Genomic DNA, 124,247 nt, shown 5'->3' with positions numbered 1-124,247 from the left:
TCACCAACGGATCCTCGTGAGAGAACGTTACCCCCCGAAAGTCGGCGGCTGTGAACGTCATGTTCGGCACCGGCGACTGGGGAGGCTGAATGTCAGCGTTGTTCACCTGGTGGGTCAGAGCCCTAAGGTGTCGCTTGTGCTCCCTCCGAGAGCATATTCCTACCGAGATGACATTGATCGGAGACGAGAGTCCTTTGCTGACTTCTCGGACTCCTTTTTCTCGCGGTGATCCGCGATGTATTTTTTCAAGTATCCCTTTCCGGACCATGTCCTCTATCTGGTCCTTCAGTTGGATACACTCCTCAGGGTTATGTCCCGGAGATTCGTGGAACTCGCACCACTGATTTTTATTTTTTCGCTGATACCACTCTGGGAGTGGTCTCGGCTTTCGGTAACTCTGCTCCTCCTTCGTCACGCTATAAATTTTGGCGCGTGGAAGAGAGAGCGGAGTGTAGGACTCATATCTGCTTGTGTATGAGGCAGATTTTTCCTTCTTTGGGTCGCTGGCCGAAGATTGCTCCGAGGCCTTTGCCTTTCCCTTTGCCCTATGGCCTTGGCCTTCAGACAAGGGTGTTTGTTTTTGCTTCCCTCCCTCAGATTGAGGTTGGGTTTTTGTTTTGTTCCACTCTTCGGCTCGGATGAACTTATCCGAGGCATTCAGAGCTTCCTCCAAGGCCTGCGGGGTATGCATGACCATGAAGTCTAGGAACTTCCCGGGCTGAAGGCCATTCTGCATTGCGAAAACGGCTAGCCCCTGGTCCAGCTGAGAGACGCTGGATGACTCGTTACTGAAACGGGTCAGATAGTCTCAGAGGCTTTCGGTCTCCCCCTGTTGCAGACCCATGAGTTCTGCAGTAGTCTTCTCTCGGCGGTTTGCCGTGGAAAACTTGCTCCTAAATTTGGAGGACAGATCATCCCACCCTGTTATGGAGCTTTGCTTTACTCCCTTGGAGATCCACGCTTGCGCGACCCCATTGAGAGTGGTTGGGAAATATTTGCACCAAGTCGCTTCGGATCTGGGGCAAAGATGCATATGAGTCTCATACGAGGCAACGTGGTCCTTCGGATCCGAAGTCCCATCATATGTGATGTGCGACGGTATTTTAACCGTGGGCACGTGCTCTTCCAGTATCCATTGCTCGAATGGCGAACTGCGGGTAGCATAACGGCCTTGCCCTTGTTCCTGGCCGAAGGGACCGCGCTCCGCCCTCTTAGAGAGGTAGGAGTGGTTTTCGTCCCTGGCTGGGAAGTCTGGGCCTCGGCCGCAGGGAACGAGAGGCGACTGTGCACGCTCGGTTCCTTGCCGCCGAGTCGGTCGAGGACACTTCGGCGAACAGTCTTAGGTTGTTCTCGGTGAGCAGATTCTGGCCGAGAAGCTGAGCTGCTGCTCTTATGCGTTTCTGGTCGGGAGGTTGAGGATCCTCTGAAGAATTGAGGGTTCTTTTTCCTCTCTTTTTCAGTTTTCCAGGTATCCTCTTCCCACTCTTCCAATGCCCGGAAGGAAGGAAGTTTCCCACCATCATGGTCTAGCTTCCTTTCGCTGATGCCGGGTATGCGGAGGAGTTCGATCACGAGGTGGTGGCATATTTTGTGCCCTCATTGCCTCCATGAGCACTGCCAGCGCTCTTGCCACCTCCTCCGAGCTGGGCCCCGTCAGAGGGGTCCTCGGCTGAGTATTGGAATGAGAGCGGACGGTCGATGGTTGGCTTTGGGGCATTGAATGTGTCCTATGATCGGACTGACCCCTGCTAGACCGAGAGTGACTCGGCCTATGATGAGAGTTATGAATTACGGGAGAAAGGGAATCCTCCCTGTATGATCCTCCCCCCGAGCTGGCACCCTTGGGAGAGTTCCGGTCCGGCGAGGGAAGTGGCGGAGGGGTTTTAGGCTTTTCGCCTGCTCCTTGACGGAGGCTTTTTCTCTTGCGGTTCTTAGTCATTGCTACTAAGATAATTGCACGATGATTTTGGTTAGAAACTTGGCTTAAAGATTTCTGAAAGTCTTCCCCACAGACGGCGCCAAATTGTTTCGGGTGAAAACAATGGGACCTTGTTGAAGGTCCGATGAAGTGGAGAAGACTGGATTCGGTCCAAGTGATGTTGGGCCGAAGGTTTCCTGCACAGTAAACACACGTAAACTAGCCTCGGGGGTGTTGCCGAGGAAGGCCCCTCCGATGCTAAAGTCAGTACAGTGTGTAGAAAGAGAACACTATGCAAGAGAATTAATTGCTTGAGGCTTTGTTGAATGAATGTACAAATGTAATATTGATGGCTTTTATACCTTTGCATATATGGAGAAGTTGGGCCTTAGCCCAATTGACTTGCCTTGAGGATTGATCTTTGACTTTAGCACAGTTGGAGAGATGAACCTTGACCTTGGGCTTTTAATTGGATCCTTTAATGACTAGACCCAATTGGACTAAATTGGACCCAAACACGAGTATTTATTTGCTTCAATGTCACGTACTCACGGTTGCCCAATTATCCTTCGCTAGCTTAAATCTACTTGTATATATGAACTCTACTCCACCGGCCATTGCTAGAAGGAACAATAGGTCAAGGTTATTCTGACTTGGGTATCTTTTTTAGTTTGGACCATGATTAAATATGAGTTACAAAACAACACAACAAGGCCAAACAAATGAAAAATAGTTCAATAAGACTAGGCCCAATCCTCATCAAGTTGGGCTGTTCTGTTTTCGGATATCATAGAGTCCAAAATCCAAAACTGAGTTACTCTGTAGTTTAAACGAAAATAATGCTTGGTAATTTAAAGCTATGAACACAGAACACTAGTAAAGTTATTAGCACTATGTTTATGTTACTCATTTTTAATTCCACCATCTTTTATAGCTAAACAAGAAAAACTACTCCATTAGACTTGGATTTTCTAGAAGCTTAGAGGAAACATGAAAGATATTGCAGGTGAGTTTACTCAATGCCAAACTGATCTAATGGGAGTCTAATGCTAACTAATTGCTGATTTGGAGGGATTTTTTTCAAACCTGGTGTATCAGTGGTCCTTTAATCAGCTAATATAGACTGTTAATGCTTATGTACAAAGAAATTTTAGTCATATACTAGTATGTTTTATAAAATAAATAAGGCAAAAGCTAATGAGCGTCCCCGGGGCGTTAGATAAGAGAATTAAAGTGGAAATATTAGAGTAAAATTAACATTAATTACACCGAACGACACGTGATTTTGTCATGCATTCCTAACTTAATACCATTTCAACCAATATAATTACTCCTTATCTAATGCCCCGGGGCGCTCGTTAGCAAGATCCATAAAATAAATATACTAGACAACGGTCATGTGAATTTTATAAATATTTGCCAAATTCATAAAACGCTTTGAAGATGATAAATAGATTAAAAAGAAATGATCAAAGTTTAAAACTGGAATCTCTAGAAATGAAACACTAGAGAAACATTTTATAGACTTAACCGTCAATACACATTACTCAAGAACAACCCAATTTTTCAGCTATTCTATATCCCTACGCCTTAATTACTGGGGTTAAACCTCTTTTAATCTAAATTAATTACTCTAAATTAAACAAAATTTATGTATTTTCAATATTACCAAGTTGACTTATCACAGTTTCTGAAGAAGCTAGAAAATGGGACATTAAAAACGGAAGGACTCAAGCAAAAGTTTAACGTCAAAAAGCATCATACATTCGATGTAAGTAAACATATAAGCTCTTTAAAGTCCATTTTACCAAACAAAACTAGCTAACAACATGACTTGGTGAAAAAAAGCTATAACTATGATCTCGACATCTTCGAGTCCTAACCCCAAATCTGTATGTTACAAGAAAAATCCCTCTAATGGTCTAACCCCATCGAACCACGTGAGTTACTGGCTCCTTGTACAGACGGTGCTCATTGTATGAGCATGAGAAGGCCTCCATGCCGAGGCAGTAAGTAAACAAAGGTCCTTCCACCCAAGCTTAAGGGTACCACTGTCTTCCACCAAAGTGTATCCATCAGAAGGGAACATGCCGAGAAGCAAGGTAGCCTGAGCAGCAGCATTGCCTGCTAAGGAGATCCCTCTGAACCCAGACTGCTGCATTTTTTCTCTCCAACTCGCGAACTTTGGCTCTCCACTCCTAGATGGTCCACCCACGGCTAGAACATTACGGATCTCCCTTGAGAGCAGTTGCTGCTCCACCACATGCCTCTCCTCGCTGTCTTCCCCATAACTAGCCCCTAAGGAATCAAAGAGGGCTGAGTAGTAGTGGATTGCCTCGACGAATCTCCCTAGGAAGGAACCTGTTCGGCTTAGGTCTTGCTCTACCACTGTCACAACCTTTGGTGCCAATCTGCAAGCATATTCATTCATTCATTTAGTATATCATGTACCACTGCCTTACATAAAAACTCAGTAGCTTACAATAAGCAAATACACTTGCTTATTATTATTGTTTCGAAATTTACATGATTAACATAAGTAGACTTCTTTTATACTTCATATTACAGAGTTTATACTTGTAACCTCTAAAATATCATAATCAGAAGAGATCAGTACAAAGGCATTGTAGTCAATGACACAAACAAAACATCTTACCATAACCATGATCTTTCTAATTCATGAGTTTTTGTACTTTTTCATCATTACATACCCTTTTTCTATGAATAATTTAGATAGGGTAGAAAAAAAAATCTTCATTTGTAAACAAAAAGTAACCAATCATGCTAATTAGATGGCAAATAACAATCATTGGCCAAAAAAGTCCAATGCATGCCCCAAGCAACAATAATGTAGAAAATCACACATAAACAAACAATGATGAAAATTCAAAGCATGTCAAAACTTTTCAAGTTTGCTTTGGACTCATCAAATCTCCCCTAACCTCAAACTAGCAAGCAAATCAAATTCATAACCTTTTACTAAGTTACTAATGCATAAACTACATACTATTGTTACTCGTTAGCACACTTATTTTTCCTTCGAAATATAGTCGAGCACTTAGCATAAGCAGAAGCACACAACCTAATTCATCCTTAGGGAAGATAAAAGAAAACGGTAAATTTGCTTGAACAATAATTTCCTACAAGTAATCTAGCAAAATCTATACTTGGTATCAAGTAACAAAAAGTGCAGTACTTTCATGCCCCCCCTTTAACATAAAGGTTTATGTCACATAGAGTAAAAGTAACCAAATTTCCCAAATTTGTAGGACAATGAAAATATTATAATATCAACTAGAGTACTACTAATACACTACTGTATCATTTTAACATAGTTCATACTATAACCAAATTAGTACTTTTTATCTCAAAATTCTTACTTTCTCCTATCCCCATCATCTACTTTTTAGATTCATGTTAATAAAAAGGGGTGATCAACTTTATAGTAATCATAATTATAAGTAATTCTTAGCCTAATGAAATGATGATCACATTTACAAATAATAATACATCATGTATAAAGAATGGATGATCAATTTTACCTTTGCAATAGCCAAAGAGTGTTGGTATCAGACCCAGTAACATCATACAAAGAATGTTGCAACCAATGCACAGCAACAGCTTCCCTCTTACTAACATGCAATCTCTCCAAGTCCAAGTTCCCTACCTTCTCGGCCACCGGTATAAACTCGAAAGGCAGCCCCAACTTCTCGGCGAAGTCAGATAATCGCTTCCCGGTCGCCTCGAGGGCCTCCATTGACGTACCGAGCCCGGTAAGCCTAACGAATGGAGGCCCGCCGGGCCGGGAAGCAAGGATGTGGAAAAGGCCGGGCCATTGTAGGCCCTGCATGATATCAAGGTCAATAATGTGAACACGCTCTTCTCTTTGGAAGGCTTCTTGGATTGCTTGGTTAGCTGTGAAATGTGAAAATTTGACAAAGGGGCTAATTCCATTGAACACTTGGAAGGCTGAAACTAGTTTTTGGTAATGTGGGATTGTAGGCAAAGCAGTGTGGATGCCAAGGCAAGAGCTCACGAGGCGAGCCGACATCGCCTCGGAGAAGTAAGCGGCCACACGCTGTGCCGAGGTTCCGAATGGGGTGGCCCATTCGGAGATTTCTACAAGCATTTTATTAGCATCCTCAAATTTATCTGCCGAGACAGCTTCGGCGCATTGGAGGAGGAGCGTGAGGAGGTGTAGCCCCTCCTCATCTCTTTGTCGTTGCCTGAACTCTTCCCTCTCCCTCGCCTTTGCCACCGCGGTGACTTGTTGCGATGGCGGAGGCGTGGGAGTTGGTGGGGTCGCAGCACTAGATGGGGACTCTTCAGTCCCCACCTTTGCTGCGGATGATGACCCCACCGCTGGATCAGAATCCCGAGAATTATTTGGAAAATTCTCGGGATTCTGATCCAGGATTCCCTCACCGGCCTGAGTTGTCGTTGTCTCAGGCTGGTGAGGGCTTTGGTTCTGGTTCTGGTTCGAGTTCCCACTATTTCCACCACCAACACAACCTTCATTTATCGGTTGTTGAGGTGGTCTCGGAAGCGGAGGGGGAGCAGCTCCCCAGCTAATATTACCACCACACTCAAGAGCACCACCACCACCACCAAGAGGAGAGTAATATTCAATATCACTCAAGTTGTAATACGCCTTATTATGCAACCCAGGTTGAGTAGAAACACTACTAGTGTTGATATTATTACTATTATTATTATTATTACCACTATTATTAACCCTTGAAACCCCAGATTGTTGTTGATGATACTGATTCTGATTCTTCTGATAATGCGAAACAACATGATGATGAGGCGGAGGAGGAGGTAGTTGGTGTTGGTGTTGTTGTTGCGGTGGTTGTTGAAGCGGTGGAGCAATGAGTGGGTCCGCCAAAGAGCGGAGCCTAAACTCAATAACAGCACCAAGGTTAGGGTTACAAGGGTAAATAATCTCTCTAACATTCTGAAGTAACTGTGGAATAGAGATTGAATTCGAACTCTGAATGAAATCCTTAATCACCCCATCAATCCAACCCGGATCCTCCATTGAACCCGAACCCGAACCCGAAAAACTAGCCATACTCATACTCATACTACTTCTGTTGGTAGTAGTACTTGTATTATCATTACTAGGAGGAAACAATGGTAACCCAGAAAACCCACAAACAAGAGGCTGCTGTTGATCCGTCAACGACCCCGAACCCGAACCCGACCCCTCGGTCGGGTTAAATACAGCGGGGTCGTTGGCGGGCGTAAATTGCTGCTGATGCTGGTGGTGGTGTTGCTGGTTGTGTAGTTGTTGTCGAGAAATCAAGCGATGATCAGGAATTTCAATGGGGTTAGAGGAAGGGCGTTCCATTTCGGAAGCGGTTCGCTTTCGAACCATCTTAGAAGAATCACAACCAAGATTATTAGTATTACTATTACTAATATTATTTGTAGATGACATGAATTGAGGAGGATTGGAAAGAAAAGCGGAGTAGTTGTTTGAAGATGGAGAAGTTGAAGAAAAGGAATGAAAATGATTAAGATTATTATTACTAGTTGTGTTATTATTGTTGTTGTTGATGAAGTTGTTGTTGTTATTTACATTATAAGAAGAAGATAACAAAAAAGAGGGGTTGAAGAGGATATTAGGGTCAGGAAAGAAGGTAGAAGAAGCAGCCATATAGAAAGATGAATTGAAGAAAAGGAGAGTGAGAGTGGGTGGTTGTATTTGTATTTTGGGAGAAATTAGATTAGATTTAGATGTAATAGAAATGGATGTCTTCTCATTGTCGCCATTTTTCTTAGACTCTTTTTATTTGGCATCCTTAACATGGGAATTCTCTTTACCTTTTTCTTGATTCTTGTACCCTTTTACTCCAATTTTACCTTTTTTTTTAAAAAAAAACATGTTTTTATAATTGGGTTGTTTTGAGAATAATTTTTGTCCTCTTTAAAAATTCACTTCTCTTGCTCTCCTTTTTGTTTTTGGATTTTAGAGGATGTTCATGAACTAATTTGTTTTCGTTTATATTATTACTACCCAAATTACCTACTAAAGTAAGTACATTTACCAACAAGTTGGTACATTTATATATACGTCTTTATATTTTTTGTGGTATCAAGGTCTGTTCTGATTGATTGAACTAAACTGAACTGAAAGGAACTGAACTGACTTGAATTGAATTTATTAGAGTTGAACTGAATTGAAAATAATATGAAGAGAACAGCCCTTGGTATGAAGGAGAATTTTGATCAGATTTCAACTCTTATGATTTTTTGGCCTGTATTTGCGTTGAAGTCAGAGCTTTCTTGGTTTTTTTTTATCACGGATCTATTATCTATTGCACAATGCTCGTTATACTTTTGAGAAAGACGAGTAACCCTCTTTCATGTTGTGTGTGCTTATACAACATTTGTCAAAAAAAAAATGTAGCTAAAATAAGATGAAGAGAGCATACTTTAATAAGATTTTATATATTCGTCAATTAAAAAAACGCTCTTGTTGAAAGCATATTACATGAGAGAGAAGAGCCATGAAAATTAAACTAATATGGAAGGACTAGAATAGCTTAACTATTACTGTACTCTATAAGTGAATCCTCCAAAACCTAGTGGCAGTTGTATTTTTTAAACCTTAAAACGGAAAAGGTTAATCCTAATCTTAAACAAATGGTTAGAGACTAGAGTAACGTTGAAAATGAAACAGACATTCTTAGAAAATGTGCTGTAAATTTGGTTACCTTGAAAAGGTCACAATTTCCCAAGACCCAAAATAAAATTTTTTTTTAAAAAAAAAAATTAAAAATATAAAATAAAAAGGTTAAAACTTTACAAGTCTCGACATTGAGTAGTAAGGATAGGAGAGAGAAAGAGTCAAAGAAAAAGCCAAAATTATGAATAAAAAAGCTGACATGAAGTAGATGCTAGTATTCAAAGCAAAATGTCAAACACTAACGTCGCATTTCGGGAACTGAGGATAGACCCCCCTTTCTTCCCCTTAGCTTTTTTTATCTATTGTCTAATCTTAACTCTAATTGCAATTAGTGAATACAACTTTCATCCGTTTCCGAATATTTGATCTATTAGCCAAATTTATATTCATAATGCATTGAGAAATATAACCATTTAATTTATTTTAAAAAAAAAAGTTTAATACGTCGTGTATAATTGTATACTTTACTTTTAAAATTTCACTATTTTATAGCGTAATTTTTACTATTGTAAATTAAAGATATTGGACAAAATTGTCTATTGAGAGGCGAAAAATGGTAACCATAATAGAGTAGACCATGCTCTATTCATCTAACATCTACTGTACTTAAATTATTTTTATGAAAATATTATTAATGCACTGATTAACTATTGCATTTTGCTATTTGATATTACTTATAAGTTTATAACTAAATAGATCTTTGTTTTGCTAAACTTAATTGTTGTTCATGAAGTAAAAATTAAAATTTTTGTAGAGTGAAGTGAACATGGTATTAATGTACGAAGTACGGAGTACTATTCAAGAATGGAAGAAATAATCAAAATTAAAATATTGAAATAGCGAGCTAAATGTGGACGTCGACTACCGTACCTATTGTGTTTGGCTCCCTCTATTCTGTTGTCTCGTCTTCTCATACTATTCCATTGTATGTCCCCATTTTATGACATCTTTGTTTCTTCCTCTGTTATTTTTACTCTTTATTCCCTTCCTACAAATTACTGACCATTACGGATAAAAATAAATTACGGAACAGAAAAGCACTCCTAACTTCTATCCGTTATAATAATTCTAACTTGCATCTGTTTTAACAATTTTAATAGGTATCCGTTTAAACTGAAATAAGCCGAAAAGAACAGTACAGGTCTTTAAACTGAACCTAACTTGTATCCGTTTTAACAATTCTAATAGGCGGTTTTTAAAACCCCCCCCCCTCCACCTCCTCCTTGATGCACATCAAACTTCCTTAATAGGGTCCCTGATACAATAAATCTCTTTTGTTTTGGAGTTTCAATTTATTCAAATAATGCAATTCATGTCCTTGCAAAACTTCTCTTTTTTGACTTATAATCTCTAAAAACAAAATACACTCATACACAAAGCCATTGAAGTCCTACCAAGTTTCAATTTCATTACTAAGAAAAGGATTCGTTACCATGCCATGAAAGGGCCAATAGCATCATCACTTGCACAAATTTCCTCAACTTATATATATATATGAGAAAGTTCACACTTGAAATCATTGCAATTTTGGACAAAATTTTGGCTACTTATGAATTTGGGTGGGACGAATTTAATGTATTTCTTGCTCAGACAGTTAATGCTCAGTCTATATGAACAAGGAATACCACATATAGTGACAAATTTATTAACTTGTATAGTACAAATTTTCACCTTATTCCTACATATATACAATTGTTCTGCAACTTAAAGTCAGGGTTTATTTTTATGTCTATGTTTAGTAATTGTAAATAAGGTTTTTTAAAAATCTAGTACAAGAATCTACTCCATTTCTTTGACAAAGTGGATATATATGCTTGCATATCTTACCTTTCAATAATGATAATTTGTTTTCAAGTGAAGTTTGTGTGAGGGTAATAGGGAAATTAGTCCAAGCATGTAAATCCTTTCATGCGGCGTAACATGTTTGAGGGTGTGGTATGTGGAAGTGAATACGACTCTTACTAGACACATATTGTTCTGACTTCTGAGAGTTGTGATGATTTAATTGTTTAAAGTCTTAAGGAATGATACTCAAGATGTAGGATAAAATCTCGTCTTCTACAGTACATTAAAATATCTTTATGATGCCTAAACTCAACTTTAAAGAAAATGAATTATAAAAGTTAGAAAGTAGAGAAACAAGTTTGAGTATCAACAAAAATATAATTAGAGTTACAGACTTACAGTGTTAATTTTTTACGGAGTAATTGTAAGGGTATTTGTACTTTCTAGCATGATTAGAGGCATTTATGATAATTTAGTCAAAAGTCGAGCCTTATGAGTTATGAAGTATGAAGATAAGCCCTTTAACCCTTCATAAGGCTATTATTGTTAGTCCTTTTGATTAAGGTCATGATATAGAAATAGTAAGATGAATAGATGGATTTCTATTTATAACACTAAACATAATAATGTGCAACAAAAACTTGATAGAAGAAAATAAGATGAAAAATACAATTCATAGATATGCAAATAACTTATAATAAATGGATTTCTATTTATAATACTAAACTTAATAACGTGCAACAAAAACTTTATACAAGAAAATGAGATGAAAATACAATTCATAGATATGCATATAAGTCATAATAATTTTGATGATTTAATTTGTAAAAAATAAAATGCAACATCAACATGCAAATAAAGACAGGAAATGTCGGGACAGAAACTATAGATAGAAAAAGAGGCACCGTAATAGAATAGCCATCCTCAGAACCCATAAAAAATAAAATAAAGGTTAGTGTTTGACATTTTCCTTTCAACTTGGGCATCAAATCAAGAAATTGAGATCACACATAATTAGCTTATAATACTCGACACATTGGCGGACTTGGCCTTATGCCTGGTGGGTCAAATGACTCACCAGGGCCCAAAATATTTTTTAAGTTTTTTTTAAAAAAAAAAAAAAAAAATTATTTTCTAAGTTTTTTTAAAAAAAAAAAAAAAATACTAACTTTGAACCTTTTGTTAATGTTGTTGGGTTTTTGATGAAATGTGAACCTAATGCTTGTACAAATTTTAATCTTGTCAATTATTAGTTTGTTAATTATTAGAGAGCTAAGCTTGTCATGTTGTCAATTATTAGCTTGTTAATTATTAGTTTGTTAATTTTAGTCTTGTCAATTTTAAGCTTGTTAATTATTAGTTAGTACTGTAATCTTGTCAATTTTCTATTTGGATGATCTTTGTAAATAATTTTTCTTGGGAATTTTGGTAAATTTTTTCTTTTTACATATTTGGTTATCAATTGTGACTCACCAGTCGGAAATTCCTGGGTCCGCCACTGACTCGACATCTTTTCCAATTTACATGCATTGTTATTTACAATATCACTCTTTTTTTTTGATGGGGCCAATAGAATCCGGCCCATCTAGGTTTGGATCTCGGGTCAAGTTGACCCATATCGTGTAATTGGATAAGAGCAAACTCTTAATTAATTGATTACTTCGTAAACTTTAGTAAAGATACTCAAAATCTATAATAAAATTGCTTTTTTTTTTTTATCAAACACTCCTTAGTAGTTTTCTTTAATCAATACACACACCCAAAAATAATAAAAATAAAATAATCTCAAGAAAAAGCTTTACCAATTAAAAGCTTGATGCAAGCCAAATCAACTATATTAGTCGTTTACATCCTTTAAACATCTAATTTTACTCACCTTGCTATACATCTATATGCTTTTGTATTGTCTGTATGACTGAATAACTAATATACTATACACACTTAGGTGTGAAGATTTTTTTACCTTTCTTCCCCCCCTGGCCCTCTCTCTCCCTCCCTCCTCCCTCTACTCCAAGGCTTTACATGAAAGTTCGAGTCATTTTAACCTATAGTAGGTCTCAAATCGATCTAACCTCCCCCTCTACTCTTACAAGGCTTTGAGTCATTTTAACCTATACAAGGTCCCGAATCAATCTAACCTATATGAGATTTAGAAGAAATTCTTAAATTAAAAAATATAAAGAATTTTTTTTAAAAAAATATATATTTCCTTGAATAACCTAATAATAGGTCAAAAATTAGGTGGTTTGACTAAGTTAGTAGGTATTAGTATTAGTACAATTTACTAAGCACAATTAGTGTTAGACCTAGTGTAAAGGTGAGATGAAGAGAGTTGAAAAGAAAATCATGGGGATTTGGCGTGTAAAAGGGAAAAGACTTTTAACAAAAAACCTTTTACAGTATATTCAGATTTGTAGAAATGTAGTGTCGCTTTTACTGTTAAATTATTATTCATTATTACCAAAGTTTAACTATTCAAGTGGACCCCATTTCACCTAAACACGTGAGTAAGCACACCACTCAATACCACCGTGGTCTGATCAGATGCGATCAATTAGATTGCGATGCGATGAGAGACACCAAAGAGACGAAAAAAGATTTCAGATTCTTCCTCTTATGCCATCATCACTGCCCCACGCCCACTTCATGTACTATCAACCTCTAGCTTTTTACCTTTACCCCACTCGGTTTTACCTCGCGCGGTAAAGTTAAGGTGTGTTCTTTTTACCTGAAGTTAAGGGTCTGTTCTCATTGATTGAACTCAGTTGAATTGAACTAAACTTAACTGAGCTGAACTGAAATGAATATTTTATAAGAGAAAGAAATTAGGAGTTGAACTGAACTGAACTGAACTGAATTGAGCTGAATTGAATTGAATTTCAACGTAAGAAAACAACCCCTTATACTCGTATGTATCAAACTTGATAAGTCTTGATTTTACCTTGTTAGCGCTAAAGCTTAACTTAGGGCAAATTCTCATTGACCGAACTCAGCTGAACTTAACTGAATTGACCTGAACTGAACTGAAGGACTGAAGTGAAATGAATATTTTATAAGAGAAGGAAATTAGGAACTGAACTGAAACAAACATATGAGAACAGGCCCTTAATACAAGTTATTCTTATTTTTCATCCCGGTATAAATTAATAGAGATCAGGGCTTTTATTTGATTATTACACATTCCCACAAAGCAAACGCGAGATTTTTACTAACCTGATTACAACTCTCGGTCTCGGAGACCATAGAATTTGTCATGGTAATTAATGACAACTTCAATGGGAGAGACTGAGAGAGTGAAAGGATTGAAATGGTAACCCTTCAATGATTCCTTTGGACAAGAAAAATCAATAGACTATAGAATAGTTCAGTTCATGGATAAATTTGTGTTCGTTTTAAGTTTGGTAAATCTATCCGTAGAACTGGCCCAATCAACAAACAATTCGTGTCCAAAGCCCAAAAGGTACTTTCCACTAACTAAGCCCAATTAGCCACTGGCCCAAAATCATTTGCGTTTTTTATGACGTTCACTAAAATGTGTACAAGACTCTCTAATTCTTATATTGGGTCAGACTATCAGCCAAATCCGGCACAATGTATCAGGTGAGGTAACACTGTAACAGTTTAAGTTAAGAGTACGCCCAACCCCGGTCGAAACCAGGTAAGCCCAAAATTGCTCGGACTTACAAAGGAGTGTTAACACCACCAAATACGGCAAGAATTTTCAAGTAATGCTCTCAGAACTTCCGGTGATGCTGTGATGTATTAGCAAACCAGAGAAGGATATCAAGGACTTGCCTTCAACTTTACCTCAGAATATTCTCAGGTCCATTAAAAGCATAAGCTACCGAGGTTCTCCACAAAATCAATCGAATCACTGATATCTGCTGCTAGCACCTGTGTAAGGTTGTCAAAAACAAGCTTCAACCAAACGCAAACCAAAGTCGAGAATTGAGAACATTAATATAATCATCCTTACCTTGACCTTTAAAAGTGAAGATCAAAAGAGCTGTTCTTCATTGTCATCATTAAACTTTCTGCTCTGCAATCATGGAATGACAGCAATATTAAATCTAGGCCAACTTAGTCGACTTTTGACCAATATGCAATTTATGTTACTAATACACCCATCAAATAAAATAAAATAAAAAATGAGAATAAAAAACCTAAGATACTTGCCAACTGGGGCAACATAACCAAGGACATCCACACCTTTCAGTTAGTAGTCTCCCCAAACTACGGAACCTCAGTTTGACAGGAAAGATCGAGTACAGGTAATTAGATCAGCATAAATGAACCAGGCAACAATTGGATTCGTACAAACTAAAGAAGTCAATTGCTTGAAGTCTCGAATCTGAAATGTTAACCTGTTATACAGCTTTTAAACCCTCTGCACTGCACACATAAGGAAGTAGAAGCAAGGAAATTTTTGACTTGTGACATTTTGGATGATGCCCAATTCAATTTTCTTTCTAGTCTTCAAATCTCAGACATTACTAACCTCAAAAAAGATAGAATCCCAATCTAAAACTTTGATTGAAAACTCCAAATAACAACTCCACTTCATTTCATACCGTAAAAAGTAGAAAGAACTAATCTCAGAATCCCAATCTTGATCTTCAACAGCAAATCGATATAATCAATCCAAAGCCCTCCCTAAGGTGATCAGACAAACCAATTTTAGAGCTTGAAGCCATGAAAATCAATTATTACTCCAGTACAAAAAACCCCAAAGTAGATGATTTGGACACTTTGGTAATAGCATCTGACAAGCAGATTACAAGCCAAGTTCTGCTAAGTTTACTTTGAAATCCAGGCATTCATAATTGACAAGGATGATAGCACTTATAGGAGCTGGAGAGGCATTTGCCCCAAAAACTAGCAACAGATGAAGACTGGCAGACCTCTATCAATTATTTCCTAAAGAATGGCAGGCACGAAGGAGCTACAATTATGACTGTACGGTAATTGATGACTTTCTAAGTACAATTAAGCTAGGAAGAGATATGAAATAATGGTTCTAATGGGTAGAAACATTGAATATCACCATCCTGCACGAGAACACACTTGTTGGTCAACAAACATATATTATCATTAGCTTCATCCCTCTACACATGCATGTACACTGGAGGAACATTCAACAAAGTAGTCTTGGAATCCATTAACCAGATTTGGTTGTATCGACTTTAAAGCGGAGTCACATAGGAAAAATTGTAGAAGCATAAAAGCATATGTAAAAGTACAAGTTATACCAAATATCAACTATCCTAGGGCAAAGGATCAATTTGAAAAGATTCATAAACCATACATGCTACTTGTACCAGTATATATCCTTATTCCATGCCAATTAAAGAGAATCGATATTATATAAGCATTTGAATGAGTTTGCATGTCAATGCAGTTTACCTGCTAACCAATGCCATGTGATCTGCATCTTCATCTACAATAACACGACATTCTGAAATAGAATAACCCAAGAAAATGCAGTCCATCAATACATTAACTATTAGCATGATCACATGAAAGAATTTGGAAAGACATAAAAACACAAATCACATTATTATAAACCTAGGACATGTTATAAAGGAGGAACCCTAGATCTAAAAAATAGAAGTCCATCCTGAGGGTTTCTATATTAACTTATGACATCCTAGAATTTTATCAAAAATGCTGCAGAGGAGAAATAAACACATTGACTTATGGCTTGTGCCTAAAGAAGACAAGTATAGACTGTGTCTCATTACCCTTTGCTCAAGTACAACTAATCTGAAATCACTAACTCAATTAGAGATCACCCAAATATAAAGATCACTAGATCTGGACATGGAATACCATAAGTCATACTTCCAAACCAATAGATGCATAACAGTAAATTTCACATTTTTGACGAGAAACTCAACATCTTTACAGTGATGTTAAGGATAGGGGCATAGAGGACGAGATGTGATGATTTAAAAAGTTAATCTTAAAGAGTATTCCAGACTTACATTTCATCCTATTTGGTATGGAGCGTTATGGAGCACACACAGGACAAGATACATGGACACTGAAGCCTCAGCACCACAGAAATTGTGATTTCAAATTCATATTAGGCTTAAAATAACACAACAAGATCAGTATATGAAAAGACAGGGCTACAAGAAGCTGAGGCAAAACTGCAACAGGCATAAAGTGGCATTATTTATACGGTGCCTTGGAGGAACATGCACTCTTGTTATTTTTATTTATTTTTTTCTGTAGGGCATGAAACCATCAACTACGAAGAATATCCTAATGATTCAATCAAAGATCGTTTGAATTTTTACTGCAGACCCAGTTTCATAAGTTAATGTCTCAATTTGACAACCAGTTTCTAAATTTCAATTGCTTGTTCATACTCGCATTTCAACCTGATAACACATAGGACATACAAAAACTTTCACCTTCCAACATCCTACATCAACACTCAATCAATTGTCTCCACAGTTTTTTTGCAAAAAGAAAGTCTGAATAATGATCATACCTCACATTTTTACCAAGTAACACTCCCTGAACCCTCTTTTCCTTCGTTTCTCCCCACTCCAGTTGAAGATTCTGTTTTTGCTCCAGTTGAATACTCATTGCTAGCCATACACAAGCAAGAGTGAAACTGCCTAAAAGAAGGGGCATAAACTCAAAAATAATATACTTAACACAAAAATTCCCTTGGATTTTATAAATATATGCTGCACTTAACTATTCCATACTACATAGACTAAGAACATCAGGACATGCAAACAGACAGGACAAATGTCCCAGTTCTGAAGTGGAAGGCCTTTGATGTACACTGGCAATTGACAGAGAGTTCTAGGTGGTTTAAGAATGCACAACGATTTATGCTCATTAGATACACGGCTTCATTTTATGTTAGACAAAATTGGCCTCAATAGCACCAACTATAGGTTGGGTGCAAAGAATAGCACAACCTTAATCGGGTGCACTATACATCACAAACTATTAAGTTTGGTGCAGAAAAAGTCATAAATGATATCAAAGACCAGAAATTCTACCTGCAAAGCAGACTATACATTATAAAGGCTCAAAATCAGTTGAAAATGACAGCAAACCAGAGAGCAAATATTTCTAGGAACATAAAACAAATCTAGACATGATTAATAATTGGATTATTGTATTTCTACAAAGATATACTGGTGAGGGATCCATAAGCATGCAAATATTAGACAACAGTCAGAGGCCAAAGCAGTAATGCTCCACTATGTATGCAAAGGGGAAATTTAAATTGGCAATAACAATCTTCTTATCACTTTGATCTTAATACCCACACTGGAAAGTTAACAAATACTACAGGTAAGAAGTCAGCAGAAGGAAGAAAGGTCGGTAAACTGAGGTCTCAAAAAAAATCATACTAGCTTTCAATTATTAGTTTCTGTTTTTGCAGCCATATCCTAATTTGTTATTTTTGACTTTTGAGTTCAAAGGGTATACGAGAACGTCATCATGTGCAATACACTAACAATGTTCAATACAGATTTCAGATCATTATAGTTTGTACTTTGGATGTATGGTGTTGGATTATGGATGGATAGGGTAAAACAAGGTAGTGGTAAGCAGTGCCAATTTGGACATGTTACTGTAGAAACTAGATAGCAATCATAGCATCATAATTACAGTTCTGGTTATGGAAATAGGCCAATATGAGAAGACATTGTGGTATTAAATAGGTCGTGTGAGTAGCAGTAGTGTTTCACTCATGGTTTCTGTTAGCCAAATCATGCTCATTGTACAACGAGTCACCACACCATTGCTTAGAGAATGTCTTACATTATTTACTCTAACATTCTGTTAGAATTATTAGCATTCCTGAAAAAACCGAACTTATAAACACACTTACCTTCAGTGCTATGACTACTGTCATAGCCAGCCAGTATACTCCAGTTTCCAGAAGACAAGTGAAGCAGCCACTTGAATGATCAAGTTCAAATGAAGATTGAAGTATGACTTGCTCTCTCTATCTACCATGACAAGGTTAATAAAGTACAGCTACGGTCACCCTGAATTTCATTTTTCCACAAGGAATAAGAGTCAGAACACTAGAGCCGAACAACAACAATTCACCGTATCTTTTCCATGCTATTTCCAGCACTGACCTGAAAAGAGATTGATATTTCATATTGCATGATATGATGATGCATTACTAGTTTCTCCACCATCTCTGTTCACTTTCCCGACTCCTTAAAGGAGGGTGAGCAGCAGAGATTCATGGAAAATCAGCACAATTAAAAGCACAAAACTACAAAATGATGGTTTATATACAGAAGAGTTTCAAGCTTTACCCTGCTTATCCCATAAATGTACCAAAATTAACATCAAGAAATTATTCATGACAGCAGGATAATCTACAGAGGAGGATTCTAACAACAAAAGAAAACTAGACCTGATGATCAAATTCCTGAAAATTACATACTAGATAATGGCAGCCAGGAAAAAGCTTTAAAGAAATCCTAGCTGCTCTACATACATCAAGACTAGCTACCTGCATACAAAAACAGCAAAAAAGAACAATCAGGGGCATCTGAATTGGAGTAGAGGATCGGTCTTGCTAAGAAGGTTTAGCCTTTTCATCCCCGCCAACATTTAGTATGGGCAATGTACTTAGAAATTCATCAAGTCCCTCAAAAAATGCAATATTTTCGATCCCATCCTCTTCCCCATTTACTGCACTTACTGTAGGGGCATGCTCTTCACCATCATTGTTGAATTCCACATTCAGATCTAACCTCCCCACATCCTTCTTACTTCTCCTAGTCTGCTTCCTGGTAACGGAAGCAGTAACTGTCTTGCCTGTATCAGATCTATCAGCAGTCAAACCGATAACAACTTGCCCCTCAGAACCATCTTCCAGATGATCACCACCAACAGACACTCCACCTCCACTAGCTACATTTTGTTTCACTTGATTTAACACAGCTCCTCTGCGCGGTCTACCTCGCCTTTGTACCCCACTTCTCCCTCTCCTCTTCTTATTCTTCGTCTTAGTCTTATTCTTTTCCTGATTATAAGTTCTCCAATCACCATCAGATGAATCCAAATCACTAGGTTCAGAAAGCTCAAGAATATCATCATCATCTATATAAACTCGAGGAGTATTCTTTGTCACAACATTCTTTGGACCAACATTGGCATTGCCATCATTATTGTCAAACCACTGGAAACCCTTACCACCATTTTCAACCGGGCAAGTAAACATTGGCGAAAAGGGCATCCAATTCGACGCCCCATTCAAGTTCCCACCCTGATTTTGCTTCTTCCAAGCTGTGATCGAAAACCCTAATGGGAAAAAACCCCAACAGCAGAACGAATTATCCTTGCCTTTCTCCTTCTCCTTCTCCTTCTCCTTCCCACCACCAGCATTATTAGCAGGACTAATCGGAGGGGGATTCGGAATCTGTACAGCATGAAACCCCTTCCTACAATTCTGACACCTAAGAGTACACTCCTGATACACTTTTGGATACTCAAATATGTAAAAACAGTAAGGGCAAGCTGTCCAAAAACTTTCTACATCTTCTACAACATCATCATCTTCATCATCATCATCCTCTTCTACAACATGTTCATGATTATTCTCATTATTATTAGCAGCAGCAGCAGCATTTGTACCAGCACCATTAATATTACTATCATTATTATTATTATCATTAACACTATTACTAATAACATTAGCACTAGTAGGAGCATTTCCAGCATTACCATCAACAATAGGAATCGCCGTTGGTACCGCTACTCTCACCGCCGATACAGACGGCAGTGGCGGCGATACTCGTGCCGCGGATACGGGTGGAAGTGGCGGTGATGGTGGCCGGAATGGTGGAACTTGTCGAGGAGTAGTTTGCGTCGGTATCATCGGAGATGCAGTTGTTGTTACTCTCGCCCCAATTCCAATCCCATTCATAACCCCTTTATTTCTCTCTCCTCCTCCACCTCCACCTCCTCCTTTGGAAGGAGTTGGGTCTCGCATCTGCCACTGAGGCCGAAGTTGCTGCGGCTGCTGCTGCTGTTGCTGCGGCTGCTGCTGCTGTTGCTGCGGTTGAATCGGAAGCGGCATAAACTCTCTCTGATTAATTTGCTGTTGTTGTTGCTGCTGCTGATGTTGCTGTTGTTGCTGCCACATCGGCTGCTGCTGATGATGATGCTGTTGATGATGTTGTTGTGGCTGCTGCTGCTGTTGCTGTGGTGGCTGCTGCTGCGGCGGCAGCGGTTGGGGTTGAAAAAACTGAAAAGTATTCAACTGACTCCCTCCACTATTTCCACCACCACCAGCAGCAACAGCAGCAGCAGCACTACCCGAAGCAGAACCCCCAACCGCTGCCGCCGCCGCAGCACTAACAACAGGCTCGCCCTGCTGCAAATACAGCGCGAGCTCGTTATCAAACAGCCATTTCTTCGTAGGATCCGACAACACAGACCACGCGTCCATCACCATCTGCAACGCGTAATCCGCAAACGGAAACCTATTCCTCTCGGGATTCAAACACAGCACAAGCCGTCGGTAATGGTCGGCGATCAACTCAGGGTCTCTAACAAGCCTCGGCAACTGAAGCACCGCATACCAGTCCGGTTGCTGGTTGGAGTTCACGCGCTTCTCGCCGGCGAGTACGGTGTCAACGACGGCCAGTATCTGGTCGGAAACAGCGTTGTTAGGGTCAGCTTCACGCGCTCGGATCGCGAATGTCTTACTCCCTAGAAAGTCACGCGCCGTCAGTAACTTCGCCGCAATCCCTAACCACCGCTCCGCCTCCGCCCTCTGAGTATGCGGATCCATTTTTGTCTTTTTCCTCCAACCCCAATTTTCTAACTTTCTCTCTCTATAAAAAATTATAAGCTTGACTTTCTCTCTCTAAAACTTTTTTGATATTTTTAATTTTGGATTTATTTTGTTTTTCAAGTGGTGAAATAAGGTTCAAGAGGAAGAAGGGTTTAAGGGGGGCTATGGATTGGGAAAAATTACAGGGGTTTTCATTTTAATATCTTATTAGTTGAGGAAATGGTGGGTGAATAGGGGTAATATTGTCATTTTTTTAATTTGATTGTTGTTTTTTATAGAGTTAATAAAATTAATAAATTTAAGTGTTGTTTGGTACTGAACTACTGGTACTAGTTTAGTGGACTACTTCAGTGTTTATTGGTTTGGATATTAATAGGAGTATAGGAGTTATTTACATTTTACGTTTTTTTCCCCTAAAAGCAAAAATAAGCTCTAATGGAGTGTTAAAGTATTTTGTGTGCGGCGGGCCATATTATACGGTCACTCGTAAAATACCAAAACAATCTTAGAGGTTGTTTGGTTGACAAATAAAAACATGGAAAGTTGAAAATCCTAGGAATTGAAATTCTTTAAAGTTGTTTAGTTGACAAATTCATGGGAAGTAGAAATTCCCATGAATTTCCACTTCCCACAAAATGGGGGAAGTTAATTACCTAGGGAGACCTAGGTAAGTGGAACTTCCCGTGGGAATTTCCACTTCCCTTAGTTAACCAAACAATTTTTAGAATTTCCTAGGAAGTTCAATTTCATGGGAAATCAATTTTCCAAGGAATTTGCAATTCCTACATTCAACCAAACGAGCCCTTATTATATTGATGGAGTAAAAATTTGTGCTAATATTGTAGTTTAGATAAACTCTAATGTGGGGTAATTAATATAAATTTTAGTAATACTCGTACATAAGTTGACTACAATAAAAAAAAATTACAAAAGATTAATGTAATGTACAAAGTACCTCATATTTTTCTTATCTTATATTCTAATCTTAGTAAAACTTACTTTCAGTTTTCTTGAACTAAACTTAACGTATCTTAAATTTATTTTCTTAAAATAAATGGAAATGAGGATAAGAGTTTGACTTGATTTCCTTTTCTAAACCAGTTTCAAATCCATGGATAGTATCTCCTAGTTAAGAAACAAAATGAAAATTATAAGATTTATTAGTTAATATATATAGCGCTTCAGATAACGGAATGAAAGTCTTTATGCTTTATTAGGAAGAAGAAAAAAAAAGGGATCATTTTATTAGTTATATTTTCAAGGAAAAAATCTATCAATTATGATAAAAGAATTTAAGCTAGTTTTAACCAATAATTACCTTTCAAATAAATACTTGATGTAATAAACTCACAATTTTTCAGAAACCCTTTTACCCCTTAGATTTACAATCTCGTATTGATCTATAATTTATATTAACGAAACATTATGTAAGATTGTCTAGAGAATTTTTAATTTGTTTTTGAGATCATGAACTAGTCCATTTTTTAAAGTAACATGTGTGGGTATAAATGTAAATTGTTGTGGAGTAATAATTTTTTAGAAACCTTATTATTTCAATATGATTTATTATTATAAAAGTTAAATGTACATTACCCTTTTTTAAAAAATTGCCTTTTAGCGGATATGCATTAAACCCCAAAACTACCAAAGCCATTGCATTCTCTAGAAGATTCTAATCAACCCATTGTGAAAGTCTAAAGTGGCGAGTCGTGCGCCCCTCTTTTTTCGAAGCTCTAGCTAGCGACCTCATTGAGGTCCCCTAGAAGCACCCACAATGTATTGTGTATTGAAAATATAGAGAAAAATAAACGGGGCAAACATAAAAGAATGAAGAAAGTATAACGGTTGACCAATAGATCATGTAAATTTTGTATATTATTCTATTGTTCCCTTTCAACTTAAAGAATTCCACTCCACGATTTTGCCGAAAAAGATATATAGTCCATTCAACATAGCTATTTATCACTCATACTAGATACCAAGTTACAAAGTATTAGGAGTGTTATTTACCAACTCTAGAGAGCGAGAAAATAGCTAGATGGATATAGCTTCCTTCTTGATATCAGGAGATCTTGAGATCGATTCTTATCATTCATCTTTGTAACTTTTTAAACACCAAAAAACTATTACCATGCCTAAAAAAGATGTCACTCTTTTAATAGAGTTAGTAATAATACTTAAATACTTTGTAGTATATTCGCATATGATGAGATATTGATATATGAACCTTTAGGTAACATACTAACATTTTATAATTTTATTAGAGTTAAGTAAAATAGTGGGGTCTAAGTTTTTAATTTTTTCACCTTTTAGGACCTATGTTTTTTTTTCACCGTTTGGGACCTCATGTGCAATTTCTGGTGTACATTTAACTAGGTTGGGTTAAATAACTTAGTCCCTTAGTTAAGAACTTAGTTAGTTAGAAAGTTAGTAGAAAAAATAAAAACTTAATCCCCTATAAAACTTAGACCCCTAAAAGCATTTTTCTGACTGATTTGATTGGTGGCCTTCCAAAAAGAGACACATGTGTGCTTGGAGTATTGGAAGTGTATGCAAGAAGCTTCATTTTGGTATAAATTTAAACCGGCCTCATAATCGTATAATCAAATAGGTATAGCTGTTCATATATGCTACGGCTCATTGGTGGCGTACTTTTAATCTACTCTTTTTGGAAAATACACAAAAAAAAAAAATCAATTCTACAAATCCATAAAGTTATACAAAAGTTTTTAGTTTTTATCTTTGATGTATATTGATAGAAGATAAAATTAACAGAGAAATATATTAAACCCTAATGGAATCCAATTTATGATTATTGTGGAGTTACTTTTATTTTATTTTTATTTAGTGAAAAAAGATTTCATAAAAAGATAGTCAAATAACAATTACAAACAATTGTTAAGAAAATAAAATTTCTAACACAAATAATCTAGACTTAAACAATTTTTATCCTATTATACATACAAATAAAAGTACTTCAACCGAAAACAAACTAGTTTTTATTAAATTAGGAAATATTCTCAAACTTTTGTCATAAGATAGTATTTTATATGAGTAAATATTAAAAAGATATAATTTCTTTTTGATGCAAATATTAAAAGATACAATTTTGATATAATTAGGATAATTAATTAAACATACACTACTAAACTTTTGGTGTAATCCCAAGACTTTTATATATACTAAACAAAAAAAATAATGTAGAATTCAATATTATTCAACTTAAGATTTTGCATATGACTCTGTTTATACTCCCTGTATTCTCTAACGACTAATTTTTTTGGATATTGGATTTGTGTTCGTTGAAAAAAATTGTTCCTAATTGCTTTGACAGAATTTATGAAGGGTGTATTTTTTTGCTTTGACAGAATTTATGAAGGGATTATGTTTTTTGGACAATTTTTAATGTTAAGGGACTACGTTTTTACTCAGGTGAGTTAAAGGTGAGTTAAGTTACCGGATTCTTAACTCTAGATCCCAAAAGGTGAACAAAAAAAACTTAGGTCCCAAAAGGTGAAAAAATAAAAAACTTAGACCCCAACAATGTACTTAACTCAATTTTATTAAGTATTAGGTAACATTTTTTTTTTCTTTTATTTGAGGCAAGCTAAGTAAACATAATTTAATGTACAATAATTTACATGTGAATTAATAAGTGGACCAATATATAGTAATATATAGGTGGGATAAGTATATTTATATACAATGGCGTGATTGATCATTGGTTTGAATAATTTAATCGTGCATTTAGATTGACAAAGACATTAGTTGAACCCTTTAATTCGAGTACACGAGTTTAATTTTTTTTATAATCAACGAAGAAGTACGATCTATATGCATGATTGCAAATTGTTGTTGGCAGCTCTAAGGCCTCTAACTATATATCATGCCTATCTTATAACAAATATCTTCAAAGAGACAATTTCAATTATTTAACCGATGTGTTGTTTTATTGTTTATGATATCAATAAATTAGTAAACTTTAATTTGATCGGTAATCAACAGGTTACAATTGATTGTTGTGTATGAAATTAAATTAGGATTCTATATACGTAGTATGAAAAATTGAAAATAATCAAACTTAACTATATAACATTGTACTACTGTACGGAGTAGTTCATAGCTAAAGAGTTGGAGAGGAGATAATAATAAATCAAGATACAAATAAAGTGTTGGTGGACTCGAAATGTTCTCATACGTTTATTTTCAGTTCAATTCAATTAAGTTCAGTTCAATTCAATTCAATTCAGCTTCTAATTTCGTTCTCTTAAACATATTAATTTCATTTCAGTTCATTTCAATTAAGCTCAGTTCAGTTTGTTGATTTCAGTCTATTAGAACATGCCCTTAGTCATGAGGCTGCTTGTTCGATCCCTCGCAACAACAATTAAAAAGGGATCGAAACCTAATCTACTCAAAACTGAGCCCCAAATCTAAATTACCTCAGAGGATGATCTGTTTGGTTTGGAACACCAAAAAAAAAAAAAAAAAAATAAAATAATGGAGAGTTTATAATAGAAGCTATAGGCTATTCCAACATTTGGACCGAAAACCATCGGCCCAAAACTAATATCAGTGTGATTGGCCCAAATTAAGTACAGAGAGATAGAAATACACATGAAAGTATAAAACACATGAACAAACTACATAGCAGTGAAAGTACTAATATAAATTCATTATTCATGTTAGATTTTGTAAATCTATTTTTGGTACTAGTACTCGTATCAGTCATTCAGTCGTATGACGTATTTAAAAACGCGGGGAACAAGAACAATCGAGGGTATATTGGTAATTTGGTATGGTATAGGTGGACTACAACGTGCCAATTTTTTGGAGGCTCTAAACATGCCCCATTTCATTGTACGGCTTTCATATCTTCTATCAACTGTTTATCAAAAGTTATAGATAGAGAAATTTGTAAGGTTGGTGGTAATCGAGTATGTCTGGATTATACTCCAAAAATAAAAAGGCCAAGTACATGGTCAAAGTTGAACATACAAGCAGTGATAAAAGTACTAAGTGGAGCAGCTAAAATAAACGAGGCAAGTATAAATACATGGCTCAATAATTGATTTGAAACTCGAACATTATAACTAGTAATAAGTGATTAAATGAGTGTCACTTTTTTGGGTGATGATTATAGTGAAAATCATTTTATAAAATGATGATTTTTGTTTCAAATTTTCATACATAAAGTTGAAATCATACCTAAAATACGTTTTTTTTTTTAACTTTAAACAAGCAACACACCGACACTTGTGGCAAGAAGGATGAATCAGCCGCATAATGTGTAATTTTATTCAACTGAGTTAACTAGAAAGAGAAACATCGATAGATCCTACCCCAAGTAGTAGATTTAATGACCAAAACAATATACCCCCAATTAACCAACAACTTTTCATGGTATGTGGAACAAATCTAAAAATTTGGTACACAATAGTATGTAAAAATATAAAATTTATGAAATTAAAATTTTTGATACATAATGGTATAATGACTGAGAAGAAAAAAATAAAAATTATGACAGAGTAGACCATAGATAAGAATCGACCCGTTGTTTGAACTCACCAATAGGTATTCTCCTTGTCATCTTTCCTCCCTTGACCCTTTTCTTCCTCTAGGTCACCAGTAGTATAATGACTCAACGATCGAGTCCAATGATACTGTGGCTCCATTAGATTGTTCAAGGGCCAATTAAAAACACAAATAGTTTTCTTTTTGCCCTAATAATCAGACCACTTTGCCCAATCCTTATCATATAATTATACCAATGTCATATTCATTGGCCCCATTATACCTTTTTGCTTTTGATTATGCTCCTCTCATATTTCTTCATTCCTTTCCTTCTAGGGTTACCTCTTCTTCTTGGTTTTCTTTTAAATATGGCAAGATTTAGATTTTGCAAAGATAGCTACCTAGCTCAAAATAAATCTTTCAATTACTTTTCTATTGAGTCTTTCGAAAACAACCTCAGCTCGTTCCTTTTATTACCGTTACTAAACACGTTAACAATTTGTTGTTACTGTTATTGTTATTGTTGTTCTTCTTTGTGGCGGTACTTAGCTTATCCTGAACGCAGTTTTTATGTACTATATCTTTTTCTTTTTTATTTCTTTTTTTTCAAACCCATTAATTAACTTAATTTTTTTCTTTTTCGTGTGTCTAATTATGAATTAATTAATCATAGGAGCCGTCGAGCCGATTAAAAAAACATGGTGAGATCAAGAATACAGATCAAGAAGATAGAAAATATAGCAGCAAGGCAAGTAACATTTTCAAAGAGGAGAAAAGGTCTTATTAAGAAAGCTCAAGAACTTTCAACTCTTTGTGATGCTGAAATTGCTCTCATTGTCTTCTCTTCTTCTGACAAACTCTATGAATTCTCCACTTCAAGGTTTAATTTTTCTCTCTCTCTCCTATTTTTGTTTTTAACTTATTATTTTTTTTAAATTTTATGATTTGCATTTTCATCTATATTTTTGTCTGAAATTTAATTTCTTTATTTATATTCTTAATTAAAAATAAAATAAGAAAAAATCATGAAATGGAGTAGTTGAAGAGGAAATTAAAAGTTGAAAAAACTTTAGAGGAAAATCTGGGAAAAATCAGAATGTATGTAGTATGATGATTTGACCTAATGTGTATACAGTAGAAAATCTGGAAATGAAGCTAGCTAATCTAGGTTTATTTATTTATTTTTTAATTTAATAAGTCCGTACTAGCTACCCTATTGTTCTACAGTACAAAATCTAAGGTTGGATTTGAATCTTCACCTATTACAATTGATAAATTAAGGAGAGCAAAAAAAGAAAAGATCAGATTTTTTTTTGTTTTTTTTTGTTTTTGATAACTATAATATTTATTATGTCTGTAAATATAATTTTTGATTAAAGATTAGTTCACTACTTCACTTCATCTTATTTTAGAAACTTATTTCTTGTTATTGAAGTCATATTAAACTATACCAAAAAGAATCATGTAACACTAGAAAAATTCAAACCCGGAAAGATTGATTTTGATCCAACCAAACCAAAACCGTCTAGGCTTTTTACAATATATCTTGAAAGATTTGATTAGACTATAATAATATTAATGCCTTGTTTAAGGTGAAGAAAGCAGAGCTAAATATGGATGAATATTTAAAAATAAGTTTAAATACTGTAGATCAAATAAGGTATGGTCAATTTAAGACCGGTTAATTAAAAAAAGTATAAATAAGATCAGATAAGTCAAAATTCAACGAAGATAACACTTTAAATCTTTGAACAGACCGGAGTAGTCAAAATGTGCACAACCATTTCTGTTTGTAGAAACATAATTGAATACAGTACTTGATACTGATTCTGGTGTATAGATGTAACTAACAATTTTAATCTTTGTTCTAAAAATAAGGGTGACTCGAGTTATTCAAAGGTATATGAGACACACAGAAAAACTTCCTGATGATGAGCAGCTTGATCCTTATCCTGTGTTTTTGGAGGATGATTGTGCTGTTGTAAGCAAGGAAGTTGAAGACAAAAGGCAAGAATTAAGGTATTTCTTCCTATATTCTGCACTTAGTTTCATAGATCAACATTGCACATTCACGATTAGCTTTTGTTTGATGACAGACGGTTGAAAGGAGAAGATCTAGAAGGGTTAGGTTTTGAAGAACTTGTTAAGCTTGAGAGACAAATTGAGAAAGCTTTTACTTGTGTTCGTCGAATGAAGGTTGGTAAGCTAGCTAGTGAATTTCTACCATAGTTGCATATATATATATATATATATATATATATATATATATATATATATATATATTTGATGTTTAGAGAGCCACAAAGACAGAGGTGAGAATCGATTTCAAGATCTCCTGAAAATTGAGAAGAAATCTCTAACCACTTTAGCTATATATTCCTCACTCGCACCATAGTTGCATATATATTAGTTTAGATACTTGTCACAACACATAATTTAAGATGATTAGTTGCTTTTTGATGTTTTTAATTACATTATAAAATCTAACAATATTTAACACACTTAGGGCCCATTCACATAGACTGAACTGAAAATAAACGTATGAGAACAGACCTTTAATATATATATACAATGACTTAGCTTGATTTTGTATGCTGCTAGTAGAACAATGAGGTTAAAGTTGATTATTTGTGACTTGTAAAGCCATAGATAAGAAAACAGACTTCTTGTCTTCTTGACTAATTGTTTGGTGTTGTTTTCTTAAACACTTGAGCAATCACACATTTTTAATAAGTAGCTAATTAGTTCAAGTAACCGGACTAAAGAAAGGCCAAGAGTGTATTAATGCATTCTTTTCCGAATTATTACATTTTTTCCATACGCGTTTCATTGATAATCAGTGCTTGTTTTCTATTCACCTAAACCTTGTTTTTGTTATTGATTATAGGATGACAAGCTTCTGAGAATGGTCACAGATCTTAAACGAAAGGTGAACTCCTTTTTTCTTGAATTATACTTATACCTATTTTATTTATGTACAAGTATTTTTAAGGCCTTGATTTGTTACAAATGCAAATGAATAAGATTATTAGAACTGTCTAAAAGAAGAAGATATTACATGTTCTTTGGACTGTGGTAGTTTTTTCTGTTGGAGTTGTGGCTAAGAGAAAATTGCATTTTATATGTGTTGGTGTATGTACTTGCAAAATTCTTATATGGCTGTATTATAACAAGCTAAGTCACCTACTTTGTTCAAAACTATGGATGTTGCATACCTAGGGGTAGGTAGGTAAGTTGCCCATGCTCCTATAGTTTTCATCCGGTACATATGCACCAATTACAATTAACACGGATTTTAACTTTTAACTCAGTCGAGTACATTTCCTTGTGATGGCTCATACAATAGTAGATTTTGGTAGTTACATAATCGCAGATTGTTGCTTATATTTTAATTAGTAGATTCTATTAAAAATGTGTGTTTAAGTGGGATATGTTTAAACTTTATTCTAAAAACCTCCAGGAAAACAAATTGATTGAGAACAACAAGGATTTGAATCAGAAGGTAATGTTGTGAATATGTTCAATTACTTTCAGTTAAAAATTTAATCATTTTGTCAAGGCTCATGTTAATATTAATATGTGCAGATTAAGAATGCCATTGAAGGCAAATCACATGCTTCGGGGCAACAACTAGCACTATTTCCTGAGCATAATCACATTCCGAATAATAGTGTTTCTTTTGACACTAATCTTAGACTAGGGTTTATTTAATACCCTTGAATTCAACACTTAATTATTTGCATTTTTTTTAACCCCTTTAATTCAATAAAATAAGGTGAGGTGTATGTATATTTATACCAATAAAATTTGTTCTCTCTATTGTAAACTTCGACCATATTTTTTGTTTAGTTTACGTGTCAATTGTTTGCACTTTGTAGAAAGAGAGGACAACAATAATAATGCAAATGAGATTTGATCCTTGGTTTTGAGTTCGGACAACTAAACTTCAACCACAGGTGTGATTTGAAGTTGCATAATAAATTCTTAGATGTAACATGTAAATCATGTAATAGTGATTAGGAGTACAGGACATTAGGACATACACAATCTTTCATATAGCATATTAGTATGGTCTCATTTTGAAACCTTGCATTGCACATTTGCATGACAGGAAGATATTTATTATGTAAATGTAACGACAATATACATTATAAATGGTACTTCCATCACAAGAATTTTTGCTAAAAAAGTTTTATTTTTCTTGATTTTTTTATTGTTTATTTTTTTTGGGTATAATTTTATTGTTGTTATTTGTCGGATTAATTACTCATACATGTCAATCCGATATGAACCCTAAATCACAACGACTAGAGTTGAGATCCTTATCTATTACCTCCGTTACAGGTTGTGTGCAACGATTTGACATAAAACAGAGAGCGAAAATGTCTAATCGTTGCACATAACCTATAACGGAGGTAGTAATTTTTACTCCGATATACTTTGTATCCATCTTCACAAATATAATTACTCTAGTATTTAACATCTATTATTACGACTAACAATTGATTTTATAATTACGTTTTGTCAAACATGAGTACATGACTACTAATCTACTACTATAGGTCCATAGTTTGGGGGGATCAGCCTCAAATTAGAGGTGGTAAATTTAAAAGATAATGAGTAAATAGGGTGGTAAAACGGCTGATTTGACGCCAAACATTCAAAGGGATATAGGTCATTTTTGGCATTTGAGAATTTTCCTCAACTTTTCATGATGTAACGCTTTTTTCGTTACACCCCGTTTTTCTTCTATTTTCCTACACCATTTCTTTCTTTGTTTTTTTTGGATTACATCAATTAATCCAAATTACTAATCCTTAATTCCTCAACAAGTCAACAACATAATTACAGTTTTAATCCTATCATTAATTGATTCTCTGAGTTTAATTAATAATTAATTGAAAGTGAGATAAAAGCTGAATTGGTAATCATGGATGAAGAGTACGATGTAATTGTTCTTGGTACTGGTCTTAAGGAATGCATCCTCAGTGGTCTTCTTTCCGTTGATGGCCTTAAAGTAATTCTCTATAACCTTTCAACTTCAATTTATCTTCGATGTTATTGTTGTCGTTATTATTTGTTAATGGACCAACTCAACCAAGACTCTATCATTATTATTGTCATTTTGATGTAATTGTTTCCTGGAGTTTTTTTTTTTTTATTTGTAGTTTTACTGGGGTAATGATGTAAGTGGATTTGAAATTCTTAATGTACAATCATATTTTTTGTAAGGCCTTATAATTTTAAAAGACAAAAAGGGGTATGATTTAGAGTATCCAACTTTATTAATGGCGGAACATTTTTAAGGGTATTGGAGTAATGTTAAAGTTAATATTGATTGACACAATTTTTTTTTTTTTTAAATATCAATTTGTAAAGCTTAAAATTACCTTTTTTTGGATGAAAAATCATAATGTATATGATAAAACAATAGAAAAACTTTTACATAAGTTTAAATGAAATCATGAACATTTTAAAATTAAATTCTTTATTTGGACTTGAAACAGGTCTTACATATGGACAGGAATGACTATTATGGAGGAGCTTCAACTTCTCTCAATCTCAATCAGGTAAATTTCCCAATACACCTTAATAATGTCCCCTAATCGCGTGATTATACATAATACACATATAACAGGTTGTACCATCTACGTGTTACAATCTCACTCATTTGTTCACATGGGGCTCCCTAAAATGATAAAATGAGTAAAAATTAGTTCTAGTTGTACCATTTATGAAGTCGAATGTAATGAAGTCAACATTTTCTTTACGAAATGCAAATTCCCTTTAACATTTATGTTTAGGCACCAATAATAATTCTTTACTGCTTCTGAAATAGCTTTGGAAGCGCTTTAGGGGTGATGACAAGCCTCCGGAAAGCTTAGGTCCAAGCAAAGAGTACAATGTTGACATGATACCTAAGGTACGTACGTACCATCATTTTAATTAAACACGTACGTACATCAATTTTAATCATCTAACCTAATAAAATTCTTCGTAAACATGTAATAAACATGTAACATGTTCGTAATCTTTGCTACTTTGTATATGTTAAGTTATTTATTATCGCGCTCATTTTACATGTAGTTCATGATGGCGAATGAAGTATTGGTTCGTATACTCATCCACACCGATGTCACTAAATATCTTAATTTTAAGGCAGTGGATGGTAGCTTTGTGTACAACAAAGGCAAGGTACATTATACAAAAATTTTCCTGATGTTGTGTTACTTCATGAAAAATGTCGAAATTCTAACTTAAAATGGTTCTTGCAGATTTACAAGGTGCCTGCTACAGATGTTGAAGCTCTGAAGTCCCCTTTGATGGGGCTTTTCGAAAAGAGACGAGCTAGAAAGTTCTTTATTTATGTGCAAGATTATGAAGATAATGATCCTAAGTCTCACGAAGGGTTGGATTTGAACAAGATTACTGCAAGAGATCTTATTTCGTAATATTTCATCCTTCACTTTGATTTTTGAATTCTGTTCTTTTGTCTATGAAAGCTGTGACTATTAGTCTAAGGAAATGTTAATTAATAGCTCTAATGTTAATAATATTGTTAATGAAAAAGCGCAAATAGCCATATTTGCCTAAATTTTTTCCTTGTTTGGTGTAGAAAATATGGGTTAGAGGATGATACAATTGATTTCATTGGTCATGCCTTGGCACTTTATCTGGATGATAGTTACTTGGATCAACCTGCCATAGATTTCGTGAAGAGAATGAAGGTGACACTCGTGCCCCTTTTCGAGCACTAATTTACTCATTTTGTATGTATGAACTCATTTCTCATGTATAAGCAACATAATCATGGATTTACATTTGCATAGAAAAACCTGTTCAGGTTGTCATTAAAAAGCTCATTCTGCTCATAGGAGCTTACTTCTTTCCCTAGCAAGGTTAATATGCATGTATAGTGTTTGTGTCATGCGCGTGTTCATCTGACTTTACACGGTCTAAGAACTGATGCTACCGTTAAAGAATTTGCTTGGTTATGCTGAATTTTGTATGCTATCTTATTAGATTTATTGGTGTTTATGCAATATGAATGTTTTGGATTTCTGTTTTCAGATACTTAATTGTAATGTTTCTGACTTTGAGTGACTAATGTGAATTTGCTGCTAATCATATTGGACTTTTGTTTTGAAAGTTATATGCAGAGTCTTTGGCTCGATTTCAAGGAGGATCTCCTTACATCTATCCACTGTATGGACTTGGAGAATTGCCTCAGGTAACTAAGCCTTTTTTTTTTTTTTTTTTTTTTTTTGTTTTCCTGCCATGATATTTTGTATGTTATTCTCCCACATGACACAGCTCTGATGTTCTCTGCTTTCCCTGACAGGGATTTGCTCGTTTAAGCGCAGTTTATGGTGGAACCTACATGCTCAACAAGCCAGATTGTTCGGTATCTATTGTGCTACAACATTTGTTCTTTGAGTAACATCATTTCGAGGAAAATTTGTGTGTATCTAGTCTGAATGAAAGATAATATACTGTATAGAGTGTGATATTCTTTTGGATGACAGGTAGTTTTTGATGATAGTGGGAAAGCAATTGGAGTATCCTCTGAAGGAGAAACTGCTAAATGCAAGAAAATTGTTTGTGATCCATCATATCTACCTGATAAGGCAAGCTCTCAAAATGAAACATATTTATGCCATTATGTTAATTTTCTTATTCAAGATAAAGTGCAAATATTCTGATCATTCTTAAGGGACATTTGATGAGACATATAATTTCGATATGTATTCTGTTTTTGGGTGTAACAGGCATGTAAGGTTGGAAGAGTAACGCGTGCTATATGTATAATGAGTCACCCAATCCCAGAAACCAAAGATTCACACTCAGTTCAGGTGATCCTGCCACAGAAGCAACTTGGTCGAAAATCAGACATGTATGTGAAATCTGAAATCATTTTGCTCATCAATTCAATTTCCTGTGTTGCAAAGGCAGTTTGTAGTACTTCTATATTGTGTACTATGACTATTATCTCATAGAGTTATGATATACGAGTAATTTCTACCCAAGTTCAAGTCACAACTAAAATGAGTGCCGATAATTAAGGCTCAATAAGTTCTAATAAGGAAAAACAAGTTTGTACAAGAGCTAATAAATTCAGACAACATATTTTCAAGTGGAAAGAATGATGCCTAATTGTCCTGTGTAGATAAGTATATGACCATTCTAATATTAACTGGTATTTTTTCAGGTATGTATTCTGCTGCTCTTACACTCATAATGTTGCTGCTAGTGGGAAACACATTGCATTTGTTACAACTGAAGCTGAGACTGATAACCCAGAGGCTGAGCTAAATCCTGGCATCGATCTTCTTGGACCGGTAGATGAGATATTTTTCGATACATATGATAGATATGAGCCTACAAACCAGCCTGAATCTGATAGCTGCTTCATATCTACTGTAAGTTCTAAACCTGACAGACAACCTGTATAATACTATAACAGCATTCTTAGCTTATTGTTTAGAGTAAGAGATTTTAATTTGTTATACGTAATTAAGCAGTACATATACTGATTGAACTTCCTGCAGAGTTATGATGCAACAACACACTTCGAGTCTACTGTGAAGGATGTGATCGCGCTGTACAGCAAAATTACTGGAAAGGTGAATGTTCTACCAATTTCATTGTCATTGTTAACCACTGTCTGTGTTATTGTGTGTGCTCGCGCATTCGTTTGTTCTTTGTTCATGTGGTCTGTAACATGTCTCAGGAACTTGATCTCACTGTGGACCTCAATGCTGCAAGTGCTACTCCTGAAGAATGAGTGGTTTCTTAAGTAATATTGGCTATTTGTGGTGTTTAAAAGCTAGCATAAAGTACTCAAAGATCGCTTAGCCTACCATTTTTTTCAATTGTCCTTCCTCCTTTTGCTAGATAAAGTGTATGTTCAATTTTTTTTGATGTATCTGTAAAACTTAAGTTTTGCTAAATTAATGTACTGCAACTTTATTATGTACTACATTTTTGTAACAAATTAGATCATACAAGCGAGTGCATGATATGCATCCCGTTTTCTAAATAGCATATCGTTCAAAAAAAGAACACTAAATTAAAAATAGAAAAAACATACCTCTACTTCATCATATGTGTTTCATGTTCTTTTGATCAGAATATTAATGTAGCCTTTTATCACAAATTCGTGCTCTTTTTTTCACTTTAGTGTTTTCGAACTATTTGTGATTTTACTTTGAATTACAAGTCATTTTGAGAGCATATGCATCATGCTTTCAAGCGAAAGATTTAAGTGTTGTTCTCAATTATAAAAATTAACATCATAAAGTTGTTACGTGAATATTTTCCAAGTAATTTTTACTTAAACATAGCTCATGTTAAAATTTGAGAGTGAATGGTAGATTAAGTGGTAAGAGCTTTATTCCCAATTCTATGAAATCTTAAAATTAATTCTCATCACCAATCGCCCTTGTACTTCTCTAAACACCCAATAAATATAAAAACATGACCAATTTTCCAATCATCTCTAATTTTTATGGGATCTTAATTTCGCAATTAGAAATAATTATCCACCTTTTATATGGAGTATACAGTTAAAAATTTCGATCATATAAGATAACTACACCGTAAAAAAAATCCATAACCAATAAAGCCAAAAGTCATTTACCAAACATTTATGTATCCGATATTAACATTTGACGACCTACCATTTTGGAGGTTGAGCGTAGGAAGTAAGCCCAGAAAATTGGGGAAGAAGAGAGAGAATATGGGAGATGAAAGGGTCAAAACAGAAGTTCTGCAAACCATAAATTTGTTCCAAGTTCTTCCCAAATTGGTTGTCTTTGATCTCGATTATACTATCTGGCCTTTCTACTGGTATACTTTCTTCACTTTTTTTGTAATAAAACTTGTTTATCTTTTGACTTTCATTGTATAATCAAATTATGAAATTACAAATAACTCAAAGTAAGAATTTTGCTCTATAATTTCTCATTTTTAGTTATAATTCTTTCTCTTTGCATTGATTCCCTCATTTTATTTTTAATTTAACTTCTTATTATCAGATTATTGGAAATCTTGCTAATTGTTAAATTGCCGACTAATATTAGTGCTTCAATTTTTATTTTTTTTTTTCATATGTTTGCTTCATTTTAGAGAACTATAATCTGAGAAGTTGAATGTTATTCTGATAGGAAAGTTATGAACTTCTTGTATCATAACATTTTTTTTTACTATATTTAATATTTATAATCCTACATGACAACTTTACAACTTAATGTTCCTAGGATGCAAACCCTTCAGATTAAGGAATGCTAAAACTAATCACTTATTAATGTGTTTTGGTTGAAAACGGAATATAGGAAAGTTATTGTGGAGTTGTAGGTCGATTGGTTCATGTGACTAGTTAGTGGTTCAGAATAACATTCATAACAGTTGTTTCAAGTGACCAAATGGAAGAGCACATCTGATTTGTGACATAAGAATCTTTTTTTTTTTTTTTTGGTGCTTACAGAGCCAAAACGCCGGGGTGAGAATCAATCCCAACATCTCCTGGAATCTCTAACCACTTGAGTTATCCCTCACTCTCGTGACATAAGAATCTTTGGTGTGAATTTTATTTTGTTCACCCCCTTGTTGGGAAGTTTGGAGGGGGGGGGGGGGGAGTCGGGGCGAGGGCGTAGAGTGTGAAAGTTTTCTGTAGTTAGCAATGGAAAAGGTAAGGGATAACCTAGCTTTCGAATCATGATATGACAATGATGTATCCAGCAGCTAAGGTTTGTATTCTCCATTGGCTTCTCAATACATTGTTTCCTAGTGGGTGGCACTAACAGAAAGAAGGAAAGAGAGCTTGGGGAAAGGGGGACAAATAAATAGCATTCTCCATTTCTTTTGACTACAGAGAATCTAATATTGAAGATGGTTTTGTTAGGGCAATTGGCAACTTGGAATTCGATAAGCTATAAATTGTTTCTTTCCTGGTTTGGAGGGTTCTCTTACAGTACTACTAAGTAATTGCTTGATTTGTATATTCGCCCTGTATGGTATTGGTTAAACCTTTATTCTAGAAATATATGCAAGGCATTTTTCTGTCCTAATTTTTGTATCTTGGTTTGTTTCCACCTTTGATATTTGGTATGTATAATATAAGTAACTATATTCAAGAATGAAAGATAGCCAGTGTGCAAACTTTTTCATTTTTGTGCTTTAGAAAACATATCTCACTAAGACGCTAAGTAATTAATACGAAGTATTTCAGTGAGGCATTATTATCCTTTGCATAATGCCCTTCTGCTTCTCTTTTGGACCAGTGTCTACTCTGTTCTTCTCATTTTAGCATTCTATATCTCATATCAGATCAGAATAGCACAACATATACAGGGTTCTTTACCTGGGGTGGAGGATAAAGATCACTATGTATCGGATCTAAATGTCTTCTAATGTCCTACTTTTGTGATTATGTGCATGCTCGGTGTTGACAATTTTAAAATTAGATAGACATTTAGTAATTTTTTTCCTGATTTTTATCACAGTGAATGCCGCTCCAAAAGAGAAATGCCATCATTGTATCCTCATGTAAAAGGTATATTGTATGCTCTGAAGGACAAGGGTATTGATGTTGCTATAGCTTCTAGATCACCAACTCCTGACATAGCCAAGACATTTCTTGACAAGTTAGGCATCCAGTCAATGTTTGTTGCTCAGGTGAGAGTGAAATAATATTTTGTCCAATTCCGTCTTCAATACTGGTATTATGTTCATTGCATAGTTGTCTGATTAAATGGTCAAAGATAAATTACTAGGAGAATATGTGCTCTTTCTCACAATTATTAGTTTTCTCCTCTGTTAACCTAGGAAATTTTTTCCAGTTGGACACACAAGACGGAACACTTTCAGAGAATTCATAGGAGGACAAGGATCCCCTATACTGACATGCTTTTCTTTGATGATGAAGATAGGAACATTAAAGCGGTAAAGTTTTTGCCTCATCTCATTCTTTTACTCACTTCTTTGTACATTATATGATCAAATTTCTTAAGTAATTGAGGTTTGTTTATGTTTTAAATCCAGATTAATAATATGGGTGCGACAAGCATATTGGTTGATAATGGGGTTAATCAGCAAGCATTTCGACAAGGTTTGGTGGAGTTTTCTCAAAAATCTAAGGCTTCTGATAAAGCAGGGTCGTCTGGAAAGAACAAGAAGAAGTGAATTGTCTGTTCTTAGTGAGCTAAATCCAACCCTCAGATTTAATAGAAGGGCGATGGGAGAATTGGAGCTGTCATTTTGTATCAACTTACAGCGTTGACATCTTGACAATATTGATTTGTGACTTGAAATTGCTATGAAGCACTGGTATTATTTTTTTTTTGTTACAGAGGAATGCAATTATATTATTTGACCAGAAGAAAAAAAACAATTCTACTATACTGCAAAGTCTGCTACTATGTGTAAAACATGAGCAATGATTTCCAATGGATAGAGCGTTTGTGACAAAGCCTTGCTATTTTTCCAGAGCTCTTGTAGTTGTTTATGTTGTGGCTTGTTTTAACCACTAGCAAATTTGATTAAGCAACAAGTACAGATGCATTCATTTAATTGTAAAATTCTCGTTCAAATATTGATACAAGTGAAAAACATGTTCTTGTTACCATTAAGTGCTGACAACAACTATCCAGTAACTTGTTATACAGATAAGGCATTGAAAGAATGACTTAAAAATTTCGTATCAGAAGCTAGTAAGCTACTAATGGTTAATCTCACGTAGTGGTGATCTATCACGGGTTGCTTCGACTTCCTTCTTCATTTCTATAAGCACAGAGTCAGAAATTCTATTTGATATTACATCAAGGTCATCAACTGATGTCAAAATATCATCCAAATCAGAAGTCTGCAACAATTTTCTCAACATTCCCTCAAGCTTTACATCTTCTGAACAAAAATGGCCAACTTGCTCACAGATTTCTTCAGAGTACATGAGCAGGTTATCCCGTTCAGAAGACAGCCTTTTGATGCTAGTTGTAGCAACCTCTTTCTCTTGTTTGAGTTCTTCCATGAGTTCTTTCCACTTATCATGTTCCTCCTTTAACTTGTTTGACAATTTCTCGGTGTCCAGCTTCTTAAACTCTAACTGAGCTTCAAGCTCTTTAGCTGATTGTTTTGAGTGAAGTAAAGAATCCTCTTGAAGCAAAATCCTTCCATGCAGAGTACTGACCTCGTTTTTCAGTCCTTCAATTGCATCATTCTTCATTTTCACTTCAGTCTTCACGTGGGATTCAGACTTCTGTAAAGCATCTTGAAGTGCAACAATCTTAACCACGTTTTCTATACCTTGTGAGAAGGTATAGAGAACCAATTCCATGAAATCCTGTTGTAAAGATGAAGCAAAACTCTGGATACACCTTAACTGCTCATCCTTTTCTTCTGTGATGGTCCTACACAATTCTTTCTTTTCAAGTTCATACTCGTTTTTTGCTTGTAGCCTGGCAGATTCAGCTGCTATTGATTCCCTTTTCACGGATTGTTCCTCCAATGCTTCAATCTCTTTTTGAAGGTATCTAACTGCAGCATCCCTTTCTGCTGTGATGGTCTTACTCAGCTCTTCCTTTTCAAGTTTGTACTTGTACTCTGCTTCTAGCTTGGCAGATTTAGCTGCTTCTGATTCCCTTCTCATGGATTGTTCTTCCACTGCTTCTATCTCTTTTTGAAGGTTTTCAACTATGGCATCTCTTTCTTTTAGGATTTTGACATAGTGCTCGCCTTTCTTGTAAGCTTCTACCACCTCCAATTTCATTGCCTCTGTAGCTGCTTCTTTTTGCATCAACTTTTGATCAAGAGAATCAATATTTTGCTGGAGATCCATAATTTTCTGCTCTTCTTCTTTCAATTTGCTTTGCAAAGCACTGTTCTCTTTTTTAAGACATTGTTCTGTCTCAACTTTTTCAAGAAGGGACTTCTCCATTTGCTTAAAGGCCTCCTGGCTTTGTTCAAGGCAAGTTCTAAAGCTTTCTGCTTTAGATTTCCATAATTGCAGTTCCATCTCTGTTTGTGTAGCCTCACTTATCTTTGCAGCCAATTCAGAATTCGACTTTTCTAGAGCAGTGGAAAGATTTTTGAGAGAAACCTCCATCTGACTAACTTGTTCTTTCAAGTGCAGTTGGCAGTTTGATGACTCTTCAAGCATCTTTTTGTGCTCTGCAAGAGTGCATTCCAAAAAGTTACTACGCTCTTCCAATAGCTTTATTGATTCCAGCTTTTCAGCCATCATTGCAATCTCCTGATGCGCCTGTGCCCCATGAGCTTGGTCTTCCACAGGAGAGCAATCTCCCATCTCTAAACGCTGAGCAGAAACCGCAATCTTTTCTCCTTTTTCTTTGTTGAATGCTTTAATCTGATCCTCTGACTTGAAGAGCTTTGAGTAAGCATCAGAAAGTTCTGACTTCATCATCAAGAGCAGAATGGATGTTTCTTCACCTGAAACCTTCATTGCAGAGTGACAATCATCTAATTGCATCTTCAGTTGCTTTAGCTGTTCACCTTGCCTCTTTAACTCAAATTCATAACACTTTGTATCTTCGATCAGCTTCTCCATTTTGAATGTCCATTCAGCTTCTTTTTCCTTCAAAGCCAAAGAACAATTGCCGTGCACCAGCTCCAACTCTTTCAGCTTGTTGCGAATCTTATTGAGAGATGGGTCCACTTTTCTCTTGTTAATTTGAGCTTCCCTTAGCTCTTTCAAAGATCCAAGGAGCTCCTTGTTCTCTTGCTCAAGGTGAGTAGTCCTGTACTCCATCTCCTTCAATAGTATCTCTTTTGTCCCAAGAGAGTTCCTCAAAACTGCTATATCTTCATCACGTTTTGTGCTGAGGCTTTCAAACTTTTCTTTTACATCCTCATACTCTGATAAAACATTTTCAAAGCGCTGTTTTGATTCTGACAATTGAACGTCCAATGCCTTCCTTCGGCTTTCTTCATGTGCCAGAGCTTGATTGCACATCTTTAGACGGGTTTCAAGGCTTTCGGTGATTCTAATTTGAGAATCCAATTTGAACTGCAATGCTGTCATCTCATCCAACATATTCGATTTTTCAGATGCCCATTCCTTCTTGCTGGACTGGAACAGGTCTTGAAGCCGCTTGTGAGCTTCTTCAAGATGTTGGAACTGCTCTTTCTTCCATTTCAGTTGATCTTGGACACTCATGCTTTGCTCCTCCAATTTCGATATAACTTCCTCTCGGTGCATCAATTCTCTTCCTGCTTTGGCTTTTTCTTCTGCTTGAGAAAGCTTCCGCTGTGATTCTGATAGAAGGGCTTTCAAACCTTCATTCTCTTTACTGCAAGCACAAAGCTTCTTCTCCAATTCATCACTTCTTCCTGTTGCTTCCTCTAAAGCTGACACCAATTTTCTGTTTTCCCCTTCCAACTTCTGCACTTTCTCACCAGAATCCATCCGAATCTTATCATTCACAGAACTGATTTGCTTAAGTGATGATTCCACTTCAATCAATTTGGATTTGACCTCTCCATAAAGCTGTCTCAATTCGGCCAACTCCTCTGATTTTTCATTCAGTTCCTTTGCCTGCTTATCAATCTGCAACTTAGCTTCTTGACTTTTCGCTTGTTGGTCTGAGTGAGCTCTCCTTAGACTCTCAGCAAGTTCAGCTTTGACTCGATATTCTTCCTTCAGCCTCTCTAATTCTGCTTTTGATTCTTCCAATTCCTTGTACACTCCATCCATTTTGCTTTGATTAAATTGAACTGCTCCAATTATTGCTTCAGTAATATACTAATGTTGACGATTTTTCATTAACCTGAGTCGATGAACAAATAACCACATTATATGTATGGCAAAGTAAAAGAGAAGGGTGTCATTAAAAAACAACTAATGAGCTGCTGCTTGACAAGAGCGTACTGAATCAAGATTTCATAGACAAGCAAAGAAGCTCTTGCAAGGCAAAGAAGCAGTAGTAGTACAACAAAAAAATCAGAAACTGTTTTTGCTAGCATGTATGTGCGAGCATTTGTGTGTGACTTGCAGAAATGCGCTCACAAACACAGAAGGAACGAAGAAAGAAATCGAAGAAATTATAAAGATTTAACAACACGAGGTAAATGAGCCTCGTCTCAGTATTTGAAACTTGTATAAACTAAAACCATTTGAAACTTGTATGCAAAGTAGGATAAGAGAAACAAACTGTTAAACTCAATGTTCAGCTCAAATAGGCAGGTTTCCAAGAAAACTGAAACATACAACTACAATTCGCCGTAGTGGTAAGTCTTTGGGTAGTACTCCGTATTTAGAACCTCAAATCAAATCCCGTCTATAGTATTATCGCATTAGGTGCCAGTACAATTGCTATAAATCTTGTGTTTCTACCCCTCATATAAATTTTTCAATTGGTCAAACATTATACTGTATAACATGTAGAATCATTCACTTCGAATAAAAATTATAAATAAATAAAAATTGGCTAATCTAATATTTCTTTAATTATGTGCACTACAAAGTACTAAGCTTTCAAAGATTTCACCATTAACAGGTCATCCATCATTCATCTTCATAAAAATCCACCATCAATTTCGGAATTTCCCCACATTTTTATGGAAAAAAAAAAATCAAAAAACCCCTTACCCTTTTATTAACCCCCCAAATTAAAAACCCTAGAGTTAATCATCATAATAGAAATTTGTGACCTTTAGAAATCATTTATAAACAACAATCCAAAACAAGAATTTAAGGAGTACTAATTATAAAGCACAAAGCTAAGATAAAATGCAAGAATAAATTAAACTAAAATCAATAAACATAGACATACTACAGAAGATTAGGGTTTTTTCGTGAGCGTAATTACAGAAAAATGCAAGAGAGCGGAAGAGAACCTGGGAGGAGCAATGCGTAGTGGTGAATCTGGGTGAACAAAGAGAGATTTGAGTTTGAGGAGAGAGAGATAGAGAGAGAGCGGGAGTGTTTGGTTTAAATTTTGAGTACGGCTATAACTTCTTTATTGTACTCTGTATTTTTTTTTAAAAAAAAAGTAGTTTTTTTTTTTTTTTTTTTTTTTTATTTATTCAAATGAGGAAAGTACAACAAAAGTAGTAAGAGAAAGAAGAAATTTTTTGGAAGAAGACCTATGTGAGGAACTTTTTTAATATTCCGTTTTGAAAAAACGTCAATAATACTGTTTAGGGGGAAATTAGGGATCTTATTTATTTAAGGTGAGGATCGAACCCCTCTCATTGATTCTCTAGTTACGATAGGCATATTTAGCTCATTATATTATAGGATAAGTTGTTAAATCTTGAGTGAAATTATGTTACTAATTTGTATCATCATACTACTAAAATTAAGGTTGGCCAAGTGATTAGAACTTAGAGGCCCTCCTTCCACCCTCGTGTCTAAGGGATTTTTTGCTAATGTAACTGCTAGACACAGTGGTTTATTAGTTTATTACTACTGTGCATGTTTTAAATGAACACACCCATTTCTTTGGAAAGACGAGACATGCCTTCATCAAATGAAGATCACCATAAATTGTCATGTCTGATGAGATGAGATAGAATAGCTGAGGCTCATAAGCTCATTGTTTTGGCCACAAAGGCAAGAAAAGGCCTGTAAGGCTGTAACTACTTTTATTTGGTTGTCCAAAACAAATAGCACCCTGGCTGACTATGATGGAAATTACTCCGTATCAAAATAAACCTGAGATAACATAGACAGATAAACTGGCCAAAAATTCATCAGTATGGCACGAAAATGCATACTCAAGCGGGAAAAAAAAAAACCGTTGTTATTCAATTTTAGCAAGTACTCCATACTACATACATTGGTTACAGATTCTTTCAAACACAGCTACACTCTCTATCCACAAAAAATTCGAGAACGGAAAAAAATGATTACAACTATATAAAGCCACAAAAACAAAAACAAAAACAAAAACAAAAAAGATTTTACTAAGTGCTAAAGCATCAAGACTTGTCTTCCTGTACAATTGTTTCGATCAAATTGTCAGTTACAAGGCTTGTCTTCCTCAATATTCTAGAGAAAATCCAGAATTCCACAAGGAACTGTGACAAACCAACATATGAATTCTCTTTCAAACGTGTTCTTCTTCAATTAACAAAGCTTCAAGTTCCTGCCGCTTCTTCTCCAACTCCTGCAACGGGACAAAAGTTAATTTAACAGACCTAACAATGTCAAGATTCTCACTCCACAATTTTTTCTAGGGACTAAAATCAAATTGAAAGAAAATAAACTCATCTCAGAATCCAAGAAAAAGGAAGTAGATAGATAGATATGAAAAAATGACTAGAGTACTACTAGTCAACAAGGAGACCACTTTACTTCTAGTAGAAATTTAAGAGCCCATCAATCCTGGCACATCAGCTGTAAACTCTCATCTGCTATTCTCAATGAAGCATCCTTGGAGATATTATTGAGCAAGGGACTCGATGTGTTGCAAGACATCTCTCCATCTAGCATAAGTCTTAGGCAATTCAGTGCTCACTGCTAGTCGTAATTCTATGAACAACCTTAGATTTTTGTTTTCCATTCTCAAACTTTGCACGGAATTGATGCACTCACGGAATTGATGCACTTCCCATTATGAAGGACAAAAAATGGATGGATTTTAATTAATTGGCATGACTAATGAAGTAGTTGGTTTTGGTTAGCTATTTTAATCTAGTAGCTACATCAGATTAAGTACAGTTTTCACAAACAAGGAGCCATGGAATATAGCAAAATAGAGAAGCAAAACCTAAGTTAATCATAATAAAAACCTTCATCCGAAGCAACCAATCCAATTAACCATATAAATCAGAATTAAAAAAAAAAAAAAAACTAGACAGCAGACACTTGAATACCTGTAGATCCTTAACTGCTTGATCCCTTGAAATTTCTTTCTGTTCTAGGGAACGCTTCAAAATACCTATGCAAAGGATTCCCTGAAATATTGTTGATTTGAAGCAACATGAAATAAATTGTCATTGAACATTCCTTGAATAAACAAAACCTGTGTATATAAATCTAGCAGTGGATTAGCTCAAGTTTCTCATCATGCACTATTTGTAAAATTTTAAAATCTAAAGAGTCTAAATTCTGTCAGCATTACTATAATGAAGTCTCTCATCAACATATATATCAAATTAATTGCCTTGAGGATTACACTTTTAGATAATAATTGTTTCATTCAAGTATATAAACAATCTTGTGAACACTGAGCCCATTGAACCCATTGAACCCATTAAGTTATTCATGTATGTCACAAAAACATACGAGCACAATATCCTCCAGACGTATGGACATACTTTACAAAGCAATTTTACATAATGAAAAGAGGGGGGGAAAAAACTGTTCAGCTCATCCTCTTACCGATACAAGATAAACAGCAGCGCATGAAAGCAGCAGATAGCTTGCTATACTCTGAAGAAGAACTATATCATGTTGCTTGCCAATAAAGTCAGAGAATGCCCTAGTCATAACAGCAACACTACACAAAACAATCAATGAGGCCATGGATGTAAGTTCATATTCATTGTTACCTGTAATTGATGCATTAAAACAACTTCTAGTGTGCCTACATCAGCATTTCAGTAAAGTGACATGGACAGTGGTAGCTTCCAGAAATTAAAAAGGCTTTCTGACACCAGAAAATGAAGCTTGAATTACTACGATTACTTAGTCATAGCTTATACTCTAACAAATAAATCGCTTTCATGCTGTCTTGTATTCATAGTTCTTGTCAATCTTAATTTTATGAAAACAAAATGCTAAATTTTCTATAAGTTTGATGAGGATGAATTCAATAGTCTTGGGTGTTAGTATACATACAAGATTTGTAGCATGCTTCTGCCAGGCCAATACTCCAACACCTGCAGCATAACATGATAACACCAGAAATTAGCTTCCAAGTCTAAACAAACACACAAAGCAAGTACGAGATTAAATATATGACAACTGTAGACAACCAAGACAGCCATTTAAGTATGGAAAACATGAATAGGACAAATTAATTAAGGAAACAACAACCTATCTTGCTAGTGGATTGCACAACATACAAATTGACTGCTGACTGGCTGAATGCCGACTACTGCAGCAAAATCACTCATATATACTTATATATTTGGAGAGCAGGAAAGGAAAGGAGAGAGAATGGAAAGTAGAACACTTGTCATGACAAAATGACAATGTAATTATGGAATTAAGGCAGCCACTCAGCACTCCATACTACATGCTACAGAGTACTTTGTACTAAGTATTACTTATTGAACAATATCTATGATAGAAATATGCACAAACAGTACGCTATAAAATAGCATGCTAGTACCTCCATTAAATTTATTTTATGGTATTAGAAATTTAGCTTGCAATATCTCCATTAAATTCTATTGAAGCTCCAACAAGACAATAACGATCTAATATACCTCCAAGCTCCAACAAGACAATAACGATCTAATATACCTCCAAGCTCCAACAAGACAATAACATCTTGCTCCTAGCATCATAAAAAATGCATAACATAATTACATAAATACCCAACATTTGTATTGTACCTAGCTTGGTCAATTATTTTATTATATACAACCATAATTGTTCGAATAATTACATAATAAGGTTATGTCTTTCAGAAGCCTAAGTATTAAACCGTACAAGTGTCTGATGCACTTATACTACCAAGCATTACAATATTACATTGAGCTCAATACTCATCAATCCACAACTCAAAAGCCTTATTCTTACAAGTATTACATTGAGGATTGAGCTCAATACTCACTAATCTGAAACCCGGAAACTTAATCATAATTCATAAAGGAGTAATAAGATGAGCTCAATACTCGATCATAATTGAAACAATTCAATAAAGCAATCAAAAATCCACTAAAACAAAGAAATTCATCCAACTAGAATCCAATATAAACAGAAATCATACCTTCCAGAATTTGAAGATGAAACTCCACTCAGTCTCAGCCAAAACCACCAAAATCGCTAGCACAACCGCATAACATCGAAAAATCCCATCAAAAACCTAAATAAAATTGAAATCATATCAAAAACCCTAAATCAACCAACAATTACACCTACAAAATCGACAAATAAAAAGCATAATTAAATACATCAGCTCCATGCTTGAAGGATCGAACAGCAGAAAGAATATTGACGGCAATACAAAGAATAGCAGATATTGCGGTGATGAGGCTGAAACATCTACAAACGATCAAAAATGGCGCATTTCTGCGCCTCAAAGGTGCGTCGGAATTCGAGCTCGTGGTACGAGGCGGTGGCGCGGAAGGTGAGGCAGGGGCCGATTGCGAGGTTTCACCGCCATTTTTCTTCATTTTCTCTCTCCTCTTAATTTTCTTTCTATTTTTGGTAAGTTTTTATTCAAGTTATGTGTGTTCATATTGGCTGATTTGGGATATTCGTTTCTTCATCATTCTTTCAACAGGAAAAAAAGGTGGGAAATCTAATGATTATGGACCGTTCGTTTTCTTCACATTTTGATGTATGGTTGATTGGTTGGTGGTCTTAAATAATGCCCAAAAAAAAAAAAAAAAAATGAAGTGTAGAGAACCACGAACCTATTTGGGACTACTGGGAGGGTAAATGAGTCCAATTTCACCAAATTCGACCTGATCCACTCTGTTTTGAAAAGTGCTTTCAAAAACAAAAAAAAAAATTGTCTCCATAGGAACTTGATTTAGATTTTTAATTTATACGGAGTATGTGCATAACAATTTAGTATAATTCAACCCCAAGTAGTAGAACCCGCCTCACTAGAGTGGGGATAGGTCTCGGTTTGGCGGGTGGTGGGGTGGGGATGGGGATGGGGATAAAAATCATACCCACCATTGGTGATGGGGCGGGGGTGGATTTTAAGTTGTACCCGCCCCGCCTCATACCCACATCTATATATCTTTTAAAAGCAAAATTACATACTTTTATACTATTTTATAAAATAATTACGTAAAATATAATATTAATTATAATATTTGTACGACACTTATATTATAAACAAAAATGTGTGTATTATTAAGAATGTTTTATTTCTATTATAATCCGTATTAATTATGTAGGATTATGTATTTTAGAGACGGAGATTAGGTGGATCTTGGGTGGGGATTAGGTGGGGATGGATATCCAAGTGGGGGTGAGGCGGGGATGGTTTTGGAGTTATACCCGCTGGGACGGGGATGAATATTGGACCCGCCGCGAGGATGGGGATGAAAATATTAGGCGGGAATGGGGATGGAAAGACCACCATCCGCCCCGTCCCGCCTCATTGACATCCCTAAGCTTAACCCCATTGAACGCTATTAAACCTAACTAAGACACCCAAATTTACACGTTCTTACTTTAAACTATCCCTAGTGGGGGTTTTTGATATCACAGAACTCATGGTTGTGGTATGCAAACTTTTCCTATTATAGTAAACTTTGTGCACGAGTAATTGCGAACTCTCTTCATATTTTATTACTTACGCCACTTTTATTTTAGGGGTGTATTTTATTACTTGCTCCACTTTCCATATCTAATTATTTAATAAATTTTTTTGTATGTATGTAGATAAGAATAAAGTTTAAGCAAGTCAACTATTAGTGATTTGGTTTGTTACAAAAAATTAAAAAAAAAAACTAAGTAATTAATAAAGTAAACAAAAAAATGAACTAAGCGCAGCTTATACGGACCGAGTGATATTCTTCTACTCAAGAAGTCGCATTCTAATACCCTCAAAAACCCTAATTTTCAGTTTCAAAATCAAGACGACGCATATCATATGAATCAATTTTTCCCCAATTTTTCATAAATTGAATTCGATTGAAGGAGAGAGAAGAAGAAATGTGGAGGAGGGTTTGGAGCAGCAGCAATGGAGGAGGAGAAATTGGGGGAGGTAGCTCAATGATGATGCAATGTGTGAGATATATGTCGAAGAAACGAGCTGAAAATCTGAGGAAGATAAACCCTAAAGTTCCCTACTCTGAAGCTACCTCCATTGCTCAAAATCTCTTCAATTTGATCCAGAATCGTGGCCCTGTCACCATTGGCAGTGCTTGGACTAACGCACAGGTTCATCTTCTTTTTATCGCGCTCCAAATTCCCTTTTTTTAATATGTATTGATGTTATTTGCTAGTTTGTTTGATAAATTTGATGAATTGTGTTCAGATTTGTGTTTAGTTAGTTGTTTAATGTGTGCTGCACTTGTGAATTTTTGTGGGTGTTTGAAGCTATAATTTTTGGATAATCTTGGTATGAATTGAAATGTTGGATTGTACTGAACTATACTTTGTTTATAAATTATAATGCCGTTAATTTGTAATCATGCAATGATTGTCCAATTGTTCTGTCATTTAGAACGAGGGTTTAAGGGTTTGATTTGGGTGTGAGTTTGAGTGTGGATCAAGAATTCAAGTGTCTCGAGTTTGAATTTATACATTACATGGGATGATACTTGGTAAAAGGTGGCTAAAATAGTTTACATGGGGGGTTAGGATTTTAGGAAGTTGAATGTTATTGGGTTAGGATTTGGGAATCTAATTGTGATTAAAAGCTTCCCAAGTAGTTTAAATGGGCTACTCTAGATTGTTAGATTATAACATGACATTTAAGATGGCACATCCACGAGGAATATTTGATGTGGGTTGTGGCAGCGATTGAGTGTCTTATCTAATGTCCTTTGGTTACTGGGGGCTCACTGATTTGTCAATATGATATAAATCAAAACTTCAAAAGGTGTGACTTTTAATTTTATTGGCGTTGCCCTGTCAAATCTATCAATAATATCAATAATATTTATGAACCAATGTGCATCTAAGACCTTGGTCTACCTGTTCTTGTAACAAATTCAATGAATTGTAGTTCTCCCCTTTCCTACATAAAATAGGTATGGTGTTCCTTGGCTTTAGCTATTATGCTTCGTGGTGAGTGACATACATAGAGAATGCATATGTGTATTTACCAATACTTCCATATGAAGTTGTCATGAGGGTAGCACTTTACTATAAATGTACCGTCTTTGGAAATCATAATTCAGATTCCCTCTTAGCCTAAAAAAACCCTTGGAATAAACTGTTTCATGTGAAGCTCTTCCAAGATCGTCTCATTTTCCTTTCAATGTTATCATGTCATAGTTTTAAGGAAAAGAAAATTGACTGTAATATACTCCTTAATATTTCATCTACTAGAGGAAATAGAGCATTTATATATATATATATATATATATATATATATATATATAATAGCATAAGCACTAATCAGATCCATCATTCATAGCCTTCTGGTGCCTACAGTTATAAGCTTATAACTTAAAAAGCATGAGACACAAGCCCTTTCAGGAATATATACACAACTGCTTTAAGTTTTTACCCCTACATTTCATATCAATCCTCATCATGTATTTGACAAATGACATTGATCCAACAGAGAGAAAAAAATATCATTGCAAATATGGGGAGGGAGCAAGAGGAAATGGGAGAGACAGAAATGAACAAAGAAGAAGCATAGAGGAACAAATGGAATTCACGAACAAGTGAGCAAATATCAGTATTAAAAAAATTGAGCAAAATTATAGAGCTGGAAACAACATAATTTAGCTTCAAATCCAATTATAAGCATGCATGCTTTCGCCAAGCCTAGCATGCCTTGGACAAAGGTTACGACAGCGAACCAGAGAAAGTTCTACCATGCCTTGGAATCCCAAAAGGCCATGGGAATTATAGCTTGAAATTTGTAACATAAGGTCCATGTACTTAAAGCTTAATATAGTCTCATGGTCACCTAGTAGATAATGTCACATTTTGTCCTAAACTGTATACAGAAATTATAACTACGAAAACTTTTGGATTATATATCAATCAATCAAAGCCTTAATCCCATAAGTGGGGTCGGCATTTGGATTATATAGTGATCACAAAATTGTTTCCTGTATTTTTAGTCTAAACATGAAGTAATTGGGAAGAACGTACTAGACTACAATGCAGAGATCTCCATAGTCCATACCTTTAATTCTTTAAACCCCCTCAAGATTTTTTTTTATTGGAAACGAACTATACCAAGAACCATTTTGCTTTATTTGTTGTAAGAAGAAAGATGCCTTAAAGCTTGACTGATTATAGGCTGAATTGCATGGCATTTGACTTACTTCTTATTATCATTTCTATGTCCAAAATCCTGGAAGTAGAGACAAAGTAAAGCAAGATAGTTCATGATATATATATATATATATATATATATATATATAGGCTGTCTGGCTCCCATTCCTAAATTAACAGGATGAAAAAGAATAGGTGGATACTTGTTAGATTATACTTCGTTGCAATGCTTCTTCCTATGCTCCACTCTAAATGTCTTGCTTTTTAAACAGGGTTACTCCATTGTAGTAGTGGTATCATGAATAGCTAGGTAGTAAGTGTGCTCTGTGTAGGCTCCGTTTTTCTAATGGTAAAATTTGCTACTGTAGGAAGCTGGTATCAGTGGAATCGCTAGCAAAACACACATGAAGATACTACTGAAATGGATGAGAGGCAAGAGGATGCTGAAGCAGGTTTGCCAGCAGATAGGTTCAAACAAGAAGTTTCTGCTATGCACGCCTCAAGACTCTGAAGCTATGCAAGCAGCCTCGACACCTAGAGTGAAGCTGCGAACCCAAAAATCTGCGAAATTAAGGAAAAAACGCAAGTGATATGCCCTGTCGCAGATTACCTTTCCCTCATAAAATAATCTAGTCTCATGATTAGGCTTTCCCTTTGATAAATCGTGTTATGATTGTTTTCCTCCTCGTTGATCTAAACTTAGATGAATTAGAATGATATTTCTCTTCTTTCTCTTTCTGAACATATTACTTTACTGTAGCGGCTGCAATCGATGTTTTAGCAGGCTGTTCTGCATCCTAGGGATGTGATTTTCAGAACTCATCAAAGTTCCTGTTTGAGATTGTGCTTTCGATTTTATGCTCTACCATTTTACTATTGTTAATTTGGAGAGTTCACATAGCATTAAGAGGGTTGACATTATCATTAAAAGAGTAGTGAAGAGTTGGCTAACTTGGCAATTTGGCATCAAATGTGTGATAATCAACTCATTTGCTTTTATGTGGAAGCAAACTTATTTATACTACTACTAATTTTTATTTTTGTTATAGAGACTTGTCCAATTTAAAGTTATTGAAATTGATCCCCATTTGTAAAGTTGTATGAGTTATCAACAAAAGAATTTGGATATTGATAGAGGAGTAGATTAACAAAACTCTCAAGCCCTAATCTGTTTCCAAATAAGTTGTTGTAATCAATTTAAAACTAAAAAGAATTCTAATAAGGTGATTGAAGTCTGATAAGTTGGAATAAGTTCAATTTATAAGTTGTGCATATAATATACCCTAAAACAATACAATCAAAATACTAAAATCAGTACTTGTATTTGCTTTGTTAATATACTCGTACTTTATACTTCGTACTTATATTACAAAGTTACCGACATGTAAATTAAGATGGACTTCCTCACAGAAAGCTATATATTTCAGCAAATAATCAAGGACTATGCTTCATCGTGATTTTTGCTTGATTAATTTTGTATTTTACTTTTCTATAATGCTTATTATAGATGCCGTGTGGCTTTCAAATAATAATATTTTATGTTTTTCTTTTAAAAAATTAAAAAGAAAAATAAACTGGACTTAAATGAGTCAAACGGCTCAAACCCCATTGTTTGAGCATACTAATAATCCAGTTATTTATTTCAATAACCACCAAAAGATTCTTATTGATAATAAATGATGATTCAATAAGTACAAATAAATAAATATATAAAATAAATAAAATAAAAATAAAAGTGACTACAAAAGAGAAAGTTTTCCCAACTCGAAAAGTTTGATCAATCATCAATTCATCATCTCATCTAATCCTGATTCCAATCATATTACCAACCTAGAAGAGAGAGATAAAATGGAAGATAAAAGCATAATTGAAAATGGAGATAGAGAAAATGATCAACAAGAAAACCCAACAAAGGGGGTTATTTCTACTCCAAATGGTTCAATTTCTGGGTTTGAATCCCTTCATCACCTCCTTAGTTCCTCTCTTCCTGCTCCCATCTTCCAGGTTTCTTTTTCAATTTCTTGTTCTCATTTTTACTTAAGCTATTATTTTGAAACCCGCAAATTCTTGTATCAGACGGTCTAAAAGACATACGGTTTTGTTATTTTAATAAGGATGACCCGTGTAGAGAACTTTATGAAACGGAGGTAGAGGTGACATAAAACAAAGTTGAACAAAATACTTAAAAGGTTACAACTTTTTATTTGATGATTGATATTGACAAGGGTTTGTATATCGGGGAGCAACATATATTATGAATTATGATGAGTAGTAATATGGATTACTAATGAAAATCGATGTTTATTCTATAGTTGTAATTTGCTGCAGTATAATATGTATATATCTTGATTTAATTTGTGCAATTGTGATGGGTTAAATGGACAGGAAGTACAGGTTGATTTATGGGTTGAACTCTGGAAAATCACTTGATCCTGTAACACTTCCAGCTGCAGCTACCAATTTGTCCAATGACCACGATTTCGATCTTCAGGTTCGGGTCTTGGCTAGCTTCTTTTGTCTCCATTGTTGAATTGATGAAAGTCTTGGATTGGTGAAGGATATTATGTTAGGCTCCTTTTAAGTGGTTTTATGATCAAAGTACAAACTTTGTACCAAAATTAACTTGATGCTTGATCTTTTGCTGTCTTTGGAAGTGTTTTTTTAGGCAATACATTTTTTATAAAAGTATAATCAATGTGATCATGCTATTTTTTAGCAAATTTATGGATACTACTATCAAATTTTGACCACAAGTTGTCAAAGAGGAAGCGAATTTCAGGATGGAGTAGCTATGAAATGAGCCTTTGTAGGCATCTTATCACTCCCATAACGTGTGGCGATGATGGCACTCTTTGTCTGAAAGACCTTTACTATCCATTTGTGGTTTCTGTTCCTCCTGGTGTCTGTGTATTCCCCTTGTCAATTTGTCATCCTCTTTCGCATTTCAGCCTGCAGAGCCCTCGTGGCCTGTATAGTTGTATAATTTACTGAAGCTTAAATTGAATTACAACTAGATGTGCTAACTCTGTGTTTTAGAAGTAAGAATTTTTTTTCAATGCTCACTTAATTTTACAGGCATACTGCTTTCAAGCTCAAAAGGAATCTCTAAGAGAGCCTCGAATTGTACGAGTGGGTCTTATTCAGAATTCTATCGCCCTGCCCACAACAGAACCATTTTTAGACCAAAGAAGGGCCATCTTTCAGAAATTGAAGCTCATCATTGAGGCTGCAGGTGCTTCGGGAGTCAACATATTATGCCTTCAGGTAACAAATACTTCGTACTTAAATTGCTCAGTTGGTATGAAGTTTTTGTATGCTAATAGATTGATAATAAAGTATGTTTGCAAGCTTACATGGAATGCTTCATGTGAACAAGTGTTGATGAATTATGCAATGGTGACTCATACCAACTTCAGTAGTTCAGTTGATAGTATGATTGAAAACAAATTTTGATGTAATCATAAAACAAATTATCTTATACGAAACAAGATGTAAGAGCTTCAAAATTACTATTGTGGATTTTAAAGTAAAATACATTCTAAGTAACTCATGCATGCTGTACAGGAAGCATGGACTATGCCATTTGCCTTTTGTACTCGAGAGAAAAGTTGGTGTGAATTTGCAGAGCCTGTCAATGGGGAGTCGACACAATTTTTGCAAGATCTTGCTAGGAAGTACAACATGGTCATTGTAAGTCCCATTCTAGAGAGGGATGTTGTACATGGAGAGACTATATGGAACACCGCTGTTATAATTGGAAATCAGGGTAACATTATAGGCGTTCGTAGAAAGGTAATTCAGTATGGTCTGATCAATTTTCGTTATGAAATTCTCTCAGCATGGTCATAATCATGTTTGTGTTTGGCAGAACCATATTCCTAGGGTTGGGGACTTCAATGAGAGCACGTATTATATGGAAGGAAACACTGGACACCCTGTTTTTGAGACAGCATTTGGCAAAATTGCCATTAACATATGTTATGGTAGGCATCATCCTTTAAATTGGATGGCTTTTGGCTTGAATGGAGCAGAGATAGTATTTAACCCGTCTGCTACTGTTGGTGAGCTCAGTGAACCTATGTGGCCAATTGAGGTATCTATATAGTATCATCCCTATCTTACTTCTTTTTTTCAACAATTCCATAGTAACTAGTTTAAAAGTATCGTCTCATTTTGAACAAGGTTGCTGACCTGTATACATTTAGGGTTCTCCGACAATAATATATATGTACATGCATCACACCTCCTAGCAACCGAGGGAGACACTTTTATGTGGTTTCAGTTCATCAACAAACAGTCTAATCCTTTTATAATTGGTACATTGGATGAGTTACTTGATTTGTTGATTTGTTTTGGATGGTTTTGGTGGTAAATTCTTGTAGTATTAGTATCGCTTAGGATTAACCTAGCCAGTGTGCCACCCCTCAGATTGAAAGCTGCATTTACAAAATTGACAGCAATTCCTTCACATCCTAAAACAGTTTTGAGAGACTATTTATGGGATCTGGCAACTTCAATTCAGTAACATATTCCACTTTGTGTGATTTATTATGGTTTATGATGAATTTTTGTACAGGCACGTAATGCTGCAATAGCAAATAATTATTTTGTTGGCTCAATAAATCGTGTTGGAACTGAGACCTTTCCGAATGCATTCACCTCTGGAGATGGAAAGCCACAGCACAAGGATTTCGGTCATTTCTATGGTTCTAGTCATTTTTCTGCTCCAGATGCTTCTTGCAGTCCATTCCTCTCTCGTTACAGAGATGGTTTGATGGTTGCAGATATGGATTTAAACCTCTGTAGGCAGATCAAAGATAAGTGGGGATTCAGAATGACTGCAAGGTATGAGCTTTATGCTGAGATGCTCGCTCGTTATATAAAGCCAGATTTTCAGCCTCAGATAGTCTCTGATCCATTGCTAGATAAGAAGAATCCGGCTTAACTCTTTCAGTCTCGAACATACAGTACTTCTTCCATTTCATATACAGTATATTTTTTTTTTTCAGATATTAAAATACGAATCTACCAAGTTTGCACGTTTGTAATGGCACAGATATTAAAAGGCAAATTTGTAATTAAAAAAAAAATTGGTCTCCAAGTTTATATAATTTCAAAGCATTTCCTTTGAAGAATGAATAATAAGTACTTTTTATCATTGTTTCACAATAGATGAAACGTTTTGACTTAATTTGTGTAATATGTTGCTATAGTGTCTACTTTTTATCATAATTGTAACAATCGGGTTTTTAATACTACCTCCGTTAACTATTATGTGCAACAAAGGGGTATTATTTGTGAGACATAAAATATTCCTTTGTTGCACATAATAATTACCGGAGGTAGTAAAACAAATACCCTTTTCTAACTGAACGCAAATTTTAAGGTGTATCCTGGTGCTAGGTGCACCACGCATATACTTTTGAACATTTAGCAAAAAAAATTGAACAATCGCAAGTTTTGAACATGTAGTATATTATTTTATTTTTATTTTTATTTTTTTTTAACACCAAATTTTAAAAAACACGAAATTGTATTATAAATCAAAAGTATAATGAAATATTTTAGGTAAGGAATGAGTTAATGAGATAGTGTAACTAAAAAAAAAAAGAGCATGTTGAAGAGGGGAAAAAAAAAATTGGTGTATGTTTTAGTAGTAGTATTACTAGTTTAGGTCCCGTGCAATGCACGAAAAGCTATTTTAATCGGTTAAAACAACACACAACCACACAACTCTCATCATTTTTAAGTGCATCATATCACCTTTTCCGCACACATGCCAATATACAGTTATGCCCATTAATATATTATAAATTCATACTTTGTAAATAAGAGCAACTCCAAGGGCAAGCTAATTGCCAAATTAACTTGCCATGCCACTTAGGATTGCAAAGCTATTCTTTCTTCTAGCTAATTCATACCACAATGGTTAGGCTAATTATCATTTAGTTTTTTCAGCTTTATTTTTTAAATAATTAGTATTTTATTAGAGACAGTTAATTTCTAAGCTAATTAGCTTAGTTAAGCTAATTTGATTGGCATTAGCTTGGCCAAACTAATTATCAAAGTATCCTCCGATGGTTTGGCTATTAGCTTGAAAATTATTAAAATTGCAAGCTAGTCCCTAAAAGCAACCATTGGAGTTGCTCTATAACATAAAAATAAAATTTAAAAAAACCCGGCTAATCCATTAACATGTGGCCGAAACCTCCAAAATTTCCCAAAAAAGTGGATATTAGCCTTCAATTTTGGAATTTTTTGACTTTTTTTCAACTGGAAATAAAAATTGCCGAAATGTTTAATATGGTCTCTAATACCCTCAGGGAGTCCAATTGGCTGGGAAAAACCACCCAATTTGCCTTTAAACGACCAATTTACCGGTTTACAACTTGCACCAATTTCATTAACTCAAGCAGTCAAGCTTACCAAGAACATTTATGACATCATATAATGATCATATATGGATCCAAATGGCATAATATGACCCCGAGATGTATCCCCTAAAATCTCAATGCTTTTCGACACAGGGCCTCGAAACATTCGAAATTTATGACTTTTTTCGCCAGATATAAAAATTGCCAAAATGTTTACCATGGTACAAAATATCCTCCGGGAGTCCAATTGGGTGTGTGGAACCAACCAATTTTCCTTTAAACGACCAATTTATCGATTTACAACTTGCACCGATTTCGTTAATTCAAGCCTATCACAAACATTTATGACAACATATAATTATCATATATGGTTCCAAACAATATTATATGACCCCGCAATATATCTCCTATAATTTCAAGACTTTTCGACACCGGGTCCCGAAACCTCCAAAATTTCTCAAAAAGCGTAGATATTAAGCCTTCAATTTTGGAATTTTTTGACTTTTTTTTCGCCCGAAAAGAAAAATTATCGTAATGTTTACCATGGTTCTAATACCCTCCGAGAGTCCAATTGGGTGGGTTGAACAATCCAATTTGCCTTTAAGCCAATTTATCGGTTTACAACTTGCACCGATTTCATTAACTCAAGCCTACCACGAACATTTATGACAACATATGATGATCATTTATGATTCCAAATGACATTATATGACCCCGAGATGTATCCCCTAAGATCTCATTTCTATTCGACACTGGACCTCGAAACCTTCGAAATTTCTAAAAAAGCATGGATATTAGCCTTCAATTTTGGAATTTTTTAATTTTTTCGAACGGAAATAAAAATTTCCGAAATGTTTATCATGGTCTTTTATATCCTCTGGGAATCCAATTGGCTGGTAGAACCATCCAATTTGCCTTTAAACGGACAATTTACCGATTTACAACTTGCAACAATTTCATTAATTAAAGCTTACCATGAACATTTATGACAACATATAATGATCATATATGGTTCCAAATGGCATTATATGACTCCGAGATATATTCCCTAAAATATCAAGCCTTTTCAACACCGGCTCCCGAAACCATCAAAATTTCTCAAAAAGAGTGGATATTAGCCTTCAATTTTGGAATTTTTTAACTTTTTTTTCGCCCGGAAATAAAAATTGGAGAAATGTTTACCATGGTCCCTAATACCCTTTGGGAGTCCAATTGGGTGGGTAAAACAATCCAATTTGCCTTTAAACGACCAATTTACCGATTTACAACTTGCACCGATTTCATTAATTTAAGCCTACCACGAACATTTATGACAACATATAATGATCATATATGGTTCGAAACGGCATTATATGACTCCGAGATGTATCCCCCAAAATATTAATACTTTACTACACCGGGCCCTGAAACCTCCAAAATTTCTTAAAAACGTGGATATTAGCCTTCAATTTTGGAATTTTTTGACTTTTTTTTGCCCGAAATAAAAAATTACTGAAATGTCAACCGTGGTCCCTAATACCCTCCAGGAGTCCAATTAGGTGTGTGGAATTAACCAATTTTCCTTTAAACGACCAATTTACCGATTTACAACTTGCACCGATTTCATTAATGCAAGCCTACCACGAACATTTATGACAACACATAAAAATCATATATGGTTCCAAACGGCATTATATAACCCCGCGATATATCCCCTATAATTTGAAGACTTTTCGACACCGGGCCCCGAAAGCTCCAAAATTTCTCAAAAAACGTGGATATTAGCCTCCAATTTTGGATTTTTTTGACTTTTTTTCGCCCGGAAATAAAAATTGTCGTAATGTTTACCATGGTTCTAATACACTCCGAGAGTCTAATTAGGTGGGTGGAACCATCCAATTTGCCTTTAAATGACGAATTTATCGGTTTACAACTTGCACCGATTTCATTAACTCAAGCCTATGACAACATATAATGATCATTTATGGTTTAAAACAGTATTATATGACCTCGAGATGTATCTCCTAAAATCTCAAACATTTTCGACACCGGGCCCCGAAATCTAAAAAAATTTCTCAAAACACGTGGATATTAGCTTTCAATTTTGGAATTTTTTAACTTTTTTTCGCCCAAAAATATAAATTGCTGAAATGTTTACCATAGTCCCTAATACCCTCCGGTAGTCCAAATGGGTGGGTGTATCCATCCAATTTGCCTCTAAACGGCCAATTTACCGGTTTACAATTTGCACCGATTTCATTAACTCAAGCTTACCACGAACATGTATGACAACAAATAATGATCATAATTGGTTCCAAACGACATTATATGACCCCGAGATATATTCCCTAAAATCTCAAGTATTTTCGACACCAGGTCCCAAAACCTCCAAATTTCTCAAAAAACATGGATATTAGCCTTCAATTTTGGAATTTTTTTACTTTTTTTCTCCCATGAATAAAATTGCCAAAAGGTATACCATGATCCCTAATACCCTCCGGGAGTCCAATTGGATGGATGAAACCATCCAATTTGCTTTTAAACGGCCAATTTACGGTTTACAACTTGCGCCTATTTCTTAACTCAAGCCTACCATGAACATTTATGAAAACAAATTATGATCATATATGGTTCCAAAAGACATTATACGACCCCGAGATGTATTTTTTAGAATCTCAAGGCTTTTCGATACCGGGCCCCGAAACCTCCAAAATTTCTCAAAAAGCGTGTTAGCCTTTATTTTTGGAATTTTTACTTTTTTTTCGCCCGGAAATAATAATTGCCAAAATGTTTACCATGGTCCCTAATACCATTCGGAAGTCCAATTGGGTGGGTAGAACCATCCAATTTGCCTTAAAACGCCATATTTACCGGTTTATAACTTGCACCGATTTCATTAACTCAAGCTTACCACGAACATTTATGACAACAAATAATGACCATATATGGTTTCAAACGGTATTAAATGACCCCGAGATCTATCCCCTAGAATTTCAAGACTTTGCGACACCAGACCCTGAATCCTCCAAATTTTCTCAAAAAGCGTGGATATTAGCCTTCAATTTTGAAATTTTTGACTTTTTTTTCGCCCGGAAATAAAAATTGCCGAAAATGTTTACCATGATCCCTAATACCGTCTGGGAGTCCCATTGGGTGGGTGGAAGTGTGGAACAATCCAATTTGCCTTTAAACGACCAATTTATTGGTTTACAACTTGCACCGATTTCATTAATTCTAGCCTACCACGAACATTTATGAGAACAAATAATGATCATATATGGTTCCAAACAGCATATGACCCCGTGATATATCCCCTATAATTTCAATACTTTTCGACACTAAGCCCCGAAACCTCCAAAATTTCTCATAAAGCGTGAATATTAGTCTTTAATTTTGAAAATTTTTGATTTTTTTTCCGCCCGAAAATTAAAATTGTCGAAATGTTTACCATGGTCCCTAATACCCTCCGGGAGTCTAATTGAGTTGGTTCCCATTTGCCTTTAAACGAACAATATACCGGTTTATAATTTGCACCGATTTCATTAATTCAAGCTTACCACGAACATTTATGACAACAAATAATGATCATATATGGCTCCAAACGGCATTATATATTTATTGATATTATTGATGAAAAAATTGGAGTATAAATATTCCTTAACCCACCCCAAATATTCTATAAACTCAGCTTTTATAAAGTAGTTGATGACTACTCATTACTCACTACTGTGACGCAATACAGTCTTCCTTCGATTATTAATATGTTTCCAATTTGGGTAATCTTTTCAATCTGTTTTTCAGCCATTAATCTCATTTCTTGTTCTGGTAGTAGCATCAATTTAGAGGAAAATTATGCAAAGCAAGTATTACAAGATGCAAAGAGAGAAAAAGATTGGTTGGTTTCAATTAGAAGAAGAATCCATGAAAACCCAGAACTCAGATTCCAAGAATTCAACACTAGTTCTCTAATTAGGTCTGAACTTGACAAACTTGGCATTTATTATGAATACCCATTTGCTCAAACTGGTGTTGTTGCGATCATCGGGTCGGGTTCTTCACCTGTTGTGGCTCTCCGGGCTGATATGGATGCTCTTCCTATGCAGGTAGTTTTAAATAATCTTTTGAACTTGTCTTATGATGTTTGTCGCGAGGATGATTCATGTTAGCCGACCACAAATCATTTTGATGCGAGGTTGATTCATGTTGTATGTTTGGTTTTCTTTTAGTACATTTTCCCTCGTGTCTAAAAGTTGTTCATGTTATGATTTTTTTTCGTGTGACAATTACCGTCCATGTAAATTGTTTGGTGTTTGTCATTTGATTGATCGAGTAGGAATGTTAGAAGATGGAATTGAGTGAAATTGTGCAGTAGTTTTTAATCTTATTATGCTTATTTGTTAGGCCAAAATTTTGAATTTGGTGTATTTATTATGGGTTTGTCATTGTTCTGCTGCCAAAATTTCGAAATATGTTGCTTTGTATATGATACAAGTACTTAGATTAAACTGTTCTATGTAACTATTGATAACATGAGCTAAGTTTATATTAAATTGCAGTGTATATGCTTTGTATATAATCTATTTATTTATCACTCTGCTAAAAATAGGAACTTGTAGATTGGGAGCATAAGAGTAAAATCGATGGGAGAATGCATGGCTGTGGACATGATGCTCACACTACAATGCTCCTTGGTGCTGCTAAGTTGCTGAATCAAAGGAAGGATCGGCTTAAGGTTCGGTCTCTAGTAACTATGTTATGCATTGAATTTGAAGTTTTGGTGCTCTTGTGGTTAAATAATTTGTGGTTGGTGGAACCGTGGAGCGCCTATGGTTTTGATTTTGTTTAGTTCTTTCGAATGTTTCCTTTTGAGGACCAAAAATAGGTAGACATTAGTATTTAGAATCTTATGTTCTATAGGCTTGTCCTTACAGTTTTGTTTTTGGTCAATGTCCTTACAAGTTTGACTGCAGTGTTTTTGCATTTTGTGATATTGAAGGGAACTGTGAGACTGCTTTTCCAACCTGCTGAAGAGGGAGGTGCGGGTGCAGCTCACATGATACAGGATGGTGCCCTTGGTGAAGCCAAGGCAATTTTCGGGATGCATGTTGATTTTACGACACCCACAGGGAGAATATCTTCTGTCTCAGGACCTTCTTGTGCAGCAGTGTCCATGTTCAAAGTGAAAATTGAAGGGCAAGGAGCACATGCTGCGGAACCTCATAAAAGCATTGATCCAATAGTGTCAACATCATTCATTATTTTGGCACTGCATCAAGTCATTTCAAGAGAAGCAAATCCCCTTGAAAGCCATGTATAATGCTTCTTAAAACCTTTTTCATATTTACTTTCTGATTAGGATCCCATATAATTTTAATTCTTCAAATATTCGCTATCAGTTAGATCAGATAATTGTGTCAATCTGTCAGAATTGAGAAACAGATATGTGCCCAAGAGTTATACCCACCAACTTGTATTTAACAAAATCTTCATGTTATAATTTGAACAAAATGTCCATACAAATTTTGGAGTGTGGTAAATCTAACAATGGCAGTTGAGGTAAAATAAAGAGTAAAGTAATAGCACAAGTGAATTGTTTGAAGATCTGAGCAAATGAAATGCTAACAGCTACTTTTGCTGAAGGTACTGTCTGTTACATATGTCAAAGGTGGTACAACTTTGAACATCATTCCTCCATCTGTGGAGTTTGGAGGGACACTTCGGAGTCTTACCACGGATGGCCTGCACTGGCTTCAACGGAGGTTAAAAGAGGTATACTTCAATTCTGAACATACTCTGTTGATCCTTGCAGTCTGCTGTAATGGTTTTATCCACCACCTTAATCCAGTAGTCTAGTGAACTGTAAATTTTAGCTTGCAACCTTCAGTGAAATCCAAATTTTAAAGATCAGACATCATTTGAGCTTTATATGCATTTGAAACTATGACGTTAAAATTTTGCTCATGCTCTGTAAACAAAAGTGACTGTAATTAGTCAAAGCCATAGCTAAAGCAATTGCCTATATTTGTGATTATATCATGTTAAGAGCTTCTAACATTGTAAACAAATTAGAACATAATTTGAAGCAAATACATGTGATTAGCTTCAAACTTTAGTTAGATTTTACTGTAAACATTATTCAGTCTACAGTGGCTTTTGTTCTTGATTGCTTACATTCTATCCCATTAGTTGCTTTAGGCTTGAATGATGTATTTGATAAGAATCCTTGAAGGTGGTTGAGCATGGAGCTGCTTTACATAGAGGCCGAGCATATGTTGATTTCATTGAAGAAAATTACCCTCCATATCCAGCTGTCAACAACGATGATACTTTGCATCATCATATTAGGGCTGTTGGTGGAGTTCTGCTAGGTCCTAATAGTATCCTGTCGGGGCAGAAAGTAATGGCAGGTGAAGACTTTTCCTTCTACCAAGAAAAGATCCCCGGCATCTTGATTGGCATAGGTATAAGAAACGAGGAAATTGGTGCAGTACACTCCCCACATTCTCCTTACTTCTTCATTGATGAGGATGTTCTTCCTATCGCAGCAGCATTACACACCACTTTTGCAGAGACGTATCTCAGTCAACTCCGAAGTTCTGATAACATTTATCACATGGACAACTCAACCCAAATGATGAAATAGTTTGCAATTGTACAAATTCTCGGATTCTCTGTATGTTAGCTAGACTGGCTGACAAGGCTGTATCTGCAACTGGAACTCTCTAGGTTGGCCTTTGTCCCTCATAACTGTATCAATAAAAAGGAAAGGCAGATGTTTTAACATTACTTATTCACGATAAATAGAAGAGATCCAGCTACTGGTCACCTGAGAAAATGCATGCGAGACTTGACTTTTTTCAGTTGACTTTTTTCAGTCATGTTCTCTGCACCTTACTTTTGCTGAATTGAAATTATTTTTACCGAAATTAGTTTTTTTTTTTTTTTAAATGAAATCTAAAAGAAAACAGGGCCTATTAACCTCATTATGATAGAAACACAATACCCAACTATGGTGGTGAGTAACAGTGAGGGTAATGATTCCTTCATCCTATTTCATCCCATCCTCGTACAATCACTACCTCTTCCTTCTCCAACCACCTTCATCTACCCCCATCACCCCATGTTCTTCATTTTTATTCCATTAATACATTATCCCAAACAAGCAAGCCCTAATATTAATTGCATTTGTATGTCAAGGTCTTTAGAGTCGCAGGTAATAATTAGCTGTTCCACACTTCCACCATAACATATAACCATTATATTATGCTCACAATTGAATTTTTATACACACACGACATACTAAGTTTCTTAAAGATTTGTCCTAGCTACATCCCGACGCAGGTGATCATTACCTTAAATTTCTACAGCATATATAAGATAAAGGGTTTATGAAATAAAATCATACCTGCATCTGAAGCCATTGGATCATAATTTCTCTAATCGGTACCAAGGCAGACGATATGGTCCACCAGAAAGAATAAGCTCTCCACATGTCAAGTCCATGACAAGGTCAAGGACATCATATGATTAATATCTGAACTGTTAAACATGCAGAATAATCTTATTCAAAAACTAAGGGAGCAAGAGATCCCACTGAAAAGCAGAGACAAACAAATTTTGGCCACTAAGGAACTTGCCAATTACCAGAAAGGAATGACACTTATTTGTTGACTTTGCGTCTCTCCATAGCTTTGCTATTGCTTTATGAGTTATCTCACAAGCTACAAAAACGATGAAACACAGAAGATCAGCCTGACAGGCACAAAAACATGAGGGTTTGGCCATTTTAATGGCCATGAGGGCCCATGACCTTTAATTTCTCAAGGAAAATCCCATGCCAATATCTATGGTAATGCTGGTCCACCCCAAAGTATATCTTTATAAATTTCGTTGACAATAAATATCAACTCTAAAGTGATCATTGGAAAATAGGAAAAAAACACATCAGGGATGGAGTCGCGTTAACATCAATATTGGGCTAAAGTTTATTTACAAATAAAATATAATTATTTTACGATACCATTCATTTGCATGTCCTCCATGCAATTACTTGTATTTAACCTCTTGAACATCTCACATGATCGAGTATCTTGTTCAAAAAAAAAAAAAAAAAAAAAAAAAAAAAAAAAAACTAGGATATGTGCCAAACACTTAAGAAATAATCAACCACCCTAACTGAAATTACTTACAGGCCACAACGGACATCCGTAAAACCTCATCCTCATATTTGGACCATTTTTAACAGTCCTCACAATTGCATCGTTCCCACAAGAACAGTTAATATTAGCTCTTAAAAAATTGTCATAACACATACAGTGATAGTTGGTTTTTTTTTTAAATTTTTTATTTATTTATTTATTTATAAATACAGTGATAGTTTCTTGACTTTCTTTGAGCTCCTAATCTACCACCTTAAACAAAAAAAGGTTTTGGATTTAACAGTTCAAATAAGATTAAAATAAAAAAATTAAAAGACTGAACTTGTTTTTAGCTGTGGACCGAATTTACAAGTTCCACATTGAACTAATCTGAACTTATTAGCCTTATATCTAAAATGATTTGAGCTAACCTCAATTTTTATTCTAGCTAGGAAATAAGAAAGAAAAAAAAACTTTCAGATAGAACTCATATTGGACACACAAATCCTACATGCTGCACCGAAACCCAAGACTGTGGTTGGGAATGTGTGGATGTCACCTGAAGCTGTAAGATGGGAACACTAACTGAAAGAGCTGGTAATGAACTTGATAAGGGATGGCACTAGTTATATAATCTAGGATTAGTTGACTACTGTGAGATCAAGAAGCAGTGAAGCACTCACATATGCGTTTTCAGTCTAGAGGGATAAATCTCAACAACCAGGAGTCGGTGCACAATTTAATGTAATAATATGTACTCGGAATAGGTAACTCAGGTGATGTCTGGGTCAAGGATAAGGGATTCGAGAACTGAAGGACAGGCTTAAATTCAGGGGTACCTGATTCCCAATTTTAGGTCTGCATCATCTTAAATCTTAATGCCTTTGTTGCTAGAATAGATCAATTACCTCTATCCATCATATGTAGTCACATTCATTACAAGTCAAGTCTTAACGTAATTGCAAACATAATGTGCCTATATTATTGACGAGCAAACATTATAGACAAAATTAGTTCACACGGCAAAATTAAATATACATAATGATACTTCTGGTTACCTGGATTACACTATGTTACTCTGAAGAGTGAGGAGCGTAAGTGGAGAAGACTGAGACTTCAGACCACCCAGCATAATACTATATAAATGCATCTCTCTTGTACATTTACGTCGCTACATACTCCAGGAGATTTTGGCCTGAAAATGATTCTCCTCCGCATCCCCTGCAAGTGTTTGCTTCAGATTTACATATGTTACTCTGGAGAGCGAGGAGGGTAAGCGGAGAAAGCTGACACTTCAGACCACTCTGCATAATACTATATAAAGTTGCAACTCTCTTATACAGTTACACCACTATATAATCCGGTAGATTTTTGGCCTGAAATTGTTTCTTATCAGCATCCTCTGAGAGTGCTTGCTTCAGAATAGCATGTGACATGTCATCAAGTTCACAACCATTTATTACCATGTCCTTTAGTAACAAAAAAGCATCCTTAAGCATCCTTTTCCGAAGCATTGCCTTCAAAATCACATTGTAGATGTCAACTGAAGGCTTGCGTCCATCAGCAAGCATTCGGTTACAAAGCTCAAGAGCAGCGCATATATTCCCATCTTTGCATATGGCACTAACCAAGGATTTATAAGCGACCGCACTAGGTTCCAATCCCTGGGAGTACAAATCAGTGATTAAATCCTCAGCCATCGCATATTCTTTAGCACTCAAGGCTGTATGTATAAGAATATCATATGTACTCGTATTAGGAAATTCTCCAGAGTTTTTATACTGTTTAAGAACTTTACAAGCTGTCCCGAGCAAGTGGTTCTTGCATAAACCATCAATGACTGCATTAAAAGTTAGAACGTTTGGAGTAGGACCAGCACCCAGCATCTTCTCCAACAATTTAAAGCACTCAAAGATTTTTCCAACTCTGCAGAAATATTTAATCAAACAAGTCATGCTTACAACATTAAGCTCTATTTTTTTATCTTCCATGCAATCCAAAAGCTTGTGAATGATAGAAGAATTCCCTAGTTTGCATGCTCCAGACAAAATTGTGTTAAAAGAAATTATGTCAGGCCCATCAGTAGCTAAGTTTAACCTGTCTAGGAACTTGAGTGCATCATCAAAATTGCCTTCAGAACATATTCCTTTCAGAATTGTGTTGTATGAAGTGGTGTCCGGTGTGAAACCTTTACTAGCCATGCTCTTTGTCACGGATAAAGCTTCTATGTATCCACTCTCTAAGCACAAGGAGTGTAGATACATGTTATACACAGCAATATCCACATTGTACCCTCGTGAAATAACATCAAGCAAAAAATTACTAGCATTTCCTAGCTTTCCTTTCTTCAACATGCCAGCAGCCAGTGCAGTTAAAGTGTATGGATCGGGAGATAAGCCCCTCTGATCCATCAGAGACATCAGCTCACTAATTTCAACTGCCCTGTCTTGATGAGAGAGCTCACGAAGAATGATGTTAAATGTCACCAAATCCGGGTAGCATTCTTCTTTTTCCATATTTGCAAGAATGACAAAAGCCTCCTGAATCCTCCCATCCTCACATAGATACTTAATTAAGACAGTGTATGTAATTAAATTTGGTTTACACCCAGCAATTTCCATTTCCCTTAACACCTGGAAAACTCCATTCCACATCTTTTCCTTACCCAGCCCGTATACCAATGCTGTGTATGAGCACACATTATGTAAAAATCCTCTCTTATTCAAAGAAAACAACAACGACAATGCGATAGAACTCTGGTTACATTTACATAAACCCCACAAAATTGGATTATATACAAGCGGAGTGCAAAAATGACCTTTACATAGCAAACCACTCAAAACTCTATAAGCCTCATGTATCTTGCCCACTTTACAAAGCTTCAAAATCAACCTACTCAATGACAGATGTGTCGGCAAGTAGTCCAGTGCCAGCATCAACTCTATAACATACCTCGAACCCAATAAATCCTCCCCTCTCAATGATCTTTTCAACAACCGCGATAGAGAAGCAAACGACGGCGCATACCCACTCCTAAGCATCTCCCCAATGATAAACAACGCATCCGACAAACAATTCAACAATAACATTCCATTAAAGAGGCCAACATATGTCAATGCATTTGGGCACAACCCGGATACCTTCATATGCATATAGATTCGACCCAATTCATCAAAAACCACATTTCGAGATTTCAAATAACTATAAATCAAAGCATTATAATCATAAACCAACGGCCTCCCCTCAACATACCCCATTGAATTGAGACTCTCTAGTGCCTTTTGAACACAACCCATCTTAGCATAATCCCTCATTTCTCTATATACAACATTATAATCACAATAATGACTAGAACTAGAACCATCACTAACATTATCATCACTAGCATCAGAACTTTGAAGAACACATGAAACAGAATGATTTACATAGTAATAATGGTGAAAAAGGCCGAACCTTTTTGGGAAGTTGCGTAAATGGGATAATGTATGAGTTGCACAAAAACGCATAGCAGAGAAAAGTAAATGTATGATTAAGATAAAATAACCATAAACCCAGAAATAAAAGTGAATTTAACATGTATATGAAGCTTGAAATTAACTATAAAATAGTTGGGAAATTGAAATTTAGTGAGGGTTAAGTTATCAAACCTTGAAGAAACAGAGAAAAGTTGTGATTTTGATGGGTTTGGTAGAGTTTTCACCTTGATTAATTTATGACACCATTAGAGGGGTTTTGTGCAGACTGAAGAAAGAAAGAGAGTTCAAGTGTTAAACCCTACGGCTGGGATTTTGGGAAGAAGAGTAGGAGAAACTAGACGACGCCGTATTGCTATTCAATAGAAATAGCTGCACAACATGTTGGCAATAAACTTTCTATGAGTAGCCTCTAATAACGCGAGTCATTAACTCATTACTTCTTGTTGGTATGAGTAGTAAATTGTGTTTAAATGTTCATGATATTAAAATATTAATTCATGAGTAAGGGTCAATTCGGTTCAGCTTAATTTCAGTTCGGTTCAGCTAAATTTCAGTTCGGTCTAGTTTAGCTTCAATCAATTCAGTTCAATTCCTAATTTTCTTTTCTCATAAACTATTCATTTTAGCTTAGTTCAATTCAGTTTAGCTGTTTTCAGTAAATCGGAAGTTCAGAACAAACTCTAAAAATAACGCAAAATGTTTTTAATTGAATGATACAGAATATGGAATATTATCTAAGCACAATTTAATGTTGTGTGTTATTAAAATCATTAATGATTCAAGCCATTAGAAGTAGAGAATTACTTCACATTGGTGATGTTGCTTTTAAAAGCTAATAGTTCAAGGATAGTCTAGTCGCCTCAAACTCTCAAAACATCATACACAAAAATGTAAATTATATTCACTTGGTTTTTACTTGTTTGAATATACTCCGTAATTATGCTTATATGAATTATGTAGTAACCACTGTATAAAACCTTTTTTTAGGGAAATTGGGTTGGTGATTAATTAAGGGACAAAGAATTCACAAGTACGTATAGAGAGATCTTCAAAGACAATGTTCTCCAAGTTTGTTTTAAACTAAATATGACTAGTTTAGCAAAGGTAAATTGGCAACACAACTTTTTTTTTTTTTTACATGATACTGTCTTATCATTCTAAGAGAAATACTTTATTTCAAACTCAATAATAATGTATGGAGTATTATTCGATATTTAAATTTAGGTTATTTAAACTTATTAACGGTAATCCATCATTTTTTTTTTCTTGACATAAGAGGAAATAAATTGAACATAACTTAATTATGTCAAGAAATTAAGCAATCCAATACGAGGATATTTGAGCAAAGTGTTATTTTGGTGGCGGAGACGAAAAACCTAAAAATTAGAATTAACAAATATCCTCCTCCTTATCCACAATATTAGTAACCACCATGGCACCACCTAAACATAAAATGGTTGAGCCTCTAAACAATCCATCAACATCATTAACACCAAGAAAACTTCCTTTTGTCCATTCAATTTTTCCTCTACTTTCTCACTTCCTTTTTTCTCTCTCTCATCCACAAACCTAAATCCTAAAACCCTCTTTTATTTTCTCTCTCCTCCATTAATGGCGTCTCCGATTTCTCCTCCGACGCCCTTCACTTCGCCTACAATTTTCTCCGATTCTAATCTCAACTTCCATAGTTGTGCTACCTTCTCCTTCAATTCTCCATTTCTCAGAAAACCTAATTTAATCCCCTCAATTTCCATTTCTAAACCTCAGAATTCCTCTTTCTGTTGTTGTCGCAGTAGTTCATCCGATTCTCCTTCGCCGTCGCCTTCGTCGTCGTTGCAGCAATTTCTCGTTGCTGCTGCTCAGGCGGTTGAGGATTTCGTCAATTCGCGGTTTTCGCCGAAGAAGGATGAAGTGGTGGTTAGGGAGAAGAAATCGGAGGAAAGTGGTAATTTGGAGGTTGATGTTAATGGTTGGGATTGGGAACGCTGGTCATTGCATTTTAAGGAGGTTGAAGAACAAGAACGTTTGATTAATCTACTCAAGGTAATCAGTTTTTATTAGCCTTAATTTGAATTTCGTTATGTATTAGAATTTAATTGATAGGCTTTGATTTTAATTGTTATTACTAGGTTACAATTCAGTTGAATTTGAATTTGAGGTGTGTTTGGTTATCTTTTTATCAAATTGGAAATACTATGTGAAATTATACTGATTAAATCGAAAGAGAATTGCTAATTTTAGAATGTAACTCATGATCATATATTCTACTGTTCCATTGACAATATCCCTGGAAAAAATCAACCCTGGTAGTGCCTCAATATATATATATATTTAAGATCATTCATTTGTTTTGTTAAGATAATTTCAAGAATGTATTGCCCTGTTTCAGGCATTAAATACTACTTGGTAGGTTGTTTAATGAGTTATTGTTTGGGTTTTGAGTTTTGGTTGATCAAAGGACGATTTTTTTGTTCCCGGATTGTACTTATGCATGGAAGTAAAGGTTGGATATTTGTTCCCAGAATGTGCGTATGCATGGAAGTGAAGTACGAATTTTTGTTCCTGGATTGTGCTTATGCATGGAAGTAAAGAACGGTTTTTTGTTTCTGCATTGTGGCTATGCATGGAACTAAGGACGAATTTTTGTTTCTGGATTGTGCTTATTCATGGAACTAAGGACGAATTTTTGGTTCTTATGCATGGAAGTAATGAACGAATATTGGTTCCCAGAATGTGCTTATGCTTAAGAAGTTTTTCAAGTTGGGTTTATTGATTTTTTTTGTTTGTCTGCTTTTTTGGTGCATTGCTGACTCTTTTAGAGATCATGGGCCTAGATGAGTCTTACATACAATCATGTATAACAATATTCTCAATACAATCATGGGAGGTGAAAGCTACTCTCACTAGTTAGAGGGTAAAGATTCAACGTTCAAACTCTTTGACAAAACTCATATTTAGTGTTTGTTGAGGCACAGGAAGGGGAAGAGAAAGGGAGGCTGGAAGGGTGGTTCTTACCTTTTTTTTAATTAATCTGGCCTTTGTGTGTATATAGTTTTTTTTTCCTTTTGTTTTTGTTTTATTTATTTAATTTTTAGTGTTTATATCTCTGTTTATATGGAAATTTCTAATTTGATGCCAAATTACCAATGGTGGATGAATTTATGTGGTAGAAAAGGATTGAAATAAAAGGTATTTTTGGTCTGACCTTTTTGTTTTTCTAAGCAATTCCTGTTGTTTGTCTTTATAGTCTCAACTTAGACATGCCATTGAGAAAGAGGATTATGAGGCTGCTGCAAGACTCAAGGTAGCCATTGCAGCTGCTGGGACAAAAGATGCTGTTGGAAGCGTGATGTGTTATTTAAAGGTTCCATTCTCGTCCTACAGTTTTCATTTGGAATATTATTACGCTTAGTTACGTTGCCTGAATAACTGTTCGATTGCAGAATGCCATTGAGGAGGAGCGCTACCAAGATGCTGTATTTGTACGAGATAATGCTGGTGCTGGACTAGTAAGTAAAAGGAAAAGGATTAATCTGTTACTGCATTACTATAGAGCTTTTGGTTTCTTTGGAATAGGTGATCTATTGTGCGCATGTGTGTCTGTATGGGCTCCTGCACCTTACTTCAACATGAGCTTGTAAATTATATCTAGTTACCCTCCCTTCCACTTGTGTGTTCTCCCAGTAGCATTAAATTTCTTCACACGTCTCTGTTACTAAGGATAATACATTTGATGAATATTAAATGTAGTTCAATTTTTGTTTCATTTCAGGTTGGCTGGTGGGCTGGCGTTTCCGATGATAGAAATGATCCCCATGGCTGTATAATTCGTATAAGTGCAGAGCATGGTAGATATGTGGCAAGAAGCTATAGTCCTAGGTAATCTCATCTCATAATGTGGAAAACAGTGTATTAGGAGATCTTGTGAGTAGTTTTTAAAAATGAGAAGAATAAAAAAAAAAAAAAATTTAAAAAAAGAAAGAAAAAAAAAAATCATGTACCTTGTAGGAATTTTTTTTTTTTATTGCAAAATAAAAAGAGGTACACAATAGACGAGTTATAAAAGTTGCAGCTAAATGAAATGTGCAAATTTAACTCATAACATATGCAAATGAAATCCTTTTTATTCTTCTTATTTTAACACCCTTCTCTTACTTTTTTATGATTGACAAATTGCTTATATACAAAGTTGTGAAGTTTCTTAGTCTCAATCATATTCGGTATATTTGTAGATTCTATAATTAGAGGTGTTAGCCTGGTAGGATGTTGAAGAAGTCGTTACCCCACAATATTAAAAAGAATCATAGCAGAGAAGGAAGAAAATTTGGCTGGAGAGGCAAGTTGTTCAATGTGCAGTATGAACAAGATCCATAGATTTTTCATTTATGGTGGACTGTTTGTGGATTGAGCATCAAAAGTCATACTATACTTATGAAGTGGATGCTAGCAATTTGAGGATGGTGTTGGACTTTTTTGATGATCAAATATAGTGTGGTATATATGTAAGCTGATTTGCAATGTCAAGTCCTTTTGAACAGATTTAATCACTGTGGTATGATTCAGAAGTAGTACTAAATACTTTTCTGGCCGTATCATTGGAGTCTATCAAATTGAGAAGAAGTAGATTTAATCATGGTTTGAAATTCTTGTCTATTCTTGTTGATTAGTTCCCTTCAGACAAATTGTTATAGCTTTAACTATGTTGTGTTTCCCTCAGAATCCTTTGATCTAGTTTCTTAATGTTAGAGTGTTATCTCATCTCAATCATTTCTCTGCTTGACTGTTGGTTTCCCTTAGGTGGGCTCGTGCCTTCCGATCCTGTTTATATCTAGGTTATTCAATTTATGCTGTGGGATTTTGGATGATTAACTTTATTTACTATCTGTTGGTAGTGTCTGAAGCAACGTACAAGAGAAAAGGGACTAGGAAGTAGTCTTCAATTAGGCATCTATTTGGGCAACATTGGCTGCCCATGTCGAAGCAGAGGAAGGGTATGTGAGTTTTATGCTAGTAGTAGGGAACAGGTGGAAAGTGCTTTGCTATTAGTGATATTTTCAGCTGAATAATCAACAAAATAATGAATTACTTTTTGGGCTGGGGCTTTTAATTTTCTATAGCGAAATGTATCGGAAGGCTGCGCACTAAGATGATACTGTGAAAGGGATCTATCTACGCTTAAGCAAGCTGCACTTAACAAAAATTAAAAAAATGTTGAAAAAAAGGTGTGTGCATAGTTGCGTCTCCTTTAAATCACCTCACCTAGACAAATAAAATGCTTGACCATATCGTCTTGCAAGCCTTTTATTACTCTGTTCCAGGTTTTTATTGGGAGACAAGAGTTTGGGAAAGCTTTAGGCTCCAATTATTCTGATTGTTACCTGCCCAATATGTTTCCATTCTTAAACTATGTTTCCAAAGTTCACAGTGATGAATATATCTCTTTAAGCTTCATAGATGCGTTTAGGATTAAACATGAGGAGCTCATAGCCTCATGAACCATTTCATATCCACTTTGTGACATGTGCTCAAGTGGAGAACATGTTATATTTTGCCTTTTTTTTTCCCTCCGGTATATTAGGATTATTTGTCGACTAGCCCAATATGGGAACAGCTTTAGCCACTATTTCTGTAGGGCTAATCACTTTATTTCAGGCAGCTAGCTACATCAACTGCTGGTGCTCCCTTGTTTGAGATCTATGTAACACTGAACAAGGAAGGTGACTACAGACAACAGGTGAATTATTTTATTTGATTTTGTTTGTTTTGTCTTGTTTATCCTTTTTTATTTGAAGAACATTTGATGTTTTAAGCAAGCAAGATATTGTTTCCCGGGTCGTGGTGTAATGAGAATAATCCTTAGTTGCATTTGCATTTGTAAAACGAAAGGTTATAAGAAGAATTATGAAAGGGATAGATTCCTTGCCTTGATATGTTAGAGGCAACCCTTTACCAAGTTAAAATAATTTTGCGTTTGATAGAGTTTATATATCTTGAGAGTTGATGCTTGAGTTTTATAAGACCTTTGATCATATACTTACTTTGTTGTGAACTTGTGAAACATATTCTTTTCAAGTCCTGCTTTTGATTTTGGGCAGGTATATGTTCTTAAATATGAACCTTATTCGTAAATCTTTATCTGTTTAGGCTGTATACTTGAAGAGAAAAGCAGTTCCTGAAACTTTTCCATCAGTGTTCCCAAAGTCGCCTGCTGCCCCAGGCAGTATGAAAATGAGTCCTGGAGGGGGGAAAACTGATATTTTTACTCCTGTGCTTGAAGATACTGATGATGATGATGAAGATAAAGATGATCCAGAGTTAGCTGATGGACTATCAGGATTCCAAAATTTATTACAAGATATGATCCCTGGTGTAAGAGTCAAAGTCTTGAAAGTAACTGCACCAGGAAAAGTAGATCGAGATCTGATATCTAAGGTGGTTGAGCAGATAATAGAGGAAGAAGATGAAGATCAGGATATTGAGGCTGAGTTGAACAGTATAGACACAGAAGATACAGATGACGATATTCCTGGAGAAAGTGATGAAGAAAAGGATGATAATGAAGATGATCCTACTAGCAGTGACCTAGATAAGGAAGAGCAAAGTGAAATTGCTGTCAATGTAGTAGTTAGTGGTCTTGTGGAGAACCTATCCAGCACAACATCTTCTAAAGATCTTGTTCGTGTTCCAGCAAAACTCAAGTCAAAGGGACACAAATCTTTTTCTTTCTGTATACAGGATGATAAAAGTAAGCCAGAATCTGTTACAAAAGGTCAGACTTCGTCTAAAAGAAAGGCAAATGCTAAAGGCCGGCGCAGTATCGACCATGTAATGTCTGACCTTGTCAATTCTATAAGCCGAGGAGAAAAAATACCTGTAAAGGTAAACTTTCATTTCCTTTTTGAGTTTATTTCTGGTGTCTTATCTTTATGATATTAGTTTCAAGTAGTACTTACAACTATGGCCTATGCTGAAATATTGCAGGTACTTAAGGATGTGGGAGATTTGATTAGTCTCACTCTGAACCAAGTTCAGAATCGCCAGCCTTTGTCTGGATCTACGACATTCAATCGCATTGATTTACCATCGTATCCAGATCCCCTAAATGGTGATTAATTCAGGACAAGTTCTTTCTTATTAACTAATGAAGTAATGATGTTAGTCACAAATAATATGTCACTATTGGGCACTTGAGAAAGTCTTTTCCTCTCTAAATTCAAGCCTTACTTACTGTGGAGATATTCAGTATATTTTCTTTGATTAGGACTTTATATTGGATCCCATGGACCATACACCTCAGAAGTCATCCAGTTAAAACGCAAATTTGGCCAATGGAAAGAGGATGGTGGGAGCAAGGGGCCTTCAAATCTCCAATTCTATGAATACGTTGAGGCTGTAAAGCTTACAGGAGATCCTTATGTGCCTGCTGGTCAGGTAAATTTTTTATTTTGGTTCATGATTAGATATGCCTATACTCCACCCTTGGAGGAAGCCTTGTTTAGATCTCTGTGTAGTTATGGGGTAGGGTAAATTATGACTAATTCAAAAGGAGAGGTAGCATCTTGTAGTTTAGGCTTATGTACAAATCTGTTATGCTTACTGGTATAGTACTCATGCAATGCATGGTTTTCAAATTTATATATTAAGGGCTAATACCGATTGAGTTTGGCTGGTCATCTTTACCCGGCCAATGAAAAAAAACAAAAAAAAAAAAGAAAAGAAAAGAAAAGAATTTGATCAATTTGCATGAAGTAGTGGGAGTCAATCTACTTTTTTTTTTTTTTTTTTTTTTTTTTTTTTTTTTTTTTGTACAGTAAATATGATAGGTACCAAGTCTAGGAATTTTATCTAATACAAATTATTATCTTGCCAAATGAATCACACAATTTTCAATATGATAAATAGTTAGATAGTAATTTCAGTCGTTGAACTTTTGTACAATTATTATGTCAAATTGATAAAATGATAACAGAAATTTCTCAGATGTCCTTACCCCTCCCCAAGAATGCCAATAAAATGATTAACTCTTAGCTGGGCGTATTAGGGTCCTTTCTGTGCCGACCACCATCACTACCTCCAGCTGTCCAGCATCTACCACTTCCTTATTTTAAGCCCATGTCTAAAACTCATTCTTTGCAGTCTCTCCTAAAATTTCAAGTGTATCTGTTCTTAGATTAATCTTTAATGCGCCAAGTCAATATTACAGGTTGCATTTCGTGCGAAGATTGGCAAAAGTTATCAGCTTCCTCACAAAGGGATAATTCCAGAAGAATTTGGAGTGGTGCGTATTAAAAACTTGGTGGTCATTAACCAATTTATTTAGTGTCCTGTTACCAAGTTTTTGCCAAATATTCCTTTTTTGATGAACCAGGTTGCTCGGTATAAAGGACAAGGGAGGCTAGCTGAGCCAGGATTCAGAAATCCAAGATGGGTTGATGGTGAACTTGTTATTCTTGATGGAAAGGTTCTTTTACCATTCTCACTTTCTTGCTTTTTAAAATTACAATTCTTGGCTTCAGGACAGGAAAATCCTGTGGCCACTTATTGAAAATGCCTATTAACATAATTACTGGAATTTTGCAGTATATTAAGGGAGGGCCTGTAGTAGGATTTGTCTATTGGGCTCCAGAGTATCAATTCCTAGTGTTTTTCAACCGCTTAAGGATCGAAGAATAGGTGTTTTTTGTATATGGAAGTTGGATCTGTCTTTTTCCTGAGATCAAAAGGTGAGGAACCCTGTACTGCTTGTTTCTCCAGTCCTGCTAATTATTTTTCTCTGTTTACATTATGTTTAATTATTCTTCTCCACCATACTGCTACAGCCTACAGTTCTGCTTGCTAGAGTTTCATTAAGGGTAATATGGAGAATTTTTAAAAAAATTTGGGATGAAAAAAATAAAAATGTGGCTTGAGTATCATTAATGGGTATTTCTTGATTTTTTTGGGTGTATGTGTGTGTGTGGTTGGGGGGGGGGGTCTCACTTGGGGGTATACAACCAAAGTACCAAAGTTACTAATACACTGCTCATTGTGAAATTTTCTGCTGATCTAAGTAGTGGAATAATTATGATCATTTATCATTAAAAATATTGCTAATTTTGCATCTTAATTCTTTTATCTTCTTGAGAATGGGATGACCTAACATTGTGTCCAATGATTTCTATTATTCCTAACTGTAATTGGCACCTACGTCTATCTGCAAAGTTTGATACAAAAACAAGGGAGGATACTCTTTTAAAGGCTGAAAGTATACTACACAATCGCTGATATGCTTTTTTTGTTAAGTGTCTATTGTATTGCATTAACTTTGGTTACCTGCTCAAATGCAGGTGAGATTATAGCTGTTTCATCTGCAAGCTATGGTGTTATCATTCTATCCTATTGTTTTCTGCAGCTTTAGGTAATTATTTGTAAGAAGCCTTTCATTCTGGATTGTGGAGCACAAAGGATTGTATTTGTAGCAGGGTACATTTCCTATGCTGACATCACTGACAGACGATAAGCAATTTTGGCTGATGAATGTATCTCCTAGGGCTTCAAACTATACGAGACTTATCAGCACCTCGGTTTTTTATGGGTAAATTTGCCCTGCAAATGCATGTAAATATACTTGTTTCAGCTCACAAACTTGTGCTATGGTCTGTATATGCTAATAAATGTAGCATGATTTGTGTTTGTGTAGCTGTATGCATGATTTTTAAAGATCGGTGCTGTTAGTTCTGCAATTTCTGTTTCTAGGCTTTGAGAGCTTTGTATGCTTGTAAATCTTAGACCAGCATTTTTTTAGTGACAAGTATAGTTTGAGACTTAATACAAGAATCTTGTTGGTTAATTGTTATAGCTTCACTATCTCCTGACTCCTGTGGCCGTTAGGACTTGTCATAGTCTGCTTGCTTACATGAACCCCTGTAAATTAGAAGCTTATGAGACGATATTAATGAAAACAGCTTATCTTGAATGAGATTGTCTCATCCAATTCATGGGTGAGACTCACAACAAGTTTACCTTTGAACTATAATTTGCCTGGAGAATTAAAGTATTGCTGAAGGACAACTGGACAAGATTTATATTTTAGCAGACTGGACAATAAAATTTTGATACTAATACAGTAATACTTGATGTTTGAGTAAATAGTCTGGGTGCTTAATTTCACTTATACATTAAGTGATAGTGTGATATAGAAACAAAATAAGTGGTTTTTGGAATTCAAATTTTGGGTTTAAGCTCGACGCTTTCTTGCTTTCATGGTCCTCTTGCTAACACGCTGCTCACAATCTTTGCCCCCCTCTCTTTAGCCATGTATAGCCCCATATGGTGCATTATCTCCTGTAACCAAATCAGTGATGTTTAAGTTCTGCTGTAAATATAGAAGATTCAACAATATTTGGAGTGTAAGCTGAAAAATGTATTACTCGTACAATTGGTGCTCATGTGACTCAAATAACTACTCTGTCCCAGATAAGGGACTTTTATCCAGCAATGAAGTTATTAAGACTTATTTGGAGATTGAGGAGTATTAGTATTTTACCTGTGGATGAGCAAAACCATGTTTACTAGTTTGAGCAACTTCGACGGGAAAATCAAATGTGGCGCAGCCATTAGAGTAAACCACCACATCGTTTAAAGGAGAGAGAAAACCTCTAGTTTTTGCTGATAATGTTGAGCAGACGAAATCCAGCACGCAAATATCTGTGCATACTCCGACTACCAATAGCTTCAAGAACCAAAAACAGAAGAATGAACTACTGTCAAATTTAGATTTGATATAATTTGTATGCCCGTTAACATTAAGATAGTGTTAGAGCTTACCGATTCAATCTTGTTGGATTTCACCCAGTCTACAAAGACATTAGAGCCATCATTTTGGATGGAGCCTATGAATCCATCATAACAGTCTTTACGCCTAATTGTCACGCTTGATTCTTCCTCTAGCCATCTCAAAGCTGCAGCAGCAGAAGCAAATATACAACTCAATACTGATATATAGGCTCACAGGAACATATAAATATATCATATATGGTACTTTTGACCTTTTGGGATCGGAGGGAGTATTATACTTGCGTTTACAGGAACATGCATGTATGATACTTTTGGGACGAAAGGAGTATTATACTTAAAATTTTTTTTTACCAGAAACAAGATTTGATTCTTCTGATCCAGCCAAGCAGTGGGGAGGATAGGGATGCTCAGGTACATCAGGATGATGAGAATCAATGAAGGCCATTATTGGCCACTTTTTCTCACAGAAAAGCCTTGCTAGCCTCTCTGCTTCATTGATCATGTCTGACATTTGCTGATTATGTTCTGCAGGAGCCTGAAAAGTGAAAATACCCAATAAAATATATGAGCATATTATATTATATGATCAAATATTGATTCAATTTTAGGATATGATCATATCAGGAAATATAAGAGTACTAATTGAAGTTACCAAAGGGCCAGCTCCAATGGTGCAGAAACCATTGATGATGTCTACAAGAACCAGACCATAGCGAACGTTTTCGCTAAGCTCTAGAGTTTCCTGCTCAAGAGGCAGCTGATTCTTCAGAAGATCAGTAATTGGGGATGAAACCATCTCTGCTTTCTTTCTTATCTTATTTTGCCTTAATAAATGTATAGGTTAGTAAGGTATGCAATTGTTATAGTAGATGAGAAGTGAGATATATATAGTGCTAGTATTTCTTTTGGATTGATCACAACAATAATTGATGAGTAAGTGGCTTTATGTGCGGTTTGGTCAAAAGTTATTATCTGTGGAAAAGAGTTATCCTTGACTAATCTGACAAGGGATGGGGAAATTATTTTTTTGGGGTCTATAGTAAGCTCAACGACATCAATGGCGGTTGGATATGTGATTCAATTATTAGATCCTAAATTCTACCCTTGAATATTCTTAATTAAGCTAAACGACACTATTCTCATTTAGTTGTTTTGATGATGAAGTGTAAGTAGTATTGAATGTGTTAGTATTGACATTTTGGCAAGTGGAAGTCTAAAAATTTCATTGTCGAGGTTGGCTAGATATCTAACTATGAGTAGTTAGTCTGTCCGCCAATATTACAAAGAAGTGTGTCATTTTAGTAAATATAATTGTGAAAGGGAGGGGATCACTTGCTTTTCCAAGACAAAGTAAAAGAACAAGACCCACGATTTCAAGTTACAACTTGCAACATCTGGTGGTGGAGAATTGTATATGAAACACTTTATAGAGAACTAAAAGACAAAGGAAAAAAGAGTGAAGCCTTGTGTTGATAAGTATATTAGGTGACTCGTACTTCGTAGCTTTGTCCGCCCATCGGGCGGACATTGCCCGGTCTGACCGGGCGGAAGAAGAAGAGGTGCCTGGCAAATTCGTTGAAGAAGCTGCTCTCGCGCCCGACCGGGCGAGCCTTCGCCCGACCGGGCGAGCCTTCGCCCGATCGGGCAGACCTTGCCCGGTCTGACCGGGCGGTGGGGGTTGGATACGTTGAAGCATTCGTATGGAGTTTTCTTCTCGCGCCCGATCGGGCAGACCTTGCCCGGTCTGACCGGGCGGAGAAGGAAAAATACGGAACGCGGATTTTGCGGTTTTAGGTTATCTTATTTTATTATCTTTTTGCCCAAGTATCTTTTAATTAGGGATTAATATAAAACCTCCCTAATATCAGTATTAGGGTGAAGAGAGACAGAGTGAGAGCCGTTCTTGAGAAATACAAGAATCATCTTTGTAATCTTTGCAGTTTATAGTGAAATCATTCGATCTCGGTGCCCGTGGACGTAGCTATCACATCGATAGTGAACCACGTAACTTCTTGGTGTTGTTCTTATTGTTTGCATTGAATTTCTTTATTGTTTTCTTGTTTGTTTTCGACCTTTGCTTCCGCTGTCGCACAACAATTGGTATCAAGAGCTCAGGTTCAATCCTTGGAGAGTTTCTTGAAGATAACAATGGCAGGAGATTCAACAATAAGAATTGAGAAGTTTACCGGGAAAAATAGTTTCGGGCTATGGCAAATTAAGATGAAGGCTCTGTTAAAACAACAGCAGATATGGCGTCCGTTGGCTCCAAAGAGTACTACTTCGGAGTCAGGAGACGGACCGACTGACTCGCAGTTAGAAGTTATGGAAGAGAAGGCACACTCTACCATATTACTTAGTCTTGATGATCAAATCATCACGGAGGTTGCTGATCAGGAAACGGCGGCTGGATTGTGGCTGAAGCTGGAGTCATTGTATATGACTAAGTCGTTGACCAACAAATTATTACTGAAACAGCGGTTGTTTAGCCTCCGGATGCAGTCAGGTACTTCCTTACGGGAACATCTAGAAAAACTTAACTCTATTTTGCTTGATTTACGTAATTTAGATGTTAAAATTGATGATGAGGATGCTGCGTTGATTTTACTTGTATCTCTACCGTCTAGCTTTGAGAATTTTGTAGAGTCTTTTGTTGTTGGTAAGGATTCTATAACCTTAGAAGAAGTGAAGGCAGCACTTCATACTAGGGAACTCAGAATGAAAGCTACGAGTGATAATGGGGATAATGGTAGTGGGTTATTTGTTAAGTCCGGAAAGTCTAAAAAGAATAAGGGGTTTAACAAGGGGAACAATGCTGGGTCGGGTGCTGGAAACGGCAAGGATGGATCTAGTAAAACTACTACTAAAACATGTTATTACTGTAAAGAACCGGGTCACTTTAGGAATAATTGTCCGGTGAGGAAAAACAAGTCCCAGGCTGCTGTAGTTGAAGAGAAACCGAATGAGAGCTATAATTCAGAGGAAGATTTAGCATTAGTCAGTTCTGCTAGGTCTGATAATTTATCTGATAACTGGGTTCTAGATTCGGGGTGTTCGTTCCATATGTGTCCACGTCGAGATTGGTTTGATACATATGAACCTCGCAATGGGGGTATGGTTATAGTCGGTAACAATGCTCCATGTAAGGTCACAGGTATTGGTTCCATGAGGTTGAGGACTGTTGATGGGCGGAGGTTAACTTTGACTAATGTACGGCATGTTCCTGCTTTAGGAAAGAATCTGATTTCATTGGGTACCCTGGATGACTTGGGGTACAATGGTGTGTTTTCAGATGGGGAGTTGTGTATTTTCAGAGGTTCTGAGTTGGTACTTAAGGGTATCAAAAGGAACACCCTCTATGTTTTTGAGGGTGTTACACTGCCTAGTTCTGCGGTTTGCGCATCTGTATCTCACCAGGAGATGACTAAGATTTGGCACATGAGGCTTGGTCATATGGGGGAGAAGGGGATGCAGCTATTGTCCAAGAGGGGTCTTCTATCCGGGGTCAAGGTTGCCAACCTTGAATTTTGTGAGCATTGTGTGTTTGGTAAGAAACACAGGTCAAAGTTCAGCAAGGGTGCTCACATTACTGATGCAGTGCTCGATTACATCCATTCAGATTGCTGGGGTCCATCTAGAGTTGAAGGTATGGGAGGTTACCACTATTTTGTGTCATTTGTTGATGACAAGTCCCGATACACATGGCTTAGGTTGCTTAAGTCAAAGGATGAGGCCTTCAAAGTTTTCAAGCAATGGAAAGCTTTGGTGGAAAATCGACAAGGAAGGAAGATCAAGAAGCTACGAACGGACAATGGGCTAGAGTTTTGCAAAGACGAGTTTAATCAGTTCTGTGCAGATGAGGGTATAGGTCGGCATCATACTGTCAGGAAGACACCACAGCAGAACGGTGTAGCAGAACGGGTTAATCAGACACTGCTAGAGAGAGTTCGATGCATGCTCTCTAATGCAGGGCTTGGGAGGAGGTACTGGAGTGAAGCTGTGTTAACAGCTTGTTATGTCATTAATAGGGGTCCTCATTCTGGAATTGATTCCAAAATTCCGTTTGAGATCTGGAGTGGTAAGTTGCCTAATTTTTCGAATTTGAAGATTTTTGGTTGTGTTGCTTATTATCATGTTATTGAGGGTAAGCTGGATCCACGAGCCAAGAAGGGGTGTTTTGTTGGGTACGGGGATGGTGTGAAGGGGTTTAGAATTTTTTCACCTTCGGAGGGTCGGGTCATTCTTAGTAGGGATGTTACTTTCGATGAAAACACCATGTATTCAATTAAAAATGCAGAGATTTCAGATTTGAGAAGGGAAGGAGACAATTTATTACAGACAGATGGGGTACTTGAGGTACATCAGTCTACCATTGCTGATTTACCTCGGGTACAATATATTGATGATGATGCTGATGTTCCAGTGCCGGGTACTCCTGAACCTGAGATTACTCCTACTCATTCTAACTCTGGGGATGAGGTGGAGCAATCTAATCAGGGGTCATCTAGTCAACCTGACACCATTCTTGAGATGCCTAAACGAGTTATCAAGAAGCCTGTTAGATTGATTGAAGAGATGGAGGGAAGAAATTGCTGTGTTGATGCGATGACAGGTTATGCATTGAGTGTAGCTGATGATGTAGAGTCATTTGAACCTGCCACATATAAACAAGCAATTAGTTGTAGTGAGTCTGCGCAATGGCTTGCCGCAATGGGTGAAGAGATGCAGTCTCTTTACAAGAACAGAGTGTGGGAACTGGTAAAGGTACCGGAAGGGAGGAAGCTTGTGGGTTGTAAATGGATTTACAAGAAGAAAGAAGGGTTGTCGGAAACTGAGCAAATACGTTTTAAGGCTAGGCTAGTTGCTAAGGGGTTCAGTCAGGTAGAAGGGGTTGATTTTGTTGAGATATTCTCACCTGTGGTTCGACATACTTCTATCCGTGTGTTATTGTCAATTGTAGCACATTTTGATCTTGAGCTGGAGCAGTTGGATGTTAAAACGGCTTTCCTTCATGGCGATTTGGAGGAGGAGATTCTGATGAAGCAGCCCGAAGGATTCGAAGTTCCTGGAAAGGAACACTATGCCTGCAGATTGCTAAAGTCATTGTATGGACTTAAGCAATCCCCCCGACAGTGGTACAAAAGGTTTGATTCTTTTATGGTTTCACAAGGTTTTGACAGGAATTCATATGATTGCTGTGTGTATCATAGTAAGCTGGATAATGGTTCCATGATTTATCTTTTGTTATATGTTGATGACATGTTGGTTGCCACAAAGAATAAATCTGATATTGCTAGATTAAAGGAGATGCTTAACTCGGAGTTTGACATGAAAGACTTGGGTGCAGCTAGGAAGATTTTGGGTATGGAGATCTACAGGGATCGGGCTAGAGGTAAGCTTTTCTTGACTCAGAAAAGCTACATTGAAAAGATTTTGTCTCGTTTTGGGATGGAAAAATCGAAGCCTATAAGTACGCCAACTACTGTTAGTTGTAAGTTGTCTTTGTCTATGTCACCTCAATCAGAGGAGGAGTTGTCTTATATGTCTAGAGTTCCATATGCAAATGCGGTTGGTTGTTTGATGTATGCTATGGTCTGTACTAGGCCGGATATTGCGCATGCCGTTAGTGTTGTAAGCAGGTTTATGGCTCGACCTGGGAGGGAACACTGGCAAGGGGTGAAAAGGATTTTTCGCTACCTGAGAGGGACAGCTGATATTGGTCTTGTGTACGGGAATGATAAGGAATGCTTGGTCACTGGGTACAGTGATTCTGATTATGCAGCTGATGTGGATACCAGGAGGTCTGTGACTGGTTATGTGTTCACTTTGGGTGGTTCTGTGGTTAGTTGGAAGTCTACATTGCAGTCATCAGTTACGTTGTCAACTACTGAAGCTGAGTATATGGCTTTAACTTCTGCAGCTAAGGAGTCTATTTGGCTCAAAGGCCTAGTAGGTGATCTGGGTATTGCACAGGATTTTGCTACAGTGTATTGTGATAGTCTAAGTGCGATTTGCTTAGCTAAAGATCAAGTACACCATGATCGGACGAAGCACATTGATGTCAGGTATCATTTCTTGCGTACTGACAAGAGGATTAAGGTGAAGAAGATTGGGACTGCTGACAACCCGGCTGATTTCTTCACTAAGCCTGTTCCGTTTAGCAAGTTTAAACATTGCTTAGACTTGCTAAATATTGATTACTACGTGATGTAGTAGGCCCTGAGGGGCGAAGTTGGGGAGCTCCTGGTGTAGGTGTGTTGGCCTTAAGGTGGAGCTTGCCCGGGGCTTGTGATGCAGGTGGAGCATTATGAGTTGTTATACTTGGAGACGAGTATGTGATGGGTCTTGGTTGAAGACTTATCGGGATGTATGGCTTATGCATGAGTCCTGCATCGGGTTTGGCTTGAGATGTTTTTTCACTATGTCTTGATGGGGTCGTTTGCTGACTACGAGTTCTCGTCAAGGTGGAGATTGTTGATAAGTATATTAGGTGACTCGTACTTCGTAGCTTTGTCCGCCCGATCGGGCGGACATTGCCCGGTCTGACCGGGCGGAAGAAGAAGAGGTGCCTGGCAAATTCGTTGAAGAAGCTGCTCTCGCGCCCGACCGGGCGAGCCTTCGCCCGACCGGGCGAGCCTTCGCCCGATCGGGCAGACCTTGCCCGGTCTGACCGGGCGGTGGGGGTTGGATACGTTGAAGCATTCGTATGGAGTTTTCTTCTCGCGCCCGATCGGGCAGACCTTGCCCGGTCTGACCGGGCGGAGAAGGAAAAATACGGAACGCGGATTTTGCGGTTTTAGGTTATCTTATTTTATTATCTTTTTGCCCAAGTATCTTTTAATTAGGGATTAATATAAAACCTCCCTAATATCAGTATTAGGGTGAAGAGAGACAGAGTGAGAGCCGTTCTTGAGAAATACAAGAATCATCTTTGTAATCTTTGCAGTTTATAGTGAAATCATTCGATCTCGGTGCCCGTGGACGTAGCTATCACATCGATAGTGAACCACGTAACTTCTTGGTGTTGTTCTTATTGTTTGCATTGAATTTCTTTATTGTTTTCTTGTTTGTTTTCGACCTTTGCTTCCGCTGTCGCACAACACCTTGATTGAGAGAGTATGATTAATTGAATTTTGTAGTGTGATAGATTATGCTTCCTATTATTAAAAGGTTATTTTTTAAGATATCAAATGTAAAGCATTATATTAACATTATGGTATATTATTTGTCTACCTCCCTATATGTTTGGGTTACATTTCATATAGGAAGTATAGACTTGCTCCTTTGTAAACATCACTATGTATCTAAATGAAAGCATACTACTCCGTACTATACTTGGATAGGGGGATAAAATAAACATGTACATATATCCTCGTACACTCCCATTACATAGTGTAGTGGCTCACGTTGCCTTTTATACCCATGCGTGGTAGACTGGTAGTGCACTCCCAAACGTCGTAATGTGTATAGTGCTCATATTGCCTCATTTTCATTTCCAAAAATACAATAACTATGCAGTCGATGTAGGCATTTTCATGTTAGGACTATACTCAAACACAAACTATTTGTATTTTGTAGGGAAAAAAACCAAAAAAAAAAAGTAACCTAGAACTAGAAGAGTCTCGTTGTATGTTACTCCGTTAGTACAAGGACACAAGGTTGAAGGTAGAAAACTAAACTAGACCAACAATTCACCCAACAAAATAAACCTTAAATAAACCCTTTAAAAATGATAGGGTCTTTAGCTTGTAGAGCTTCCAGAACCTTATTTGATTCATCATCTTCCTTCATCAGATATTCTCCTGTAAAATACAAATACCCTTCTTCTTCCTTCTCTAATCGCCTTCAAATTCGATCAATGGCTGATTCTGCCTTCAACAAAATCCAGATTAAACGAGAGGACACTGTATGTTTTTCATCATCTTATAATCTTTGATTTTTATACTTTATTTTCTCCTTATTTCTTATAGTTTGACCAGATTTTTAGATGGGTATTATTTCTTGTCTTTGTTTCTTGTAATTTCTGCATGTTATTATTTGATTTTTAATGAAAATTTGGATATAATTTAGCATATTTTAGCTGAGAAATGAAATGGGATTCTATCAAATTAAGCAATTGGCTTTTTTCAGAGGGCAATTATTTGGGGGTTTTTGATGAGTATATTATGTTAGTTCTTAATGCTTTCTGGGTTTTACATTTCTCTAATTGGATTTTGTGATTTGAGATATTCTTGATACCATTATATTAATAATAACCTATGGTACTGGGTCTCAGCTATAATAATGAAATTTTTTCATGTTTTTGGTACAAAGTTTAAGTATGTTTTATACATTATACACCCATGTCGGAGTGTCGAGGATCCAACACGGGTACTTGGGGGTATATGAAGAGTCTAACTTTGGTAATAACTACTTATCAGGTAGATTAGGGAGGAGCTATTTTTTGGTTTGAGTTGTTGACTTTTAAAGCATAAGAGCGTTTCAAGGGTTCTGTTTTCACTAAAGATTTATGATTAATTTTTCGTGTATTGTTTGTACGAATTGCTAGAGCTTTGATGCATATGTTGTTGGAAAAGACGATGCTCCTGCGATTGTTGTGCTTCAAGAATGGTGGGGAGTAGACTATGAAATTAAGAACCATGCTATAAAAATATCTCAGCTGGAGCCTGGTTATAAGGCACTTATCCCAGAGTAAGGAAATTGTGGTTTCTTTGATTTTTATGAATCTTTGAGAGTATAATTTGAGTGGTCATATTCATATTAACTTGTTCGTCGTGTTTGTTTATTGTAGCTTGTACCGTGGAAAGGTGGGTTTAGATGCTGCTGAAGCTCAGCATTTGATGGAAGGTCTGGACTGGGCAGGTGCTATTAAGGATATTGAAGCTTCTGTCAATTGGCTTAAGGCAAATGGTTCGCAGAAGGTATGCGCTTGTAGGTCTGGTATTTGATTTTGCTGTGGAAAAATTGTAAAAGTTCTTGCTTTCTTTAGTTAGGCATGTTATTGTTATACAAAACTGTTCACTCCATGTACAAATTATGGGCGCGTTTTATTAATGAACCAACTTGTTTTGTAGGTTGGAGTAACTGGATATTGTATGGGAGGTGCTCTTTCGATTGCTAGCGCTGTCTTAGTGCCTGGAATTGATGCTGTTGTTGGCTTCTATGGAACTCCTTCACCACAGCTTGCTGATCCTGCCCAGGTTAAAGCTCCTGTCCAAGCTCATTTTGGGGATTTGGATAACATTGCTGGGTTTTCAGATGTGGAAGTAAGTCTCTTCCCCAAAATTTCCCCTCCCCACCTTTCACAACCCTCCACCTTGAATACAATAGCTAACTATTATATCAGAACGATAAGAAATAGTGTGTTTTGATATTCACTCTAGCTTCACTGACATGCAGCCCTTTTACACCTAATTTATGTTTAGAGTAGAACAGCATACATCTATATCCCCTCCTAAGCTCCTACAGTTGGTCGCATATGGCTATCGGAGACTCGGAGTACAGATCCTATTGACCAGAAAAGGAGAACTTACAAACTATTCTCTTATCATCTTGTATAGAGAAAATAAATGAGTGAACACTGTAAATGGTACGAAGTATGTCGTATTTGATTACGAACCCCAAGCATCATATAGTCACACTACAACTTGTTATCCAAAAAATTCTGCATTTGTGTGGTCCAAGTCTGCACAGTCAAGGCCCTTTGTCTTTGGATGTTGCATTTACTTCACATGCACCCAAAATAAATGAAAGATTAGTTAAAGTTAAATAGGTCGAGAGTTTCATTCCTAATATCTATACTCACAAAGATGGCAATCATGGCATACAAATATGTGATTGAACAGCAAGCTTTCCATGTAGATCAACTTGAGTATTATGTTATTCCATGATAATTAAACTGGGAAATGCTTTGAATACCAAAACATAGTTCAGGATTTTGCTCAATGTGATTTTATTGTCTATAAAAACTGATTTTTTTTTTTTTCTTTCATTATACTCTTCATATTACAATTATAATTGTAAAAGCAGCCATGTGTCAATATTTACTAAGGTTTGAATGCATTAGTGTGTTATGGTGAATTGGTGTTTTGGGTAAATGCATCTTTTAAGACTTTCTGAATATATATTTTTGACATCTACTTGAAATCTCAGACTGCCAAAAGTTTGGAGGAAAAGCTGAAGCTATCCGGTGTGCCAAATGAGGTTCATATCTACCCAGGAAGTGGACATGCTTTCATGAATCTGTCTCCAGAAGGAATTGAGAGGAGGAAGGCCATGGGATTGAATGATCTAAATGAAGCTAATGTCCAGCTTGCATGGTCTCGCTTCCAGTCATGGATGTCTCGTTACTTGTCCTAAGCAAATTTGTTGATCTTATTTACTGCCTTTGAACTTAGCTTTTATGTTTACTCCTGAAAATAAGCTGTGTGTCTCAGTGTGTGACGCACTTTGTACATTATGAAATGAGCAGTCATGTTTTTATGCTCAAATGCTCAACTTTCATTTTATTTTCCATGTTTATTTTTTGTTGCTCATTTGATCATTGGGTAAAAAAAACATTCAATAGATAAATTGATATATTCCTAGGTAAAATAAAATTTTAATAACATAGGGGAGTAGTATTAGTCTGCACTTATAGATGCTGAAGCAAATTTTAGATAAATTGTTTGATACGTAGTATATGTTGATCCATTTAATCAAATGTGTCGAAAGGCTTGACATTAAGTCACTAACTTGATTGTTTCATGTTCGGTTGGCATTGTGTTGTGTTGTCGTGTCATGTTAGCTTTTGTCCGCTCTATGCCTCTAGTCCTCTCCTATCTCAATATATTTTCTTGTGCCTTTGAGCAAAAACATCAAATCTTTTAATGTTCTTTGTATTAATTCTATGTTTACTAAAATAAATTAACTTTTAACATTTTTGAGGGAAAAATACAAACTAACTTTTATGAAAGGAATCAGTGTTTTCTTCAATTCAATTTAGCTCCAATCAGTTCAGTTCAGTAAATCAGAACAGACCCTCAATCAGATTAGCATTCGCTTAATTAAGTAAAAATTTCACTTATGTATATCAACAATTAATCATTCATTCCACCATAGCTTTATTTTGGAAGCATTTTTTACCAAGTAAAAAAAAAAAAAAAAAAAAAAAAAAAAAAAAAACACTTTTATTCCACAAAAAAAATCGTTACATTTTCATATTACAGTAATCAAAGCCTAACCTTCAACTTTACACTATTTATTCTTCTTTCCCTTCAATTTTGGAACCCACTTTTTGCCACCAATTTCACCAGCAAAACCCCAAATCCCAGAAAAATATGGCATCACAAAAACCTCCTCCTTCATTACCTCAAAACCCAGAATTAAGGAAAGACAAAATCAACAACAAATGGGTTGTTTTTTCTCCAGCAAGATCCAAACGCCCTTCTGATTTCAAGTCCAAATCCCCTGTTTCAGACCCCAATCTAACACAGTCGCAGACTTGCCCTTTTTGTATTGGGCACGAGCACGAATGTGCCCCGGAGATTTTCCGAGTTCTGGATGACTCGGATTCTTATTCTAATTGGAGAATCCGAGTCATCCAGAACTTATATCCCGCTCTTAGCAGGGATATACAACCCCACAATCCGGGTTTAGAAAACCCGGATTGTGGGTTTGTACCCGGGTTTGGGTTTCATGATGTTGTGATTGAGACAACCACCCACCCGGTTCATTTGTCTGATCTTCCCGGGTCCGGAGTTGGGGAGGTTTTGATGGCTTATAAAAAGAGGGCGCTTCAAATTGCTTCTTTTGATGACATCCAATATATTCAGGTTTGATTTTCTCTTCTTATGTCCTTTTTTAGTGTTGATGTTGATAATTGCATTTGGTTTATCAAGAATATATCCGTGTCCAAATGTCCAACTCGGCTATTTATTGAAAAGTTTTTGTAATTGTTGCCTTGAATCAAGTGTGGGTGGAATTTATTCTAGGATGGGAGACTACTAATTTTGCAAAAGAATAACTGGTTGATATGATTGGTTTAAAGAGTATGTTTATTATTGGTGCAATTGGAACTGAAATTACTACTGTTAGTATTGTTAGGTCCAAATTTGGTGAATTGAAACTAAAATTACTACTTTTGGTAGTGTTAGCTCAAAAATTGGTGCAATTGGAATAAAAATTACTACTTTTGGACTTTTGGTAGTGTGGGTAAAGGGTGTGATAGTTTTGTGTTTGTGTGGATATTTGGTTTTAGGATAAAGTTGTAATCTTGTTGAACTTTTTGTGTGGATATTCATTACTAATATGAAAAATAGTAATGAGTGATACATATATATGTGTCCTTTTTGTTAGATATGATGTTGCCTATTATTAGAAAGGTCTTTTGTTAGGATATTGTGAGACTTTGGGGATTAGTGTTCTTTCTAATTTTCAAATGTGTAAACAAGAAGCATTCAATTTGGTTGTTGACATTTAAGTTTTGTTGCCCATTGTTGATCTGCTTTGTTTTCAATATTACTTACAGTGAAGTTGATGTGTTGGATACGGGTACCCGTGTAAGTGTGACTTGGCTATTCATTGAAGTATTTTCGTATTAATATATTTTCAAGTGTCCATAGTCTCATACTTAAGCTGAAGTGTAGAGAATTTGACTTGGCTAGTTGAGGTAAATCGAAGAATCCAAGTTTGATGGCCTAAAGGTCTAAAACTGAGCCCCGTCATGATTGTCTAACTTTCCCCCCATCCCTTCCTTGCTTGCTAAAACCGACCATTTGATGCTGTATAGGTGTTCAAAAATCATGGAGCTTCTGCTGGAGCGTCAATGAGCCATTCTCATAGTCAGATAATAGCTCTTCCCATTGTTCCCCCTTCTGTATCTACTCGCCTTGCAGCTATGAAAGAGCATTTTGAGCAGACAGGGAACTGTATCCTTTGTGAGAAGTTACCGAAAGAGCTTCTTATTTATGAATCAAGACACTTTGTTTCAGTTGTTCCATATGCTGCAAGCTATGCCTTTGAGATTTGGATTATTCCGCGGGTTCACTCTGCCCATTTCCATGATATAGATAAGGAAAAGGTGATATTGACTGCTCCTGTTCCCTTGTAATTCATTTTGTTAGTTTTCATTTTGTGTTGACTGTATTTTAGCCAGGAAACTATATTAAGTTCATTCCTTGACTAAATGACTAAGATCTTTCTACAATCTTATAAAGTGCTAAAGTTGAATAGATGAGTACCTTTGAAATTTCAAAAATTGTGTATCGTAGCAGATATAATGTTGTTGAATAGATGAGTACTTTCGAAAATTCAAAAATTGTGTATCATAACAAAAATAATGTTGTTGAATAATGAGGATTAGCTTAGCTATTAGCAAAGAGTAAAATTGGTATATTGAGAGTTACAATATACTGTATTGTGCAAATTACTTTATAGAGGAATGGGGTTTACATATCCTGCTGATTCATGATTATCCATCCATTCTTTAGTATAAATTGGTTTGTCTGTGTATAACCGATGTTCTCATCAGTGTTATGCTCATGAATTCATAATGGGACTCATGGGAGGTCCTTCCATGTCAATAAGCACAAGTTTTAGAATTAAGAGATGTGCTGATGCATAGGAACGAGTCCAGTTGAGTACAGCTTGGCAACAGGGAGAGAAATATCAATAATCCTCTTATTGCTCAAGTCTAAATGTATTTTTCATACCATTCTCCCCCCCCCCCCCCAAATTTCCAATTGAAATTGATATTTCGATAGTAATTTACCAAAACAGTACTCGTACATTATTTCAGCTTTCACGAAACTACATTTGCAACTTTGCAGTACCAAACTGTCATTTTCATGCAATCGTTGATGTTTATATTAAGATTCTGACATTGTTTGGTCTGTGTATGCAGGCAGACGACCTTGGTGGATTACTCAAACTTATGCTGAAAAAGATGGCTTTACAACTAAATAACCCACCATTTAACTATATGATTCACACATCTCCTTTGCGAATTGATGATTCACAATTGAGCTGCAGTCACTGGTTTCTACAGATAGTCCCTCAGTTGACTGTGCTAGCTGGATTTGAAATCGCTACTGGATGTCACATTAATCCAGTATTTCCTCAAGATGCCGCTAAGATATTAAGAGAAGTTAACGTTGAAGACAGTGAAGAGATTTTCAAAGAAGTTAATGTTGAAGATTCAGAGGAGATACCGAAAGAAGTTAAGGTTGATTGTTGAGATGTGGACTCGAGTATGGAAAAGAGTAGCTTGAGATGATACGAAGTATCAATTTTTTCGGTGAATAAAAATATAATCACTCCATTTGTTTCAAAGTTATTATGATTTGTGATTTTATCATGTCATGACTATATACAATAGCTCAAGACAAGAATTGACCTGTTGAGAGATTGTAATGTGATGCATGCCACATTCGCATGTAATAGTTTATACTTAGGGTGACATAATGAATGATGTATGCTGAACATGACGTACTAATATAATACGAAGTATTCTAACATCCTTTACATGTGTACAACTCCTTCATAATATTTCTACTGATGTGATATTGTTTACATCATGGAGTATGATATAAGTTTTTATTTTTTTGACGGGATGATATAAATTAAGCTATCTAAAAAAAGGATGAGGTAGTGGAGTAGTAGTATCGCTTTTCATGTTATATGCCACTCTAGGATCAAATTTTATGGACCTCAATCTCATTAATCATGATTTACCTTGTTTGTCATGTTCTAAAATTTTATCATAGCTTTGCCTATCTATTTCGCAAACAAGGACTAAGTAGAATTATTTCTTTCTTCTAAAACAACAATAATTGTAGCTTTGCCTATCTATCATGAGCTTTGTAGTTACACTTAACATAAAATGCTTTAAGCTCATGATAGATACATGAACACACTCACAAAAACAAAAACAAAAAAAAAATAAATAAAAATGTAAAATCAACTGCTAGATTGCGAACAACTAAAAAATCAAAATATATTTTTTTTTTGACAAAAAATAAATCAAAATAATTAATAAAACAAAAGTTATCTATACACTAAAGATTTACTAGCTACATAGTGTAGACGAAACAACATTTTCACCATTTTGAACCATATAACATTGCTTTTACAATTTTTTTTTCCCTTCCAATGTGTTGATCCCTTGCCACTAAATAACTATAGTCGTGTTAGGCCATGTTAGCTACACGAAACAATATATTCGCCATTTTAATCATATAACAATATCTTCTCCATTTTTCCTACCTTAGACAAGTAATTCATTTGTACTAATCAAAAGATAAAACTTTATGCAAATCATCCAAAGGAGGCATTTCTTTCAACAACCTATCCATCTCTTTGTAAGACAAATTCCTAGACAAAAATGAATAACTCCCACCACCACCACCACCACCTCGACCCATATAATCTTGAAGGTTGTTTCCCTCACAACAATCAAGCATGAAATGGCCCTCAGACGTCGTCTGAAGGCCATGACTCGTACGTGCTAGCCTCGATTGAGGCCGAGCACTAATTTTCTCTTTACTTACTTTCATAACCCGTGAAGTTGAAGGAGCGTAAGCTATGGTGGAGTCCTTCCCAGTGAGATCTTGAACCACAGACTTGAAACTACAAGCATCAGTTTCCACATATTGTGTCTTTATATGCACAACTTTCATAGGCTGCCTTAATTTTGATCTACTAGACATGGAATTAAATCACTCTTAATAAGTGTTAAACTCTTTAGAAAATTAAGCTAAGATTTTTGGGATTTATATAAAAAAAAAATTCTCAGCTTTTTTATGTTTTGAGAAGTTTTATAATAATTAGATGATTCATTATATAGTAATAGAATGAAGCAAAGATAAGCAATCAAAAATGATTGGTTAAATAAAGTGGACCGTTACTTTTAGCAGCAGTCTATGAAGACCAAAGCCTTGATTTATAAAATAAATATATAAAATTCAACAATAGCCAATTTTGTGGATTTTTTTAAAGGATTTGGTCAAGCCAATTGAATAGGAACTAGGAAGGTTCTTTGATGAAATTAAGAAAGGCATATACTTGTATATGAATGTGATTTATCCTTGATGAAAGGTACGTGTAAATTTGTTCTAGGGCATTAATATCCCTTTTTTTTTGGGGTCCCAATAATTCAACTTATTGAACAAAGGTTATTATCAAGAGAAGTAGATGAGAAGGAAAGAGGGAAGTGGGGTTTAGTAATTTAGTACAAGGGGTGATGCATGTGGAAATTACTTGGAGGGGAGTTAAGAAATGGTCATAGATAAGGACATTTTGATCGTATGTTTGATACTTTGATTGCTCGTGTTTTTGTGATGAATTTAAAGTACTTTATTTTATTAATCCGTTTTATAATATTAGTATCATGTATATATAGCGGTGTAAATATTTGATTATAAATATCTTTAATGTTACAATAGCAAAAAGTTTAAAAATTAGATATTAATAAAGTACTCATCGAGATAGACGAATAAAATAGATCTCATATGACTATGTTTGTTATTATATATAGAGAGAAATTTAGAAGATTCCCTCTAATTTTTAAGAGTTAAAAGATTCTATATAGGATTAATATTATGAAACGGAGAAACAATATAAAATGCATGACTAAACTAATTCAAAAAGTTTCTAATTATGGTAATAAAAATAAGGGTTATTGATTGATCACTCTCACAATAAAGTCTAACTTTGTGGTTTGTTGCAATTTCGGTTCATTTTTGTTAAAAGAAAAAAAAAAAAAAAGGGCTTATTATAACTCTGAAAATTAATTCTAACTAGTGTTAGTTCCTTGCTGATTGGATTCATTTTTATTTGGTTATTTATAATAAAAAATCTCTATTTAACTTTGCATAACTTTTTCAGTTGTTTTTTTTAAGCATGACATAAATAACTTGATTTTTTTGTTCTTTGTTTAAGCAATCCAAGACTCAAAGTTAAGATTATTTGTTTTAATCTTTTTAAAAGATATTGCAACATATTACAAGTATTGTACATCAGAATTATTTCACGTTTCTGGTGATGTAATAGTGATGATGTCACAAATTGATTAAATATATTGCTGATATTTGATGTCATAACTCAATACTTCAAAAATCTAGAAGCTTCAAATAGAGAAAATCCACCATTTTGTCTAGAAGGAGCCTTGACTGATTTCTTGCTAATAATAATAATAATAATAATAATAATAATAATAATAATAAGTGATCCTGAATACTTCCATTAATCACAATTGTTGACTTTAAAATGCTTGTTAACCACTCTCTTTCACTTTACTTGTATCTCTGTTTTTGTTCATATATTATGTGTTTGCAAACATATACCGGATATGAATATGTAGTGAACTAGTGATATATGATAAATGATCATTCAACTCTTTATAGTTGACTTTTGGCTTTTTGATGCGACCCAAAACCCAATAGTCAAATTATACACTTAGGGCGTGTTTGGTAAAAAGCTTTTTAAAGAGCTTTTAGCTTATTTTGTCCAATTAGATGTTTGACCAATTAAAAAAGCTAATTTGGGTGTTTGGTATATAGCTTATTAAAAGAGCTTTTTGGACTCAAAAAACTTTTTTTGGAAAAAGCTCATTATAAGAGCTTTTTAAAATTAGCTTATTGTACAATTAGCTTTTTGTTTCTTAAATACACTAAAACAGCTAACAATTAACAGCTATTTACCAAACATTTTTATACAATCAGCTAATCATAACCAGGTAGTCAATCCAGCTACTATAACCAGCTAGTCAAACCAACTATTATAACCAGCTAATACAATCGGCTACCAGCTAATTACCAAACAGGGCCTTAGTTAATTAATGACTTTTTTATTGGTCGAGATAATCTTTGAAGCCAATATGAAAAATCTAATCTCGTTAGCTTTTTTTTTTTTTCTCTTTCCCTTTTCTTTATTTTAATCAATTCTAAAATTATTTGAATATTTTCTTTTTGGTATAATCCACCAATGATATACTTTAACTTCAAAAACTAGATGCTTAAAGTATAGTTAAGTGAATACTAATTTATAAAGATACCCTACTTAATTTTTATGATGCCATCGACTTCGTATACCAGTTAAACCTGGGCACCGTGCCGGGCCGTGCCGCCGCGGGCCGTGCCTGGCTGGCCACGGGCTGGTTCGTGCCGTGCCGGTCGTGCCGGCGGGCCCAGGATTTCGTGTCGTGACGTGCCGGGCATTTTCACAGGCCAACCCACGGCACGGCACGGCCCTCGTGCCTGGCGGGCTCGTGTCGTGCCGGCCACGTGCTGGCCTGCGGGCTGGTGAAGTTTTCAAATAATTTTTTTTTTTTTTTTTATGACAACATTATAAATTAATAAGTTTATAACGTATATAAGTTATAAAATTATAATTATAAATTAATAACTTATAAGTTTATAACTTATAAGTTATAAGTTATTAAGTTATGAATTTTATAATTATAAGTGAATATTTATGTTTTATAATTTGTATATTCAATATTTATATTTATATAATTACTTTATACTATTACTTTAAAATTTAATGTTTATGATTTATTAGTAATTGGTATATTTTTTTTTTTTTAATATGAATTTACAAATTGTAACAAAACGGGGAAAAAAGGCAAATTGGACTTTGGATGTGAATAATGCGTACTTTATATTATTATTACTTGAGTTGAGAAAATTGTACAATGATAACAATGATAAAAATCATACAATGATGGTATTAAACAAAAATTGGAAAATGATAAAATTGATATTTTTAAAATCGTACAATATACAATAATTGTCTATTCTTCTTCTCCTTCTTCTTGCTCGTCTTCGTCTTCGTCTTCGTCTTCGCCTTCGCCTTCAAGGTCATCGGCTAGTTGCATAGATTGGGAACTAGCCGAACCCGAACCGGAAGCGGAGGTTCCTTCTTTGTTGTCGTAAGAACGGTCTTGTGAGCGATTTTCCGCATCCAACCAATTTTTGAAACACACGCACATTTCTAGTGTTTCGGGTTTTAGACTTGTTCTTCTATCGTCTAAAACCCTTCCGGATGCGCTGAAAGCTCGTTCGGAGGCGACGGAGGAAACTTGGATAGCAAGAATGTCTCGTGCCATTGCCGCCAAAGTTGGATGCTTCGAGCTTTGTTGTTTCCACCATGCAAGGAGGTCGAGGCTGTTTATCTCATCGTCGTCCATGCCTTTGGTGAAGTCGTAACTCAGGTACATCTGCAACTCCGAGACGTCGCTTTGCGTTCTCCTGATTGATGAATCACCTGAAAACCTTGAAATCAAGTTAGTAGCTTGTGAAAATAAATGTTTGGCCTTCTTACTTACGTTTTTGGATGGTTGGGAAGGCCCTGAGCGAGGAACGGTGCCATATTTGGCTTCATAGACTCTATATAAAGCAAAAAACTGATCCTTCACATTAGTCTTATAGTTTTCTACATCATCGTCAAGAAACATGCATTGAAAGTAAATGTCAACTAACATAAATGTGTTTTCATACTTTTGCCTAGGATCTAATATGGAAGCAAAAATATAAATCAAAGGAATCTCACTATAATATTTACACCACTTTTTTTCCATTGCTGGAAGATACTGATCATAATCACTTTGATGGCGATGATCAGCGAAAAGTTGGGCGAGTAAGCATGCATTAGAAAGAAAGTTTTGAGCACAAGGATTGTAAACAGTAGAAAAACAATACGTCATGTTATATAATAACTGTAAAAATTGCATATATCTTTCACAGTTATTCCAATCATCATCATACAAAGCATTTTGTGGAAATTTTTGGTTGTAAAATAATGTTAACGGGCCCTTGTACTCAATTGCCTTTGTTAACATGTCATAGGTGGAATTCCACCTATTTGGGCAATCGGTTCTAATTTTTATTACCCTTATCTTTTGTTGTTTTAGAAAACTCTTCCATTCTTGGTATCTCATGTTAGAGCTATTAATAGACATAATAGCATCTCTGATTTTGCTGTAGTATGGGTCAATTGCCCGAACTCCATCCTGTACACATAAGTTAAGTACATGGCAAACACATCTAGTATGAAGAGCTTCACCGTCTAATAGTACATCGGTTAAGTTTTGTTTGATAAGATTAGTTGTGTATGTCATAGAGGTTGCATTATCAAAAGTCATAGACATCATTTTATCTCGAAGGTTGTATTCGTCTATTGCTTGCATTAAATGGTGAGCAATGTTAATGCCGGTGTGTGGGTATTCCAACATTTTGAAATGTATTATTCTTTTTTGTAACATCCATTGATCATCTACCCAATGGCAAGTCACACATAAATAGTGATATTTATAACCACTATCCCAAGAATCGGCTGTTAAAGATACTCTACAGTTAAGGTTACTCAATTCGGCTTGTAACCGGACTTTGTACTCTAGGAAATTTTTCATTGCGGCGGAACGAACGGTTTTCCTAGAGATTCTTTTATGTTGGGGTTGTAGTGCTTTGTTAATGTAGGTGTTGAATGCGTCACTTTCCGAGAAAAGAAAAGGTTGTTCGGCGTGTACTATCATTTTTCCTAGTTCATCCCTATCCCTCTCATAGTTGTATGTAAAGCCGTATGGATGGAATTGGGAAATTTTGGGCTGGGTTGGATCACTAGCTGGTTTTGCACAAGCTTTCATGTGTCTAGATAAGTGTCCCGTCCCGTTTTTGGTAACTGCAGTGAATACACTGTTACATCTTTTACATTTTGCCCATTGTTCACCATCTTTACTTAGGACAAAATAACGCCATACCTCACTCCTTCGGTTTTTCAAAAGTAGCATCTCAGTTTCGGTTAACCATTCATGATGTGTGTGATGGTTAGTAGTGGGACTAGTGGGAGTGGCAGTAGAAGGGGTAGAACCGGAGGGAATTCGGGTACTTTCTTGGCTACCTTGGCTAGAACAATAGTTTTGTTGATCACCGATATAATTAGGTGGAAATTGGTATGGTGGTAGTGGAAATTGGTTTAGTGGTGGTGCTGGAAATCCCGACGTATTATATGGCTCATAGCCCGGGGGGGAGTAAATGGGGTCATTGGTTTGACTCGTAATTTGGGGGCTCGTTGTATTTGGTGGTTCCCTAGAACTACTACTACGGATAAGTCGGCCTTTCCCCCTAGACCTAGATGATGGGTTGTTCGATGCCATAATTAACAATTAATTTTTTAATAAAAAGTGGTTAACTATAATAATAATAATTAATAACAACAATTTTAACAATAAAAATATCAATAATAATAATTAATAACAACAACTATAACAATAACAATAACAACAAAAATAAATAATAACAACAATTGTAACAATTAGAATAATTAATAACAACAATTATAACAACAACAATAACAATTAACAACAATAATAATTAAACAAGATTATTCTAATAATAACAATAAAACAATAATAAATTTAAGATTAGTTTAGATCTTACAACCGTGCTTCAACGCTCCACTAATTACGATTACGAACTTTTTAATTTTTTCCGATATTAGGAAAATAATTAGAGAATTTAAGAGAATAATTAGAGAATTTAAGAAAATAAGGATTATTAGAGATTTAGAGAATATAAGAGATAAGAAGAAGAGATTGTGATTTTGTGATTTGGGAATGAAATGGAGGTGAGTATTTATAGAATTTTTGGGGAGCAAATTGGCAAAAAACTAGCCGTTTTTTAGCCGTTTTTTTGGCTTATTAAGGAGCTAGAATAAACGGTAATATTACCGTTGGCCCGCGGGCCGTTCCGGGCCGGCACGACGGGCCAGCACGGCGGGCCATGGCCGTGCTCGTGCCGGGCCGTGCCTGGGAATTCTCAACCCTGTCCGTGGCACGGCCCGTGGCACGGGAGTTGATCTTCGTGCCGTGCCGTGCTTGAATTCGGGCCGTGCCGGGCGGCACGCAGGCCAACCCGGCCCGTGCCCAGATTTGATACCAGTTATCAATCAAACTATTGCGATTATAAAGGAGGAGAAATTAGAAGCCAAAACAACACATGACACGACTACATGAGTACATTGCCCCAAAAGGCCAAAACCAAAACAAAAAAATGAGTAGATAAACTCCATAATTAGAAGAAAGCCAAGTTATATGCTCTTCTTCCACCAAATGCCATCTTTCAAAATATAACACCACAAATCCAATGCTTACATCCACCATATTCGTTCAGCCCACTTCATTCTTAGTGCCAAAACCCCAAATTTTCCCGCCAAAATCCACCCAATTTTCTCTGCCCACCAAAATTTGCAACCCAAAGATGTCAAATTTTGGTGGGTTCTCAGTAAAAGCTCAATTGAGTGGTGAAATTGAACCAAAAACACTAATTGAGTATGTGGGTAAAGGAGGAATTGATGTGGGTGATGATTTGGTGGTCTTAATTGATCATTTACAATATGCTTGCAAGAAAATTGCTGCTCTTATAGCTTCACCTTACAATTCTAGTCTTGGAAAGTTTGTGGAAGGTTCTGGAAATAGTTCTGGGTCTGATAGAGATGCTCCTAAACCCCTTGATATTGTCTCGGTATGATTTTATTTCTTTAAGTGTACCTTGTATGTTTAGTTTAATTTCTTATTAATTACCCGTGTTGGATTCTCGACACTCGGACATGAGTATGATCAATTACACTTAGACATGTACCCGTGTTTAATAAAAGTGACCGGATTATCTCATGATTTTGTGATTGAATTCACTTTGCTCTGTTTGATAATAGATTAATTTAGTAAAGAAAGAGGTATCTATGGACATTTTTGTTTTGGTGCTTGATATTCAAAGAATTCATGTTTGTGAGTTGTGACCCTATTGCAGCTAGTTGTTTTTAGCAAATTTGTGAGTATTATCTCTCAATGTATGATGGTGTAAGTGTTGGGTATAGATGGATTTGAGATTATATGGGAGTAAGGTTGGTTTTAAAAGATACAGGAATCTGTGCCAAATGCTGTTGGGTATAATTTGTCACAATGTTGAAGTGGACTCAGGTTGTCTTTGCTCGGCAATTGCAAAGACTTCCTTGTACCTTCTTTTAGCTTAACATTTGTCTGCTGTTATAGTCCAGGTTATGTTTACATATGCCTTTTTTGTTAGAACGATTCTTTTTAGAGTTTGCCCAAGTGAATTTGAAACCTTTGTAATTATGATTTATATCACCCATTTACTGGACTGAAATTTTCATCTTTCTTTTTGGTGGTTGTTGCCCTATTGGGGTGTTGTGAACTTGGGATTAGTAAATCTAGAAACGTAAGTGATGAAATTTGTAGAGTAGATTGGAGAGAGGAACATTATTAACCGGACATACTATCATAGAAGCATGGGAACTTGGGGCATCACCTCAAGTGATCAACTCCCGCCTCTTCTGAATCTGAACTTCAAAGACCACATGTTATCTGTACTGTCAGGCAACTCTGGGAATGAGCATTAAATCTCATGATATGAGTCTCATCTGAGGATAACATGATTGATACCTTCTATTGATTGAATAAAGTCAAATGGATAGTATTACTCTGATGAAGACACTTGGTTATGCAGAATGAAATTATTTTGTCTTCTCTTCAACGATCAGGAAAAGTAGCAGTTGTGGCTTCTGAAGAAAATGATGCCCCAGTTTGTATGACTGATGATGGTCCATTTGTGGTGGTCATGGATCCTCTTGATGGTTCGCGAAATATTGATGCATCAATTCCCACTGGAACAATTTTTGGCATTTACAATCGTCTTAAGGAGCTAGATCACCTTCCCCACAACGAGAAGGCATCATTAAATTCACTTCAAAGTGGTACCAAGCTTGTTGCTGCTGGCTATGTCCTCTATTCATCGGCCACTATTTTCTGTGCCACTTTTGGCTCTGGAGTCCATTCATTCACTCTGGATCGTTCAACAGGCGATTTCATACTTACACATCCTAGTATCCAAATTCCACCTCGAGGTATGCTGAATGTTGAAGTTCATGTTGAATTTGTGGCAAGTTTAAGGTTCTTGATATTCATAACCAATCTATTTTCTACTTGTTAAATCAGCTCTTCACCTTAGATTGTGCAGTCCTTTTGTATTAATGGCTATGAGCATGGAAGTCATGAGAACAGGAGAGATTTGATCCTTGTATCTTTTAATAATATTATGTTTCGTGTACATATCAGACTGTGGCTCAAGCTCACTAAGAATGCATGTTGTTTAGAATTTTCTATTGACTGAATTACATGGTGTGTCTGGTTCTATTTTCTCTTTTGCTGTCATGCAAAGTAGGAATATCTCTTTGTTCAAAAAATGTGCAACTGGTTAAAAAGGGTCTGTTTTCTACTGATGATATCTAGCCTTTCAGGTCAGATATATTCTGTAAATGATGCCCGTTACTTTGATTGGCCGGAAGGTTTGAGGCAGTATATTGACACTGTTAGACAAGGAAAAGGAAAATATCCAAAGAAATACTCTGCCCGCTATATATGCTCACTGGTTGCTGATTTTCATAGGACTTTATTATATGGTGGAGTGGCAATGAATCCAAGAGATCATCTTCGGCTTGTATATGAAGCAAACCCCCTCAGCTTTGTCGCAGAACAGGCTGGGGGAAAAGGTTCTGATGGTAAAAGTAGGATTCTTTCCATCCAACCTATTAAGCTTCACCAAAGATTACCTCTATTTCTAGGTAGTCCTGAAGATATTGATGAGTTGGAGAGTTACAAAGATATTCAACAGACTGTTAATCCCGGCTATGAAGTATGAACGGCAGTGCATATTTGTGTCACTGGTATTGTCCAATATTTTGGTATATTTACTTTTATTTTCTGCAAATTCTGTGCAGGATAAATTTTAGAGTCACTTTGTTGTCAATTACCAGGAATCTGACCTTTGTTTTCTTCTTAAGATATATTGGAAGATTGTGTTATGAACTTTTGGTTTGGTTAGTTGTTTGCATTGGTAAACTCGGCTGTTATGACCCTAAGTAATCTGGTGGGAGTGTGGGACTGATAATGGTGCAATTGCAAGTTTTTGGCTCCCAATTGCAGGAAAATTAAATACTACAGTAGTGTTATGAAATCTGAATATCTGATGTGTGTACATGGCAGAAATTTGTAACTAGTTATCAAAAGACTTTCTGACTTTTGAGGTAAAGTAAAAGGGTGTTGTTTAAACTGGTGTGATGGAGGAAGTAATTGTATTTTAAGGTAGTTGAGATTATAGAGTAGTTTTGAATGAGGTTTTAAATTTGGATATTAAATTGTAAGGTAGTTTTGTATGGTGTTATGACTAAGTAAATTTTAAAGCTATTTCGTCCAAAATTTGGATATCAAATTAGACATCTAATATACCATCTAAAATTGGATATCTGAACGGCTCAATTTATAGTAATCACTTGTAGTGTTATATTTGTTTGATCATCCGATCCATTCAACGCTATTAACTAGGTTTGCTTGGGATGAATTATGTATGCTCATGTGTCGTGTTAGCGTTTATTATGTTAGGGCTTAAAATGATGTGCTTGTCTTATGTTCAAGCAACTTGTGCTCAAAATAAGCTAAGTGAAAGTGATGTGTCAACTTCTTGAGTAGTTTTCATAAATGATGTCATGCTTATGCTAAACTTGTTTAAAATTTTAAACTTATGTCAATGCACAGTCACCTCACTAGCTTGTCACTCGTCCCATGTCAAACTGATATACTAATATTGGATTAGGTTTTAATTTTTTATTTTTATTTTAATGTCGTGCCTAACTCATGACCTATGCACAACTCTAGCCATAGTCATAGAGGTGCTAAAATCTAACCCGGCCAACTCGAAACCAATTTGAAAAATATATGCTTTAGATTTTTGACTTTATAAACATAATAATTTAGCACAACTCAAAAATAGTATTCGTAGTAAATAATAACCCGACTTAAATACTCAAATTGACAATTCTAATCATATATAAATACGCCCACAAAAAACAAATCAGGAAAGATAGGACTACGTCAAAAGATAAAACTCACCCCTTTGAAGAAGGAAAGTGAGAAAGACAAAAAAGAAAAAAGATAAAAACAAAGGAAGGAACTACGAAACAAGTCATAGGGGAGAATAACCAGTCAATTTAGTCAAAAACACGCTTTTTTTTTTTCTTCTTCTTCCACTTCAATTTTCCTCATTCATGGCAGTTACTGCTTCTCCCACTCAACCTTCCAAACGTCCTCCAATGGCTGCCACCGCCGCCTCCAACCGCACCACTCCGCAGCCACCGCCCGCCGGCCACGCCTCCCTCCGCATGCTCTGCCCTGACTCCTCCGTCGGCGCCTTCATCGGCAAATCGGGCTCTTCCATCAAACACCTGCAACTCCAAACTGCTTCCAAAATCCGAGTTGATGACTCGCTTCAACTCGGTTCCGACCACCAAGTCATCGTCATTGTCGCTCCTTATGTCCCATTCAAGAAGATGAAGCTGTCGAATTCTCCGGCGGAGGTTGAATTTCAGATCTCGGCGTTTCAAGAGGCGGCGGTTCGAGTTTTCGAGAAGGTTCTAGAAGTTTCTGGGGAGGGTAATGCGGTGGTGATTTGTAGGATTTTGGTGAAGGTGAATGAAGCGGGTTCTGTGATTGGAAAAGGCGGGAAAACTGTGGCGAAATTGAGGAGAGAGAGTGGAGCGAAAATTAGGGTTTTGGTTGGGAATAAATTGCCTCCTGGTGTTTCTATTCCTGATGAAGTTGTTGAGGTAGCTTTATTTTTTGCTCTGTCTTTTTAATCTAATTAATTATTTTTGGTAGTATTTGATGATTAATTTGACTAACTATTGAATTTGCTGGATGTTTTGCTTTTTTTGTTTGTGTTGTTTTATATGTGATTAAAGTAGTGATGCAATAATTTAAAATTAAGACATACTTGTGTACAAAGTAAGTGACTTTATTATTTTAAGGACTAGATTTCATCTAGTTTGTAAATTATTTAACCATTATATAAGTCATTTGATGAAAACGATGATGTGTTCGATGTGGCATTGATGTAATGCGTTGTGATTGGGGAAAAAACCTATATTACCGAGTGGGTAGATTACTCATAATCTGTGCCAATCATTAGAAATTATTGAATGATGAAGGTGACGATCCAATCCAGCTACATCAAAAGTCATTTATATCGATTTAGTGTGATTAATGTGTTATATACAGCCATATACTAGTATGTAGATTGTGTAATTCATGTTGATTACGCAAATTAGGTCTAGTACACTTGCTAAGTGTTGCTATGATGAATGGAGTTTTGATTTATTGCTTTTTATCCTTGTTTGATCTAGATTGAGGGGGATGTGATGGCTGTTAAAAGGGCTCTTGTTGGTATTTGTGGCCAATTGCAAGAATGCTACACAGAAAAGTCGAGCATCAAGGAGGACAAACCTTTGGAATCCACTTCATATTCAGCTGATCATTCTCTTCATCAGATGCCATTATCTGTGGCAACTACCACTTTCAATCCTGTTGTGAGGCCAGCATTGGAGTCTGTTAGGCCTCCAGCCTCAGAATCAAAATTCCCCAGAAAAGAAGTCGTATTTAAAATTCTTTGTTCCAATGATAGAGTTGGTGGGGTGATTGGAAGAGGAGGATCCATTATCCATGCGCTTCAAGAAGAGTCAGGGGCTAGTATAGATGTTGGACTTTGTGTTGCTAATTGTAATGAGCGGTTGGTCACTGTTTATTCGATGGAGGTGCGTTGATTGCTGGTTATAATTGGCTTAATTGTCATGGAAACTATGTGTTTGGATGTGCTAACTCACTGTATTCCTTGTATTAACTTTGTAGGATGTTGGCTCAAGATATTCCCCTGCTCAGCGTGCTGTAGTTCTGGTCTATACCAGGTATGTTGAAGCCACGGCAGAGAAGGGACTTGAGGCAGGCATGAACCAGGGGTCTGCAGTCACTGCAAGACTTGTAGTCTCATCAAATCAAGTTGGTTGCTTATTGGGTAAAGGAGGTGCTATAATTTCTGAGATTAGAAAGGTAACTGGAGCCTACATTCGTATACATAATGGTGACCTGGTGCCGAAGTGTGCTGCACAGGATAGCGAAGTAGTTGAGGTAGTATTAATTCTTTTCTTGTTCCCTTCCAAGCTTTAATGTCATACTAAGTCATGTGATTTGTGTTACAATTATGTTTTTAATTCTCTCATTCTCTATTCCTTGACTGAGAATTGCCTTTTTATTCTAAACTGTTTCTTTTTTAAAGGGTATATTATGCTCTCCGTGCTTTGTGTAATTTAATGTAATGTTCCTTTTTTCATCCGTAACTATAGTATTAATTGAAATTCCTCTTAATGTCTAGTGCTTGTATTATTTTTCTGCCTGTCCAAAGTTGATCAAATACATCTCTATTCACAAATCATAATAGCCTTTTCCCCTTTTAAATTTGAAACCTCTGACACTTTGATGTTCTCATTACTTGTTTCCCTTGTTGCCTTCTCAAATGCCAGATCTCAGGGCAATTTGTAAACATACAAGATGCCTTGTATCATGTAACTAGTAGGCTTCGAAATAACCTATTCACTAGTAAAGCAATGAACATTCCAGGAAGCGGGACTGGTAAATTATTATCAGATACTAGTATTTGTGGAAGAATCCAAGATGCGACAACAGTTGGTTTGCGCCAATCTTCTGGGACAAATCAATCTGTTGGTGGACAAGCTACTTTAAGTCAGGGGTACGGCCCTTTGCCGCATCCTAATATATCTCATTATTTACCTTCAACGGGCCTTCAGACAATTGAGGTAGGGGATTGCTCCCCCCACCCCCTCTTTCCTTTTTATTTTCCAACTCCTCTCTGTCTCTCTCACCCCCTGATGTATTTTGTATACCCTTTTGAATGATTTTGTGGTGATTACAGCCTGCTGGAGTAAATCCAAGGAACTTTGTGACTTTTGACGGAGGATTGGCTTCTGCTAATACCGGAGTTCAACTTGGCAGGTTGGTAGTGTATTATTACAAATTGCCTTTTTTTTTAGATTTTTTTTTATAATTATTATTATTTCTTGAAGGTCAAAAACCTCAAATAATGGCTTTAATTTTTTTTATTTATTTTTTTTAAGAGAAAATAATGGCTTTAATTTCATCTTCTATATTATACTCGGTTTTAATTGAAAATTATATCTCAATTATGTTAAAAGGCAATCTAAAAAGCAAAGTTATTGTCATCAGCTGACTATAGTACTATACTCTAAACTTGGGATTTTATCCACTTTGATAGCAAAGAGTTTTAGGTATTTTATTTGACTCGTGAAAGTTAATACTTCGTACTTCGTATGTAAGTGGGACTGTGGGGTTTGTTGGAGAATTAAATTATTATAATAAGGAGAAAGTGGCTAAATAGTTTATTTAGAAATGATGTGAGGGGAAGGTGGGTACGATATATGTATATGTATATCAAAAACTTTTGTATACACCCGGTTTACACTAATTTTATTGTACATCGAGCAGTATAAGGGTAACTTTTACCTAATTTTAGGATAACTTTTTGCTTTTTTTGGGGTAACTTTTAACATAATACAATTTTTATATAAATAGACAATAAGAAAAGTTATATAGTGGTAATTTAATTACATTTAATCACAAATAATTGATTTTTAGTCATTTAAAATGTGATTCTTTACTAATAATTTTTATTTGTATTGGATTACTTTTATGCATATTAGGGTAACTTTTATTTATTTTAGGGGTAACTTTTGATCAATTTAGTCTATTTTTATAGTGGATGTACAATAATTATTGTACACCCGATTTTTTTAAAAGTTTGTATATACATATATATATATACACACTACGGAGTATAAAAACAAATAAATAAATGGAAAAAAAAAAAGAAGCTGTTTATAGGAAGTGTTATACTTATAAAAATGGAGGAAATAACAAATTTTTTTTTTTTTTTTTACTTCGGTGTTAGTGTATTATTATATGTTCAGCTCATAAAACAATGGAGCAATATCTATGAAGCTTTTGCTCCATGATTTGACAATGTTGATATACTTATTTGATCTAGCAAATTGCATTCATAAAGCTGCATGCGTTATATTTAGTATAGGGAATTTGATTGCATGAACAGTCATGTTATTAAAGAATGTATTAACTAATACAAGTATGTTTTAGTGTTGTGTATTTTCACTACTAATAACCAACATTTTTGTTTCAGGACACTCAGTCCAGCTATTGTTACAAATACAGTAGTGGAGATCGTGGTTCCTGAAACCTCTATTAGCTCTGTTTATGGTGAGAATGGGAGCAATTTAACTCGTATAAGACAGGTATAGTGAAAATTTTATTTACGTAGTATTCATATCCTTGAGTCTGATCTTCTTACTCCTGCTGCCCCTAAATAATTTTCTTGATTCCTAAATATAGTAAACTAGATCACGATTCTTTTCATTTGTGTAAATGTGAGAAACCAACATGTGCTTGTTTAGGAGTATAATATGCCTGAAATATGTTAAGGCCATAATGCTGTGGAAATCAGGTATTTGTAATTGATGTAGCCATTCATTTACTAGCATACCTCTGTTATACTTATGATTTCTTTTACTTTTGGTCCTTTCTTGTGGTGTGCCCTGACCTTGTTTCGACTTGGTATTCTCGGACTAATTCAGATATCAGGTGCTAAGGTTATAGTGCATGAAGCGGTTTCTGGAATAGAAAGTAGGACTGTCGTAATATCTGGGACACCTGATCAGACACAGGCAGCCCAAAGCCTCATCCATGCATTCATTCTTACTGGGTCATCCTGAGTGAATTACTTCACTTTTGGTTAACTTTTAGTTGGTAGCCGTTGTAGAGTGGATTCAGAAAATTGTACATGTTGAAATTGCAAAAGGCTGTAAATCTGTAGTTAATTCTCTTTTTTTTTCTTTTTTTTTTTTTTTTTTTTTTTTTTTTTTTGAGAAAATTTCTCTTTTTAGTTTCTGACCATGTAATAAACAAGTTTACATCGTTTGCAAGTACAAGTTTATGATGAAACTTTGCACCGTATAAATTATACAAATACTCTGTATATAGAGACTGAGCACTTACAAAATTCTCTGTTGTATATACAGATATACTATCTCTTTTTTTTTTTTTTGGGGTAAGAACTAGCATAGCTAGTTCTAACTAACCACCCAAATGACCTTCTAAGGTTTCGTGAGGTCCATGTCAAATATTCTAACCTCTTTCTGTTTCGGGCCTGACTAAGTTGAAAATTGTCTAAACAGAAGATCATAAGTCTAGGGCTGGCAATCCCTGACCCGACCCGATAACCCGAACGAACCTGACCCGAAGTTACTGAGAGAAACCCGAACCCGACCTGATCCGAACACGAATAACCTGAATTCGACCCGATTTGACCAAAATTTCATATTTCGTAATAATTTTAAGTTTTACACTATTTTTTATTGGTTCTAAGCAAAACCCGAAATTGACCCGAACCCGACCCACTGACCCGAAAACAATTTTGGTAAATTTTTAAAAAATTGAAGAGAATGTGTGGGATGTTTCAAAGTCCGAAACCTCTAAAATTTCTCAAAAAGCATGGATATTAGCCTTTAATTTTGGAATTTTTTGAACTTTTTTACTCGAAAATAAAAATTGCCGAAATGTTTACCATGGTCCCTAATACCCTCCAGGCGTCCAATTGGCTGGGTGGAACCATCCAATTTGCCTTTAAATGACCAATTTACCGGTTTACAACATGCACCGACTTCATTAATTCAAGCCTACCATGAACATTTATTACAAAATATAATGATCATTTATTATTCCAACGACATTATATGACCCCGAGATGTATCCCCTAAAATCTCATTTCTCTTCGACACCGGGCCCCGAAACTTTTTAAATTTCTAAAAAAGCATGGATATTAACCTTCAATTCTGGAATTTTTTGACTTTTTCGCACGGAAATAAAAATTTCCGAAATGTTTACCATGGTCTCTAATACCCCCTGGGAGTCCAATTGCATGGGGAGAACCATCCATTTTGCCTTAAAACAACCAATTTATCGGTTGACAACTTACACCGATTTCATTAATTCAAGTCTACCACGAAGATTTATGACAACAAATAATGATCATATATGGTTCCAAACTTCATATATGACCCCGAAATGTATTCCCTATAATTTAAAGACTTTTCGACACCGGGACCCGAATACTCCAAAAATTCTCAAAAAACGTGGATATAGCCTTCAATTTTTGAATTTTCGCCCGGAAATAAAAATTGTCGAAATGTTTACCTTGGTATCTAATATCCCCCGGGAGTCCAATTGGGCGGGTGGAACCATCCAATTTACCTTTAAACAGCAAATTTACCGGTTTACAACTTGCACCGATTTCATTAACTCAAGCCTACCACAAACATTTACGACAGCATATAATGATCATATATGGTTCCAAACGGCATTATATGACCCCGAGATTTACCCCCTAAAATCTACAGACTTTTCGACACCGGACCCGAAACTTCCAAAATTTCTCAAAAAGCATGGATATTAGCATTCAATTTTGGATTTTTTTTACTTTTCTTCGCCCAGAAAAAAAATTGCCGAAATATTTACCATGGTCCCTAATACCCTCCGGGAGTTCAATTAGCTAGGTGGGTGGAACCATCCTATTTGCCTTTAAAAGGCCAATTTACCTGTTTACAACTAATTATTACGAATGATGATAATATATGGTTCCAAACGGCATTAAATGACCCCGAGATATATCCCTAGTTTTTAAAAACTTTTCGATACTAGGCCCCGAAACCTCCAAAATTTCTCAAAAAGTGTGGATGTTAGCCTTCAATTTTGGAGTTTTTTTGACTTTTTTTTGTCCAGAAATTGCCGAAATGTTTGCCTTTGTCCCTAATACCCTCTGGGAGTCCAATTGGTTAGGTGGAACCGTCCAATTTGCCTTTAATTCAAGTCTACCACGAACATTTATGACAAGATATAATGATCATATATGGTTCCAAACTACATTATATGACCCCGAGATATATCTCCTAAAATTTCAAGAATTCTGGACACCTACCCCGAAACCTCCAAAATTTCTCAATAAGTATGGATATTAGCCTTCAATTTTGGATTTTTTTTACTTTTTTTCGCCCGCAAATAAAAATTTCCGAAATGTTTACCATGGTCCCAAATACCTTCCGGGAGTCCAATTGGGTTAGTGGAACCATTCAATTTTACTTTAAACGACCAATTTAATTACCAGTTTAAAAGTTGCACGGATTTCATTAACTGTACTCAAACCTACCATGAACATTTATGACAAGATATAATGATCATATATGGTTCCAAACGGCATTATATGACCCCGAGATGTATCTCCTAAAATTTCAAGCGTTTTTGACACCTGCCCCGAAACCTCCAAAATTTCTCAAAAAGCGTGGATATATTAGCCTTCAATTTTTGGATTTTTTTTACTTTTTTTAGCCCGGAAATAAAAATTGCCGAAATGTTAACTGTTTTGGGGTTTTCTGATGTCCTGCGGGAGAGTTACAATTCCGAGACTGGAACCGGACGCCTGTACCTGCAAAACAACGGAGACTCCTGGTGGTGGGAGCTCCGCCTCCAACGGTCAAGTTAGTACTTGATTAAGGAGTAATTAATGCGGAAATTAAAGTGATTGGGTCTCTCTAGGTGAGATTGTTTAATGTAGGTAATCTGCTTTGTTAGCGTGATCAGCCTGTTATCTCTATGTAATTTCTGTAATTAATGTGTAATCTCCCTTAATGAGCATTAAGGGAGGTATTTATAACCTTGGGAAACGTGCCAATCCTAGGTTTAGGTTAACCTAGGGCTGATTGGGCTTCCCTCGGAAGTTGGGCCTAGGTGGCCGGTTATCCCAGGTGTCATGGGAAGGACACATGTCGTGTCGTAATTGGTCCAAGGTGGACGGATCATTGCTTGACACGTGGCAGGCTCCATTGGCCCATGTGACGGACACATGGCGGAACCTGATTGGTCCACTTGTCAGATGGTGATTGGTGGGAGCAAAATCCCCTAATCATTTGCCCCTCACAGGTGGCACGTGATTGGTCACGTGTTACCTGTGACAGGTGTCGCACTGTAACAGGCGACGGCCTGCTACAGGTGTCAGTCGGCGAAAGGCCGAGAGATTTTCCCGCCCAAATTTTGAATTCTGAAAGTGACCCTTCGCCTTCTCACTTCGCCTATATAAGGGAGTGTTGACTTCAGTCATTTTCACACTTGAGAACTTTGTGAGAGAACATTCGGACCCCTGAACTTGCTCTGACAATTTGGACCTTTTCTGCCTACCGCCTGTTCTGACAAGCCGACTGCAAAGGATTTTTCAGAACTTCATCAACCGTCACTCGTTCAGGTAACTGTCGGTTCTCTTACTCTTAATTTTCTTTTTATTCTTTTTTGAAATGGCACCACGGAAGCACACAACACGACCTAGGTTAGTGATCAGCCAGTCACCGGGGACGGCTGAATCTAGGAATAGGAGTGCCGCCTGCCCTATTCCGGACCCATCTTTGCCCTTTATACAAAGTCCGACTGTATCTGTGTCTATGCAGAGCAGGATGGCCAGAACAAAAAAGACTGCTAGGATCTCAAATTCAGACGACTCCTCCCACAAGGTGCCGATTAGTGAAACATCTGACCAGGCGCCAGATGTGGAAGTGAAACAAGGCGGCCTGAAAGCCGGCAATTCTGAGGGAGGAGTCATAGTGACCCCTTCCCATTTTACAGTTAACAATTCTGCTCCTTTTCAAGGAGAGGAGGCGGGCCCCTCCAGGAGAGGGGAGGAGTCGTCCTCTACGGACTCGTCAGAGAACGATTCCGAGTCTAGCTCTTCTGGCCATGCTTCTGTGGACACAGAAGAGAAAAATAGTCGCCTGCAAGAGGCGAGGCTTTCTCACGCAGTTGAGAAGGGGGACAATTGGGCGGAGCCATCCGCCTCTTACCGAGAGCAAAATACCTCCTACTACTGCACGGTACCTCGGGGCCGGATCACGGCCATGCAAGAGAAAGTGGAGAGCTTTATCGCAAACCACACAATGGGCCCCGACTTTTTAGTGTTTGTGCTGGATCCAGAAGACACAGTCGTCTGGCCGGCTGGTACCAGTTATGATAGCGCCTGCTTTGGCTGCTACGAGGCGGCCATCAAGGCTGGGCTGCGCTTCCCATTACATCCGGCTGTTCAGCGGATCTTGGATGGGTATGAGTTGGGGTTATGGCAGTTAGCCCCGAACTCCTGGGTCAACGTACTCGGCTATGTGGCCGGGTGCGAACTGCACGGGGTGGAGCCGAGCTTCGAGGCTTTCGCCCACATGAATTATCTCAGCCGGACCCCTAAGGCAGGCGGTACCGGCTGGTATCAATTGACGAGCCACAGGGGCTACCTCATGACGAGAGGTAAAGCAAACAAATGGAAGGACTGGCGGAGCACCTTCCTCATCATTGAGAGTTCAGACACAGAGCTGAACAAGCGCCTCAACAGGTGGAACAGGAATTCGCCCCTTCTTGCAGGCGGCCGCAGCATGCCGCTTGTTCCCCCCAAGGCTAAGAAAGAGATCCTGGATAAAGGACTCTTTAAAGTAGAGTCAAGGGTCGACTCTACTTCAGGGGTACGAGAGCAAGTACCTCTGCACTGCGTCCCGAGCTTCAAATGGCTCTATGACGAGTACTTTTTGGCCGCCTGTGGCCTCAGCAGTCGGTGCTCAAGAGGTAGTCGGCCTGTCGAATACTCTGTTGTTCCATACATTTCTTGTTATGACTTATTAACTTTGCTATTTGTTTTTGCAGCGGACGCTATGAGCAAAATTACCGCCTCCAAGACTGCGGCGGCCATGTTGCGGGCCTCCATCATGCAACAAGCTTCAACCGACTCCCCCAAGAAGGGGGCACCCTTGATGAGCTTCGAACCTTTCACCCTTTTTTGGAGTTGTGTTTATGCATATACTGACTTTTTTCTTCTTTTTTAGACGGGTGCTCCAAGGGCTTCTTCTTCCCAACAGCCGGACCCCAAGGCCCGGAGGACGACTGTTGCGAGCTTTCCTGGTTCTGCCAGGAAACATGTGGCGGCTGAGAAACAGCCGGCCACTTCTTCTAAAACTCCAATTGGGCCACCTAGAAGTATGAAGTTGTCCTTGTAAATTTTAGACTTGCTCCCTTTTTTACTAGGTCTAATCCGTTTGTTTATGCTTGATGCAGCCGGCCCTCAGGAGCCTGACTTGGTAGAGGTGGCCAAGTCTATGATCAGAGTCGTTCCTCCAGCTGAAAGGGAGACGGTCAGGGGTGTCGGCACCCTTGACCTAGACGGGATTGCAGGGGTCCTTGCTGAGGTATACTTAGCATATTTTTGAGTATTTGAATTTCTGGACGCCTGTTTTCTTTTTTGTTTGGAAACTGATGCATGTTCCTTTTTACTTAGGCCCTGCTCCGAGTGAACGGCCTTCGCAAGCCGCTTGACCGGAAGAACAAAGAGGTAAAGGCTGCAAAAGCCATGGCCGCCTCCAACTGTGATAAGGCAATGTTTCAAATTGCCCAAAATGAAGTTCTGACCATTGATATTCTTTATTATCAGGCGCAGGCTACCGCCGCTATTCGGGCTCAGTTAGAGGCGGCCCAGAAGAGGAATGGCGAGCTGGAGGTGACCATCACTAATCTCAAGGCCGAGCTGAAACCTCTTCGCCTAAAAATGTACTCATACGAAGCCTTGGAGAAATCCTTGGCCAACGTAAAGGAACGCCTGGTGACCCAGGAGAAGAGTCTTACCCAGGAGCTCTCGGAAAAGGCCGAGCAAGAAAAGAAAGAGCTGGTCCGGGAGATGATGGAAGACTCCGCTCAAATCCAGCGCATGACTTGGGGCCGCCTATTCCCCAATGCCGACTTTGCCTCATGGGAAAAAACGTACCGCCAGTGTTCTGATACATATAATCAAGAGATCCTGGCGGCTGCTGAGGAAGAGGCGTTGGAGGAAGCGTTGGAGGAGGAGGAGCCGGTAGTGGCGCTTGTGCCGCTTGGGGGTAATGCATCAAAAAAGGATGCAGCTGAAGCCGAGTCCAGCAAGAAGAGTGCTGACCAGGCGGCAGCTGCTAATATTGAAGATCTGCCCCCTTCTTAAGCTTTATGTCTTCTTTCTACGGCCTGCGTGCCGTTTGTTTTGTAATTACCCGGCCAGGGGGCCGGGGCTCTGAATATTTTGCCGGTTTTTAATGACCGGCTTCTTTTTAATGAATTTTGTTTTGCTTCAAATTTGTCTAAGTATTGAATATTCTGATATCCAATTGTTCACTATACCGACTGTTTTACATGGCCGATAGTTGCAGACAGGTACGGATAGTTAGTCACGCCGCCTATGCCCTGGACGACTGGTTGTCTGTTTCCAGGCTAGACGATCAGTCGGCCATTTATCCAATCGGTATTCGAACCATTTTAAAGACTGGATCCCCTTTAGGCAGGCGGTCCTGTCATTTGTAAAATTAACCAAGTAGGAAAGTGGTTTGACCAAGTAAACATGATTGTTACCTAGTCGCCAAGTAACTGAGTAGTAGAGGTATCAAGCGGTGGGTACCGGTTGTTCCCCTTTATTCGCCAATGTTTGTTGGCTTTTAACTATAAGTTTTTAACCTAGCAGGAGTAGTGGTTGAGAGCCCCTGTTTGCTAAAAACAGGCGGACGACTTCATACCTTTTAGGCTCCATATTAAGTTTGAGAGTGACTATGAGTTAACTTTGGAGTTACTCAGTCGCCGTCACTCCTGCTTGAGTAGTAAAGGTACCAGGCGGCGGAGGCCGGCTGATCCTTTTGATTCGCCAATGTTTGTTGGCTATTAACTCAAGAGGTTACCTAGTAGGAATAGGGGTTTGAGTGCCCCTTTTTGCCAAAAAAAAAACAGGCGATCTACTCAAACCTTTTAGGTTCCATACCAAGTTTGAGGGAGTGACTATGAGTTAACGTTGGTGTTACTCAGTCACCGTCACTCTTGTTTGAGAAGTAGAGGTACCAGGCGGCGGAGGCCGGCTAGACCCCTTGATTCGCCAATGTTTGTTGGCTATTAACTCAAGAGGTACCCCCTGCATTTATCCCAAGTAATACAGGCGGTCATCTGACTCAGATGTCAACTGTACCACTGGTTTGGTTAGTGATAGAGTTATCCTTGTCTCAAAAACGGCTACGTGGTTGCCCTTGGGGACAGTCGTATAGGTGCCGTGTAATTAGTTTATAGAGCAATGTTCCACCCAAAAGGGAGCTACTCTCTGCGACGAATTTCATCCGGAGGGATGCCGCCGGACGCCTGCTATGATGTTGGGACAGGTCGTATTAGTTTTGAAGATTGGATCAGTTGGCTTGGCGCCTGGTCTGATCATTCGGCCTGTGGCCTTGATAAGTTCTTGGTGAATGTAGGTGCTAAGTAAAAGGAGGGTAGCCGCCTGTTAGGCATAGGGTCGGCCAGGCCCTAATCTTTTCAGCTAAGTATAAGGGGGTGGCTGTGTGTTTGGAACCAGTCAGCCCTCTTCTATGGAGAGTAGCCGACTATATGTCCAGACGACATGCCCCTATGGTGATAGAGTAAAATACTCAATGGAGAGTAGCCGACTGTAAAGGTACAGACGGCATGCCCCTCTGAAGATAGAGTAAAAATACTCAATGGAGAGTAGCCGACTGTAGAGGTACAGACGGCATGCCCCTCTTAAGATAGAGTAAAATACTCAATGGGGAGTAGCCGGCTGTAAAGGTACATACGGCATGCCCCTCTAAAGTAAGAATTTAAACATGGAGAGTAGCCGACTATTTGTTAGTAGGCGTGCCCCTCTTAGTACAAAATTGAAAAGTATGCAAACTTTTATTAAGTAGCTCTTGACTATTTACATCATTCAAAAGAAATATTTCTTAAGATTATCTACATTCCAAGTTCGAGGCAACGGTTGTCCGTCTGGTGTTTCCAGACGGTAGGTACCGTCCCTGACTTCTTCACAGATTCGGTAGGGTCCTTCCCAGTTGGGAGTTAGTTTGCCAGACTCATTAGCCCTACCAACTGCTTCCATTTTTCTAAGTACAAAGTCCCCCACTTTGAGTGGACGCCTGTGTACTTTTTTGTTGTATGATCTAGTCATTCTCAGGCGGTAAATTTCATGGCGCAAGACAGCATTGCCCCTCCTCTCAGGAAGTGAGTCTAATGCCAGGCGCATGGCTTCCCAGTTTGCCTCTTCGTCATATAGCATTACTCGAAGAGTCGGCTCGTAGTGTTCTATTGGAAGAAAAGCTTCCGCACCATAAGTTAGGAGGAATGGAGTTTCTCCAGTCGCCCCTTTTTCAGTCGTCCTAATGGCCCAGAGAACATGTGGTAATTCATCCGCCCATAGGCCGCCTGCTCGTTCAATCTTTTTCTTGAGACCGTCTGAGATGATTTTATTAAAGGCTTCTACCTGGCCGTTTGCTTGTGGACGGCCGACAGATGCAAAGTAGTGTGCAATTCCTTAGTTACCCAACCAGCTTTTGAGAACAGGCGTCTCAAATTGGGGACCATTATCAAAAACCATAGACATGGGAACCCCGAACCGAGTGATGACATTTTTCCAAATGAATGAAATTACATCCTTCGTCTTGATTCCCTTTACAGCCTCCGCCTCTACCCATTTAGTGAAGTAGTCGACGGCAACAAGTATGTACCTCCATTCGCCTGTAGCAGGCGTATATGGACCCAGAATATCCATGCCCCACTTAGCAAACGGTAGTGGGCTATGAATGGTAGTGAGGTCAGTAGCCGGACGGTGAATTAGCTTGCCAAACCTTTGGCACTTGTCACATTTTTTCACCATCTCCATTGCATCTGCTTCCAAAGTAGGCCAAAAGTAGCCCTGCCGCCTTGCCCTTTGAGCAAGCGTCCTACCGCCTATATGAGAAGCACAGTAACCAGAGTGAAGATCGTCTAGTATCTCTCGTCCCTTTTCTGGAGTAACACACTTTAAGAAGGGTTGAAGGTACCCCTTTTTGTGAAGTTCTCCCTTTATTATTTCAAAACAGGTTGCTCGTTTTTTCAGTGCTGCCGCCTGTTGATGATCATCCGGCAGGGTACCATTTGCCAGATATGCCCTGATTGAATCCATCCAGGTTGAGCTTCTGTCTAGGATTCCAATAGGGTCTTCCTCGATGCTTCTCTTCTCCATTACTTCCCAAAAAAACAGTTCGAGGAGTATCAGAGGAGGCGGATGATGCTAATTTTGACAGTGCATCCGCCAGGTTGTTTTCTGATCTCGGCACTTGGATCAGATGGAAATCCTCAAGGGAGCCGGCTGCTTGTCGGACCGCCTGTAAATACTTGATCATGGCCGGATGGGTTGCTTCGTATTCGCCATTGTACTGACTCACTATCAATTGTGAATCGGAACAGGCGTCTATTTTTCTTGCCCCTGCCGCCTTGCACATGCGGATTCCGGCTAGTAAAGCTTCATATTCTGCCTCATTGTTTGAGGCCTGAAAACTGAAGCGTAGAGCATACTCGTACCTGTCGCCCTCTGGCGACTGACATATGACGCCTGCTCCACAACCATTTGAAGTAGAGCTTCCGTCCACATATACCTTCCAGACTTGGTCTGGAACTTGAGAGTCAGGAGGACGAGTCATCTCAACAATAAAGTCAGCAAAGGCTTGCCCCTTCACTGCTTTTCTAGGCTCGAAAGTAACTTCGAGGCTCTGTATTTCTATGGCCCATTTGATCATTCGGCCTGACGACTCCATGATGGTTAGTGGCCGCTTGATAGGTTGGTCTGTATACACGACGGCTGCATGTGCCAAAAAGTAGGGCTTCAATTTTTTAACAGCCATGAAGAGTGCAAGACCAAATTTCTCCACTAAGGGATACCTCAACTCGGCATTTTTCAGTACGTGACTGACAAAGTAGACCGGGAGCTGACATCCGTCTCTTTCAGCAAGGAGAACAGCGCTTAACGCATGATCAGAGACGGCCAGGTACATGTAGAGTATTTCTTTGGGCAAAGGGCTGACCAGCCTCGGCAAGGAATGCAAGTGAACTTTCAATTTCTGGAAAGCGGCCTCAGCATCCGGCCCCCATTCAAACCTTGCCTTTTTCTTAATTTCCTGGAAAAAGTATAGGCATTTGTCGCCTGATCGGCTTAGAAATCTTCCCAAGGCCACCAGACAACCTGTTAACTTCTGAACCTCTCGGATGGTACGAGGCGACTGCATGTCAATGACCGCCTGCACCTTCTCAGGGTTCGCCTCTATTCCTCTCTGATTGATAAGGAATCCGAGAAATTTCCCAGACTCAACTCCAAAATACACATTTCTTGGGATTGAGCATGACATGGTGCCGCCTGAGTGTGGCGAAAGTTTCTCGGAGGTCCGACAGATGATCTATCTGAAGCTTAGTCTTGACAATCATATCATCAATGTATGCCTCGACGTTTCTCCCAATCTGATCAAAGAACACAGTGTTTATCATTCGCTGGAAGGTAGCCGGGGCATTCTTAAGACCAAACGGCATGACCGTTGTAACAGTATAACCCCTGATCAGTGACGAAGGCCGTCTTTTCCTGATCTTTCTTCCATATTGGAATTTGATGGAAACCAAAGTAGGCGTCCATAAAGCTCATCAAAGCATGGCCGGCTGTTGAGTCGACCAGGTTATCAATTTTAGGCAGAGGGTAACTGTCTTTGGGGCACGCCTTGTTTAAGTCTGTGTAGTCTACACACATTCGCCAGGTGCCATTCGGCTTTTTAACAAGCACCACATTTGCAACCCAGTCTGGGAAGTAACATTGCCGAATAAACCCTGCATCAAGTAATCTTTTAACTTCGGCGGCTGCCGCCTGACTTCTTTCTTCGCCATGGTTCCGCTTCTTCTCTCGTACCGGCTTCTTTTTCGGATCCACGGCCAGTTTGTGTACCGCCAGATCAGGGACTAATGCCTGGAATTTCATGGACTTCGAATGCAAAGATGTCCTTGTATTCTTTCAATAGTTTGTGAAAGTCGTCACCAAGGTCTCTCAGAGCAGTCGTCCCAACTTTGGCTGTTCGCTCAGGACGTGAGTCGTCTAAGATCAAGTCCGTATGCTCACCAGCCGACTGAGGGCGGAATTCATCCGACCGCTTCTCCGCCAATGATTGCTATTTTTATCTTTTCTTGCGGCCCCTGTCTGGGATGCCTTTCTCTTCTTGCCGCCTGCTTTCTGAACAGGCGCACTCTCCTTGACATTGTCAAGGTTTGTCTTTTCACCACTTGACCCAGTGGCCATAACAGTGGGCTTGACATCCGAGAGATAGCACTCTCGGGCCATCCTCTGATCTCCCTTAGGGAGCCGACTGTTCCATTATCCCTCTCAAACTTGAGCAACATAAGAGATGGGATTATAACAGCCTTGGAATTATTCAGGGTTGGTCGTCCCAGAATCATGTTGTAGGCCGAGAGTTCTTCTACTACCAGGAACCGGACTACCATGTGTCGTCCTTCCCCTTTTTCGCCCAGACGGATGGGTAAATCCACTCATCCCACTGGGTGGACGACTCCTCCTCCAAATCCTACTAAAGGGTGGGAGGCCGGATGTATGCAATCAGTCTGATATTTTAGTTTCGACAGAAATTTGCTACTGATGAGATCTGAGGAGCTTCCGGTATCTATGAGAATTCGGCCAACTCTTTGGTTGGCCACTTTACATTCAATGACGATAGGGTCGTCATGCGGCCCTCTTACCCCTCCTAGATCTTCTTCAGTGATGACAATCTCAGGAAATGAATATTTGGAGGGCCGTTCTTGGTGAACGGAATTTACATCTAACCGCCTGATATTGTCTTTGTTGCCCCTAATAGTGGGGCCGCCTCCTGAGAAGCCGCCTGCAATGGTGTAGACGACTGCATCATCTGTATCGGAGCTGTCGGCTGTTGATTCTTTTTGGCCGACTGCTTTTTTGAGGAAGTGTTCCCCGTAGATTTCTTGACATAAGTGTCAAGATCACCTTGCTCAGCCAGGCGGTCCAGATACCACATGAGACTGATGCAGTCATTGGTGTGATGACCAACATCATCATGATAAGCACAAAATTTTTCTTGGTTTCGGTTGTTTGCAGAACCCTTCATGGGGACCGACTTCTCAATTGAGATCCGTCCCTTGATTTCTTTTAGGATAAACTGGTTATCCTTGTTAAACGCATACTTTGGGGAGTATGGTTTGAATTCTTTTTTCTTTTTCTGGGCCGGCTGTTTAGAGGAATCAGCCGCCCAGACCTCTTTTCTTTTCTCGTCTTTGTTGGACGACTGCTTCTGTCGTCCTTCTCTTTTTGTCGGACCTTTTACCGTCCGACTGTTTTACCGTACAAAGATCAGTCGCCTGTATATAGGCTTCCGCTTCAATCAAGGCCTCTTGAAGAGTCGCCACCCTCTTTCGAACCAAATCAAATTTGAAGGTAGACCCGTCTTTGAGACCTCTGAAAAAGTCAGTATAGGCTACCTCATCCGGTAACCCTTGAATCTGTATTCTCATCAGGTTAAACCGTCTGATGTAAGAACGAAGCCCCTCCTTCTCGCCCTGCTGAATTGTTCCTAAATCAAGGGTCGTTTTCTTCGCAGGGATGTTCATGGCGAAGTTGGAGGTGAATAAGTAAGCAAGCGTCCTGAAGCTATTTACACAACCAGTCGGCAGGTTGCCGAACCATTGTTGTGCGATTCCTTTGAGAGTCGCTGGGAAACACTTGCACTAAGTGGGATCATCCAACCCTTGAAGGTACATCAGGTTGGTGAATGCCATCAGATGGTCTTCTGGGTTAGTAGTGCCGTCATAGGCGCCTACTAATACATTTTTCACTTTGGCCGGCTGAGCGGCTTC

At 36.8% G+C, this 124,247-nt stretch overlaps 18 protein-coding genes and 1 long non-coding RNA gene across 21 annotated transcripts; 11 read left to right on the top strand and 8 right to left on the bottom strand.

The window, feature by feature from the left end:
* Nucleotides 1-3,659: 3,659 nt before the first annotated feature.
* On the bottom strand, nucleotides 3,660-7,792 carry LOC110738040 (protein SCARECROW 2-like). Its single transcript, XM_021918407.1, has 2 exons — nucleotides 5,461-7,792; nucleotides 3,660-4,329 (listed from the first exon to the last, which is right to left on the bottom strand). Exons 1-2 carry the CDS (start codon nucleotides 7,578-7,580, stop codon nucleotides 3,864-3,866), a joined length of 2,586 nt encoding a protein of 861 aa, XP_021774099.1. The 5' UTR covers nucleotides 7,581-7,792; the 3' UTR covers nucleotides 3,660-3,863.
* A 6,154-nt stretch (nucleotides 7,793-13,946) lies between these two features.
* LOC110738032 lies at nucleotides 13,947-15,650 on the bottom strand. Its single transcript, XR_002514542.1, has 2 exons — nucleotides 14,374-15,650; nucleotides 13,947-14,291 (listed from the first exon to the last, which is right to left on the bottom strand). It is a non-coding gene; the product is annotated as an uncharacterized LOC110738032 (long non-coding RNA).
* A 3,014-nt stretch (nucleotides 15,651-18,664) lies between these two features.
* LOC110738027 lies at nucleotides 18,665-21,545 on the bottom strand. The gene has a single exon (XM_021918395.1). The coding sequence runs from the start codon at nucleotides 21,193-21,195 to the stop codon at nucleotides 18,973-18,975; it is 2,223 nt and encodes a 740-aa protein (XP_021774087.1). The 5' UTR covers nucleotides 21,196-21,545; the 3' UTR covers nucleotides 18,665-18,972.
* A 5,504-nt stretch (nucleotides 21,546-27,049) lies between these two features.
* LOC110737577 (MADS-box protein AGL24-like) lies at nucleotides 27,050-30,631 on the top strand. Of its 2 annotated transcripts, none has more exons than XM_021917921.1 (7): nucleotides 27,050-27,284; nucleotides 27,386-27,592; nucleotides 28,591-28,731; nucleotides 28,809-28,908; nucleotides 29,600-29,641; nucleotides 30,173-30,214; nucleotides 30,298-30,631. In XM_021917921.1, the coding sequence occupies exons 2-7, from the start codon at nucleotides 27,411-27,413 to the stop codon at nucleotides 30,421-30,423; spliced, it is 633 nt and encodes a 210-aa protein (XP_021773613.1). In that variant the 5' UTR covers nucleotides 27,050-27,284; nucleotides 27,386-27,410; the 3' UTR covers nucleotides 30,424-30,631. The 2 variants fall into 2 exon arrangements, with proteins under 2 accessions (XP_021773613.1, XP_021773608.1); XM_021917916.1 differs by having other exon boundaries at nucleotides 27,051-27,253.
* A 1,080-nt stretch (nucleotides 30,632-31,711) lies between these two features.
* Nucleotides 31,712-35,812, top strand: LOC110737570 (guanosine nucleotide diphosphate dissociation inhibitor At5g09550-like). The gene is made up of 12 exons (XM_021917912.1): nucleotides 31,712-32,282; nucleotides 32,552-32,635; nucleotides 32,800-32,907; nucleotides 32,988-33,160; nucleotides 33,329-33,440; nucleotides 33,863-33,943; nucleotides 34,055-34,117; nucleotides 34,239-34,340; nucleotides 34,482-34,606; nucleotides 34,922-35,132; nucleotides 35,262-35,336; nucleotides 35,444-35,812. The coding sequence occupies exons 1-12, from the start codon at nucleotides 32,229-32,231 to the stop codon at nucleotides 35,495-35,497; spliced, it is 1,242 nt and encodes a 413-aa protein (XP_021773604.1). The 5' UTR covers nucleotides 31,712-32,228; the 3' UTR covers nucleotides 35,498-35,812.
* A 565-nt stretch (nucleotides 35,813-36,377) lies between these two features.
* LOC110738012 (magnesium-dependent phosphatase 1-like) lies at nucleotides 36,378-39,181 on the top strand. The gene is made up of 4 exons (XM_021918372.1): nucleotides 36,378-36,561; nucleotides 38,217-38,388; nucleotides 38,539-38,655; nucleotides 38,755-39,181. The coding sequence occupies exons 1-4, from the start codon at nucleotides 36,452-36,454 to the stop codon at nucleotides 38,893-38,895; spliced, it is 540 nt and encodes a 179-aa protein (XP_021774064.1). The 5' UTR covers nucleotides 36,378-36,451; the 3' UTR covers nucleotides 38,896-39,181.
* A 197-nt stretch (nucleotides 39,182-39,378) lies between these two features.
* LOC110738002 (uncharacterized protein At4g38062-like) lies at nucleotides 39,379-44,341 on the bottom strand. Its single transcript, XM_021918366.1, has 2 exons — nucleotides 43,564-44,341; nucleotides 39,379-42,494 (listed from the first exon to the last, which is right to left on the bottom strand). The coding sequence occupies exon 2, from the start codon at nucleotides 42,419-42,421 to the stop codon at nucleotides 39,431-39,433; it is 2,991 nt and encodes a 996-aa protein (XP_021774058.1). The 5' UTR covers nucleotides 42,422-42,494; nucleotides 43,564-44,341; the 3' UTR covers nucleotides 39,379-39,430.
* Nucleotides 44,342-44,455: 114 nt separating this feature from the next.
* On the bottom strand, nucleotides 44,456-48,220 carry LOC110738021. The gene is made up of 6 exons (XM_021918382.1): nucleotides 47,797-48,220; nucleotides 47,613-47,708; nucleotides 46,514-46,554; nucleotides 46,055-46,172; nucleotides 45,547-45,627; nucleotides 44,456-44,837 (listed from the first exon to the last, which is right to left on the bottom strand). Exons 1-6 carry the CDS (start codon nucleotides 48,016-48,018, stop codon nucleotides 44,778-44,780), a joined length of 618 nt encoding a protein of 205 aa, XP_021774074.1. The 5' UTR covers nucleotides 48,019-48,220; the 3' UTR covers nucleotides 44,456-44,777.
* A 1,073-nt stretch (nucleotides 48,221-49,293) lies between these two features.
* Nucleotides 49,294-52,637, top strand: LOC110737995. Its single transcript, XM_021918354.1, has 2 exons — nucleotides 49,294-49,747; nucleotides 52,138-52,637. Exons 1-2 carry the CDS (start codon nucleotides 49,520-49,522, stop codon nucleotides 52,357-52,359), a joined length of 450 nt encoding a protein of 149 aa, XP_021774046.1. The 5' UTR covers nucleotides 49,294-49,519; the 3' UTR covers nucleotides 52,360-52,637.
* Nucleotides 52,638-53,344: 707 nt separating this feature from the next.
* On the top strand, nucleotides 53,345-56,914 carry LOC110737986 (beta-ureidopropionase-like). The gene is made up of 6 exons (XM_021918343.1): nucleotides 53,345-53,773; nucleotides 54,155-54,260; nucleotides 54,845-55,033; nucleotides 55,334-55,561; nucleotides 55,638-55,862; nucleotides 56,346-56,914. Exons 1-6 carry the CDS (start codon nucleotides 53,643-53,645, stop codon nucleotides 56,712-56,714), a joined length of 1,248 nt encoding a protein of 415 aa, XP_021774035.1. The 5' UTR covers nucleotides 53,345-53,642; the 3' UTR covers nucleotides 56,715-56,914.
* A 4,909-nt stretch (nucleotides 56,915-61,823) lies between these two features.
* Nucleotides 61,824-64,957, top strand: LOC110737976 (IAA-amino acid hydrolase ILR1-like 5). The gene is made up of 5 exons (XM_021918332.1): nucleotides 61,824-62,225; nucleotides 62,729-62,854; nucleotides 63,119-63,433; nucleotides 63,763-63,891; nucleotides 64,352-64,957. Exons 1-5 carry the CDS (start codon nucleotides 61,884-61,886, stop codon nucleotides 64,763-64,765), a joined length of 1,326 nt encoding a protein of 441 aa, XP_021774024.1. The 5' UTR covers nucleotides 61,824-61,883; the 3' UTR covers nucleotides 64,766-64,957.
* Nucleotides 64,786-70,100, bottom strand: LOC110737970 (pentatricopeptide repeat-containing protein At1g62590-like). Its single transcript, XM_021918325.1, has 4 exons — nucleotides 67,319-70,100; nucleotides 65,767-65,843; nucleotides 65,528-65,661; nucleotides 64,786-64,869 (listed from the first exon to the last, which is right to left on the bottom strand). Exon 1 carries the CDS (start codon nucleotides 69,764-69,766, stop codon nucleotides 67,604-67,606), a length of 2,163 nt encoding a protein of 720 aa, XP_021774017.1. The 5' UTR covers nucleotides 69,767-70,100; the 3' UTR covers nucleotides 64,786-64,869; nucleotides 65,528-65,661; nucleotides 65,767-65,843; nucleotides 67,319-67,603.
* Nucleotides 70,101-71,208: 1,108 nt separating this feature from the next.
* LOC110737951 (protein EXECUTER 1, chloroplastic-like) lies at nucleotides 71,209-79,573 on the top strand. Of its 2 annotated transcripts, none has more exons than XM_021918302.1 (12): nucleotides 71,209-71,779; nucleotides 72,984-73,100; nucleotides 73,180-73,245; nucleotides 73,509-73,615; nucleotides 75,389-75,470; nucleotides 75,881-76,615; nucleotides 76,718-76,841; nucleotides 76,998-77,167; nucleotides 77,940-78,014; nucleotides 78,105-78,197; nucleotides 78,317-78,459; nucleotides 79,128-79,573. In XM_021918302.1, exons 1-11 carry the CDS (start codon nucleotides 71,348-71,350, stop codon nucleotides 78,407-78,409), a joined length of 2,094 nt encoding a protein of 697 aa, XP_021773994.1. In that variant the 5' UTR covers nucleotides 71,209-71,347; the 3' UTR covers nucleotides 78,410-78,459; nucleotides 79,128-79,573. The 2 variants fall into 2 exon arrangements, with proteins under 2 accessions (XP_021773994.1, XP_021773989.1); XM_021918297.1 differs by having other exon boundaries at nucleotides 79,063-79,573.
* A 160-nt stretch (nucleotides 79,574-79,733) lies between these two features.
* On the bottom strand, nucleotides 79,734-81,535 carry LOC110737965 (nicotinamidase 1-like). The gene is made up of 5 exons (XM_021918314.1): nucleotides 81,165-81,535; nucleotides 80,864-81,047; nucleotides 80,543-80,676; nucleotides 80,262-80,447; nucleotides 79,734-80,059 (listed from the first exon to the last, which is right to left on the bottom strand). The coding sequence occupies exons 1-5, from the start codon at nucleotides 81,306-81,308 to the stop codon at nucleotides 79,976-79,978; spliced, it is 732 nt and encodes a 243-aa protein (XP_021774006.1). The 5' UTR covers nucleotides 81,309-81,535; the 3' UTR covers nucleotides 79,734-79,975.
* Nucleotides 81,536-88,178: 6,643 nt separating this feature from the next.
* Nucleotides 88,179-91,030, top strand: LOC110737934 (protein usf-like). The gene is made up of 5 exons (XM_021918285.1): nucleotides 88,179-88,415; nucleotides 89,058-89,200; nucleotides 89,301-89,430; nucleotides 89,584-89,775; nucleotides 90,662-91,030. Exons 1-5 carry the CDS (start codon nucleotides 88,239-88,241, stop codon nucleotides 90,866-90,868), a joined length of 849 nt encoding a protein of 282 aa, XP_021773977.1. The 5' UTR covers nucleotides 88,179-88,238; the 3' UTR covers nucleotides 90,869-91,030.
* Nucleotides 91,031-91,133: 103 nt separating this feature from the next.
* LOC110737928 (ADP-glucose phosphorylase-like) lies at nucleotides 91,134-95,004 on the top strand. Its single transcript, XM_021918278.1, has 3 exons — nucleotides 91,134-92,322; nucleotides 93,279-93,569; nucleotides 94,392-95,004. The coding sequence occupies exons 1-3, from the start codon at nucleotides 91,828-91,830 to the stop codon at nucleotides 94,722-94,724; spliced, it is 1,119 nt and encodes a 372-aa protein (XP_021773970.1). The 5' UTR covers nucleotides 91,134-91,827; the 3' UTR covers nucleotides 94,725-95,004.
* Nucleotides 95,005-95,462: 458 nt separating this feature from the next.
* LOC110737943 (VQ motif-containing protein 10) lies at nucleotides 95,463-96,322 on the bottom strand. Its single transcript, XM_021918294.1, has one exon. The coding sequence runs from the start codon at nucleotides 96,193-96,195 to the stop codon at nucleotides 95,776-95,778; it is 420 nt and encodes a 139-aa protein (XP_021773986.1). The 5' UTR covers nucleotides 96,196-96,322; the 3' UTR covers nucleotides 95,463-95,775.
* A 6,080-nt stretch (nucleotides 96,323-102,402) lies between these two features.
* LOC110737921 (fructose-1,6-bisphosphatase, chloroplastic-like) lies at nucleotides 102,403-105,380 on the top strand. Its single transcript, XM_021918269.1, has 3 exons — nucleotides 102,403-103,005; nucleotides 104,008-104,404; nucleotides 104,798-105,380. The coding sequence occupies exons 1-3, from the start codon at nucleotides 102,628-102,630 to the stop codon at nucleotides 105,196-105,198; spliced, it is 1,176 nt and encodes a 391-aa protein (XP_021773961.1). The 5' UTR covers nucleotides 102,403-102,627; the 3' UTR covers nucleotides 105,199-105,380.
* A 742-nt stretch (nucleotides 105,381-106,122) lies between these two features.
* On the top strand, nucleotides 106,123-111,489 carry LOC110737910 (KH domain-containing protein HEN4-like). The gene is made up of 7 exons (XM_021918260.1): nucleotides 106,123-107,158; nucleotides 107,735-108,142; nucleotides 108,237-108,512; nucleotides 108,905-109,198; nucleotides 109,315-109,394; nucleotides 110,614-110,725; nucleotides 111,065-111,489. Exons 1-7 carry the CDS (start codon nucleotides 106,601-106,603, stop codon nucleotides 111,200-111,202), a joined length of 1,866 nt encoding a protein of 621 aa, XP_021773952.1. The 5' UTR covers nucleotides 106,123-106,600; the 3' UTR covers nucleotides 111,203-111,489.
* The last annotated feature ends 12,758 nt before the right edge of the window (nucleotides 111,490-124,247 follow it).

The sequence above is a fragment of the Chenopodium quinoa genome, unplaced genomic scaffold (assembly GCF_001683475.1).
Source record: "Chenopodium quinoa cultivar QQ74 unplaced genomic scaffold, ASM168347v1, whole genome shotgun sequence".
Classification (NCBI taxonomy): domain Eukaryota; kingdom Viridiplantae; phylum Streptophyta; class Magnoliopsida; order Caryophyllales; family Amaranthaceae; genus Chenopodium; species Chenopodium quinoa.
Note: the sequence above shows the minus strand (reverse complement) of the source record. Positions and strands in the feature narration are given on the sequence as shown.

Excerpts from the sequence above, each read along its gene's own strand:
- LOC110738021 (XM_021918382.1), bottom strand. The coding sequence starts at position 48,018 with ATGAAGAAAAATGGCGGTGAAACCTCGCAATCGGCCCCTGCCTCACCT. Across the intron at positions 47,709-47,796 it reads CCTTCAAGCATGGAGCTGAT|GTTTTTGATGGGATTTTTCG; the intron begins GTATTTAATTAT and ends AATTTTATTTAG. Across the intron at positions 46,173-46,513 it reads AGAAGCATGCTACAAATCTT|TGTTGCTGTTATGACTAGGG; the intron begins GTATGTATACTA and ends TGTTTTGTGTAG.
- LOC110738012 (XM_021918372.1), top strand. The coding sequence starts at position 36,452 with ATGGGAGATGAAAGGGTCAAAACAGAAGTTCTGCAAACCATAAATTTG. Across the intron at positions 38,389-38,538 it reads AGTCAATGTTTGTTGCTCAG|GAAATTTTTTCCAGTTGGAC; the intron begins GTGAGAGTGAAA and ends CTGTTAACCTAG. Across the intron at positions 38,656-38,754 it reads AAGATAGGAACATTAAAGCG|ATTAATAATATGGGTGCGAC; the intron begins GTAAAGTTTTTG and ends TTTTAAATCCAG.
- LOC110738040 (XM_021918407.1), bottom strand. The coding sequence starts at position 7,580 with ATGGCTGCTTCTTCTACCTTCTTTCCTGACCCTAATATCCTCTTCAAC. Across the intron at positions 4,330-5,460 it reads ACTCTTTGGCTATTGCAAAG|ATTGGCACCAAAGGTTGTGA; the intron begins GTAAAATTGATC and ends ATATGCTTGCAG.
- LOC110738027 (XM_021918395.1), bottom strand. The coding sequence starts at position 21,195 with ATGGATCCGCATACTCAGAGGGCGGAGGCGGAGCGGTGGTTAGGGATT.
- LOC110737934 (XM_021918285.1), top strand. The coding sequence starts at position 88,239 with ATGATAGGGTCTTTAGCTTGTAGAGCTTCCAGAACCTTATTTGATTCA. Across the intron at positions 89,431-89,583 it reads AGGCAAATGGTTCGCAGAAG|GTTGGAGTAACTGGATATTG; the intron begins GTATGCGCTTGT and ends CTTGTTTTGTAG. Across the intron at positions 89,776-90,661 it reads CTGGGTTTTCAGATGTGGAA|ACTGCCAAAAGTTTGGAGGA; the intron begins GTAAGTCTCTTC and ends TTGAAATCTCAG.
- LOC110737570 (XM_021917912.1), top strand. The coding sequence starts at position 32,229 with ATGGACAGGAATGACTATTATGGAGGAGCTTCAACTTCTCTCAATCTC. Across the intron at positions 32,636-32,799 it reads ATGTTGACATGATACCTAAG|TTCATGATGGCGAATGAAGT; the intron begins GTACGTACGTAC and ends TTTTACATGTAG. Across the intron at positions 32,908-32,987 it reads TTGTGTACAACAAAGGCAAG|ATTTACAAGGTGCCTGCTAC; the intron begins GTACATTATACA and ends TGGTTCTTGCAG.
- LOC110737943 (XM_021918294.1), bottom strand. The coding sequence starts at position 96,195 with ATGTCTAGTAGATCAAAATTAAGGCAGCCTATGAAAGTTGTGCATATA.
- LOC110737995 (XM_021918354.1), top strand. The coding sequence starts at position 49,520 with ATGTGGAGGAGGGTTTGGAGCAGCAGCAATGGAGGAGGAGAAATTGGG. Across the intron at positions 49,748-52,137 it reads GTGCTTGGACTAACGCACAG|GAAGCTGGTATCAGTGGAAT; the intron begins GTTCATCTTCTT and ends TTGCTACTGTAG.
- LOC110737577 (XM_021917921.1), top strand. The coding sequence starts at position 27,411 with ATGGTGAGATCAAGAATACAGATCAAGAAGATAGAAAATATAGCAGCA. Across the intron at positions 27,593-28,590 it reads TATGAATTCTCCACTTCAAG|GGTGACTCGAGTTATTCAAA; the intron begins GTTTAATTTTTC and ends TCTAAAAATAAG. Across the intron at positions 29,642-30,172 it reads TCACAGATCTTAAACGAAAG|GAAAACAAATTGATTGAGAA; the intron begins GTGAACTCCTTT and ends AAAAACCTCCAG.
- LOC110737951 (XM_021918302.1), top strand. The coding sequence starts at position 71,348 with ATGGCGTCTCCGATTTCTCCTCCGACGCCCTTCACTTCGCCTACAATT. Across the intron at positions 76,616-76,717 it reads GAGAAAAAATACCTGTAAAG|GTACTTAAGGATGTGGGAGA; the intron begins GTAAACTTTCAT and ends GAAATATTGCAG. Across the intron at positions 78,015-78,104 it reads TTCCAGAAGAATTTGGAGTG|GTTGCTCGGTATAAAGGACA; the intron begins GTGCGTATTAAA and ends TTGATGAACCAG.
- LOC110737976 (XM_021918332.1), top strand. The coding sequence starts at position 61,884 with ATGTTTCCAATTTGGGTAATCTTTTCAATCTGTTTTTCAGCCATTAAT. Across the intron at positions 63,434-63,762 it reads CAAATCCCCTTGAAAGCCAT|GTACTGTCTGTTACATATGT; the intron begins GTATAATGCTTC and ends CTTTTGCTGAAG. Across the intron at positions 63,892-64,351 it reads TTCAACGGAGGTTAAAAGAG|GTGGTTGAGCATGGAGCTGC; the intron begins GTATACTTCAAT and ends GAATCCTTGAAG.
- LOC110737970 (XM_021918325.1), bottom strand. The coding sequence starts at position 69,766 with ATGCGTTTTTGTGCAACTCATACATTATCCCATTTACGCAACTTCCCA.
- LOC110737921 (XM_021918269.1), top strand. The coding sequence starts at position 102,628 with ATGCTTACATCCACCATATTCGTTCAGCCCACTTCATTCTTAGTGCCA. Across the intron at positions 103,006-104,007 it reads AACCCCTTGATATTGTCTCG|AATGAAATTATTTTGTCTTC; the intron begins GTATGATTTTAT and ends TTGGTTATGCAG. Across the intron at positions 104,405-104,797 it reads TATCCAAATTCCACCTCGAG|GTCAGATATATTCTGTAAAT; the intron begins GTATGCTGAATG and ends CTAGCCTTTCAG.
- LOC110737986 (XM_021918343.1), top strand. The coding sequence starts at position 53,643 with ATGGAGATAGAGAAAATGATCAACAAGAAAACCCAACAAAGGGGGTTA. Across the intron at positions 55,562-55,637 it reads TTATAGGCGTTCGTAGAAAG|AACCATATTCCTAGGGTTGG; the intron begins GTAATTCAGTAT and ends TGTGTTTGGCAG. Across the intron at positions 55,863-56,345 it reads AACCTATGTGGCCAATTGAG|GCACGTAATGCTGCAATAGC; the intron begins GTATCTATATAG and ends ATTTTTGTACAG.
- LOC110737928 (XM_021918278.1), top strand. The coding sequence starts at position 91,828 with ATGGCATCACAAAAACCTCCTCCTTCATTACCTCAAAACCCAGAATTA. Across the intron at positions 92,323-93,278 it reads ATGACATCCAATATATTCAG|GTGTTCAAAAATCATGGAGC; the intron begins GTTTGATTTTCT and ends GATGCTGTATAG. Across the intron at positions 93,570-94,391 it reads ATGATATAGATAAGGAAAAG|GCAGACGACCTTGGTGGATT; the intron begins GTGATATTGACT and ends CTGTGTATGCAG.
- LOC110738002 (XM_021918366.1), bottom strand. The coding sequence starts at position 42,421 with ATGGATGGAGTGTACAAGGAATTGGAAGAATCAAAAGCAGAATTAGAG.
- LOC110737910 (XM_021918260.1), top strand. The coding sequence starts at position 106,601 with ATGGCAGTTACTGCTTCTCCCACTCAACCTTCCAAACGTCCTCCAATG. Across the intron at positions 108,143-108,236 it reads TCACTGTTTATTCGATGGAG|GATGTTGGCTCAAGATATTC; the intron begins GTGCGTTGATTG and ends TTAACTTTGTAG. Across the intron at positions 109,395-110,613 it reads ACCGGAGTTCAACTTGGCAG|GACACTCAGTCCAGCTATTG; the intron begins GTTGGTAGTGTA and ends TTTTTGTTTCAG.
- LOC110737965 (XM_021918314.1), bottom strand. The coding sequence starts at position 81,308 with ATGGTTTCATCCCCAATTACTGATCTTCTGAAGAATCAGCTGCCTCTT. Across the intron at positions 81,048-81,164 it reads CCATTGGAGCTGGCCCTTTG|GCTCCTGCAGAACATAATCA; the intron begins GTAACTTCAATT and ends TTCACTTTTCAG. Across the intron at positions 80,060-80,261 it reads ATGGTTTTGCTCATCCACAG|GAGATAATGCACCATATGGG; the intron begins GTAAAATACTAA and ends ATTTGGTTACAG.